Source organism: Biomphalaria glabrata, chromosome 2, assembly GCF_947242115.1.
Source record: "Biomphalaria glabrata chromosome 2, xgBioGlab47.1, whole genome shotgun sequence".
NCBI classification, from domain to species: Eukaryota; Metazoa; Mollusca; class Gastropoda; family Planorbidae; genus Biomphalaria; species Biomphalaria glabrata.
In genome coordinates this window covers 8,854,984-8,965,438 of record NC_074712.1, presented here as the reverse complement: position 1 = coordinate 8,965,438, position 110,455 = coordinate 8,854,984, and the positions used below count along the sequence as shown (strand labels likewise).

General features: G+C 35.1%; 7 protein-coding genes across 12 annotated transcripts; 4 read left to right on the top strand and 3 right to left on the bottom strand.

Annotated features, from left to right (window-relative positions):
- Positions 1-1,742: 1,742 nt before the first annotated feature.
- LOC106068523 (uncharacterized) lies at positions 1,743-33,774 on the bottom strand. Its single transcript, XM_056019002.1, has 30 exons — positions 33,737-33,774; positions 27,191-27,454; positions 26,493-26,534; positions 26,313-26,386; positions 26,098-26,203; positions 25,160-25,375; positions 23,139-23,348; positions 22,556-22,601; positions 21,984-22,054; positions 21,465-21,564; positions 19,876-20,007; positions 18,838-18,996; positions 18,134-18,242; positions 17,745-17,902; positions 16,934-17,064; positions 16,216-16,321; positions 15,750-15,867; positions 15,005-15,035; positions 14,733-14,854; positions 14,328-14,459; positions 12,845-12,910; positions 12,574-12,685; positions 12,319-12,420; positions 10,804-10,905; positions 10,153-10,286; positions 7,986-8,222; positions 5,739-5,808; positions 4,359-4,462; positions 4,119-4,238; positions 1,743-4,032 (listed from the first exon to the last, which is right to left on the bottom strand). The coding sequence occupies exons 2-30, from the start codon at positions 27,447-27,449 to the stop codon at positions 3,961-3,963; spliced, it is 3,441 nt and encodes a 1,146-aa protein (XP_055874977.1). The 5' UTR covers positions 27,450-27,454; positions 33,737-33,774; the 3' UTR covers positions 1,743-3,960.
- A 15-nt stretch (positions 33,775-33,789) lies between these two features.
- On the top strand, positions 33,790-39,237 carry LOC106069363 (retinol dehydrogenase 7-like). The gene is made up of 5 exons (XM_013229375.2): positions 33,790-34,059; positions 35,823-35,998; positions 36,246-36,507; positions 36,962-37,122; positions 37,678-39,237. Exons 1-5 carry the CDS (start codon positions 33,917-33,919, stop codon positions 37,860-37,862), a joined length of 927 nt encoding a protein of 308 aa, XP_013084829.2. The 5' UTR covers positions 33,790-33,916; the 3' UTR covers positions 37,863-39,237.
- Positions 39,238-42,729: 3,492 nt separating this feature from the next.
- On the bottom strand, positions 42,730-51,691 carry LOC106055160 (retinol dehydrogenase 7-like). The gene is made up of 5 exons (XM_013211356.2): positions 51,224-51,691; positions 48,146-48,321; positions 46,232-46,490; positions 45,482-45,645; positions 42,730-43,008 (listed from the first exon to the last, which is right to left on the bottom strand). Exons 1-5 carry the CDS (start codon positions 51,370-51,372, stop codon positions 42,803-42,805), a joined length of 954 nt encoding a protein of 317 aa, XP_013066810.2. The 5' UTR covers positions 51,373-51,691; the 3' UTR covers positions 42,730-42,802.
- Positions 46,220-58,190, top strand: LOC106055246 (uncharacterized). Its single transcript, XM_056019000.1, has 5 exons — positions 46,220-46,355; positions 53,439-53,581; positions 54,277-54,522; positions 56,335-56,481; positions 57,858-58,190. The coding sequence occupies exons 2-5, from the start codon at positions 53,482-53,484 to the stop codon at positions 58,097-58,099; spliced, it is 735 nt and encodes a 244-aa protein (XP_055874975.1). The 5' UTR covers positions 46,220-46,355; positions 53,439-53,481; the 3' UTR covers positions 58,100-58,190.
- A 1,685-nt stretch (positions 58,191-59,875) lies between these two features.
- LOC106053559 (uncharacterized) lies at positions 59,876-63,465 on the bottom strand. Of its 2 annotated transcripts, none has more exons than XM_056018998.1 (4): positions 63,345-63,464; positions 62,499-62,726; positions 60,934-61,074; positions 59,876-60,207 (listed from the first exon to the last, which is right to left on the bottom strand). In XM_056018998.1, the coding sequence occupies exons 1-4, from the start codon at positions 63,445-63,447 to the stop codon at positions 59,978-59,980; spliced, it is 702 nt and encodes a 233-aa protein (XP_055874973.1). In that variant the 5' UTR covers positions 63,448-63,464; the 3' UTR covers positions 59,876-59,977. The 2 variants fall into 2 exon arrangements, with proteins under 2 accessions (XP_055874973.1, XP_055874974.1); XM_056018999.1 differs by having other exon boundaries at positions 59,880-60,207; positions 62,499-62,723; positions 63,345-63,465.
- Positions 63,466-64,895: 1,430 nt separating this feature from the next.
- On the top strand, positions 64,896-90,989 carry LOC106050740 (uncharacterized). Of its 4 annotated transcripts, XM_056018992.1 has the most exons (15): positions 64,897-65,024; positions 65,173-65,242; positions 67,167-67,206; positions 70,597-70,764; positions 71,248-71,336; positions 72,732-72,801; positions 75,249-75,495; positions 76,858-76,954; positions 78,281-78,335; positions 78,644-78,805; positions 84,675-84,785; positions 85,541-85,672; positions 86,323-86,418; positions 86,894-86,938; positions 88,806-90,989. In XM_056018992.1, the coding sequence occupies exons 2-15, from the start codon at positions 65,207-65,209 to the stop codon at positions 88,832-88,834; spliced, it is 1,377 nt and encodes a 458-aa protein (XP_055874967.1). In that variant the 5' UTR covers positions 64,897-65,024; positions 65,173-65,206; the 3' UTR covers positions 88,835-90,989. The 4 variants fall into 4 exon arrangements, with proteins under 4 accessions (XP_055874966.1, XP_055874967.1, XP_055874968.1 ...); XM_056018991.1 differs by having other exon boundaries at positions 64,896-65,242; XM_056018993.1 differs by lacking the exon at positions 65,173-65,242.
- Positions 90,990-92,236: 1,247 nt separating this feature from the next.
- LOC106062220 (uncharacterized) lies at positions 92,237-106,490 on the top strand. 2 transcript variants are annotated; one of them, XM_056018996.1, is made up of 10 exons: positions 92,237-92,698; positions 96,133-96,172; positions 97,359-97,529; positions 98,239-98,327; positions 98,934-99,003; positions 101,822-102,068; positions 102,766-102,862; positions 104,255-104,309; positions 105,446-105,601; positions 106,360-106,490. In XM_056018996.1, exons 1-10 carry the CDS (start codon positions 92,663-92,665, stop codon positions 106,467-106,469), a joined length of 1,071 nt encoding a protein of 356 aa, XP_055874971.1. In that variant the 5' UTR covers positions 92,237-92,662; the 3' UTR covers positions 106,470-106,490. The 2 variants fall into 2 exon arrangements, with proteins under 2 accessions (XP_055874971.1, XP_055874972.1); XM_056018997.1 differs by lacking the exon at positions 92,237-92,698 and adding an exon at positions 93,659-93,700.
- The last annotated feature ends 3,965 nt before the right edge of the window (positions 106,491-110,455 follow it).

Here is a 110,455-nt window from a genome sequence, read left to right as displayed (position 1 = left end):
ATTTTGTTTCAGATTTTCTAACATCTTTTCATCATAGCTGTATTTAAAAAAATAATAAAGTCTCGAAAAAATGTGTCAAACTAAAACAAAGAAAATGACTCCTTTTGTTTTTACTGCAACAAAAGTCATACTTTTTTTTTTATTATTTATCATCCTTTTTGAAATATATAGGGAATTTTAAAAAATACATTTCTTTTATTGTGTAAGAACAATTATTCTGTGCAGGTTGTTGTTATAAAAGTCATTAACTTCATAAAGATTTCATCCAAGAAAGATGATTTAGGGTATAGCTATATGTTTTGCCCACCACTTCAAATCTTCAATGATGTCTGTTGTACATCTGTAGATGAACCAATCTATTACTGAGCCTCCGGGATGCACTTATCTCAACTATATACAACAAAAATGTATTATTCAGCTCATTGCTGGAAAACCTGCCGCCCTTTTGCCCAATCCTGTTATCAGTTGAGCCCATACACAAATAATTCAGTTGAAAATTCAGGTGAACAGTCTCCTTGTCTTGTACAGTGTAAACCCCCAAGAAACTAAACAAAAATGTTTTTCTTCTACAAAACGTCCTCATTGGATGTGAATAATTTGATGTTACTTCTTGGTAAATATTTTTATATCCTTCAGGATAGCAGCTGCATAAAATTGTATATTTAAGGGACCAAATTTATTATTTATGTCTTTTTTTTTTTTTTTTTTGTAATAGATAGTGATATTAGTTTCCAAATCATTTGTTCCATTGTACATTTTTTATCATCCTTTTGACAATCTTTTTATGCTATTGCTGTATAGTAATATCTTTTGACTAGATCCCATTTCATCTGTCACAGCTTCATGAATTTAGAGTTGGTTGCAATTTTTCTGTGTGTATATGTTTTGCTTTCAGTTCATCCATTGATACATCTGCTAAACACTCTGTGCATAAGGCCATTTTGAATTGAAAAGTAAAATACTTGTTTTTCTAATTTAAAGAAATTTGCTAAAAATTAATCTGGACAATTTAAAATATGTAGGGATGGAAAAAGTTGAATTGATCAACTTGAACTTCTAAGTATTACTTAATAGTATGATAGAGAAACAGTAAGAGTGGCCACTAGGTTCAAAACTTTGCCAATCCACAAACATTATTTTATTATTGTGTTCATCAGTGATGATGATATTTGATTTTGTGTGTATAAATCTCTAGAACAAGTATATGAGCACTCCCCCCTCTCACCGCCAAGTTCTTGTGGACCTACTTAAGCAATACTTTAATAGTCAAGTAAAGAATCAAACTGAGTGACATTTGCTAAAGACAAGTGTCTGGACACTGATGTTGATAGAAGTCTCTTCCCCTCCTCCCATTTTTTCTTTTAATTACAAATTTCTGTTGAAAGCCATTATGCAAATCTAAGTGATATATTTTGTTTTGTTTTGAAGCAATATATATTATACTTAAAAAGTATTTAATTTATGTACTTAAAATGTATTGTTCATGCTTCATCCTTTTTGTCAAGTTTTGTGAAGTCAGTGATGTCATGACACGTTTATTTTAGTTTATAATTAGGTTGTGTAGGATCATTTTTTTTTCCTCGTGTGAACTGAAAATTTTTTTTTTTTAATTAGTTTCTTGCCGAATCCTGTCATGATGATTTTGTGTATTGGCTCATTCCTAACATTTGAATTATTCCGTTTTTTTTTTTAAATCACAATTGGTTTGATCTAAATATGTTGTTGGGGATGATGTAGGCCAGTTTGTTTTTTTTTTGAAGGTGGTATAATTAAAAAGTAATATTTAAAAGGGCAGTGAATATTTTTATTACAGACTGTGAAAATGTTTACAAAAGTTATGGGCTTATTTGGAAACAAGATGTCATTCATACTTAGTCAACACTTGTACTCACTGGTTTAAAAAATGTGTCTGTCTGTCTTGAAACCTGGATCATATCAAGCCATATAGATTTGGTGGGAAATTGGTTTTCTTGATATATATTATTTGTTCCCAGCACTTGCATAGGTTTGGTATTTGATGAGTGAAATGCTGCCTGGCGCTCTCTCAGCCTCAATTTCATACCTCTTATAATGTTGATCAATTGAACCCTTTTGTTTCTTGCAATGGTTTCTGTGTGCTTTACTGATCCTAACCCTAAACTACTTCATAGACTTAGTTGAACAAAATACTTAACCTGCTTATTTGCAGACCACAGCAATAATGTCTTATTGTCTGGGATTTACATGTTTTTTTTTCTTTAAATTATTTTCTAATAAATCCACTGCTAAAAAAAAGCATTTACAATGAAATCTGATTTGTTTGTTACATAATTGCTAAGAATTGATCTGAGTTGTACACAATTTCTGCCTGTTTGTATTTTTGTGTGCGCAATGTTTCTGAACTCCTAGACATTAATGAAGATTGTATATGCACTCCACAATGATATCAAGTTTTGTATTGTACAGTTTGTCATACAAATTCAGTTTGAACTCAAAAATCCCTTTTCAAATTTTTGTTGTTTTCAAAGTCTCTGCATGACCAGTTCATGCTGATGTGTTTGTGCACAATTTTATTTGACACTAATGTTAGATTACTGAATGAAAACATTTGTATGTGTAAACCACAGACCCATATTACATATTCATATTACAGTTTGTGCAGATTTAATTGTATGCATATTCTTGTTTTTTTTTTTCCCTACATACATTTTTGCTGTAGTATAGCTCCACTACTTCTGGTCACTGCAGTCCTATCTATGTGTGTAGTTTTGTGCTCAGTATTTCTCCCCCATTCAGCGAAAATTCATTCTGTATGTGTATAATCAGCATTAGCGTTTGACTTGCCCTCTGACTCAGTGTTGAGAATCATCAAATGTGTGTTGTTGCTTTCACTGTCTTTAAAAACATGTACAGTTTTGGTTTCTTGCTAAAAATAATGATTCCATGACCTTTTTTTTTTTGCCCCTGCTAAAGAAATGCTATCACTGGGTGCAGTGGCCAGAATGGAAGCTCAGGAGGAACAACATCTGTAACTGTATAGATTTAGTTCATGTTTTTTTTTTTTAATATATAATTTTCTATTGCTGTTATTATTTTTTTTTTTTGGTGGTATTTCTCCCTTATCCTTCATACCTCTATATCTTGTGTATTGGGTACTGAGGCAGCATCAAACAGTGTATTCAACTTGATTACAGCTAAGAAAGAAAAATGTTACCAGCGTTTGTGTTTGCTTCACTTGAGTAGGACCACAAGGTTTACAAATAGAATTAAAGAGCAGACTAAATTATTGTCACTTGTTTTTCCATAATGTTAGAACCATCTTGAGTCAGGGACTTTTTGTTGTTATGATTTCACAATATTTGCGGTGGATTGTCAAACTTTGATATGGTTTCTCTGTGTGCCACATTTTGTCATCTCTTCAGTTAACATCCTTTGTTTGTTCACTTTCTGTCTGGGTTACTAGCAATCATTTGAAAGCTTCCTTTATGTTAAAGGTCTCTTGTAAATTTGTTGCTCTACTTTCTGTTTAAGTCTTCCACAGCACTGGTCCACCTCCACCTTTTTTTTTTTTTTAAGACAAAAAAAAAATTTGTGCAAATATTTCTCTCATATGCAATGTCATCACTGAGAGAAAGGTCGTGTCATAGAGAGCAGTGGCAGAGCTCTGCTAAGTAGGACCACAATGTTCAGGCAAGCAATGTATACCCCCTATACCCCCCTCTGCCCATACATCCATGTGTGCACATATTCTTGTTTCATTCAGATCCACCAGTACTTATTTGACTTTGATGACAAATGAATGTTGTGGAAAAATAAATGTAAATATTAGAAATAGGCTGAGTTTGTGTTCCTACTTTCATTTGTATCTAGATGTTGTTATTCATTGAATGTTCTTCATTGAATCATAAACTAAATATAAATAAAGAACAAAATCAATCCCACACAATAGGCATGTCTTTTAATGAGATGAGTGTGTATTGGTCAAATATTTGCCATACATTCTTGTGTAACATTCAGCAGGTCTGAATCCACACCAATGTTTGAGCATTTAATCTGTGGATAGAATGATCAGGTTTACTTTGAGGCTGACTACCAATTGTCAATTACTACAAGTTAACATTACATTTCTGTTGACTTACCTGCTGTAAGATAGCTTTAGCTTTGTCTTGTAGCTCTGTAGTTAAGTCTGAGTTGAGGAGTGCTAGGAGAAAGCTGTCTGCACTAAAAGTGGTCCATGGGTTTTGATCATATGAAGACAACTGAAAAAAAAAAGTAAAACTTAATTAAAATTACTAATTGTATCTATCTTACTTAATGAAACTTAAAAATTACTTCATCATCTTTATAGAAAATAGCTTAAGAAGAAACAAAATGTTTACCTTGTACACAAGTTCAATATCAGACTCTGATAAGCCATCTTGACCAGTTGATAACATAGTTTCTAACATGATTGAATTCCATGGTTGCTGAATCACATGCTGACCTGAAAATACAAAATTTGGGAGTTTGAAAGCTAATTTATAAATTGTATTTATAAGAATACCATTAAATTTGTTGTAGAGTCTTATTAGATTTGAGAGTGAGCCAAATACTATAAGATAAAATAAAACCACTGTTGAAATGGTGGTGTTAAAATGGAATAGACAAAGCTCTAAACACTTATATCTATTTAAAATATAGTTTCAAATGTCCAGTGCATGTGTCTGCTCATGTTTTTCATTCTTTGTAGAATGTGTCTCAGACATTGGCATGTATTTAATTTCAATATCAATACAGTTTAGCAATGTTTTTATTATTTCACTTTTACATCTGCCCAGTTTATCTTAAAGGGAAACTCAGATGGTTTTGACAATTTAGATGTAATGCGTTTTAAATTACAGATAAGGAATATATTATTCTTTGAATTATTTGATGTTTTTCTACGCATCCAAAAAGGTCAGATTTTTACAGGGTTTTGATGTGACGTCAGAATAGCCCAAAAATGTGTGAAGAAAAGATCTACATGCATCACTATCTCAGTGTGTATTTTCTCGCCTGAACACTCAACATACAACAAACACTTGCCTGGTCATCTAGTCATGACCGTCTGCGGCGACTACACATAGCCTTACATTGACCAGTTTGTTAAAATCAGTCGGAAACAGTCTATTTACTTTTTGGGACAGAGAGGGTGTGGATGAAAATGTTACTTTTTTCTCTAATTGGTTATCCTAATGCTTTTAGATCTATAAATTACTGTACCTATGACTACCATAGCTATGGATTAGGCTGTCACTAAGCCTATCAGCTACTGTAAGAAAATGTAAGAATGAAGCAATACGATTGGTTTGATTAGATTTGCTTTCAGTATTTTTGAGAAAAGCGACGTATGGCAGAGCCCAAAATCTCAAAGAATTGATCCTAATTAATTAAATAATTGGTTAATTTTTGGATTGATTCGTGTATTATCATCGACTATAAATAAATATGCTAAATTTCAACTTGGTGGGAGAAAAATGTCAAAATGTAATAAGGGGATTAAATTGATATATACACGGACATCTCCCATTAAGTAGCAGCTATGTTGATATCAAACAAAATAATTAATCACAAAAAATTACTGATAAGTTAATTTTTTTATTCATTCATGTCTTGTTAGGTACACTGAATAATTATACAAAGTTTCAACTATATCTGAGAATGGGAAATGGGAGTAAAAATATGTTCAAACGTTTTACCGAACAGACAGTGAGTGATATACACTTTGTAAAAATACTTACATATATCTTGTCCTAAACACATCAGTTTTTGGATGCAACAGATTGCTTCAGATCTCAACTTGACATTTTTCTTGTAATAAAAAATTAATAAAAACATATTCCAGTACAGTTACTGGTAGTATAAATCAAATTTAATCAGATAATTATTATTGGTCCTATCAAATGGAAATTCATTTTGACTACAATTGGCCACCTCAGCGTAACTACTATAACAACAATATAGATGCAAATATGAACAACATTCACACAAAACAAATACACACTCTTAACCCAGCGCTTTTTGAAGTAGACTTTATATGTACTTCTCGATGATGACAGATGAACTTGTAACACATTGTATGTAAAGTATATATGCAAAATCTAATAATATCCAAAATGTAAATTTACCAAGTTCTTCAATAATTAAAATTAAATAAAAGTATTTCAGGTGAAATAGTTTAAATAGGTGTTTCAAAAACATTAACTTGAGACTTCCCCAACCAAATCATTTACATTTGAACTCCTTAGCCGTCTTGAAGTTGATGTGGAGCCTCAGAGCCAAGCGTTTTAGAAACACCTGGCATATATAATGTATGAAGAGCAGCAAAAGTCCAATTAAGGGATGAGATGGGCTGCTACTGAAGTGTGAAGAAACATGTTTGTAAATGGGCTTGATTCTAATAAGATCATCCTCAATTTCACAAGGTCATGGAGCTGGCATGCAATGCTCATTCAAAAGAGGTCATCAGAATAATGGATGGTATGCACATCACTCTGAAGAAATTTCATTTCTGATGTAAGTTAAAGAAAGACAGATGTTTCTTGGGAAATAATGAAATGCCTTCTTTTGAATCAAATCTCTTGCTAAAACAGTATGAAAACTCAAACTAATTTACTATTTTAATCATTGGTAATTACATCATTTTTACTACATTAATACTCAAATATAATTAATAACTATTATGCAAATTCAAGATTTTTTCTGTCTACGCACACCCCTAATGTCAGCAGTTTTGTTCGCAGTTTGAGAAACATTAGTTTAAGTAATCCTTGATGTTAAATAAAACAAAAATTGTGTCAGATTCATTTTTTACTTCTATTTCTAAAGTCTCAGAACACAGGAAGTAAAAAAAAAAGTTGTCAAGATTTTAGTCCTTTCCAATTAGAAGATGTGCATTGCATTGTTTCCACACCATAAGTATTATGCACAGACCTATATACATGTTATATATAGGTCTCTGTATAATAGCATAAAAATGTCTAAAAACCATTCTAATAGGGTCTAAAAAAAAACAAAATTGTACATCTGTTATTAAATTTCTTGTTTAAAAAATTATCAAAAACTAATTTGCATTACAACTATTTATTTATTAATTAAACAATGTAAAAAATCATGCATTTAAAAAAAATTATTTCAAGTTGTTTTTATATTTGTTTAAATACAGAATGATAAATAACGCTAATTTTTTTACCTTCCATATAAAAATTTCGTACCGGCACATAAATTCCTTCATTCTTTTCAATAAATTATTGTGACAAACAACACAAAAATGTATAACTGTACTAAATCAAAGTAGCTCAACCAATGGAGTATGAACATGAAAATCAAATATTTATTTTATATCTAGTAGATCCTTTGAGCTCTTTGTTACATTCAAATAATAAAATTCTGTTTGAATAGCTTAGTGAATAGAGCCATAATTATGTTAACAAAAAAACTATTTTTAACAATACAATTTGTAAGGTACTGGATTAAAAATCATTTATTTTTTAAAGCCTAGAATAACTAGTTTGTTGATTAAAATGTACTATAACTACATCAGATACAAAAGTTAAGAAAACATTTTATCTCAAAGGTTAATTCAAACATAAAGCCCTACTAGAAATATAATCTACCCAATAAATGCAATTATAAATACCAGTACCCAACTCATGCAAATGATTGCTATTTAATGGCAAAGAAATGCAGAGTCCACTATTTTCTACCAAACAAAATAATATGCAATGCCATAGAATTATCTACCCAATCAACATGTAGGTTCACCAGTATATATGAATCACCCAACAAATGCAGAGTGTCACAGTTTTAAAATGCTATCTTCTATTATCTACCAAACAGAGTAAAAAAAAATAAAACTACTATTACCTAACTAAAACAAAAGTATCAAACAATTAACTGTCTGACAAATACAGTAGTCCACAATTACCTAACTAAAACAAAAGTATCAAACAAATAACTGTTTGACAAATACAGTAGTCCACAATTACCTGCCCAACAAACTGCTGAAGATAAATATATATTTGCTCAAGTTCAGAAACAGAAAAAATTCTTGAAGAAAGGAAATTGCGTTGCACATTGACAAATCTGACAGCGCCATCTGTTGGTACATCATCCATATGACACAGAGCAACATGGACTAGCTGCAGTATAGGGAGACTTGTAGCTTGGCATGAAGCCAAGAGACCCAGGAGACAGTGTGATGGTAGAATGACTGGATGATGTGTCTTGTTGAAAAATAATATAATAGGTTGGTTAATAATTGTGTATAAAAAAAATAAAATAAATTGAAATGATGACCATAAATATTAAAAAAATTGACAGAGTTTATAGTTTTGTATAAAGATATTACCAATTCACTCAAAGAACCTGACAACTCAAGGCTCCAAAAGAACATATCACTTTAATGTCCTATATTTCAACAGCCAATACTGTAAGATTGGCAACACTTAACACTGACTGTACATATGCTTTACTGTAGATAATCACTGTATCATCTTGCCTAATTTAATGACAGCTGGCTAAACACTTACAATTACCCCTATCATCACCACCAGAGTTATAAAAGTGCCCCCTCCTTAGATCTGTCCATCCCAGACAGAATCTACCTCATGACATGGGCTGTGAAATTTCATCCCTGCAGGTGGGGGGGGGGGGTCAATTGGTGTGAGCGACAGTGGACTTGCATCTTGAGTTTGACAGAGCCATCCATGTTGCACTCAGCAAACGCTGCTTTCTTTGTCTCCACCAGTTGGCTTCTCTTTGGTTGTGAGGATACAGTGGTTGTCACATCACTCTCTTGTCATTCGATGCTAATAAAGAAGTAGTGGGTATCATGGCTGTAGTCATCAGGATCGTTGGTCTACCAAGATGCTTCATCAGGCTTACTGGAAGGGGACTTTGCAAATGGACTGCAGGTCCACAGGAGGTGAAGTTTTAATACATGCCATCATCTTCAGCCTTGTCTGTAGGACAAGCTTGTGGGGCAGTTTGGTAGCACTTAATGTGCAAAAGTCTATCATCAGGTTCCATTTGATTTCCTTGACCACCATCAGGGCTTTCCTTTCTAGTCTCAGAAGTGAAACAAAGGACACTTGGGTCCAAACTATGTTGGTAACTTTCTGTAACCAACTGTTGTATCAGGGCTTCTCTTGCCATTCTTCACATCGGGACAAGATTCTATTGTTGCTAGACCTTGTTGGTGGGTTTCTTGACATTGCATTCCCACAGCAAAGTTCCACACATACAGTTTTTCTTGAACACCTGGGTGCAGCTATCAAGCTTTGAGTTCCCCTCGTAGGCACTATCAAATAGACAGAAGTCTTTTAAGTCCACAGCAACAGGTTGGATGCAGACCCAACATTGTCTTGATCTGTCTGGCTGATTGAGGTAGGCCTACTAAAAGGTGCATCAACATCAAACAATTAGGCAAACTATAGTTCTTTTGTTTCTTGTATAATATCTACATACGCCTATTGTTTGAAGTCAAATATAATAATGTACACAAGGATTAGTTAATTAAAAAAAAATGAATGTCAAGGACGCTTACCCTTGGCAAAGGTTTTTAACGCCATAAAAAGAATGTTTTAAAAATAAATATTTGTTTACAGTGTTTCACTTGCTTGATAATTTAGAATGTATAAAAGGCAGACAGAGGGCACAAATATAATAGCAACTTTTACCTGAGAGGGTGCTAAAACTAATATCACAGCATTAAGTAAAGTAAATCCTGAGTGACCAGATTTAGATTCCCATCTCCCCCAAACCAGAGCAACAGAAAAAAAAGTATTTATTCATGTTATCAACCAAAGTTAGGTCTAGGAGCAAGAATCATGACAAGAAGATTCAGGCAGTGACCAGTGAACAAAATATTTTTAAACTGAAAAATGTCTTAATAAGAATGCATATTTCAGGTTGGGATGTGATGGGTGTACAAACAGTCTATGACAGTTCAACTAAAGCTTTAGATTTAAAAACATATTCTTGAAGACACTAACTTTTTTTTTTCATTTTTAACAATATTCAAGGATAAATCCAAATGGCTTCTCATATTAGAATAATGGAGAGCTTGAGAAAAAAAAAGTACCCAGCATAAATATTTTAAAAGAAAAACTTTAAACGGCAGTCAGTGTTATAAACAACAACACAAATTTTTACCTGACAATCTTTTCCATTGATGGCTAACCATGCAGTGATTGCCAGCGCATGCTCAGATACTAAAGGATTAGTTTCTGTAACATAAGATTCCAGAGTGGAGACAAAATTGTCATTGTTGATCAGGAGAGGAATCACTGCATGGGAAACAAAATATAAACTACATGAAAATGAAGAGAAAATTGTTATTGTTTGAAGAGTATGAACACGAATGAGATTGTTAAAACCTTTTTTCACAAAAACTTTTCAAGCTATCACATAAAAGATATACATTTTCAGAAGTTTTCAATACAATAACTAACCAAACTGCAAATGTTTAGCCTCAAAGATATTAAAATTTAAAATTTGAACAAAGAGTGCACATTGTGTTTTCATTACCTTCACAAAAGTTATATTCTATGTAACAATGATTGTGATTTTTTTATACCTTGTATTTTGTAAAATGTAATAACACTATCAATTTCTTTGTAAATAGCAGATTTTGGAAGAGGATACAAACTTGTCAGAATATGGATGGTCACATCTTTAAATTAGTAGTTGGATTTTTTTCAGACGACAACTATTTCGTACCTTTTAGATTTCCTTATCAGTGTTGCTTTATATTTCCAATCATTATCACCACTAGAATATTTTTAAAAAAATGAAAAAAGAAACCTGTTTTACAGTCTTCAACAGACAGTCCCACAATAACTGAAGAAATAAATTGAACACTGAACACTACAAGATCATTGACATCAATGGTCAGAAGTTTAAGAACTGAAACACAAATAAAACATTTTTTTTTTACACTTAATGGAAAATTAAATACAAACATTGATAATGAAATATGAAGCCCAAATTGAACACCCCAATACCTTGTTTCTGATGGGTAAAAAAGGGGAGATAAAAATACTAGTACTTGAAAAACACTTGAGTACAAGTTAAATGAATGATAAATTAAAGAACACAAAGAATGAGTTTCATCTGGCAAAGTTAAAATTCAATACTTCACAGGCAAGCATTGCCTCAAGTTAGCAAAGGGCATCTTCTAAATAAAAACTTAGTATACCACTTCAATGCACTCACTAACCTAATGTCGTTTTTGTTTTAAAGTGCACTCATTACATTGTGAAATTAACAGCTGTACCGGTACAAGGTTCCTTTTGTCTAAAGAAACAATGGCTCCACCCAGATTGACTCTTGGGCCTATAGCTGGACTTAAGATAATGAAATCATGGGTTGCCATAGCTCTAGTTCTATGTCTTGGTCTTTCAGGTGTGTTTTAATGGAATGCTTTAGATGAATTTTAGTAACCAATTTGGTTGCAGGAGCTGTTGGAGAGGAATATTTTACTTTAAAACTCCCACCACCTAAGGTGCTTCATATCATGAATGGGTATTTAGTGACACTCCATTTTTTATTTGTCCTTGAGTTGGACTCTGATATCTTAGCACCAGATGTAACCAGTGGATCTATAGCTTCCTTCATTCACCAAGTGACTATAAATCATCTCATAGAAATGAGATAAATGCCTGGGCTTTACATTGGTTGGAATGATGCCCACACAACAGTTCCCCCTCTCCATGCAGCTGATGCATCCATAGGAACTGCTAGTGCAAATACAGTTAGGAATCAGGAGCACATTAAGGTGTAGCAATATGTGCTGCAGGGTGCCTAAGGGATGTCAGTTCCTGATTTTGTCTTGAGGTTTACTCCTGCAGCCTTTCCCACTTTTGGGTCAAGCTGGAAGGCAGCAGAGGTTTGAATTCAGAGTTTTTCTGCCCGAAGCTTATAAGTTTAAGAACCAGTTGCTCCCCTTTACCCTTTCTGTAAGTAGAAACAGTTCTGCTGGACCCAATATCTGAACCAGATGTGAAAGTCAGGATTTGGACTGGTTGTCAGAGGCTATTTGAGACCTATACCACTGAAAGCATTTGATAGTTAGTGGATTGCTTTTGTCCATTACCACTTTCAGCAATAACAACCTTATGGAATAAATGGATAAAGACTAGATAAACATAAGAGCAGAAGTTGTGTACTATCTTATCCATTTCATGTGTCAATAGCTTAGCTGATAAGCTAAAAAATGTTTTTGTACAGATCTCTGTAGGACAATTCTGGGTTTACAAGTGTATGCCTTTACTAACAGCCTTGGGTGAAATAGACATCACTGAAAAACAAATAACATACCATGACACAAAGGCTTTATGCAACAAGTTTTATCAACAGATGAGCACAGTGGGCTAGTAGTCATTGCACATAACACAGAAAGATAACTCTTTAAGATTGTTTCTGAAAGACAATATATTAATACTCTTTCTTAATTTACTATAATTTAAATTTTAGTATTGTCAGTTTAATATCAATAAGGCCATTATTTCAAAACCTGTTAAATATAGCTGCATGTTTCATTGTAGATGCAAGAGTTAATCAAAGAGGGTCTACCTTCAAATGTCAGCTGTTGTATAAACACTGAGTTGAATTTCTGTAACAATTGATAAAACAAGGATTCCATAATGAGAATTATTTCTTTGTCACCTGTACAGGTCAATGACAGCTGAGAAAAAAAAACAACAACTTTACCACAATAATAAATTCAAAAATGAAAGAATAAGTTTTTAAAGTATTTTTTGTTGACTAGATCTGGTATAAAAACTTGTTTCCTTCCAAACTACCAGAAAGGAATCAAGAAAAAAAGATAGTATGATCTACTTACATGTTTTATGCAGTGCAGTAAAATAGTTTGCACTGTTGTTGTCACACTGTTCATTGCAAGTAAGTTCTATAATTCAAAAAGAATAAATTGAAGTTTAACCCTTGTATACTGGAAAATATCAAATGCAAGGTAGGTAGAGTTTATTTTTTTAAATCAATACTATTGCTGGGTTTGCAGCAGTCTTTTAACTTTATCTTCTACTTTCAATCAGAAACAATATTTTTTTAACCAAATTTTGATAGGGATTAGAGAAGCGCAGTGGGAGAGATGAGAGACATACTTTACCCAGAGATGTCCAGTTTTGTACTGAGAATGTGTCTTTTTTTTAACAATCAATCAGGTACATGCATTTTTTGTGGGGGGTTTTTATCAGTGAAGGAGGCAATAATGTCTGAGGTAGATTTTATATAGAAACTTGAGACAAATATTTTAAATATAAAAACATAAACAAAATAAGATGATATACTGCTTTTTTTCCCTTTCAATCAACATGGTTAATGTTTAAAAATAAAAAGAGCCATGCCCTTCTGCTCACCTACAACTAATGATATTCCATGGCACAGGTGCAGATATTGCATATGGTTTTTTTAAGCTCTATTGTGTACTCTAATTTTATGATAAATGTTTCAATTCACAAAGAAATAACTTTAAATTTGAAAGTATGCCACTACGTGGTGTTAAACAGATTCATTTGTAGAAAGGTCTAGTGTGTAATAAAAAAATACAGTAATTTAATTCAAATTAATTTTAAAAATTGTAAGACAGAAAGCCAGGAAGATGGAACAACACAAATGTTATTTCAATAATAACCTTTTCATGTGAATAACCTCTTTAAAATTGTGAGAATCCTAAATAACACAAAATAGCCACTACACAATAAATACAAGAGATTGAATTAAGAGTGTGATTGTTTTTCTCTCAAAAATCAGAAAAAGATATAAGAACTAATTTACTCATTTAATATAACAGCATGACTTTCTAGTCCTATTTTGTATTTTGGCAAGAGTCAACTTTATCAGTGTAACTAAAAGTAAAAGTAAAGTTCCCCTTTCAGACCTTGTGGTCTATAGGGCAGATGAGGTAAAGGTCATCTGTTTCTGTGGCCTACGGTTAACAAGGGTGTCATGTGACCAGCACAACGACCAACTGCCTTTATTTTTCCCCAACTAATGTCAGGTACCCATTAGAGCTTGGTGGACTTGGAGAGCCCAAAGATCCTGAAATAAAAAATCCCAGACTTCACCAGGATTCGAACCTTTGAGCGCCTGTTCGAAAACCAAGCACTTAACCGCTCATCTACCGCACCCTTTCAGTGTAACTGCTCTAAACTAAAGTTGATGACTGATAGCTTGTTCTAGTTGTTCATTATTGTTCTGTTATGCTGGACCAGACAATAATTTCAAACCAAATTTCTATTAGTATAAACCATAAAAAAGTATCACCTAAAAGGTACAAGTACAGTAGAAATAAACTGTTTACTTACTATTAGGCAGAAAAGAAAATGTTGATTGTCAATCAATGTTTCTAAAATTGTTTTGTTGGTCACATCTAGCTGATCTACAAGTGACTGGGGATGTGTTGCTCTAAGTTGTAGATTGAGAATCCAGTATTCCACCTTTAAAGAAAAAAATAACATATCTGCACAAAAGATTATGCATTAAGTTTCATTGATGAAAATTGATGTAGCATTTGCTGTTTTGTTATTTCAGGTATGATAAGTGTCACATTCAATGAGATGTCATAATGAGTATATTTTTTTTATCTCCTCTTTTAAAAATAAAAACACTATGAAGACCACATGAGGGTCATGTGACTTTTACAGCAAAACTACATGTAAAAGTTCTAATCAGGCTCACAGTATAGCTGTTTATAAGTTTCAAAACTGTACCAGTCTGCTTCCCAAGACTTGTGTTCTTGTCTGAGTCAATAGACTCCAGTGAAAGACTCTGACATCCAATGTAAACCAAAACTCAATTGGTAATTTCTCCAGCTGTCTGAGTACTACACTTTCTGGAAGAAGATACAAGATAAATGTTTCATTAATTAAATCCCTCACAAAAAAATGAAAGACCCTCCAAAAAATGCAAAACATAAAATTAATAAATGTTTTATATAGACAAATTATAAACAAGAATGAACATTGAAACATGTATGACTTACCATTTGTGTCATCAACCAAGCAGTGATCTGTCTGGAAATAATTTAAAACATTTTATTTGAGCTATATATTTACACTTGATGTTTCATAACACAAGTAAAAATATTTTTGTAATTTATACTGGTTCTAAATACTATAAAAACCTAAGTGGTTTTTAGTCTCAATGTTAAGTTATAATATTATAATCTATTTACAAACAACAAAAATTCATCTGAATTTGACAAGTGCCAGGAAACATAATTTTCAGGGACTGTGCATACATAGAATGCAACATAGTAGTTCAAGTAAGAAAGTCATTTATTAGCCTTGAGTAATAAAATTGTCCGCACTTATTTAATTTTTTTTCCGTCTAAATTTAAAACTTGCATTTCTTATAACAGGGATAAAAAATTGAGTTAATTAGCAAAGACTGCTTTTTATCTGTAATAACTAATAAATTCTTGCACAATTAGGGCCTACTATCATTGGAAGATTCTTTATATATGTCTTTCTATGAAGTTAACTATGGTCCTAGTGTCTGGCTTTGACATCTATGTTGATATTCTTAGAATTTCCCATATGATGTTTGCCTTAAGTTTATGAACCTAAGTTCATTCAGAAAGTGTGAAATCTAACAGCTCTCTAAGCCATCACTAATCAGTTAATAAAATGATGTGGTTAGCTGGGAAGGAGAATGAACAGTAATCTTAGTTGCGTCCCTAGTTAAACAATATTTTATAAATTTGCATTAGAAGAAAAAAACATTACCTGGCTAATGGCAGACAACAACACATATGCTCTTGCAACAACTGTATCTAAGGTGAATGTACCTGGCTTTTGCCTTATAAGCTCAAGAAACTGGTGAAGCTCAACATTCTGCCAGCACCTAATGAATACACCAAAAGCTGACTAGAAATATGAAAAACTAGACTTAACGTTTTGTTCACATTACCAGCTTAAAATAGTTTACAGTGTACATCTATTTGTGTCGGACTATAATAGTTGCTTAAGAAGGTAAAAATTCCAAAAAATCTAATGGTTATTTAATTTAATTTCTACTACATTATATAATTCATGAAAAAGCCATAACATTTTTTGTTAGTAAAATTATATATATACATACATATATGTATGTATTTACTATAGATTATTGTTTCAAAATTCACTATTTCACTGTCAGAATGGTTTTAAAAATATATATTTCCAACTGAACATACAACATGGAGGAACTTACTGATATCCTAGAAAATAAGACAGGAATATGAGTGTAAAGAAAGAAACAATCTCATCATGACTTGTCAGTCTGTGTGCACAATGTAACATTGAACTACTGTCTTGCCCTGCAGCAAACAATAGGTTTTGTTTAGAATCCATTACCAGGGCAACTAGAAAGATCAAATATCTAGAGCAAATGGCAAACTGTATAGTATAGTCAGACCAGCATTATTAAAATCCATCTACATCCATGTCATTCATCTACAGGATAAGTAACATGGAATTAAAAATCTCTTCTGTTACTCTGTTACTGTTAGATAAGAACTTGAACTAAAAGACCTTTCAATTGGATTACTTAAATACTGGTACACAAAAAAAAAGGATGTGTTTCCTGTCAAGATAACTTAAGTTCCACACACTATATACCTCCCAAATGTTTCTTAGAAGAAAAAAAAAGTGTAGTTCCCCTTTCAGACCATGCGATCTATTGGGCAAATGATGTTAAGGTCATCTGTTTCAATGGACAAGGGTGTCATGTAGCCAGCACAATGACCAATCCCCTTTACTTTCCCTAACAAGTCAGGTACCCATTAGAGTTAGGGTGGACTCAGGGGGGGCCTTAAAAATCCCAAAATTATTTAAAATCCCAGTCTTCACTGAGGTTTGAACTCAGGACCCCAGGTTTAGAAGCCAGGTGCTTCCCCCTCTCTTAATAAAAACATGGGGTAAATCCTTACATTTTAGTTTTGCCAAGCCAGCAATAAGACAGTCAGGATTTATTTCTAGAGCAGGCTTGACCAATTTGATTGTCCTTGCACACAAGTTATTGAGGTTCTGACACATAAGCTTTAGAACATCATCAGGTGGCCTTAAGAAAAGAATATATATAGGTCATACTTATTTTCATCAGACATTTACACAGCTAAAACCAACCTGGAAATCTCCTTACATCTCAAACAAGACTAAACTAAGAATCTTTAACTCTAATGTCAAGGCTGTCCTACTGTATGGTTCTGAAACATGTAGAACAACTGAAGCCACAACAAAAAAAAAATACAGACCTTCATCAACAGATGCCTGAGAAATATCCTAAAAATACACTGGTATGACAAAGTAGAAAACACCAAACTGTGGAAGACAAGTGGACAGAAAAATATAGAAGTGCAGATCTTAGAGAGGAAGTGGAGATGGATTGGTCACACCCTTAGAAAAGATACCAGCAACAGAGCTAGGCAGGCCTTAGAGTGGAACAAGATGCAGAGGAAGACCAAAAAGAACAAGGCGACGCAGTGTACTTGAAGAAGCAGAGAAGACCGGGAAGAGCTGGGACACCATCAAAAAAGCTAGCAAGAGACCGTGGAGAGTGGCATGTTTTTGTCGAGGCCCTATGTTCCATGAGGAACTCAAAGGAGTGATGATGATGATGAATTATTTTCATAGCATCACATTGAAATAAAATTTAACTCTAAAATAATGACAATTCAATGCAAGATAATATCAACAACTTTTACACAACATACGTTGTGTTTTACAAAAATAGTATCTTACTGTAGTTCTGTGGAAATTGCAATCAACTGGAATGGAAGACCTGTGACTAATATCTTCACCAATGTATTAGGATCATCATGAATTGATAATAGCAGGATATTCAAGCAGGCCATGAAAGTGGCAAATCTTTTTTTGTCTCTTAACAACCCAGAGATATCCTTTTTTTTAAAAGAAAAAAAAAATAAGCACATTGTAACTCATTTAATCATTTTGGTTTCAGTGGATGTTGTGAATAAGAAGACTCAGATATATTATTTCTGTTCTGCAGTTATGTATTTAATAGTGATATGTGGAAGATGTGTATGCAGACATTTTGGCAAGTAAAACAGAAAAGTATTATGTCAGTAACATGTACTACATAGATGAGCAGACATCCATGGTATACTTACAGTGATCACATACATGATCCATTCTTGACACAAATCTTTGATTTGAGTTCTGACTTCCATAATGCTCTCTTTCTCATTCCCATACAATGTTGTATTACACTGCAGAATTCTGAGATCAGAAACAATATAGTTTAGCAGTTATTTTACTTCTTGTTTTTCACTGGAAAATTAAAACTTAACTTACAATTTGACATTTAAAAAAAAAATGTTCAAAATAGTTAGCATAATAGTAACAAAGTAATAAAAAAAAAACTGATAAAAGCTTAGGGCTAAATATAAGTAAAACAATGTATAGAAAAAAAATAATTTTATGTCTCGCTTATTATTTATACAAATCTTATGGTCAGTGAAAATGGCTAACTGGTTGTGTGATAAGTATTTTGCACTGGTCCAAGCTCAAACTCTGCCCACTTCCATCCCCAGGTCAACTTTTTTAAGAGGATGTAGTCTATGATTTCTGTGAGCACTTTTCTATTTATGCACATGCTCCCAGACACAACTAAAAGGAAACTGTACCTTTATAATGTCTCTTTTCTGTTCATAAGCTAATTGAGACCATAGTTCTAGTCAAGTAAAAGTTTAGCATAAAACTAAAATATTATTTTAGCAAATTAAAAACAACACTCAAAGACATTTTTAAATGGCCACAAGTGAAATGTTATTAAGAACAAAAGTATTTATACTCTACATGATAAAGATGGTACCTTTCAACAGCAATGGCCAAGTCACCAATAGAAGTCAACAAATTGATATCCAGCAGCTTTCTTGAGGCAGTAGTAAAACATTGTTGGAAAATATTCTGGACATTCAGAAGTATAGAAGAAACATGCTTGATGTTCACTGGACTTTGTACATGTTGAGGCCTGGCAATATATAAGTTTATTTTATACAGGTAGTGAACTGTCTACTAATCAGTTTCTGTACATTTATATCTACAGCTCAATTTTGTTTTGTTTATCAGAAATTTAAATCTACAATTTTCTCTCTCTTTTTTTTAGAAAAAAAAATTAAGCCTGTCCTTGTTTTATCTTCTAAACATTTCATTATACCAGGTTTATCACTTAAAATCAAAACATATAAAGTAGACTCTTTTGGTGTTTATTTCTCATGTAGATTTTCAGATAAATATTTTATCCTATTTAATCTTTTCTATTTAGTTCTCTTTTTATTTTATTTCAATTATTATAATTTTCCTTGAGACATTACTCTATTTAATATTGTAAATTAAGTTTTTAAAAATAGTTATTTTACTTTAGTCATATCTATTCAAGTTTAGGTTATTGAGTGTTTTTAGAACATCAGATAATTATTATTATTATTATTAGAAAAAATGTATAAAAACTGCTGCAGATCCAAAACATATTTAATTTTACAAGAAATAAGAATTTTTATACATTTTATAATTGTGATACACTAACATCTTTTTAATACTTAGTACAATATACAAGTTAGCCTTGATAATTTTATTTAGCACAGGCACAGGTTGTCCAAATAAAATGAACTAAAATAATAAAGCTCTTGTAATTTCACTGGGATCCCTTTATAGTGCTATTAGAGTATGGAATGGGTTGCCTGAGCCAGCCAGGAAAACAAATGACTTGGCAGAATTTAAATCATTGGTTAGCACGCTTTACTAAATTGACCCAGGAACATGCCTAAGATGTAATCATCTTCTTTTTTGAAGTGATTCAGTATTTTATAAGATAAGACAAGATGTACATTTGACATTGTTCCAAACAAACCTAAAAAATGACACTGTGGTCTGCAGAGCTTTGAGTGTTATCTCTTGTGAGTCTCTGTGTAGACAGTCCACTAAAAGCTGGCAGCAAAAGTTCCATGACTGATGTAGAAACAAAGGAATAGTTTCTGGCTGTCTGAAGAAATCATAGAGGACATGGTTAATGCTACAGTGAAATATTAATTCTATGTCATGATACTATTTTTACTTTGTTCAAACTCACTCTGACAATGAGAGGGCTGAATGAGAGAAGTGAACTGAAATAATATGCTGTGGTACAGAGTTTTATATCCTACTATTATACAATAGAATTTCAAAAGACACATGAGTGTTTTGAGCTTGCTCCAGGGTGTGTCAACTGTGGGAGTAGGGTGTGGGTTGTAAAACTGTGTAAAATGAATAGTTTAGAAATGAACGCAACAGATATCATTCCAGTGTGATGCTGACAATAATTATGATAGACAAAACCAAAATTAATGATCACACTTTCATTATAACTTCTCATATCTCTAGCTTTTTACACTCTTCCATCATTCTTTTTCAATCTGTCCACTTTTCTCATGATCCTATTCATGGAATTAATTATTTTATACCATAAAATCTTTGTTTCAAACTTCATGCAGCCTTCTTGATATTTTAATAATTATCATAATGAACACTGACAGTGACAGTTTTTCAAACATTGTGCTTTTCATTAAAAAGTATTTTATTCATAGAAACATAATCTTTACCCAGTGAAAACATATTTTTTTTTACTATCAAATAGAATGTTTCTATGATTTGTGTGTGTGTGGCTAAAGCCATTTAAGTTAACAAATAACCACTGGTATTGTTTAAATATTAAATTTATGTGCAGTTGAATGTAAGAATTTTGTTTTTATTTAAGATGCTAAAAAGATTTCCATCAAACCAAAAGAGAGTTTAACTAGAAACTACTCTACTACGATTACTAAGAAAACTGTCCTCGTTTAATGTTAGCGAAAAGGCCTTGGCTATGTTTTATCACGCTCACATCTGCAATATTTTAAGTTTCAATATCACCGCCTGGTATGGCAATCTGAGCATTAAAAATAAACTTTATAGAATCCTAAATGCTGCTGGCAAAAAACAAACCCCATTTGGGCAGTTGTTTGAGACAAACATCTATAAAAAAGCTAACAAGATCCTCGAAATAAAGAATCACCCTTTGTGTCAGGATTTTGTGATTTTACCATCACAAAAGAGATACAAGACACCGATAGCAAAGACAAACAGACACAAACACTCTTTTGTTCCCCTGGCAATCAAATCATTAAATAAGAACAACCTGGTATAAACTTTGTCACATGTAAATTATGAGTGAGTCTGGTGTGAATGTACACTTTGGTTTCTTATAGTTATAATGTTTTTTGTTTGGTGTAATGCACAAATTGTAAGACAAATTTCCTTACGGATAATAAAGATTATTATTATTATTATTTTTATTATTACTCTTTACAAAGAAAGGAGGAGTTTCTAAAACTTTCGTCAAGGCTAAACTGAAAATTAAAAAATGCTAAATAAATTTTTGTCTGTTATCACCATGTATTTGTCTGAAACAATATTAAGAGTCACCTTTCAAGAAAACACATTAACAAAGTTAAAGACTTGTCTACTATTCCAAACTTTTTCATAGTCAGAGCTTCTCTAGTTGCTTTCAACACAGAGTCCAGGCCTAAATAAAAAAAAAATATTTTTCACTTAAATTTTTTGGAGGTTTTATCTCATATATAAAGTAAGTAAACAAACAAGGACATGGTGAAGAATAAAGTTTATTGTTTATATAGCTGATGATTAACAATGGTGTCATGTAGCCAACACAACCAATAACCTCAAATCTAACTAATTCCATTTGTATCTTTTGAAATGAGTGGATTTAGGAAAACCCTAAAATTCAGGATTTGAACTTGAGAGCCATGGTGCAGTGATAAAGTATTTTACAACTCAGCACTACGCCCTTACCTTTTAAATATAAGAAAAGTATTTCATAAAATACTTAATTGGTTGTAAAGAAAATGTTAAAATAAGTTTTAAAAAATTAAATATAATGCAAGGAAGAAAGAAAAACAGTATAAAAAAAAAGCAGTATACTACCATAAACAGCATGACATTTCTCATAAAACTGAGGCTGCCTAGACATACTCAGCAAACATAGCAATGTGGACCTAAGAAAAAAAATGGCAAATCAAAATCAAATGATACATAAATAATACATTTTAGGTACTGGTAAATCAATGAACTTTTTTTTTTTTACACTGCTATTAGATAAAGCAAAACCAATAGTATGTATACGTACATAAAAACTTTTACAAAAAACGTTTCAAGTAACTTTTTTGTTATATAGATTAGTGAATATGTTAAAACATAGTTATAATGTTTTTTGTTTGGTGTAATGCACAAATTGTAAGACAAATTTCCATACGGACAATAAAGATTATTATTATTATTAACATAAAATTCTATTTTGTGAAACATTATCTATGTCAGTCTTTGTAAGCTAGGCTATGAAATCAACTAAGACTTGAACATTTTGTTTATAACAAAAATGAAAACAAATAATTATAACAAAAACCTCTTCAAAATCTTTTTTTGTTTAGACAAAAACAAAAAATGTGTAAACAAGTGAAGTCAGATTTAAAAAAAAATTGCAAGAGAAATACAATTACTCTAATTGAGAGATACAAGCTGAATGTAGTAGTTCAAAAATAAACTCTGAAACAAAAAAAAAAATTAAAACCAAATATTAATATATAGGTTGTATCAAAATATGAACTCAAGAAATATGAAAAACTGAAAATAATTTAATTCTGAGAGAAGATCAATGCACATTTCCTAAGTTTTAGGAATTTCAAATTTCATTGAAAAGAATAGGGAAAACTGTTTGAATGAAGAAAAACAAAAGACCCAAAGTGTGAAGATAAATCATTAGGCTAATGGGCTTCTTAAACCACAAGGAAAAAAAAAAGGATGATTGAAACACTCCTAGAATTTAATATTTATGAAACAACATGGAATTCTAAATTCTACTGCCTTTTTAATGTGGACCCCCCCCCCCCTTTTTTTAAACAAAATTTTCTTAATTTTATGTTTTCACTGAAGATGGAACTGGAAAGAGAAGAGAGAAGAAAGTAAACATTGGAAAGTATTTTAAATTGAAATGCTTTTGTACACATCAGTGAAATGTATTTACATTCTTTGTCAATGTTACTTGAGAAATTAAAGAAAAATACTTAGAACAATTTCAAGTACCTGCTATATCAGAGTTAAAGAAGTCCCTTATGTGAACAGGATCTTTCAGTTTTTCCAGCAATAAAGTCAGACACTGTGTACCAACTATAATCAAACTAGTATCTTTTGTGAGTATAGTTCTCTTCAACCCCATGAGAACATTGTGTTCCTGGCTTGAATGGAGTAGCCCTGCAGCTAATCTTTCTGACACCAAACATTCTTTTAACAACCCTGTATAACATGAACACACAAACAAAAATGTATTGAATGATCCAAGTAAAAAAAGTAAAGTTCCCCTTTCAAACATTGCGATCTATAGGGCAAATGATGTCAAGGTCATCCGTTTCTTTGGCCAATGGTTAACAAGCAGTGTGCAGCACAACGACCAACTGCCTTTACTTTCCCCAACTAAACTCAGATACTTATTAGAGTTGAGTGGACTCAGGAGCACTCTAAAAAAAGACAGAAATTTAAAATCCCAGTCTTCACCAAGATTCAAACCCAGGACCCCAGGTTCGGAAGCCAAGGGCTTAACCACTCAGGCACCCCACCTATTAAATGATTCAACGAACTGGAAAATTGATATGATTACAGTGTCAGTTTAAGAACAATTCGAATCATTGTTTCTCAGACTTATACAAGAATAACATAAACTCCTAAAAGTATTATGTACTCTGGATTGTCTTCGCAATGGTTTCAGGTTCGAACCCTTTTCTTCTACCATCCACCACCACTCTAGAGGAGGCTTGGGTTAGTATGTTATAATCTTCAAATCTGAAGAATCATCAGAAACATGTAAAACAAACAAATTGAATGGGTAAGGGGAAAACTGATTGAAATTAGGAAATGATGGTTAATAAATATAAATAAGAAAATGAGCTAGATTATTGGTGTGAGAACAGCAGAGGATACGGAAATAAAAAACCTATTCTAAAAAAAGACATTGACAGAAAAAAAATACTCAAAAGCAGCTAAAAATAATACATTATGACTATAACATTTTAGAAATATAATTCACTGTATATTTTACTACACTATGAGTGTTAATTATTATTATAGCTTTTATATAGCGCTACTTTCATGCTTATAGCATGCTCAGAGCGCTTTTGGTCCAATCTCATTAGTGGACCAGTGGGGGGGAGGGAGGAGAGAGGGGGTATCTAGGAGTTGGTTTTCCGTGCTGCCTTTAGGCGCTCAGTAAACACAACTCTGCCCGAGTCAGGTGTCGAACCTCGAGCCCCTTTCTAGGTAGCCAAGCCAAGCCATGTTCAAGCGCACTTGGCCTCTCGACCACGCTTCTCATCAATGAAATTATTTACTATATTCTAGATATTATAATCAAACACTAAACAAACAAGGCAAAGGTTAAGACGAGAATTTAAGTAAATGTTTTAAAGAATTTTCGTTTATATAAGTAAGAGAAAGAATAAATCTATTTCATTTTACTTTCAGAATACTCAGAAAATATTAACAAGCAATAGAAAAAAAGAATACTTTTTAAAAATAAAGCTAATTATTGCCATTTACTGAAAATTACAAGGTTTAGCTCCCTTTCTGCTATATAAAACAAAATTAATTAATTAGTACTAAATCGTAAAATAATTAATTATTTTTTGGATTGATTCCTGTATTGTGATCAACTATGAATAATTCTGCAAAATTTCAACTTGATCCGAGAATGGGAAGTGGGAGACAAAACATGTCAAAACGTAATAAGAGGATTAAATTCATGTATACATACATCTCTCATTAAGTAGCATTTATTCCATTTTTTTATACATCAAACAAAATAATTAATCACCAACAGCTAATTAACTAATTGTATAAATTTTTTGATTGACTTGTGTCTTGTCAGGTTCATTGAATAATTTTACAAAGTTTTAACTTGATCCAAGAATGGAAAATGGGAGAAAAAAACATGTTCAAACTTTTTACCAGACAGACAGATAGACAGTGAGTTGATACAAGCTTTGTAAAAATGAACATTTATTTTCTTTAAATGTTTGTGGAGACCTGATTAAAAAAAAATTAATAAAATGTACCGAGACAGCTGAGCATCATGTTGTAAGTATGCAGCGTGTTTATCCAGACAGTTAAGACTTTCAGAAGTTTCCAAATTATTATTTCTGTTTCCTCTCCCTGCAACAATGGTGATGAGTTGATGACTTGGATAAGTCTTGTCAGGAGCATGATGAATACATTTAGTGTTGCTTCATCCAGAGAGTTATGTACATCCAATAGTTCAAGAATAATATGACCTAAGGACAAAGCATCTGCACTGAGACATTGCATAATAATAATAAAATATATGTAATCTAAGTCTATAAAATAGTGCACAAAAGTAAAACTGTGTAGGAATTTCAAGATATACTTCTTATACTTCTAAAAGTAACCACCAGACCACTGCAAAGTTAGTCTTTGTGTGGTTTATATTTATTATTATTATTTATTATATATATATAATATATATATATTTGTGACACATTTTTAGACCAATATTTCTACAGCAAGATCATTTTTATTTGCTACTAAGTGAGAAAACTGAAGAGTTAATTTACAGTAAAACTACATTTGTACCGGCATTGTTTTTTTTTAAATCTTTAATGTGGTGCGTCTGAACATAGTTTTAATGTGGACATGTACTAAATGGTTCAATATGAATGTGATGGCTCCAAGTCAACTTGGCACCTGAGCTCAAAGACTTGGGTAATACACCTGGTGGAATTATGAATTCTTAAGACAAGATTTGAGAAGATTTATAAGTCCTAGTCAGACTAGTCACAATGAGCTCCCTAATCCTTAAAGGGATTATAAATGCTGTTGAACTAATATTTGCTACAGAAAACGGGAAAATTCTAATTGCCCTATGGACCTTTAGAGTGTAAATGGAAACTTAACAAAGTTCTTGAAACGCACCATATGACCTACAGTTAAGCAAGCATCTACCATAAAGTTAAAGATGTGTGAATCCCTATAATACCATTGGAGAGTATTAACATCTCAGAGTACATGCTTGAGATTTCACATAACTGACTCATCACAGTCAGACACAGCTTTAAGCTATCTCCTGATGGCATTGATTGTACCTAGAGAAAAAAATATTCAAATAACAGTATAATAGCAGTAGGAATACTTGTCAGTGTAATGTAACTTTATGCAAAAATACTTCTATTACTGTTACAATGCATCACTTACTGTACTTTGAAATCTCTCCATAAAAATTTGATAAAGAGTTTCATCTTGCAGTCGCTGAATTAAACTCACACACACTGAAAGTAGATTTTTCAAAATATATAAAGACTTAATTACTTCTTCAATGAATTCATTTTTAGAGATTTTATTTAAAAATATTACAATTTAAAAAAGTATACCCACATGAAGCAGCTGTTTGTCTGTCCAAGTCATCAGTGTACATTTCTTTGGAAAAAAACAACAACAACAAAAAAAAATAATGTCTATAGTATGTAGAATGAAAATAATGATCCATATAAAAAAAAAATTTTAAGAAAATAAAATAAATTAGTAAACAAGCTGATAATACTATGTCGTTGTTTTTTTATAATAATTTTGCAAGTGAGTAAGTTTTTCATTTTCACTGTTAAGATAAAACAATTTTGTTAACAAAGAACTATGGAAGTAGTCGAGATGCATCCAAGAATAGCCAAACCAAGCAGTGCTAAAACACCAAGATGTATCATACTAAAAAATATTTGAACATTTCTAAAAGATCTGGTAAATTAAGTATTTTATTAAAAATTCTGAAATCAAGACTGAATAAAATTGTTGTTGTTAATGTCACCCTTAAGCCTTGGTTTTTTAATGCTCCTTATTTATGTATTGGTAGCATTAGGGGAAAGCAGCCATCAGTCCACTTTCACATACCAAAAATTGAAGAAAAAAAACAACTGATTTTAAAGAAATGAAAAAGACAATCTATATGTTAAGAACAAGAATAGACTTTCTCAACTATTTTGCAAAATAAAAATCAGTATTATGGATTTGTTTTAAAATCTTATTTAAGTAGAATATTTTAAAGTGCATTCTATCTTGACTCAACAATTGTATCACTCTACCTAAAAGAACACAGAGGAGATGATAACTATCTGAGCTGTTAGATGCCAGCAGGTGAACTACTTTGTCTTCAGCAAGAGCTGAATTCAACAACCCAAGAATGACCTGTCTTTGCACTTTTGATATGTTGATATTCTCAATGATATCCATTAGACATGATAAGCACTGGTTGGATCTCTGACCTTGATTTGGGATGCTTGTAATGTGAGCCTTATTATGGATAGGGTGGTTAGGAGATGTGAATGACACATTTCTTGCCATGTCCTCTGAAAATGTTTAAGTATCAAAACATATAAAGATTAGCACCATTATACAATTAGTATCAATTATTTTAATTTATGTGATGCAACATGACAATATAACTTACTATCTTATCTTATATAATACAGACGTTACTTCAAAAAAGAAGATGATTACATCCTACGCGTCATGCATTTAGTCATGCATATTAACCAATGACTTAAATTCTGCCAAGTCACTGGTTTTCCTGGCTAGCTCAGGCAACCCATTCCATGCTCTAATAGCACTAGGGAAGAAGGAGTATTTGTACAAATTTGTCCTAGCATATGGGACGAGGAATGTGCCTTTATCTTTGTGTCTTTCAGAGTATTTTATTAAATTTTGTTTTTGTATTTGAAGATTATGGTTCAGTGTTTTATGTATTATTGCTACTTTACTTTTGAGCCTTCTGTCCTGAAGGCTTTCTAAATTTAGTGATTTTACTAAAGGTGTTACTCTAGTCAAATGTGAATATTCATTTGTTATGAATCGCACTGCTCTATTTTGTGTCTGTTCTAGTTTCTTAATGTTTTCTTGAGTTGAGGGGTCCCAAACAGAGGATGCATATTCTATTATTGGCCTAACCAAGGTTAAATAACATTTTAGTTTTATGTTCTTATTTGATTTATGGAAATTTCTTTTAATAAATCCTAATGCTTTGTTTGATTTTTTTGTAGTTTCATCAATATGTGGATTCCATGACAGTTTTTCATTTATTATAACACCTAGGTATTTTGCGTTTTTAGTCTGTGTTACTGGTTTGCCATGAATAAGATAAGTGGAATTAATTTGTTTTAGTTTTTTTGTTACTCTTAACAACTGACATTTTTCTGGGTGGAAAGACATGCTCCAATTTGATTCCCATTTCTGTAATTCATCTAATTCTCTTTGTAAAATATCTGTGTCTTGTGTTGTTTTTATTGTTCTATATATTATGCAATCGTCTGCAAATAATCTGACTTTTGTTCCTGAAGTAATGCAATTTGGTAAATCATTTATGTAAATTAAAAATAGTAGTGGACCCAAGACTGTTCCTTGAGGTACACCTGAGTTTACTGTTATCGGTGTTGATTTAGAACCATTTATTATTACAGTTTGTTCTCTTCCTATCAGAAAGTCTTTAATCCACTGATGCAGTGGACCATTAATGCCGAAATATTTTAATTTTTTAAGCAAACTATGGTGGTGAACTTTGTCAAAAGCCTTAGAAAAATCTAGTAAGATAGCATCTATTTGTTCACTATTATCTAAACCTTTTGAAAAATCATCAATTAGTCCTATTAGTTGTGTTTCACATGATCTATATTTCCTAAAGCCATGTTGGTATGGTGTGAGGACATTATGTTTGTCTAAGTGGTTTATGATGTTGCTACATATTATGTGTTCTAGGATTTTACATGTGATGCTGGTAAGTGATACTGGTCTGTAGTTTCCTGGGTCAGATTTTTCTCCTTTTTTAAATAGGGGGGTGACATTAGCTTCTTTCCAGTCCTTTGGTACTCTGCCCTGGTTAAGTGAAGCCTGAAAGAGTATTTTGAACACTGGGGCTAGCTCATTACTTAGTTCTTTGAGTAATCTAGCTGGAATACCATCAGGTCCAGAAGCTTTATTTGGTTTGGTGTTGGCTAATAGTTTTTGAATTCCATTTTCTTGTACTACTATATCTTCTATGTTGTCTACTTGGTTCAAATTCAGTAATATGTCTTTGTCTCCTGGGGCTGAGAATGCTGATGCAAAGTATTTGTTAAGAATGTTTGCTTTAGTTTCATTATCATTATGTATTATGTTATGTTCATCTTTTAATGGCGCTACGCCTGTTGTTTCCATTTTCTTAGACTTAATGTATGACCATAGGTTTTTGTTGTTATCTTTAGATATTACATTGTTTATGTATTCACTCTGCAGCTGTCTGCTTACTTTTTGGGTTAAGTGTTTAATTTTTATATACTTTTTGTAAACTCTTTCTGCATTAGTTTCTTTAAATTTTCTATATAGGTTTTCCTTCTGTTTACAAAGCTTCTTTAGTCTATTATTAAACCAGCATTTATTTATTTTGTTTGATGTGTATTTAGTTGGTATATGATTTTCTAAAATCCTTTTAAGATGGTTTTTAATGAAATTCCAGAGGTCATCAACTGGTTGGTTAATGTCTTTTTCTAATAAGAATGTTTGTTGAAAGTTTAATGCAGCTTGGTGTAGTTGTGTTAGGTTACATTTATTCCAGAGTAAGATTTTTCTTTTGGGTTTTGTATTGGCTACTGCTTTTATCTGACTGTGTATTTTTATGATCTCATGGTCTGATAGACCAGGGATAATATCATAATCAACTACTAATCCAGGTCTGTTGGTTAAGAAGAGATCTAATGTGTTGTTTAATCTAGTTGGCTTTTTAATGATTTGATCTAAACTTAGGTTGTGTAAAGTTTCTATGAAAAGCTCATGTATGTCCTTAAGGTTTTGGTGTTTATCTATGGTTAGTGTTTTCCAATTTATATCAGGTAGGTTGAAATCACCCATAATCCAAAAAACTGCATTTTTATTTGTCTCTTTAAGTGTAGTAATCTGATTACATAGTTCCTGCATGTATTCTAAACTAGAATTTGGTGGTCTGTAAATGCTGCCTATTATTAGGGATGTTGAGGTGGTATTAATTTTACAAAATGTTGATTCTATATTTTTTGAGTTAGGTAAGGTAATTTCTTCTGCTATAAGAGTGTTTTTTATTGCTAAAAGAACTCCTCCATGATTATCAGCCCTATCTTTTCTAAAAATTTCATAATTACTATTGAAAATTTCTGCATTATAAATTTCAGGATGTAGCCAAGTTTCTGTGCCTGCAATTATGTCTGGTTTCTCACATTCTAATAAAATTTCTAAGTCTGCTGTTTTGTTCCTAATGCTTTGAAAATTTATTACTAAGGTTTTAAGGTATTTTAGTGTTACTTCTTTAGTAGGTTTGTTTAGTGAGGCTGTTGTATTAATTTTAGTAGATTTAGGTTTAACAGGAGTGGATCTGGCTAGTGGTTGGTGAGTTTGGTTTGGGATGGTGTTTAGGATGTTGTATGGGTTAGAAGTGTCTGCATCAAAGGAATCAAACAGTCCTGATGTAAACTGAGGTAACCCACACGGTACACAGTGCCATGATGCATCTTTGTTGCCTACTAAGTTGGCATTTATTTTTTTTTAGTTTCTATCAATAATAAATTTTGAAATTTGGCTTCAAATTGAATAAAGTACAATAATAATTATTAAAATTTTAACTAAAACTGTCTAGATTACTTCAAAATAATAAAGTTTATTATCATCTACACCAGTTCTCTACAATTCTTATAGATTTTTTCTACTCTTTTAGTCATAAAAAAAATATATATTAATAGGAGGTGCTGTAGCAGAGTGATAAATCCTTGGCTTCCGAACCAGGGGCCACAGGTTTGAAGACTGGGATTTTTTATTTCTGGATATTTAGTGCGCCTCTGAAGTTCACCCAGTCCTGATCAGTAACTGACATTAGTTGGGGGTAAGTAACTAAAGGTCATTGGTCATTGTGCTGGCCACATGACACCTTGTTAACCGTTGTCCACAGAAACAGATGACATTTAGATTGCAAGGTCGGAAGTAGTGAAAGTTTGAAAGAGGAACTTTACTTTTTTTATTGATATAAATAAAAAAATCTGTCTGGATTACACACGCATCTTTAAAAACTTATGATAATTAGAACAAGTCCTACATTTATTAATACAGTATTTCTAATTAATTATAGATTTGAACTAATTCGTTGTGTTGATCATGACTGATTAATCATGTAGCTTATTCCAAGTGGAATGGCACTTGGAAAGTGCTCTTCTTAGATCTAGATAGATGTAGACTATATGGAACAATTGTTTTCATTCTTGTGTACCATGATTATTTTAGTAGTAAGCCCAAGGAAGAGCCCTTGCTAAATACAAGCGCATACGAATAGTAATAAATTATACAATAGACAAATAGAAAACAACTCAAGTAGTAGAATATAGACCTAGTATTATCTAGACCAGCGGTTCTCAGCCTTTTTAGCTCGGCGACCCTTTTAACTATTCCCACCATGTGGCGAACCACATAATGTTAATTTAATAAGCATTGCACAAGTTTTATATTTAATTATGAAATAATATGAAATATATTTTGACTTAAAAATACTTCTGCTTATAGCCTAATTAAATTTAAAAAAAAAAGAAATTTCTTTTATTAATGTTCATTGTTTGAGATGCCTTTTATGAGTTAATCCATATTTAAAATATTCCCTTCAATAAAACAATCGTGACACAATTAGATTAAATATAAACGAAAATGCTTTTCAAATGCCTAGAAATAATAAAATTCTGATTCATTTCGTTACAACAGCAATTGGGGCTATCCTTGAACAACAGGAAAATGTGAACATTTCAAGTTATACACTTTTTAAAAATCCATATTTCTTTTGGTCTTTGGCGACCCCTGCAACACCATCATTCGACCCCCAAAGGGGTTGCGACCCACAGGTTGAGAACCCCTGATCTAGAGAAGAGTCTAGACTTCTCGGACAATGGCTTTATGTGTTTGTGATACTTGTGGGCAATGTGGCAAAATTTGCAGGTCGCAACTGGGTTTTATTTTTTAACAGAATTAAAATGAGATTATATTATATAGAGATCTAGATCTTGCAATCTTGTCTACTAGATCTATAGTAGATTCTTATATTAGGCACACCGTATTCGGGAACTAGGTCAAATTTTTATTTTATTTTTTATTTGGTGACGGTTTAACTTACAAAAAAACTGAAAGCAGATTCTTATTCAGCAACTAAAGGACTATAAAAATAGCTGTGTTTCTTTGAATTACCACTCATAGTCAAGATTTTATTTTAAAATAAATCAGGTCACTTCATGCTCCTATAATAAACGCAGTTTTTGTGCTTTCTCCTTCAGCACACATTGAGCACCGTTAAGAAACACCACTATGTTATTGCTAATAAATTATATCTGTGTTAATTAAAAATTATTTAGATTGTATTAAAAGAAGTAGATTCACTTCTGCAATATGTATTTATAGTATATTGTCTCTCTATATATGCCTACCTATATAATCTATGTGTAGAAACAGACAAATAAATCTCTATAAATCATAGATCTATAAATTAATTATTATAATTTAATAAACATGATATTTTCAACTAGGCTACATGTATTCTCTGTCTCTTTCTTTTAATTCCCATCCAAGGACCCTCTTCTTTTCATAATTTGGATGTTCGTTTTGTTACACCTTAACATCCCCTCCCTTCCATAGATGCTTATAATTCTTTTCATGACTCTCTCCCCCTTCCCTCCACTGCCTGTATGATAGGTTGTGACACTACACGCTTAGTGTATACCTCTCCTCACCACCAGCGCTCGCCTGGCGTGATCACCTGCAGTGGGCATGGTCTCTGGCTTCAAATTAGCAGCCCGCACTTTTTCTTTCATTCATAAATTATATATTCTAGATTTCTCGATCTAGGTCACATTTATTTATTGAAAAAAATCATAGATTTAATAATCTCAATAATATTTCTTATTACGATTTTGCCTTGTGCACTATAGGAGAATGTGTTTAATTCATTATTATTCATTGAAACACCTCCTTTTTTAATTTTATTTAACAGCTAACAGTATGAATGTGATTGGAATGTCTTTCTAAAGATGTTTGGAAGCTTATTTTGATAGATCCACCAGCCTACGATCAAACAGGCTCATAATATAGCCTTCATCCCTTATATGGGTATGAATTGCCGGGGGAGGTTTAAACAATAGCTTTACATACTTGGTTACCGAGAATCTAAAAAACTGCCATCTGCTTTGGAAAAGCGGAACAAAAATACAGGAACTTATCTAAAATTGGACATGCACTGTCCCGAAACATTGTTTTTAGCTCCAAACATAAAAACAAATTAATTATAAACAAAAAAAGCGACGTGTTTCTTAAATGAGATTTTGATGAGCTGTGCCTAATATAAGAAGCTACTATATATAGTAACTAAAAGTTCAGAATGCCAAGAAATCTGTAATCTTGAGTTTGAGACTTCTGCTAATTGACCAGATTTATTATCATTTCATGATTTATCTCTAGAGTCTAGATCAATCTATAATTCTTGTGTTCCTACTAGACTAGATCTGGATTCTATAGATCTAATATATATTTATTTGATAATAGATTCTATTATATATAGATCTAAAACTCTTATTGAGTCCAGATGAATATATTTTATATATTCAAACAGTGTATATAAGACACAACATAAAGTAGTCGACTCATTGTGCCGAGATCTAGGTCACACATAGGCAGGTCAAAGTCAAAGGTCAATAATTTCCGTCAATAAAACGAATGTAAATATTGCATACACAGTAACACAGCCAGCATGATCTAACATATAGATTAGGCATAGCAAAATCATAATCATGTTATACGTATTAATAGTTTTTGCAATAATTACATATTATGCATTAGATTGGTTACTCAACTTTTTTAGAATAGCAAAGTTTCAAGGCAAATATGTTTTAATAACAGGTTGTGATTCTGGCTTTGGGCAAGCGTTAGCACTGTAAGTTAACAGTTAAGTAAAGTAGACTTAGACGACTTAGACGTAGACCTAGTGAGAGACTTAGTAGTGTAAGTAGTGTAGAATTATCGGCGAATTATCTAACTACACTTAACTAACTAGAATGTCATTAGAATGATTAGATCTATTATTACTATCAAAAATACAAAAAGACGGTAAGATATATAGAATAATAAATAATATTCTAGATCTATAGACCACTATAGTCACTTAGTGTTATAGTGACTGAGTATGATAACATTTAATAAAGATCTAACTAATTTCTAATCTAAACAAAAATTTTTTAAGTGTCTCATAGTCTGGTGCTAGTCTTACTTGTAGATGTATTATCATTTACTGGTAACATTTACTATACCTCTAGATTTAGAGATTCTAGAAACAGTAAAATCTAGATTAATCTACATATAGTGAGATATACTATCATATACTAGATCTAGTTACTCTACTCTAGATTTAGTATGTTACTAGAAAGTGAAAAAAAAAGGAAGGGCTTTGTAGTAAAGCCATAGGTATTTCTTGATGCTCTTATTGATTTTCAGATAAGGAATATAGATCTAGATTCATAATGTTCTACAAAGATTATTGTGGTTCTTAAGCTTCTTAAAACTAAGACAGCTAAAGAAGAAGCTTACTACCTAATTAACACATTTACATTTCTGGGTGAACTGTCAATTTTACAGTCAGACAATCATCAGGAATTTACAAATAAAGTGGTCAACAGTCTAAAGAACCTCTTGCTTACATTAAGGATTGTTCAGAGGAAGCCACATTACTTACAAAGCCAAGGCAGTGTCAAAAGAAATAACCAAGATATTGAAAATATGCTGTCAAGTTGGATACAAGATGTAAAAACTAACCACTGGAGCAAGGGCATACAGTTTGTCCAGCTTCTAAAATAGGGCATTTCACTCTGGAACTCAAAGAACATCTCAAGAAGCTACTTTTGGCTGCAAAGTTAAAGTGGGTCTCACAACCTCTAACTTACTCCAAGATATTTTGCAAGGTGTACAAACCAAGGAAGAATTACAAAATAGATTTAGATTTTAAGGTGCATTGGCTTAACTTAGGCAATTTTGTAAACTGGAAAATGCGATAGAAAATCAACAATACGAGGGAAAGAAACTGACCAGCTTGTAAAACAATATGATAAGCGCACAAAATGCTGACACGCTTTTAATCCATTTAGGAAAACAAAGACATGCATTTAAACAAACCTTCATTTTCTGTAATGAGCTGTGTGTGCCCAAAAATGTAGAAAGTGAGAACATGGAAAGTAATAGGACTGATATTTTATGCACACTTTGCTTCAACATTGAGAATGCAATGTATAAGGTAAGAGGCAGTCAAAATTTATATCTTTAGGAGATACCATTTGAGTTCCTATTCCTGACGTAGATAAAGGATGTGGAGATCCTCAAAATCTGTTGGCAGTTGTCATGGATGTAACAGAAGATGGCTATTACCTACTTGGGACACATAAGGAATTTTAATCCAATTGTGATAATCAAGATCACAGTTTAGTGTTTGTCAAAAAATAAATAAGCTTGCTCAATGATTCCTGATAAGGAAATACCTCTTCAATCAATTTCTGCTGCTCTGTCTACTGGAAGTCGCCTAGGTTTTTTTTTTAGGTGTATGTTTTTAGAATTCAACTTCTTTCTACATTGATTTAAATACTCAAATCAACTTTTCAAAGATATACGTTTACTTGTAAATTAAAATGCTTTATTTTATTTTAACTGTAGGCGTCTAGATGCCCTTGGTTTTAATGTATTTGCTGGCTGTCTGACACACAATGGAAGCTTGTTTTTATCTGAAAAGTGCTCCAGTAACTTATACACATTTTTGCTGGATGTGACTAAACCTGAGAGTATTGAGAATGCTTTGCAAGTCATCAAAACAAAGTTACCTGAAAATGAAGGTTAGTTTAGTATTCTATCTTACTTTATATTTTGATTGCTTGTTTTTAAACATATCTGCTTGCCCATAACTTAAAATTGCTTTGGGGGAATTTCTTGATTTGTCTTGTAAGCTTCAAATGTTTCTTCAGAAATGTAGTAATCCTAATCTCCTGCAGAATAGCAAGGTGTGACAGATGGCAGCTCAAACCCATGTTGAGACTGGTATTTTCAATACATCTTAGAGATTTTTGTTTGTTTTCTTTTCAGGACTTTGGGGTCTGGTTAATAATGCTGGCATTTTAGGACCCATGGGCTGTTTAGAATTGTGCTCAATAGATGACTATCAGAAAGTATTCAGTGTCAATCTGTATGGGACCATTGAGATGACAAGAAATTTTCTCCCATTGTTAAGGAAATCTGGAAATGGGCGAGTTGTCAACATGTCAAGCATTCTGGGACGCTTTGCTTTCTCAGGTGGTCCTTATACAATATCTAAACAAGGTGTGGAGTCTTATTCTGATACTCTGAGGTAAGATATGGTGATGGTTGGCTTATAACCCTGGACAGTTGTATTGATAGTTCAAATTGAACTAAAAATTAGCAGACATTCTTTTTCTCTTATATTTTTACCTTGCTACAAAAAAAAAATTTAAAAATCGTTAATGGTGACAGCCTACAAGCCAAAGGGTGGTTACCTGGTCCTATGGTATGCATTTAGGACTGTTGACACAATGGTCTCAAGTTCAAACCCAGCCTGCCGCCATCCCCTACTATTATGCAGGAGGACAGGACTAGGACTTAATAATCTTAATTTTGAAAGGAAAAACATTTTCTTCTTCTTTATTCTCTAAATTCACCTTAAAATGGCCCTTTATTTTAAAATTTTATAACATGGCATAATAGACTCACTCTAATGTGAAAGTTGTGTTACATTTTGTCCAAATAGTGTTTTTTAATTAATTTCACTGTTGTTGTTTTTTTAGACGCGAAGTCTACAAACAGAATATCAGAGTTTCAATTATAGAGCCCACTGGATTTAGAACAAATTTAATGCAAGATAAAATGGTGGATGAGATGCAGACATTGTATGAGAATGCCACTGAAGAGGTAAAGATTGCCCTTGGCCAAGACTTTTTAAGAAAATGTAAGTTATCCTTAAATAATTCTTGATAACAAAGTTAGGTTCAGTGGCATAGCTGGGGGGAGGGGAAGGTCCAAATTCAAAAGTGTCCCCCTGGTCCTCCAAATGAATCTCCTTTTTTTTTTTCACATTAAATATTAAATATTATGCCACTGCCTTATAATCTTTTTTTTTTACTTTGCCGTCCATTCATGTTAGTTTATTTTGTAATTAGAAGTAGGAATTTTTTTTTTAGTAAAGGTAGGAAGACTAAATACATATTTATTGTTATAGAAATATTTTGATACTTATTTTACAGTACAGCGTTACAAACTTGTAAAAGTAATATATTTGTTTAGAGTGAATCACATCATTGAGCTGGAGATTTTCAGACATTTCACTATCAATTTAGCTCATCTAACCCTGTTTGAATGAAAATAAAGAATTAATTTTCCCACCACCAACAAATAAAAAAAAAAATACTTTTAGATTTTATGATAAAAGACAACTGTATAATTATCTGCAAAGAAATTTTTGTATGAATAAAATATTTTAAAAGTCTGAACATTTTTCTTTCAGATAAAACCACAATTTTAAAAGCTAAAGATTCATGCTTGCCAAATCTAGATCCTGTTCTAGATGCTATAGTACATGCCATCACTGCAATATTTCCAAGAAATCGTTACCTAGTAGGAGTGTCTGAGTGGTATTGTACTTTATTTGCTTATTTACCAGATTGGATAACTGATAAAATATTAAAATAGAAATTGTAAATAAGAACCTCATACTTGTTACTGTAAAATTGTTGATTTATATATTGTTGTTATTAAATTATTCCATAATGTACATAATATTCTTTATGTATATATATATATATATATATATTGATGTTTTACTAACAAGAATGATTATCAAATTTTTATGAGCTGTATAGAATAAAAGGTCAACATCAATAAATAACTTTTAAGACCTAAATGATAAAATTTAGAACATAAACACCAATTGATCAATTGAAATTAACCTCTCCAACTGTGAATCTAATACAGTGGTTCTCAAACTTTTTTTTATTCAGGGACCCCTTAATATAGTTAAAACTTGCCCACAGACCCCTAAGTGAAAAAGCTATATTAATGCATACTGTATAAATTACAAATGTAAAAAAACAACAAAATTTTTTTGATAAAATTATAAAATTATACAAATGTAAAAAAAACAACAACATTTTTGTTGATAAAATTATAACTTTGTTTACAATAAAAGTTTTAAAAGTCAATGATTTGAATGAGGTTAATGAGATTTTATGAGTGTATTTATGTCCTGCATTGTTTGTAAGTAACAACCGCTAATCTCTTACAATTCATAGAAATTCTAGTCAGTTTCTTTTTATTTGTGATGAGGTTCATTACGGCATTGAATCCACGTTGTACCAAATAGAAAGACAGGAAAGCAATCAACAACTTCTACACAATAACCCATAATGCAGGATGTAAAACTGGAATCTGTTTTTGTAACCAGAATTTGGGGTCTCCTTATTCAATCATTGGTTTAAGTTCCTCGTTTGTGGATATTTCAATAAAAAGCTTCTGTACTAATATGGACTCATCTGTGATTCGAATTAGGGTTCTAAAGGTTTCATTACCATATTGGGAATATCAAAGTGTAGAATGTCTTTAAATCTTTGGTTTAGGCCGTCATAGGCATAGTTCTTAATAGGCATATTAAACAGTAGTGATTGGTGAGTTGATTATTATTTAAGTTACCCGATCACATTAACTGGCTTTCAGCAAAGAGCTTATTTTAACTGTATACACTTTTTATGTTTCTGTGATCCTTATTGTCATCTCGTGGACCCCTGTGGCCTGTGGATCACAGTTTGAGAACCACTGGTGTAATATGGCAATGTTTTGTGGCTAGCCTTTTTTTTTTCTTAGCCAAAGTTTCTTTAAAGAATTTTTGCATTAATTAATTGTAGATACTTTTTATCTTGCTGTGACCCCTATGGTCGTCTCGTGGACCCTCTGTGGCCTATGGGTCACAGCTTGAGAACCAGTGGTCTAATATGAAAATGTTTTGTGGCTAGCCTTTTTTTTCTTAGCCAAAGTTTCTTTAAAGAATTTTTGCATTAATTAATTGTAGATATATTTTATCTTTCTCTGACCCCTATGGTCGTCTCCTGGACCCGTGGCCTGTGGATCACAGTTTGAGAACAGCTGGTCTAATATGGAAATGTTTTGTGGCTAGCCTTTTTTTTCTTAGCGAAAGTTTCTTTAAAGAATTTTTGCATTAATTAAATGTAGATAAAAAAACTATATATGCCTATTACTATACTACCATTTATTGGCCTAGACTATCACTTTTATTAGATTTTTTCTCTCCATTTTAAAAAAATATATTGTTTTTCTGAGACCAGCAAAATGGTATTGTAGAATGACCTACTGGGACCAGCAAAATAGCCTTCGTAATGTTACTGAAATGTAATTTTACTGGTGTGTGTTCATCAATTTGTTTTTCAATTCACGTTAATGTTTAATTTTATATGCCAAAATGTTTCCATAAGTAAAATTTAAAATATGTATAATGCATTCCTGCTGTTTTGGAGAGTGTTTGTCAAATATTTTTTACGAGTTACAGTTTGGTGGCTTTTTTACAGGACATGGATTAAATGTTTTTAACTCCTCCCCATTGAGCTCAGACATGCTTCACAACATTCAAGAACATTCAAACCTATCTGTTTCAAAACTGTGTTAGATTAGTAGGCCGAACTAGTTTGCCATTGTAACTCTTGTTTTGATTCTCATTGCGACTACATTATGTTTGTTGACAGTGAACAGAAATTAAAATATTATGATGTATCTTATAAATTATGCAAGTTCTTGCCTATGTAGCACAGAGGATGTTTTAAGAAGATGATCTAATACTAATAGTGTTCTCCTTTGTAATATAGAGGCTGGGTTTATAGACAGTTGAGAAAAAGAATCATGAATATTGAATGACAACAAGTTGAAAGTATCATTAAAATCATATCTATTATCTTGTACTTCACATATTTCTAATTATTACTAGAGTGTATTCGTATGGAGATACTAACTCGTGTGTCAATACAATAAATGTTAAATTTATTTTTTTTAAGAGTTTTTTTTGAACTTTTAAGTATGTTCGTGATTTGATATTTTGTTTGCGCCTACACATGTGAGATTGCATTACTATTTATTGTTAGATCATAACATTATTTTTATTATATTGTAATAGATCTAGTACAGGCTGTACAGCTCGTATTCAATTCGTCTTTAGGCACTTTAGCATGCTTAATGTGCACTGGTCCATTTTAATTTCTGGGGGTGGAAGGTTTCCGCACTGGCCTTAAGACTTTCATCAATAAACAATTCGGCTCAAGTCGAATTCGAACAAAAAAAAAAAATTCCTAGTCTACACCAGGCCAACAGGCTTTGAATTTTGAAGCGAACTAGAATCGATTGTTCTTATCCACTTATGTGAGAGTCATCTCGTTTTTTTATAGGTAGTTTTAATTTCATTTCGCCAATTTCTGCATCTTCCTATTATAATTTAACTTTCTAAGCTGGAGATCTGCCAACATTTGTTGAACAAGATCAGATGGGAACCAGGAAAAATGCAGATTACGTTTCAGACGACAGAAAATAAACTGGGGACCATCCTAAACAGTCCAAAGAGTATACCACGCGGCCAGACAGCCGTATTCATTTGCATAATAACTAGCAACTATAGAAATAAATACATACTTATAAAATACTAAGGAACACGAGTCAAAATCATGTGACATACTTGGTGGGGTTGTAGGCAAAGACTAAGCCGATGAAATCGTCTGGGCGATAAACTGGAGAAGCCAAAAAAAAACAAACAAACCAACCTTCCCGCAATATCAGTAGGCTACTCTTTCTTCCCATGAAATTTAAGGTGATTTAAGCTCGATGTAACAAATTAAACCATTCTTTGTGTGGTGAATGTTTAGTGTGTCATCATGCTTGTTGCTTTAAATAAGATCTTATTTAGTAGCCCTCGGGGCTCGCAAAAACCTTCCTTCAGAGAACAGTAGGTTACCAGGAAAAAGAAGAGGCAGACGGCGAAAGCGATGGGAAGATAACAAAGAATGGACGGGCCTGTCATTGAAAGAGATTCTGTGTAAGACAAAAGACAGAGAAATGGAGAAAGACGGTCAACAAATCTTGTGTGGAAGGTCCAACAGACTAAAGGAGAGGTGAAGGTAATTCCTAATTTGAAGAACCTATGCATACAGCCCTAAGTCAAATCTCATCGAAAAGTAAATAGTATTGCTTCCAACAGTTCCAAAGAGATTTTTAGCTATAAGCTGAACAATGTCAAGGAACACGTTGGCCTACTAAACATTAAACATTGGTGCAACATGTAGGGCAGAGAGATGAAAAGTTAGACCTATTTTAAAAAAAAAGCTTTTGTTTGAAAAAACAAAAACAAACAATTAAGCCTACTATAAAGTGTTTAAAAAAATAGTTTTGTTAGTGTTTATAATGTACAGTTCTGCAGTATTTTAAGTTTCACTTTCTCTGACTGGTTTGGGAAAAAATAAAAACTTTAAAATGCTGCTAAAGATCATCTGCAAGAAATAAACCGCAATAGGACATCTATTCGAGAAAAACATTAAGAAAGCGATGGAGATTTTATACATTAAAACCCTCTGGGCCACGAATTTAACATTTTATCAGAGAGAAGATAGGCCTACAAGACACCGTAGAAAAAACAACAACACACATTTAGCAATTAAACCATTGAATAATCTTCACGTGCATATTTCAAGTGAAATTGTGGTAAAAGTTCCCCTTTCAGACCTTGTGGTCTATAGGGCAGATGATGTAAAGGTCATCTGATTCTGTGGCCTACGGTTTACGAGGGTGTCATGGGGCCAGCACAACGACCAACCGACTTTACTTTTCCCAAACTGATGTCAGGTACCCGAAATTAAAAATCCTAGTCTTCATCAGAATTCGAACCCGGGACCTCCGGTTCGGAAGCGCTTTACTACTCAGCCACTGCGCCTCCAAAATCGTGGTATGCAAATATATTTTGTGTGCTATTGTATCATTGGCTCTTATAGAGGCACTTCTTATGGTCCCACAGTTACGCTGTGCAGGGCACCTATCTCATATAGGAGACGAACGTATGCCAAAGGCAATTTGCCTTAGCTGACATAGAAGAGAGCACCTGGTTGCATGCGGCCTCAGAACGAGACAGCTGGAGGTCACTCACAAAGACCGCGAGATACACATATGAGACCAAAAGAAAATCCGCTGCCGAGGACAGACACAGACGGCGAAAAGAAAATCTAAATCGACCACCTACAGAAAATTAATGGTTATGCTTGCCCTGTGTGTGGCAAAATATGTAGGTCACAGCTGGGGCTGCGCATCCACGGAAAATACTGCATTCATCATTAATCTTCGGACTCGAAGAAAAGAATATTATCATTTGCTCCTATAATGTATTGTCATATGTAAATCAAATTTCCACATGGATTATAAAAAAATGTATTATTATAATAATTATAATAAAGATCATTATTATTATACATTACGATTTCAGTCATAAAACAATACAAAAAAACAACAACAAACAAGTCTCTGCAAAGGTTTGAATAACAAATATAATTTCTGATTGAAACAAAAGTCCAGACTGTGGATATTGCTGGAATGTTTCATGTTCCTGAACTACTTGGTAAGGCCAATATGAGATCAGATAAACATGTTGGCAAACAAGAAATAAGGCGAAGGAAATTGGCGTCCTTGCCGACATAATATCTGGTCCTGGGGAAGCTCGAAGTGAGGGCATGTGTGTAGGCCTCCACGACTGGACTGATATCATTTGGCACGTACTGGACTTGCGAAGCGATCAGTTTATCATCTGAAATTCAAAACGAGGAATCATTAGAGATGAGCATCTGCCTCAATAAATCTGAACGATTCAGTTAAGGCTGTCGTATAAACTTTTGTTTTATAATCGTCACTTTTTTAGCCTCTGTACTCCCTACCTAAGGTTTATTTTTCAAGAGACGTCTTACATAATAGCATTAAAATGCATCTACTACACACATACTAATAAATATTACATTTACAAAGAAAAATGTGAATTTTTTTAAATAGAGAAAAAAACTATTTACTATGCAAATATGTTGTACATAATTTAAAACAACAATTAAGTTGTTTTTCATGTTATCGCGTGAACTGCAGGTCATCTATACTATAAGTAAAACACAAAACTAAAGGATTTTTTATTTTTTTTACGGAATTTTTTTCTTGAGGCTTTGAATAAGAATTAGATTAATTAGATAAGACATCAGTTAGGCTAGGTTCACATCTAACTTCGCATTCACTTTTACCTATCCCTTGGTCTGCTGGACATTTGGGGCACCACACATGATATGTCAACCTTCTTTCTCCATTCCTCTCTGTCATTTCCCTTTGATAATATGGAAACCTGCTTTTTACCTGCCTGGGTGGACCACTTCTGATAGAATTTAATACCGATATTCTTCTGAAGATATTGAAGCCTGCCTTATTTCCTGCCTGGGTGGACCACTTCGAGAGCCGATTTTGAGTTTGTATTTCCACACAACTGTCTTTGTAACCTTGTTTTTATTTGTCAACATTGAGCGAGAATCTCCAACATAGGTGTAGTCATGGGCGTAGCCAGGATTGTTTTTCGGGGGGGGGGGTGATTTCCCCCCTCCCCCCCCCCCCCGCGCGGAAAACAATTATATATATATAATATGTGAGTGTGTGTGCGTACATAATTAATCTTTATTACATTCTGACCCTTTCGGAAGACGTTTATTATGCCCTAGAATAGATTCTTCCTGGAATTAGTGGAAAACTTGTAGACTCCCCGCCGCCGAGCACTATTTCTGGTATTGAAAGCCAACAAAATGCATATTCTGAGGTATCTACAGTGCATTATCTTGCTATTAAAAAGTTTTATTTCAAAAACCTAATGTGCTATTCTTACTGACTTAGACCCTCTCTCGCCGCTCGGCGCATTTTCCGACAAGCTATTTCCGCTGGCAGGGGGTTTTAAACTCAAAACCCCTTTGGCTACGCTCATAGATTTTATAGTGTGTAATTTGCTTTTTTTATATTGAATAGGTACTTTTTAGCTTCAAACCCCAACTGGAGAGGGGGGGGGGGTTAAATTCAAGACCCCTTTGGCTAAGCTCATAGAATTTTGAGTGTGTAATTTGCTTTTTTTTTATATTGGAGAGGGGGTTTATCGTAAATTTTGGAGGGGGTTTTAAAATCAAAATCTTCCTTAACTGTGCTGATGGAGTTTGGGTATTCTTGTTTGCATTTTTTTGTTTTGTTTTATAGAAGAGGGGGATTTAACTGCAAAACCTCTGGTAGGGGGTTTAAAACTCAAAACCCCCTGTAGGGGGTTTTAAACTCAAAGCCCCTGGTAGGGGGTTTTAAATTCAAAACCCCCTGGTAGAGGGATTTGTATCTCAAAACCCCCTAATAGGGGTTTTTAAAATCTCAAAAACCCTGGTAGAGGGATTTGTATCTCAAAACCCCCTGATAGGGTTTTTTAAATCTCAAAACCCCCTGGTAGAGAGTTTTTAACTCAAACCCCCCTCGACTGTGCTGTGGTAAGTGATGATTTAGTATTAAAATCTCACCTAAAATAAACAAAATGAATAAAAAATCAGTCACTTAATTCCGTCCCCCCCCCCTGCGGGATGGGGGGATTTGATTTCGTGGTGGGGGGGGGGGTGAACCCCAAGCCCTCCCTGGCTACGCCCATGGGTGTAGTAACGGGGATGTTCGAAATTATCTCACCTCTCCATTTTTTAAATGACTCTGTATAGCTCTTCCAATGTGAGGTAAAATATGGACTCAATTTATACAATTAAAAATGATGTCCCGTTCTGGTTTGAGCAGGTATTTCAAACCTTTTGGCACTTATAGTAGATCTATTTATTGAAACAAAATCCAACCCCTTTGATTTAAAATAGTCTTTTTTTTTAATTTGAACATCATATCGTCTAGACTGTTGCTTGTCTTTCGTCTGATATGCCTATATTATGAAATAAATTCATTTTCCTTCAGCTTTTAAACATATTTGCTTTTTAATATAAGAAAACTTCATACTTTAACAAATCTGAATGAAAAGATCTAGAAATTTTAATGTAATAGTAGCCTGTCACCTGTGTATTTGCTGAAAAATTAAGTAAATTATTTAAAATTCATATAAAAGTATTATAATTTAACATGAGTATATTTCTGATTTAGACTAAGATGAAAAAAAACAACTTAAAAAGTGGTAGAAACTCGTTTAAAAATTTGGCCCAAAATGTCTCCGACAATCAAAACTGAAGGGTACTTACACAATTTACGGACATTTCCATAGCACTGTTTCATCTCTTCTGTGGCTCTCTCATCAAATAACTGGACTAAGTAGGGAGTCAAGTTATTAAAGTCTGAAAAAGAAGTTTTGTAACCTCCAGGCTCCAAGACACAAACCTTTACACCCCTGTGGTACATCTCTCGTCTAAAACAAACAAAAAAAGGTCAACATAAAACCCTCCTATAGAACAAAAACTATACTGAGAACTGCCTGATCTGGAAAATACTGTCTGGTTCATCTCACATATAGGATAGCTCGTCTGAAGCCTCCAACATAAACATGAGAAAGAAGAAGAAGAAAAAAAAATGACGTGACTTTACAATATACGTCACATTTCTTTTTTCTCTCATTCTCCTTCCCTCTCTCTTTCCCATTCCCTCTTTCTCATTACATCTCTCTCTCATTCACTCTCTCACTTATTCATTCTCTCTTTCTCATAACTTCTCTTTCTCATTCCCTCTTTCTCTTCTACCTTTTCTCTTTCTCATTACTTCTCTTTCCCTCTTTCTCTTCTACCTTTTCTCTTTCTCATTACTTCTCTTTCTCATTCCCTCTTTCTCTTCTACCTTCTCTTTCTCATTCTCTCTTTCTCATTACTTCTCCCTCTCATTCACTCTCACCTATTCATTCTCTCTTTCTCATAACTTCTCTTTCTCTTCTACCTTCTAGATTTCTCATTTTCTCTTTCTCATTCCCCTCTTTCCTTCTTAGGCCTACTCCTGAACGTTACCTCAACAGGTCAGAGTAAGCCTCCACCCCAAACTTGGATGTGCCGTAAGCGCCAGAGAGGAAAGCAATGCGGCCCGCTATGCTGGACATGTTGACCACTCGGCCTCTAGCCTGTCTTACGAGAGGTAAGAAGTGTCGTGTGGTCTCAATCAAGCCAAACAGGTTGACCTCAAACACCTTGTGGAAGTCTTCTCTGGTCAGCACTTCACTGATCCCAACGATGCCAAGGACGCCTGCGTTGTTGACCAGCCCCCATAGACCTAAACAGAAAATGTAGAATGGTAGCTTTTTACAGACGTAATGGATTGGACAAACCAGAAAGAAAAAGTGAGAATGAGCGTGAGATAGAGAGAAATTGAGGCAGAGAAAGAGGAAGAGACAGACTGAATATGATAAAATCAAGAAAGAGAGAGAGGGGTTGGAAAGAAAGGAATGAGAGAGAGAGAGAGAGAAAAAAAACATGAAAAAAAAAAGAACAAGTGAAAAATAGAGGAAAAAAAATAGAGAAAAAGAGATACATAGAGAGAGAGAACGAAGGAAAGAGAGAAAGAGAACGCGAGAAAAAGAGAAAAAAAAAAGATCACAGGGAAAAAAGAAACAAAAACAAAATGTCCTCATCTCGCCTTCAAATGTCTGTTTTTGTGATTTGATTTCCAGTCTTCCATTCTAAATAGAGCTTTCTCAGACGTACTTTTCTAAACTGTATTTTTAAACAAATATTTTTTAGTTTGTTTATCTGAGCTGTAACAGATGCATGTTTATCTGAGCTGTATCAGATGTATGTTTATCTAAGCTGTATCAGATGTATGTTTATCTAAGCTGTATCAGATGCATGTTTATCTAAGCTGTATCAGATGCATGTTTATCTAAGCTGTATCAGATGTATGTTTATCTAAGCTGTATCAGATGCATGTTTATCTGAGCTGTATCAGATGCATGTTTATCTAAGCTGTATCAGATGTATGTTTATCTAAGCTGTATCAGATGCATGTTTATCTGAGCTGTATCAGATGTATGTTTATCTAAGCTGTATCAGATGTATGTTTATCTGAGCTGTAACAGATGCATGTTTATCTGAGCTGTATCAGATGTATGTTTATCTAAGCTGTATCAGATGTATGTTTATCTAAGCTGTATCAGATGTATGTTTATCTGAGCTGCATCAGATGTATGTTTATCTGAGCTGCATCAGATGTATGTTTATCTAAGCTGTATCAGATGTATGTTTATCTGAGCTGCATCAGATGCATGTTTATCTGAGCTGCATCAGATGTATGTTTATCTAAGCTGTATCAGATGTATGTTTATCTGAGCTGCATCAAATGTATGTTTATCTGAGCTGCATCAGATGTATGTTTATCTAAGCTGTATCAGATGTATGTTTATCTGAGCTGCATCAGATGTATGTTTATCTGAGCTGCATCAGATGTATGTTTATCTAAGCTGTATCAGATGCATGTTTATCTGAGCTGTATCGGATGTATTTGTCTATTTTAGTTTCAAAAGTAAATTCACTTTTGTTATTTGTTTTAAGATTATTTTTTTTTTATGTATAACTTTGTATTGAGTATTATAAGAAAAAGTGCCCCTTAAGCCGGTTAAGATTGTTGCAATATCATCTGCATTCTTCGGACGTTTATCAACTCTGTCATTGCAAGAATCAAATGTTAGTTGCTAAGCCAATACTAAATCTGACTTAGAAAGACCTTTGCCAAGCTCACACACGAAGTCTTAGTGTTAATATTTTTATTAATGTTTGTAAAAGGAGACTTGAAAAATACTTAGGCATGAAACTATTTGTACTATCCGACCTTTTGACAAAAAACACACCACACACGCACACACCACATAGCATGCACTCAGTAACGGTAACTTACTACATGTTAACTAATATTCATGTCACTATGGGACTGACCTCTGCCCTCAGGAAGTATCCTCTTCACTTCTGCCAAAGCAGACTCAATACTTTGGTTTTCACGTACATCGATGAGAATCGGCACCAGACGACCAGAACTGTTCTTGCTTAATGCTTCCATCGCTTGCGCTGAGCGACATCCAGCAAATACGTTAAAGCCCAGATTATCCAGATGCCTGATATACACACAAATCATAATACATTATGTTCGAAATTAATATTCAGAGGCTGCACAGTAAAATTAATTTTAACGTCTGTCACCAGTAGGGATATACTAATCATATAGTTCTGATACGACACGTATTCGATCCCCGTTACGTTTAAGTCTTCATAAACGTTGAATGTTGACATACCAAGCTGGTTTTCAAGGAATAGGAAAAATTCTAATTCATAATGCCATCCACCTATTTTGTTAAACTTTTCAACGTGCTAATGTACGACGGAGTTTGATTATTTTCAATAGTAATACAATAATTACATTATTTTTTTCACGTGATTATAATATTTTTGTTACACCTGAAAATATCATCCAGTTGTGGTGCACTATTTGTTACACCTGAATATATCATCCAGTTGTGATGCACTATTTGTTACACCTGAATATATCATCCAGTTGTGATGCACTATTTGTTACACCTGAATATATCATCCAGTTGTGGTGCACTATTTGTTACACCTGAAAATATCATCCAGTTGTGGTGCACTATTTGTTACACCTGAATATATCATCCAGTTGTGATGCACTATTTGTTACACCTGAATATATCATCCAGTTGTGGTGCACTATTTGTTACACCTGAAAATATCATCCAGTTGTGATGCACTATTTGTTACACCTGAATATATCATCCAGTTGTGGTGCACTATTTGTTACACCTGAAAATATCATCCAGTTGTGATGCACTATTTGTTACACCTGAATATATCATTCAGTTGTGGTGCACTATTTGTTACACCTGAAAATATCATCCAGTTGTGATGCACTATTTGTTACACCTGAATATATCATCCAGTTGTGGTGCACTATTTGTTACACCTGAAAATATCATCCAGTTGTGGTGCACTATTTGTTACACCTGAATATATCATCCAGTTGTGGTGCACTATTTGTTACACCTGAAAATATCATCCAGTTGTGGTGCACTATTTGTTACACCTGAATATATCATCCAGTTGTGGTGCACTATTTGTTACACCTGAAAATATCATCCAGTTGTGATGCACTATTTGTTACACCTGAATATATCATCCAGTTGTGGTGCACTATTTGTTACACCTGAATATATCATCCAGTTGTGATGCACTATTTGTTACACCTGAATATAACATCCAGTTGTGATGCACTATTTGTTACACCTGAATATATCATCCAGTTGTGATGCACTATTTGTTACACCTGAAAATATCATCCAGTTGTGATGCACTATTTGTTACACCTGAATATATCATTCAGTTGTGGTGCACTATTTGTTACACCTGAAAATATCATCCAGTTGTGATGCACTATTTGTTACACCTGAATATATCATCCAGTTGTGGTGCACTATTTGTTACACCTGAATATATCATTCAGTTGTGGTGCACTATTTGTTACACCTGAAAATATTATCCAGTTGTGGTGCACTATTTGTTACACCTGAATATATCATCCAGTTGTGGTGCACTATTTGTTACACCAGAATATATCATCCAGTTGTGGTGCACTATTTGTTACACCTGAATATATCATCCAGTTGTGGTGCACTATTTGTTACACCTGAATATATCATCCAGTTGTGGTGCACTATTTGTTACACCTGAATATATCATCCAGTTGTGGTGCACTATTTGTTACACCTGAATATATCATCCAGTTGTGGTGCACTATTTGTTACACCTGAATATATCATCCAGTTGTGATGCACTATTTGTTACACCTGAAAATAACATCCAGTTGTGATGCACTATTTGTTACACCTGAATATATCATCCAGTTGTGATGCACTATTTGTTACACCTGAATATATCATCCAGTTGTGGTGCACTATTTGTTACACCTGAATATATCATTCAGTTGTGGTGCACTATTTGTTACACCAGAAAATATCATCCAGTTGTGATGCACTATTTGTTACACCTGAATATATCATCCAGTTGTGGTGCACTATTTGTTACACCTGAAAATATCATCCAGTTGTGGTGCACTATTTGTTACACCTGAATATATCATCCAGTTGTGGTGCACTATTTGTTACACCTGAATATATCATCCAGTTGTGGTGCACTATTTGTTACACCTGAAAATATCATCCAGTTGTGATGCACTATTTGTTACACCTGAATATATCATCCAGTTGTGATGCACTATTTGTTACACCTGAAAATATCATCCAGTTGTGGTGCACTATTTGTTACACCTGAATATATCATCCAGTTGTGATGCACTATTTGTTACACCTGAATATATCATCCAGTTGTGATGCACTATTTGTTACACCTGAATATATCATCCAGTTGTGATGCACTATTTGTTACACCTGAATATATCATCCAGTTGTGATGCACTATTTGTTACACCTGAATATATCATCCAGTTGTGATGCACTATTTGTTACACCTGAATATATCATCCAGTTGTGATGCACTATTTGTTACACCTGAATATATCATCCAGTTGTGATGCACTATTTGTTACACCAGAAAATATCATCCAGTTGTGATGCACTATTTGTTACACCTGAATATATCATCCAGTTGTGATGCACTATTTGTTACACCTGAATATATCATCCAGTTGTGATGCACTATTTGTTACACCTGAATATATCATCCAGTTGTGATGCACTATTTGTTACACCTGAATATATCACCCAGTTGTGATGCACTATTTGTTACACCTGAATATATCATCCAGTTGTGATGCACTATTTGTTACACCTGAATATATCATCCAGTTGTGGTGCACTATGTCAGGTGCTTCTAACTACATGTAGCACGTCTTGAATCGAAAACTTTAGACTTCTACATAAAGGCGTGAGAAATTGAAAGAGGATGGGAGGGAGAGGGAGAGAGAAAGGAGGATAAGGAGTTAATGGTTACCTTGCCAAAGCTTCGCCAAATCCAGAACTGCATCCAGTGATCATGACATATTTGTTCCAATAGTTGCTAACTCTGAAAGATCTTATCAGTCGGTCCAAGAAGAAAATTGTGATAATTGACAGCGCACCGGCAGAAATAATCCAGATCATATTAACGATGTACAACCATGCAGAGCGCAGTCGTCTGATAACTTTAAGTATCTTCCTGACTTACACGTAGAATCCAATAGTACTCGAAGCTACACTCATAGCATCGTCACAGAAAAACGACTGGGTAATTTAGCGTAACCTTAGCTGTATCCAGCTCCCACTTTCTGACAACTGTTCACATTTTATTAAGGCTTCATACATTATCTCACTATTTAAACAGTTGATATTTCAACTTAACGCACTAAACTATTAACCAACAACAATCAACAAAGTGTTCAGAATCATTGACACAAATGTTACAAAAGGCACACACACACACACCCGAACACACACACACACATATCCAGGTTCTCACACACATACATACGTATAATTAAATGAGCTTTTTAAAGGGGGTGGCATCTGGTCCAGGGGTTCTGACTCCCCCAGAGCATTCTTTTTTGGTTCGAAGAGACCTAAATCAATAAGTTTGAGGAGGTATTTTGAGATGTTCTCTCTTAACCATATTGGTGACCCTTCAAATTCAGAAAAAAAATTCTATGCTAAGGAAATGAGGCTTTAGTTATTGCGTGTGATTATAATGTGGAACTGGAGAAAGGAGCCAAACAATGCAGTTATAGAACACTATATGACAGTGGCGTCACTAGGGTCGGTGTCACTCGGTGCGGTTTGGTCAGGTTCTCAACTTCCCCTCCATCAGTTTTCCCAAAACTTTCCCACTAAATAGCAGTTAGTCCTACTTGTTGAACCATAACACAGTAAGCTAATTACCTATATTAGTTGATTTTTAAGAATGAATGTTAGTTTCATTCTAAAATTTTAATATTTCGTTATTTATGACATTGTCATCAAACGTTATTACATACATGGAAATATCAAATTATGAAAATTAGACAGAATTAACATCAACATGTCGTCTATATTAGACATTCAGAAATAAATGTACGTTTGTCAGATTAGGGGTCAGGATGAGCTATGTAAGCTCCCCCAGCAAGGTTCGAGGCTAAGCCCGGGCACCAAGCGTTTACTTTGCATTTCTGAGCTTCAGAAAGTCGTTCTCTTTGGGTATACAATTTACTATTTCTCCTAATAAAGGTCAAATAAAATCATATTAATGGGGTCAATACTGAAATGTGAGAAACATTCGAGGCAGTTAAGCAGGTAAGTTTGTAGGCCTAATAGGTTGAATCATCGTATCTATATAGGCGCATGTAACTGGCCTGTTCTATGACACAAAAGATCTTCTTATTATGCTGGTATGTTAGTCGGGAGAACTCGGAAGAGACACAAATAGGCCTATATATTATAACCTATATCTATGGGATAAATGTGTTCGCTCTGACGTACGAAGGTAGTTCTACTTTGAAAATAAGACGACGATACTTTATTAACTAATTTACTTCTTGATTTGTGGTTACAAAGTCGCTTTTACTTGAGTAATACTCAATTTCTAAAATGTAAATAAAACAAACCGATTTTTTGTCCATAAAAGAAAGATCGTCCTAGCGTCCCCCTTATCACCACGCAATTGTACAACGGAACTATAGAAACATGTTTGTGTATCTAGCTAGATTCACTTTTGTTTTTGTTTTTAAAGTTGTCTACTTTTGTTGAAGAGCAATATTTTTCCCACTTGGGCGTCACCCCCTATATTTATTACTTTTTACATAATTAGCTAATTAATACACACACACACGCACATACACACAAAAACCCATTATAGTTCCTGAATATTGGTGTTCTATAAGGCTGGTTTTTCTATATTACTGGCATAAGGGAAGAGTCCTGTATTGTACAACGGATTTGATTTACCTGTAATACCTCCATTTGATGAAAATCTCCAATAGATCAATAATTGTTTTCGAAAGAAAAGAATACTAACATGCTTAGCCTCGGAATGGAGACAATGCCTTACTTACTTTCAAATTATGTAAATTCTTATGCAAACGTTTAGGCCTTTGCACTTAATCGCACCAGGTACTAACGGATGTACTTTGTTTAGAAGGAAATAAACGAAAACAAAATAGGCCTAATTTTATTTATCAATAAAAATTTTTTTTTATCAGAACATTAGTTTCTGGCTGACATATAGATCTGGATCTACTGGAGATGGTCTACATATATGTGAAGGCTCTATGCTGGCAAAGACAATTAGGCCTATTCTTCTTAATAAAAACATTGCACATTTTCGGACTAGGTTTAGTAGTAGGTAAGATCATCCAAGGCGATGAACTCCTCAAGCAACTTTTAGTTTATCTTATCTTCTTACTTCAAAAAAGTTTATGTTATGTTTGTATAACTTTTTTTTTTACTTAAGTCTAATCTAGATTGTCAATACATGTATGCAGATGATTTAAAGCGTGGTCGAAAGGCTAAGTGCGCTTGATCTTAGCTTGGCTTGGCTACCTATGAAGGAGGTTCGACACCCGCCTCGGGCAGAGTTTTGTTTACTGGGCGCCTAAAGGCAGCACAGAAAACCTTTTCCTAGATACCCCCTACCACCACAACTGAGATTGGACCAAAGCGCTCTGAGCATGCTATATAAAAAGCCATCATTTATTTAATTTACTTGAAGATGGGAAAAGCAGGCCGCAAGATGGGAGATCATTCTTGCGCGGAGAGGGCGAGACACTAAAATATTAATGTGCTGATTATGATACTTTCTTCCATTAAAAAATTATTGTAAAATAAGTAATTTCCATGTTATATTATGTGAACTGTTGGTCTTCGCTTAAAAACATTAACTACGTCTAACAAAGAAAAAAATGTGTTGTAGGAATGGTCTACAGTCTACATGTCTAATTAAGAAAGCAACGCATGCATCTAAAAGCAAATATTTTAATTTTAAAATGCATATAGTTCAATACATCGGTCCTTTGATTTCTAATATTATTTTATGAATAGGTCTTTTGTGCCAACTGGCGGCTATTTGGAGCGACTCGTGGGTCGTGGTTGACAGATATGTATATCCTTACTGGGACTCGTTGAAGGGCAAGGTCACCTACGGAATAAACTCAAACGCCACATCGTGGTTTCTTGTGGAGAAGATAGCCAACGCTGGGCTGTGGCGGGCGTGCTATTTCTTCCCCCACCTCCCCTACAAACACACAAGTTCATATTGTGCTGACTTCTTTGACGACTATCGACCAGGTATGTGTTTTTTTATTCAGATATAAATATATAAAAATCAGTGGCGGAGCAATCATGGCGCAAATTGATTCATTGCGGCCAGGTCCATGATGACAAGCGTTCCTAGCAAGAAAACAAAATGAGAAAAAATGTTGACCATAAGAATTAAAATATATTGAATTTATATCCTGTATTATGTATTACTTGTAAAAACTCGTTACTTAATTGAACTAGAAGGCAATGAAAAGCAGACATACTGGCCAAAGATGGAAGAATGAACAAACAAATGAAAATCCCTCTCTACCCAGAAGAAATGATGAAAATAAAAAAAATTAGAATAAATGAGAATTGGACCAGCTCACATCCGAATTACAAGAAAAGGACGCCTATTATAAGTTATCTCGTCATGACCAACACATAATTTTTCGACTCAGAACCGGACACAACAGAATGAGACAACATATGCTCCGGAAGCTTAAAGTCGGGACGAGCGAAACCTGCTGACCATACCCTTCAAAGCTGCATACTACATGAAGAGGCCCGAACAAGAGTCTGGCCCCAAAACCTTCCTATAGAACAAAACTATACGGAGAACTGCATGATATGGAAACCACTGCGCAGTTCATCTCAGATATATGATTACTGATCTGAACCCTCCGACACATGTGAAATGAGAACGAAGAAGAAGACATTGAATGTGATGATACTGATACGACTACATTGGAAAATTTTTTTGTGTATTTGTTCTGATACAAGATAACATGATTCTGCTTTTTTTTTCACACTTAACCTACAAGAAAGGGGGGGGGGCACCATAATAGTAGAGTATTGAACCTAGACCCATGGAAAACTCGGTACACTTCTGATGCAGATTTCCCTGACATTTTACCAGATGTTAGTCTTTAGAATGGATAAATCCATTCACCGAAAAATAAACGACTTTACCAAAAGGGGCAAGTCTCAAGATTTGGACTCCAAGGCCCATGTTTAAAAAAGTTAATGTGAATCTTAGATTGTCAGACATATCGAATGCGCCTGCTCAAACAATCGCGCACCAATCCGCTAGTCAAAAGTCTTTTATTATCTATTGCCATACTTTATGCCCAGATACTACGAAGACTTATGAACCGAGACCTAATTTGCTGCTCTCCTGTTATCACATTTTCTAGAAGTTGGAATTCATAGTCAACAAGTGTAAAATAAGACGAAAAACATAAAAAAAATACTTTAAAAAAAAACTCATATTAAGTGTAATTGTATCAATTGGTTTGGATCGGTTGTGTATTGCCAACCTGGCCATAATAAATCTGTGCGATATATTTTTTATTAAATATTAAATATTTTTTACCAATTGTTTTGGTTTAGCTTTTAGCTTTCTCACTGCGTTATGATCCTATCCCTGGTCTGGACCGGTCGTGAAAGGGGGAGGGAAGAATGGGGTATCTTGGTGAATGTTTAAAATGATTTTTTTTAATGCATTAAAAAGTGTTCACCCAGGGCTCAAGAGTCCTCAAGGGAACTAATTCAACTTATACAACCACATTTGTCAAGTACGATTTCTTTCCCTTGTTCCAGACACCAAACGATATTGTTAATTACTAATAGGTAAAAGAAATAATTGTGAAAAAAAAAAAATAATCCGAGATTGGGTGTGGGAGAAATAACATGTAAAAACTTCTAACCAAACAGACGTAGTGAGTTGATATAAGCTTTGTGAAAAAGAGGAATGGGACAACACAAGAGGGTATAACTCTAATAGAACCATTATTATTAGTATTAAACTCAGTCTACGTTGACATTATTTTAATACTATTTAATTATTGTTTATTCCAGAACGGTGGTTCACCATCCTTCAACTTCTGTGCCTACTCAGCCCAGCACTATCACTCCTTGGCTCCCTTCACCTGGCCGCGATTGTCCCAGCCTGTTGTTTTAAAGAGACTTTACACTGGTTAGGCACTCGTTTGCTAGTGGCTGGTGGTGAGTAGACTAGATCTAGTTTGTGCGGCTCGCAAAACCAAAATCAAGCTAAATATAAAAAGTATGTAATAAAATAAATCTGTAATATATATAGATTAACAATAATATATCTGTGTGATTCGAAATATTTTTACAAATTATTTTTGTTTAGCGCAATTTCATGCTTTTAGCTTTCTTGGTACGCTATGATAGTATCACTGTCTAAACCAGTTGGAAAGGGTGGGCTAGAAAGAACGGTGTACCTGTGTGATCGCTTTTTAAGTGTATTTATTTTAAAAAAAAATAGGAAAGGTGAACACGACTTCAGTCCCAGCTCGTGGGCTCATGCATTCTCAGGCTTCTCAAGCCAACACGGTAACCATTCTGCTAGTGAAGAGCTTATGAACATGGAAGATTGCATAGTTATCTATTGTTTCTATAGTCAGGTTCTATTTCATGTTTGTGTTCATTAAGCCTCAGGCGACGACCTATAAAAGGGACTAATTCAGCTTATACCACCACTTCAATCTAGTGCAATTTCTTTTCCTTGTTCGAGATACCAAACGAAATAATTAATTACCAATAGTTTATTAACTAATTGGTTATTTAAAAAAAAAATGATTCTTGTGTTGTCGGATAAAAGAAATAATTTTGCAAAATGTTAACTCGTTCCGAGATTGGGTGTGGGAGAAATGACGTGTACAAATTTTTTACCAGACAGACAGACAGAGTGAGTTGATATAAGCTTTGTAATAATAATAATTTATTCCTCTGTAACCAATCACGACCATGGCAATGCCTAAGAATGAATACAAGCTCATTAATATACCTTTTGAAAAAGCAAAGAAAATATGGGAACCTAAGCTTAGAGCTTTAATAGTAGTTAACCAAAATAACTATATTATTGTTATATCAGCCGTATTTCTCGTGACTACGCAGCCCAAGCTGTGATCTACATATTTAGCCACATGCAGAGCAGACATAATCATTGTCCGCCGGTGGTCGAATTAGATTTTCTTTTTGCCGACTACGTCTGTCATCGGCTGTGGATTTTCTTTTGGTCTCAAATGTGTATACTGTGGCCTTTGTAAGTAACCTGTTTAGCTCTTAAGCCACCTGCAACCAGATGCTCTTTTCTATGCCAGTTAAAGCAAGTTGGCGCTTAAGCTGGTCTTAAAAGCGTGTGTTCCTTTTAATTGAACCCTATCACAGTGTGAGAGTGTGATAGACCCTATGGTTAATTTTGAAGTCTTAGGCCTTACGTTATCTTATTAATTAAATGAGGGGCAAGACTATCTAAGTGTCAACTTTTTATATTATATATGGGAGGTGGATTGTGTTAAAAATATTCTTGTTTATGGTTAATTTGTTTTTAAAACTGTGTGTGTTTATTTTAGGCTTTACAGGCACTGTTGCTATGTTGATCTTTCACACTTACGTAACCAAGGAGTTTATTGTCTTCTTTGACTGGAGTCCGTTCGAAATAAAGAAAGATTGGGCTTTTCATATCTATCTAGATGGCTCCTTGCTTCATTTGGTGTTCGGATTGCTATATGTCCGAGAGAGGTGGTCTGTCGGGATCACAGTTAGAAGATCTATTTTTCAACCAGTAACACGGCAAAAGAAACGCATTTTGTAGAGTTTATAATTTAAACAAATACCAAAATGTCAGCGTTGATTTGTTTGCTTGTCATTATTAAAGTCTGTGACTATGTTTATAGCCTAATTTTTATTTCTTTTCATTTTTTTTTACATTTTTATTTTTGTATTTTGCCTACTAGTTGTCTGTATGCTAGTTAAAGTATGCATCTTTTTTTTTTTAAATGACATCGGACAGGATTTTTTTACAAAGCTTATATCAACTCTGTCTGTCTGATACAAATCGTGTACACGTTATTTCTCCCACTTCGCATTCTCGGTTTAAGTTGAAAATGTGCACAATAATTAATTGCCAAAGACAATGCATGAATAACAAAACAAAAAAATAACAATAAATTAAATGATTAGTGGTACTGTTAACGCAGTAAATATACTAACTTGGAGAGTCACTAAAACAAATATAGAAAAGCTCCAGACTTTTGTTAACAGATGCCTACGCCGGATTTTAGGAATTAGGTGGCCAGAAAAGATAAAGATAACTACTATCGATTAGTGGGAGAGAACTAGACAAAAGCTCATAGCCCAAGGCATCACAAAAAGAAAATGGAGCTGGATAGGACACACCCTCCGAAAACCAGCTACAAATGTTGCAAGGCAGGCACTTGACTGGAACCCACAAGGAAAGAGGAAAGTGGGCAGACCTAAGCCAACCTGGAAGAGGTCAGTCATCATTGAAGCTGAGGGTACTGGAATGACATGGGAGCAGATGAAGAAAGCTGCTCAGAACTGAGTTCGGTGGAGAAGTGTGGTTGCGACCCTATGCTCCCCTGGGATTAAGTAAGTTAAGTAAGTAAATGATTAAGTGATAATTAAAAAAAATTGTTTTATATAGAAAAAAGAGAGATAAATATTGCAATATTGATATAGATATGGCAGTAATTGTGCGGCTGTTTTCCTTATATAAGGTTTGTTTTTTAAAGTATCTTTTATATTTTGTTTGTTTAAAATTTTTAAAATTAAGTCCCTGATCTTTTTACATGACACGGGCTAGCATTTGACTTAATGTATGTGCCTTATTATTTATTCAATGCTATGAATAACAAGATGGCAAGCGTAACAATTGATTGAGCCCATGCTTTGACTGAGAATAGCTTTTTAAAAAAATAAATCAAAGAACAATATCCCTATCATAAACTCTAAACGGTAAAGCTTGTGCAAAGCTGCATTGTTTCTTCAGCCTCTTCATCATAGGTGATAAGAATCAAGTCGAATGTCTTATGTCAGAGAACATTACGATGCGCATGGTGAAAAACAAACAAACAACAAAGTGATGGTGCAGGAGAGAGAAGGAGAGAGAGAGAAAGTGAGAGAATGAGAAAGGAAAGAGAGAGAGAGAAGGGGAGGAAAGAAAAAAAAAAGAGAAGTAAAGAGAGAGAGAGAGAAGGAAAAAGAAAGGGAGCGGCAGTTTCATTTCATTGTAACAGATACTTAACAGGCTAAAAAATATGTTAGAGAAGAAATGTGGCTCCCATATTGGAAGTGTTTTTAAAAAAAGATAAGAATGGGATATTTCTTTTATAATAAACAATATCAAGCCTGGGAACAAAGTAATGGGCGAAGCCGGTGTGTACTGCTAGTAATAATATAAAACAGAGGGGGGAAAAGATGAAATTATCCATTGAAGAAAAGAAAACAAAATTGACTTAAGGCCTAATTAAAAACACACCAATCAATAAATTAAAAAATAAATTGCATTTACAAAATAATGAAACAAAATCCTACTAATATTTAAGTTAGTTGAAGCATCAATGATAAATGACGTGATTTAAAGTTTATTTTTTTTTTTGTTAAGTTACATCTAGTGTTTATTGAGTCATTTTTATTCGGTTTTACTAGGGGAGAGTATTCCAAATATTTATCAAAGATGTGTTGTTGCTTCCCTTCTGGAACATGTCCAAAGATCTATTGACCATCGTCGCCCTAAAACTAACGGTTTGCTTCCTGCAGCTATCATCAAGGCTGATCCGCTTAGACTAAAAAAGAAGCCCCACGATGCACGATAGTAGGTTGTCTCTTTATCATATGGAACCAGGAACTCGACCCCCATTTTGAAGAAATACACCAGAGCACCCAGCAAACTTGTGGCTCCTGAAATTAAACCAAAGCATGTTAAAAACTTACACGCTATTTAAACATAATTCGTGTAAACTTTATAAATGTCACGTAAACAACTTTAAGGAAAGTTTTTTTTTTAAATCATGCAGAATAAAAAATGTATTAGTATACAGTCAATTTAATTTTAAAAAATGAAGATTCTCATACAAACGCTATTTACAGGAAAATAGAGTTATCTACGATTTTCTACATTTCAAGTTTTGAGATCCGGTTCACATTCTTAAAGCGAAAAAAACAATAAAGAAAAAAGAGAAAGCAATATGGAGAAGCTGGTTTCAAATTATACCATGATCATCTTCAAGTAAAACATTGAAATGTATATCTACTTGAGAGACAATTACATGCAACGCTTACCACTGAAGACAATTACACGCAACGCTTACCACTGAAGACAATTACATGCAACGCTTACCACTGAAGACAATTACACGCAACTCTTACCACTGAAGACAATTTCATACAACGCTTAACATTGAAGACAATTACATACAACGCTTACCAGTGAAGACAATTACATACAATGCTTACCACTGAAGACAATTACATGCAACGCTTACCAGTGAAGACAATTACATACAATGCTTACCACTGAAGACAAATTCATCGCAATGATTACGATTGAAGACAATTCAACGCAATGATTACCACTGAAGACAATTACATTCAGTGATTACCACCCACGACAAACGCAATGCTTACCACTTAAGACAAATGCTATGTAACTCAAATAGTAGTTTTTCTTCTTTTTGGACACAGTCAAACAGACGGCTGTCAACATCCCATTACAAAACATGATTCCACTGGTCATAAACAAAGCCCCACCTACAGCCAACCACTCGGCTGAAGAAGCAAAAAAAAAAAAATAATAATGTTTACAGTTTACACACAAATAATCATTTAAAAAGTAACTCTAGTTCTAGGGAAAAAAAACATTATATTTTTTTAATTCTTTTTAAGGCACTGAAATCATCCTATAAGGCGTAAAATCAGAGTTGTTTCTAGCTTTGTTATGATGTGTCTAGAATGTAGTCATCTAATTCTGTAGCAGAAATAACGTATTTAATTCTGATGTTCATGTTCATACCGCCCAAAGACTTGTGTATACTGCTCAGTTCTCACAACGTCCTGACTTTTGTCTTATCCAGTGGTCCACGTCAGGGGCGTAGCTAGGAATTTTATTTTCCATTGTTTAGGGGCCCGGGGGGGGGGCTTGACCTCTTTGGGGGTCCCTGCATTTTGCGTAATATTTAATTTTTAATGTAAAAAAACACTCATTTGGGGGCCCCCCTTAAGTGGGGGCCCGGGGGGATTTTCAAATTATCCCCTCTCCTCCCCCACCCTAGCTACGCCACTAGTCCACGTCCACACCATATTTGTCATTTCACATTCCTAGTTCTATCCATATGTAGAGATCTAGTTTGAAGTCTCAGTTTTCATATTCATTTTTTTGCAAATTTAGGGCCTACACATTTACTAGAGCATAAATAATATCATGTCCACAGGGTCGGCTTTAGACAATTTTGACCGATTGCTCCAAATTAGGCCCTCGCCTGGGAGGGGCCCCGCAATATCACAATCAGCCATGGCAAATGTCACAGGCTTTGAAAGTGTAACATGTTTAGTGTATTGTACGAATGACGCACCTTTAATTAACCCACTGGCGCCTATTGCATTTGAGTTGCTTCCTGTGTATGTTGTATAATACATGTTGATATAATGGATCTAATTAATAGTTGTTAATTTGTTATTTTAAAATAGAAGATGTGCCTCGTCAGAATCCATTAAATCGGGCCCTGAATTTGGTTAGGCCGTCCCGGCATGTACCTTAATCTTTTACAGTTTTTGGGGTAATGTTCCCTCAATTCTTTACATCTGTTTGACTGCCAAGACCTCAATTTTTTTTGTTGACCTGTTCTATCGTCGATTACCAACAGTTTCATTTAAAAAAAAACACATAACAGAAGCCTAAGTTTGTCAACTAGCTTGACGCAATATCGTGCTCACATTTTTTTATTAATTAAAAAAAAAAAGGCTTTTATATATCGCATCTTTCAAGCTTACAGCATGCTCAGTGCGCGATGGACAAATCTCTTTTTGTGGACCAATGAGGAGAGGGGTTATCTGGGAGAAGATTTCCTTGCTGCTTTTAGGCGCTCGCAAACACAACATTTCTCAAGTCGGAATTCCAACTCGAGCACAATTATGATTATGTAACTAAGCCGTAGTCAAGTGGCCTCTCAGCCAAACACCCCACACTTACTTACAGGATTCAATGTCTTCTACAAACTTTGAGCAGTAAGGGTCACTGTAGGTCTGCAGCTCTGGTATGGACCCCACCACATACATATAGCAGGCCTGCCACAAACCAGCGTGGGCCACTTCTTGCATCTCTACATTCCGATTGAGGCAGTCCATCCATTTGTAGCAGAGAGGCCTCCGGAGTTCAACCCAGCGATCACTTGAGACGGCAGCAAGTTGTAGAAGCAGCCCTGCTTGGAGAACGTCAATACAAAGAAAATAGTGTTTAAACTACGATACGACGGAGAATCGGCTCCTGTGGATTATAGTTACAAGGGTTTTGTGTGGCCAGCACAGTGACTAACAACAGTTACTTTCCCCCAAGAAATGTAAGAGCTGGATTGACCCAATCTCCTCCTTGAGGATATAAACTAAAACTGAGAGGAAAAATAAAATGATTGTTTCCAAAACTGTTAGTAGGCCACTAGATTTAGACACCAAACAAACAAAATCATGTAATCTTAAATTAATTAGATTTGAAAGTCTTTAAAAGTTTTTTTTTTCTTTTTTAATATAAATATAAGAACTAATTAGAACCGTATTAAACGAATCGCAATAAAATAATCCTCAAATAAATACATTTTAATCCTCAAAACAATCATTTAAAAAAAACGAACAATCAAACGAACAAACAAACGAACAAAAAACTCTAACAGACAGGCATACGATAATATATCATATTAGACTGTCACTTAACAGTAAGTTAAAAGGCCTGCTAAAAGTAAAAGGACTAAAACATTTGGTAATTCAGCGCCTACACTGCGTGAGCTTTGAGAAGGTTTTGCTACTAGAACAAGAATGTGTATCATTACCAATTAGAATTCCAAATCTGGACAGTAAAACAGAACCAATGTATGGCAAGGATGACTGTAAGAACAAGGAAGTCTGACTACATACTTCCTGTAGATGCAGCATTTTACCTTCATAATGAAAGCCTGTGATCCAAGTTTTTAGATTTTCCAAACATTTGCACACAACATATTGATGTATTAGCACCAGCACAGATAAGACAGTGCTGAGTTGATAGAAGTGCGCGTTAAGCATGGGGGAAGGGCATCAGTATTGTATTGGTTTGTTAAAAAATTTAACGTCTTCGTGAAAATGAGCCCACAGTTAACAACTACAAACAAACAAAACATAAAAAATACTTTAAAAAACAAAGCTTATATTAAGCATAGCTGTATCAATCAGTTTGGATCAGTCATGTAATAGTATGTAATCAATGTAATAGATCTAGACTAGTGATGCCCAACCCAATTCGAACTAGGGGCCATTTTAATTTCTAAAATCATATCGCGGGCCACATGATCGAAAAGATACAAAAAGAAAAGGAAATTGACCTGAAACTATTTTATAAGAAACCAGTAGTAGATTCTACATTTAGAGTTCCATTTCATAAACGCACACATTTTAAAGGTCATGGTACCAATCCATCATACAAAAAGTGAGGGTCCTAACGTAGGTAAAGATACATTTTAAACTTTTTTAAGGGGCAATTTTCTACACTTTTTGGAGGGCCGGATGAAACCACATCGCGGGCCGAATCTAACCCGCGGGCCAAAGTTTGTGCATCACTGTTCTAGGCTAACAATAAAATGCATTTATAAAAATATAAAAAAAAAGGGGAACGACCTCAATTCGAACTCGTGGTAACCAGAGCTTATGGTTGTATAGTTAACTATTGTTTCTATAATTTCGTCCTATTTCATGTTTGTGTTCACTAATACTCCGACGACGACCTATAAAGGGTACTAATTCAGCCTATAGACCAACCACCACTTCAGTCAAGTACTGAAAGCTGTGATACAAGTTTTTAGGTTTTCCGAACATTTGCACACAACATATTGATGTATTAGCACCAGCACAGATAAAACAGGACTGAATAGATAGATAGATAGATAGATAGATAGATAGATAGATAGATAGATAGATAGATAGATAGATAGATAGATAGATAGATAGATAGATAGATAGATAGATAGATAGATAGATAGACAGACAGACAGACAGACAGACAGACAGACAGACAGACAGACAGATAGATAGATAGATAGATAGACAGACAGACAGACAGACAGACAGACAGACAGACAGACAGATAGATAGATAGATAGATAGATAGATAGATAGATAGATAGATAGATAGATAGATAGATAGATAGATCAATGTCTCAGGCCAGTGGAGAGCGAGTCCCAATCCTTTGGAAAACAATATTATTATCTTTTTTTTTTAAAGCCATCAAAAGTAATCATAAAAATGTTCCTCAAGTGTCATAAAGTGTACCATTGACAACAATGACATATCGCCACTGCCGTGATAAGCACATGAAGTCATAAAGACCAGGAAGTGGTTTGTGCATACATAGGCTACATTTCTCCACAGAAGACCTATAGGTAAACCATTGCTTTTATGGTTTTATTAGGTTGGAGATAGTCGTGCTGTTGTAACGTTATATCAAGATGATTTAGATCAAACGATTAGTTCAATAAATGTAAGTCAATATATTTAGCTATAAAGAAGTTTAGATTTAAACCTTAAATATTCTTGCGGAAAAAAAAACAAGCTTGAAATGAAATGCACTTCAAAATTAAATTATTTTTTCTTTACTGATTCACATTAACTACGGGCCATGGATTAAGAAAAAACCTAGCTTGAGTTTCATCTATTGGCGCCATGGAAATGGAAGCCTGTGTCATTTTTTTGACTGCCGTAAGTTGGAAATTTAAATCTTTTAAAAATTAAAAAGCTTACTTCAACTAAATGTACAGAGGAGAAGGTTACCGCTCTGAGTGACAGTTGTGTGTAGTTTGTACAATACATTCCTTCAAAAATGAAGATTAAGCATGGTAGTGCCATATATAATTATAGACTACTCAAAATTCAAATATATAATGCAACCAAATCTGGCAAAGTTGTGACACAATACCTCTGTACACTCCATACTAATGAATCTGTCCGTGCCCTAGACTTTTTTCTCAAAAGTAAGATTTAGAAGAAAGAAAAAGAGATGAAGGCAACTAGTATTCTACATATTGATCTGTACACCCTTTCACAGATAATCGACCCGTCCAAAAGTGATATTCTGGTGTCCTTATAGGGCGAGAACGTAACTATTAGACACCCACAAAGGGTTTTCATTTAATGGTTAGAGCATCGTTTCTCAACCTGTGGAGCCCTTCCCCATATGAAACCTTTTATATCGGCCAACGCGATACTGTGGGTCTTTTTCAAATCAAAAGGGTCGAACTTCTGCCTAGTGACCTACTATCGTCCAGTTAAGTCTTTTATGTTAACAAATCAAAACAATCCCAGCTACATGACTTGTTGCCTTCCTTAAAGATATATTATAACGATCATGTATTTTCTGATGTAAATGTGCACTAAATGTACCTCAAACTTCTCTCACTTTGAGAAGCACTAGTTACAGTTTGCCAGAAGATCGTATCTTTTCTGCGAGTCAAATGCGAATGTTTGAGAAACACTGGTTTACAGTTAGCCAGAAGAGTGTATGTTTCTGCACGTCAAATGCGAATGTTTGAGAAACACTGGTTTACAGTTTGCCAGAAGATCGTATGTTTCTGCGCGTCAAATGCGAATGTTTGAGAAACACTGGTTTTCAGTTTGCCAGAAGATCGTATGTTTCTGCACGTCAAATGCGAATGTTTGAGAAACACTGGTTTACAGTTTGCCAGAAGATTGTATGTTTCTGCGTGTCATTGATGTATTAGCACCAGCACAGATAAGACAGTGCTGAACAGATAGATAGATAGATAGATAGATAGATAGATAGATAGATAGATAGATAGATAGATCAGTGTCTTAGGCCAGTGGAGAGCGAGTCCGTATGTTTCTTTCTGCGCGTCAAATGCGAATGTTTGAGAAACACTGGTTTACAGTTTAAAAAAAGATCGTATGTTCTGCGCGTCAAATGCGAATGTTTGAGAAACACTGGTTTACAGTTTAAAAAAAGATCGTATGTTCTGCGCGTCAAATGCGAATGTTTGAGAAACACTGGTTTACAGTTTAAAAAAAGATCGTATGTTCTGCGCGTCAAATGCGAATGTTTGAGAAACACTGGTTTACAGTTTAAAAAAAGATCGTATGTTCTGCGCGTCAAATGCGAATGTTTGAGAAACACTGGTTTATGGTGTGTTAGGAAGTCGTATATTTAGAATGTGATCAATTTTTTTTTAAACCAGGGGACGTAATTTATCAATGTCTTACAGAATAAACACAACTGCGAGAAATAAGATTGTACAATGAGTTTTCAATGAAATAACATGCTGTGTATAAAAGATATTATAGGCCTATAGTCGCTAGAGCATTCTCATTGCTCTATATCTTCAGCAATATATAGTGGGGAGACGGTTTGGTCTAATTTCTCTTCGTTGTTACCTGATTACTGTTAATAACAAGAAAGCAGCATAAATATATCTATTTTAACACAGTCTACTCTGTATAAACATGTAGGCCTACAGTTATTATAAAGAAATATACATGCTAAAGTCAAAGAGGAGAAACGTACGTTGGCCTATTAGCCTTAGAGATGATAGCAGTGAAAGGGTTAAAGATTTTCCTCTGATTGTAGGACTATCTACTTTTAACTGAAATTACATTTGTCTATTTCCAACAGCTTCTACTGATATGGCCTGAAGGAGGTTTCGTACAGGCGCGTAAGTCTAATATTTATGGTGCATTCACACGGAGCGATTAAATGTTGTTGCAGCGACACACTTACAACTAGTCTAAAATTGAGGGGAAAAAAGCTTTTTTTTTAATCGCTGTTGCTGATGTTTTACTAACTTGATATGATTTAGAACCGCTGGCATAAAATAATTAAATGCAGAAGAGTTTTTCGTTTTGATTCATGCAATAAAACAAAAAAGCGAATTTACTTTGAAAACCTCAATCTATGAACAGGTGAAAACGAATTTTTGAATCAAGCATTAAACACACACACTACAGGATAAACAACCAAAATAAAATAAATAATGTGTTTTTTTTAAAGAAAGTTTATATAAGTGAAACTGTACATTTATAGCCATACCGAACAATGAAAAAAAGATTTATTTTTCTTAATCAATATCCAACTAAATTAATTAATTACCAATAATTAATTGACTAATTGATTATTTTTTTATTCATGTTGTCATAGAAAGACTATGGTTCATTTCGAACATCGAACACTTTTTCTTATGCCTGTGTAGCCCTATTTTTTGGAGAGACACTCCCGTCCACATATATTACAGGTCGAGGTGGATATCGCCTTGGTGGTAGAGGAGCTGGCCATTCTAAATATAGCACGCTTTTCTTCAAGAGCTGAGGCCATTATTTTCCCGGTGTTATAGCTTTCTTGGTCACTGTCTCTATCTAGGGCTAGGGCTATGTCTTCGCAATGGTCAGTATCAATGTTCACTGATTTTAAATCCCGTTTTATCACATCCACGTAACGGAGGTGGGGGCGACCAGTTTTTCTTGAGCCAGACGCGAGTTACCCTTACAGAATGATTTTTGGGATGCGATTGTCCTCAATCCGGCGAACATGTCCGAATCAGAGCAGGCGGTGATGTCTGAGGAATGTAAAGATGCTGCGAAGGCCCGTTCGCCCGAGGATCTCAGTATTGCACACTCTTTCTTTCCATGTTATTTTCAGCCCAAGTGGAGTGAATTAAGTTTTCTCTCTTGCTTTGTGTAGGTAGTCCACGACTCACTGTCGTACAGTAGCGTGCTAAAAACGCATGCCTCATAGACCTCCATTTTGGTCGCTGTGGTGAGCTTCTGGTTTTCCAAAATCTCTTCAGGTCATCTTGAATTATAGAACCAATATAGCAGAATTCATTTTCGGCATCCAGCTTGTTATATTCAATGAGGATGGAGGGTTGTGTTGTAGCAGGTGGTCCCATAACATTCATGTTTTATTAGGTACAATAAATAATTGTGTAGTTTCAACTGCATCCAAAAATGGTTGTGGGAGAAATAACCTGTTCAAACTTTGGCGCAGACAGACAGACTTACAGACAGAGTGAGTTGATTTAAGCTTTTTTTTTAAAAACAACAAAAAAACATTCATGTGCGTACACTGGATTGTTAACCCTTAAGATGCGTGTGGTACTTTAGCCTCTAAACATGAACATTGTAATTTCATTGTGTATGTCTTCATTGTAAAACAGCTCAGCACTTTAAGGGTTAATAGCTGCCCGAAATGTGCACGAGCAAAGATAGTCGCTGCAACAAATTGGGGATGTCCCTTTACATGAAACCATTTATTTAAAGAACAATGGAATTTATTACGTTTGCAGTGGTCAATGTTTTTAAAAATGTAAAATGTTTTCTTCACTGGATAATTTGCACGAAATTAATTGTGACATAGCATCATAGATAGGTGACCTATCCGTAGATTGGGAAAGTTTATATTACTTTTATTGTTAAATAATGGCTCACGTCTGACGGTGTCTAACAAATTGAAGTTTGAAAGTTGTTGTTTTATTGTCTAGAATGAAATTCTTTATTTCAAACGTGACCTCTTCATCTGTAGTATACAATTTTGTAACACAACGTTTTCTTTGATAAGAAACAAGATTTTTTTTTTGTCTGCTGCTGCACTGCAGGCCCTTGATTGACATTCTGTGTCATGGACAAGTAGCGTGCTGTTCTCAGCTGCTCTACACTGTCATACAGGCCAGTACTCGAAGCTGCTGCTCCACGGTCATACAGGCCAGTACTCGGAGCTGCTGCTCCACAGTCATACAGGCCAGTACTCGGAGCTGCTGCTCCACAGTCATACAGGCCAGTACTCGAAGCTGCTGCTCCACAGTCATACAGGCCAGTACTCGGAGCTGCTGCTCCACAGTCATACAGGCCAGTACTCGGAGCTGCTGCTCCACAGTCATACAGGCCAGTACTCGGAGCTGCTGCTCCACAGTCATACTGGCCAGTACTCGGAGCTGCTGCTCCACAGTCATACAGGCCAGTACTCGGAGCTAATGATCCAAACTGTCATACAGACCAGCACTCAGAGCTGGGTAAACTGCGTTGTTCAGTTTTCTTTTTCTGAGCTGGAGAAATTGGGACCATTCTAAAAGTAGGCATAAAAGTTTCCTGCAGGGCAGGAGTGGGGTGGCGCACGTTTTTTGACATTCCCAGTATTGGACTACCCTTTGTCGCGGCGAATTCCTCCACTAGCGCACCAGGGAACGGGCTAGTTAGAGCCTAGCTCGTGGACGCCAACCAGTCCGCCCGACACAGCCCGCTAAGGCCGCGCCAGTCAGTTCTTTCTTTGCCCAAAGAGAGACCCGCGAATCAGCCGGGTCACAGGAGAACCCGACCAACCCTCGAGTTGGTGTCCAGCGCTATCCGCTTTTCAGAGAACCCGTGAGTCTCCTACTAACTGTTGCCCCGGGGCCGCACTGGGGGGGGGGCTGGACATAACCCTTTGTTTGCACTTTTACACAAGCCGGCTGCTCATTCATCAGCGGCAAGCAACCAGTACCTCTGGAGAGCGGGGTGTTCACTCGGCGACCACGATGAGGTGGTACTGGAACGCCGAGTTCTAAAAGTAGGAGATTTTGAGTTTGACGGTGGTGTGGGTTTTGTTTTAATTTAGGTGGAGATATAATACAGTTGTATTTCCTTTCCAAATTGGTTCGTTGCAGAACAAAACGCAATAAAAGTTGTTAGTTGTCTTCTATCTTTCTCTCTTTCTCTCTCTCTCTCTCTCTCTCTCTCTCTCTCTCTCTCTTAGCCTACCACGTTCGATTTATCTTTTTCTTTTTTCATTATTTCTTTTTTCATTACGGGGTTCTCTCTAGTCTCTCGCCTTCTTCTCTGCCGTAACCTTTGCACTTTTTTTTTGTTAAGCGTCTACATAAAATAAAGTTGACACAATTTCTAATGTAATATAGATCTAAAATACGCAACGTCTTTCAAGGCAGATTATTGTTTTACCCTTTTTTTTTTAGAAAGTCTCATATTAAGCCATTGAAAAATCTATATCTATACGACTTAACAGATGTAATCATATATAAATCATATACATACTGAATTTTACATTTTAATGTTATTAGAATCATGTGACAGGGGAATGCACTGGAGTCCCGAGAAGCAGACGTGTGAAAAATGTCCAGTGGGCACGTACCAAGATTATCTCCAGTCTGTACCAACAGAATGTAAACGTTGTCCTGATAACACGACAACCTTCATTGAAGGCGCAACCTTAGAAACATATTGTAGAGGTCAGTGCTGGGGAGAAGGGAGTGAGGAAGAATCTGAATAACTGAGAATTTCTTCGAGTGGAGGCGCCTGGATTTAAACATGTTCTCATAGTGAGGAGATGGTGACATTTTGACATAAACAAATTTTGCTTTTCAGAAGAGGAACTGATAGAAGTACAAACAAGCAAACATATAGATAGAGATAGATAGATAGATAGATAGATAGATAGAGATTTATTGATTGATTGATTGATTGATTGAGAGATGAAGGAAAGAAAATTACTGACATAGTCACAAAGTCTATAAGTATTTAGCAAAAAAAACAACAACAAATTTCTGTCACTTTTGAAGATAAAAAGGGAAAAAAATTCTATTCAAAGGAAATTTCCAAATGGACGCTAACAACATTATCATTTAATGAAAGCTCTATATCACATTCTTTCTAATTTGAGAATCAAAAGTTTGGCTTCTGAAGTGTGTTAAGTTTCAATTATTTCATTCCAGTTGACTGCCCAGTAGGCACAGAGTATAACTTTCAGTACTACAATTGCTCTTTGTGTCCTGTTGGTGAGTTTAGGAACGAAGCGGTGCAGGTAATACTATTGGTAGTAATCTATAATATAAAGTAGAATGTAAGAAATTGATAAGTATGTATGTCCCCGCATAAAAATCAAAACCGTTTAACCAATCCTGATTAAACTTGACAAAAGTGTTCCTTAAATTATGGGGGAAACCTAATGTTTGTTTGATGTCCTTCCACAACCAGGGGTTCTAAAAACAATAAAACGACAATTAAACTGATCTACATGTAGCGATATCAGGTAAAGTTTTCAAAGTAGGCCTATTTTATATTTCTTATGAATATGTCGTAAAACTGGTAAACCCATTTTTACATTCTAATTCTATCTTCAAGACAAAGTTTTAAAAATGTGATTGAACATTCACTATGTTTGACAGATCTAAATCCAATCCACTAGATCAGAATAGCTAAGCTAAGGCCCGCAGGCCGCGGTTCATATCCGGCCAGTAGACCTAAATAATCTAGATCTTATGTTTACTTCTATGACCATGTTTCTAAAGTGCAACAGACAGCCTCTAATAACATTTCTACGAAATTAACTAACGAATTAATTAATTCTCAGGCTCTCGAAGTAACCTAACGAGTGCCCCATTCGCTTCATATTGTTTTTCTATCCGCTTTCCACCAAACATTTCCCGTGGGCAACTTTGAGTCCACAGGAAGTGGAATACCCGTCTTGGTAGACCCAGAAAGATTGTAAAACTGACTTGCTAGATGATCAGAACACGAAATATCATCCGTTGCTATTAGCGAAGTGCCTTGTTACGTGACACTTCTATAATTGTAATCTTGTAAGATTGACCGGGCCTCCTTTCGGGGTTGTAGCCAAAGGAATAACGAGGGTTATATTGGTGACATATTTTTTTTTTACATTCAGAGTCCCCTGGCAATAGTTCCAGGCGGGGTTCTTTTTAAACTTTGACTAGAATCAACTTGGCGCACTTTTTTTTTACTTGTGACGTATATGTTTGTAGGTATAGTGTCTGCGAGATGTGTCACCGAGATTTCTATCAATCATGAAAACGTAATATTTCGAGTGTTTGTACGAGGGCAAGGGTTGCCTATCAAATAATTTCCCTTCTTGCGGATTAGCTAGTACATCCACTACACCCAGAAGCAGAAATAGTCGTAGCAAAATCTTTTCAGAAAAAAAAGCTTTTCCCTCAGATTTAAACCTAAGACTACGGGATTCGTAGTTATGCGCTTTTTAAAAATTATTCTTACAGAAGTTGCTGAAGGGTACATTTCACAATGCATGAACCATTACTCGGTTAGATCTCACCATACCCATAGTGCACTCCTCCAGCTCTGGCAATTGATCTATAAAAGTTACAATAATGTTTGCATGACGTTATTGCATTTTTGTTTTCTATTCGTACGGTCACATGAAAAGTTTTCCTATCTGCAGTTTTGTTACTTATGTCCTTACGGCCACACAACAGTAAACTCCGGCTCAAGCGCGTGCATCAAGACAAACAGTGAGTATATTGGATTTAATATTTATAACACTATTAAAAGAAGTAATGGGAGACATGGCTGTTTAGCATTCTTTTATTTCTCTTTTTTTTTTAAACACGTCAAGTTACACTGTAAGTCTGCAAACTAGAAATGAACTAAACGTTTGTTATACTAGCAGTGTAAATATACTTTGACAGTTTTCCTTTAAATGAGGGGAATTTGATAAATGGAGCATCAATAATTAGATCCGCATCCGAAATTGTACAAATATATAAATATTCTAATGAACTGATCGACAGTATCAGCCAACATACTTAAAGCTGGAAGCCGGTGTGAACAGTATAGATGTACAACTTACCATTCAACATCTGCTCTGGGCAGGACATCAAACTTGTAACGGGGGACGACCGCAAGGTCAAAGACGATCCTTTTGGGCGACCTTAAAGGAGGCAGGCGTAACAGAGGGGCTCACCCCACCCCCGGAAGTGCTACAATGATCCACACAAGCGACCTAAGTACTAGCTGGTTAGAGGAAAGTAGCGGGCAGCAGATGGTCTCTTGAAGGGGCAGCAGATGGTCTCTTGAAGGGGCAGCAGATGGTCTCTTGAAGGGGCAGCAGATGGTCTCTTGAAGGGGCAGCAGATGGTCTCTTGAAGGGGCAGCAGATGGTCTCTTGAAGGGGCAGCAGATGGTCTCTTGAAGGGGCAGCAGATGGTCTCTTGAAGGGGCAGCAGATGGTCTCTTGAAGGGGCAGCAGATGGTCTCTTGAAGGGGCAGCAGATGGTCTCTTGAAGGGGCAGCAGATGGTCTCTTGAAGGGGCAGCAGATGGTCTCTTGAAGGGGCAGCAGATGGTCTCTTGAAGGGGCAGCAGATGGTCTCTTGAAGGGGCAGCAGATGGTCTCTTGAAGGGGCAGCAGATGGTCTCTTGAAGGGGCAGCAGATGGTCTCTTGAAGGGGAAGCAGATGGTCTCTTGAAGGGGCAGCAGATGGTCTCTTGAAGGGGCAGCAGATGGTCTCTTGAAGGGGCAGCAGATGGTCTCTTGAAGGGGCAGCAGATGGTCTCTTGAAGGGGCAGCAGATGGTCTCTTGAAGGGGCAGCAGATGGTCTCTTGAAGGGCAGCAGATGGTCTCTTGAAGGGGCAGCAGATGGTCTCTTGAAGGGGCAGCAGATGGTCTCTTGAAGGGGCAGCAGATGGTCTCTTGAAGGGGCAGCAGATGGTCTCTTGAAGGGGCAGCAGATGGTCTCTTGAAGGGGCAGCAGATGGTCTCTTGAAGGGGCAGCAGATGGTCTCTTGAAGGGGCAGCAGATGGTCTCCAATGACATGGACAAAAGTCCAATGTCTTCTATTCTGTACTAAATCCAGCCAAAGTCCATATACAATGAGAACAAGCTCTCCTACCTCAAGCTTTATTTCATAACTTTTTTTCAGATGTCACTAAACTACTTCCATTTTAATCTTATTTCTGTTCTTCGTCACGTCACTGATGATGTTTTCCGATATCTTGAAATATTTACGCACTGAACTTATGACATTTGGATATTTCTTCAGAATTGAAGATTACTATATCCAATCCCAAACCTGCTGCAGGTTCGAACCCGGGACCCATCAACACGACAGTGAAGAGCGCATACCTCACGATAAGTTAGTTATAGTCATTGATATCGAAATATCGGGTGTAGTCAGTGCAAACGCGAGCCATCTAGCCACTAGCCAGTGGGTTAAAGCAAGCAATATGACCAATGCAGTTGTTAAAAGTTAGCAGCGTTGCCTGTTCAGTGGATAAAAGCTAGCAGCGTGGCCTGTTTAATTGATAAAAGCTAGCAGCGTGGCCTGTTCAGTGGATAAAAGTTAGCAGCGTGGCCTGTTCAGTGGATAAAAGCTAGCAGCGTGACCTGTTCAGTGGATAAAAGTTAGCAGCGTGGCGTGTTCAGTGGATAAAAGCTAGCAGCGTGACCTGTTCAGTGGATAAAAGTTAGCAGCGTGGCCTGTTCAGTGGATAAAAGTTAGCAGCGTGGCCTGTTCAGTGGATAAAAACTAGCAGCGTGGCCTGTTCAGTGGATAAAAGCTAGCAGCGTGGCCTGTTCAGTGGATAAAAGTTAGCAGCGTGGCCTGTTCAGTGGATAAAAGTTAGCAGCGTGGCCTGTTCAGTGGATAAAAGTTAGCAGCGTGGCCTGTTCAGTGGATAAAAGTTAGCAGCGTTGCCTGTTCAGTGGATAAAAGTTAGCAGCGTTGCCTGTTCAGTGGATAAAAGTTAGCAGCGTTGCCTGTTCAGTGGATAAAAGTTAGCAGCGTTGCCTGTTCAGTGGATAAAAGTTAGCAGCGTTGCCTGTTCAGTGGATAAAAGTTAGCAGCGTGGCCTGTTCAGTGGATAAAAGCTTGCAGCGTGGCCTGTTTAATTGATAAAAGCTAGCAGCGTGGCCTATGTTTACAAAACCTTAAATGAAATATTCTTCTCTCCTTTCAGCCAACCCGCCACTGATACAGAAACTGGACATCTCTATTGCATTGTCCTTCAACTTGGGACCGTGTGAGAACATCAACCACGTGACTAGCACTGTCCAACAGAACGTCATATTCCTGATGAGACGTCAGAGGGCGCGCTACCCTGATCTGTGTACATCCGACAACTGTGGCAACATCCGAATCACTATAGGAAGCGTATGCAACGCTAGCGAGGGGGCCAGGGCGCAAATAGACGTCATCAACATCGAGTGAGTAACTTCAGATTGGTCATTCTCATGCATCATAAACACAAAGTTGTCGGTGTGGCACTAGTGGTGAGAGTGGTTGTTGGTGTGGCAGTGGTGGTGGAGCGGTTGTTGGTGTGACAGTAGTGGTGGGAGCAGTTTTTGGTATTTCAGTAGATAACCATTCCTTTGCCCAACACACTGTTTAAGAGTGAAACGTATCCATCATATATAGCTCCTCCTTTGTGGTCAAAGATGAGCAAATTTCTCATTTCCTATGAACACGAAGATAACTGCCACGTCCAATCCTCGCTTTGAAAGCCAGCCGCATACGTGGCATGGGTAGGTTTGGTCAGTTGCAGATAGGCCTGCTTCTTCTCTCAACTTTTTGTTGGTTCGGCGCTCAATCACGCTGGCCACTCTTTTTGCTTCATATCTCGTGGCTCCGACACTCACAGCTTCACGCAATGAGGAGCGATCGATAGCTAGTGCTTCCCAGCCGGAAATATCAATGTAACACTCCTTGAAGGACGCTCTTAAGGGTATCTTTATAGCGCTTGTATTGACCCCACTGGGAGCGCTGTCCTGCACACAGCTCCTCGTACAGAAATCGTTTGGCAAGGCGATTGTTTGGCATGCAGACTACGTGTCCCACCCATCGAAATACGGATTTCTTTTACTGTGGCGAGGATACGGTTCGTGTTAGACAACTGTAGGATTTCAGTATTTGACATGTTGCATCCATTATCATTACAGTGGCAACATACTTGAACTTAAATTGTTCTTATACATTTAACGTTCAAGCGTACTTAGCCAATAGAAGCACCGTGAAAGCACATTCCCATGATTCAACATCTTTATCATTTAATGACGTGTATCTATTTTCGTGTTTCGCTCTTGCTTTGAATAATGTTTAATTTTGATATTTTCATAATGGCGCAAACCTCCCGCAGAACAGCAGGGATGGCGGCGGGAATTTTCTAACCCGGACCGTCTAGACACAGCCCATAGCGCATATCACACGACCAAGCAGCCTTCCATCACATGTACGACCCCATTCCATCCATCCATTTTAATCTGCTGTCCCCCCTCCAAATAAAGTTCCCCTTTCAGACCTTGCGATCTATACGGCAGATGATGTAAAGGTCATCTGTTTCTGTGGCCGACGGTTAACGAGGGTGTCATGTGGCCAGCACAACGACCTACCGCCTTTATTTTTCTCCAACCTCTTCAGAGGCGCCGAAATTTAAAATCCGTCTTCACCAGGAATCGAACTCCGGACCCCCCCCCCCCCGAAGCCACCGAGCCTCCCCCTCCAACTAAAAGCTAGTTCTTATTGTTAGGCATCTAGTATTTAGAACACGTCCATCGCTTTTCTCTTTTCAGCCACGTTTTATATGACAAGAAGGTGGAGCATTATAGAAACACTATCTCTGTGCTGCTTGAAGCCTTTTACGATATGACCATCATCCAGGACTCGCTGGTAAGTGTGTTTTCCCCATCTTTAAATAGAGTGAGACATTTGGACTGACCTTGAGACAAACTAAATTGGGAGGGGGGGGGGAGTAGGGCAGTTACAGTAAACTGCTAACACCCTTCAAAATCGATCTTGCAATTTACAATGACCCAAATCTAATGAGTTTCTGAAGGGCTGTATTAGAAGGTTTTTATATATATATAAATATATATATTATATATATATATTGGCGGGGGGTACCCCTCCCGAAAAAAAAAACCTAGCTACGCCCATGGAAGGCTTCCTGTTCAGAAAGCTAAAGCTAAGGATTAACAGCTAGTAATTGAAAGTGCTGACTTTTTACCATCATTTGTATAATGTCCTTGCATCAAGAAAAGAAGACTATTTTTTACGTGATTACGTAGACAAGCTGTAACAATGTTATGGTTATCAAAACACTTTCTCGTCCAAAAGAGAATACGAAGAAAGGGGAGGATAAACAGGGCCTTGATTTATCTATTGATAACTCAAGCTTAGGCTTACGCCCACTAAGAAATAATTAACTATGGAGGAATTAAGGGCCCCATATAACTTAGGGCCTTCTCAAGTCTCAATTCTGCACTAGGGGTAAAGCCACACAAAGGAGGACAAAAAAATACAAACGTGAAAAACTAAGCTTACAATTCAAGGGAGGATAGCATCAATTATTAATAACAATTACTATAGTTAGTGGCATATGGGCCCTATTTTATCAGACGAGGTTGTGAGTTTAAACACATTACAAAGGCCGCATCACAAACAAAGAGATTAGAAACAGGATTAATACAGCAATAGTACCTAACAATGACATGCTAACAAATTACTGTCGAAGAAACAACAAACGCAAACTTAAACTCTGTGACTCTATCACAAGGCAAGGTCCTCTGGGTTCCCTAAGTCCTTTTTCAGGGAGCGGTACCATGGAAAAGAAGAAGAGGCAGAGAAAGCGATGGGAAGACAACATCAAAGAATGGATAGGCGTGTCATTGAAAGAAATTCTATCCTAGGCAAAAGACAGAGAGGAAGGGAGAAAGACGGTAACAGATCTTGTGTGGTGCCCCAACGTTTCAACAGACTAAGTGATAGGTGAAGGTGGTGAGTTTAAACAAGAAAAAGAAATCCGGACATTCACACTTTGGGCCAATGTCGGACATGACTTCAAAATGGAGGACATGTCCTCCTTAAACTAAGACTGCTTTATTGATCCTACGCAATGCCCATGCTATTATTTATAATTCTCTGCTAACAAACTAATTTTTTGTAGGTCTGTTTTATTCGCACTATTTAAGACTAAAATATATCATCTACTTACAGGCAAATCCACCAATCTGTGACACTGGCCAGATTTTAAAGCTTGATGGAGAATGTGGTAAATGTTATTTTTTTTAAAGATTATCTTAATTTAGTCACATAGAGTGCTCGGTAAATACAACAGTTGATCGTCACTTCTGAGTCAGTGGCATTCTAAATACTGAATAGAAGCAAAACAAGATTTCAAATTTTTAGTCCGCTAACCGCAATCGGCTCAAACGGGGATCATTATATTGGTTTTCAATATTGTAATAGTCTAATGACTTACTATTTTCAATAGCATTTTTTTAATGTATTCAATTCTCGTTACTTTTTAATCCCCCCCCCCCAAAATAAATTGTATTAATGATTTTTTTTTCTACACAGAAAAATGCCAGGCTGGACATTACGCTAATGTCGATAGTGTCAAATGCCAAATTTGTGTGAAAAATGAATATTCTGCTAACCCAGTGAACAACTTTTGCATACAATGTCCACCTAATACAGAGACAGAAGATGAAGGCAGTTCCAGTATCAGCGACTGTAAAAGTATCTGGAATTTTATTTTTTCACACTAAAGTTAACCAGAGTTACCTGCTCTTTGTAAAAACGTTTCATGTTTCAAATCTCGTTTGCGAGCTTAATTAAAGTCAGTAAGGAAGAAAAAGAAGATGAAAACAAGCAAAGTATAACAATAATACTTCACACAAAAAAACAAAGGTTATCTAAGGGGAATAATATAGCTATATCTGTCAACACTGTAAGATTTATTTCCCTTAATCAATATAAAAGATAATTAATTACCATTTATTAATTGTTAAATCCTATACTCTTAAACGAGCAAATCTTGTATGTATGTATATATATTTATATATATATATATATATATATATATATATATATATATAAATTTTATTTCAAAAACGGCTCTAACGATTTTCTTTAAAATTTCAAGGTATGTGCATATTAGTGAGAAAAAAATTCTCAACTCATTGGCCACATCGGGAAAACTCGAGGTCGACCGTTATATCGGTTTGAAAATGCCTCATTATCGAAAAATTAATCTTGGCTAGAATGCTTTATGAATGAAAATTTTCCATGACGTAAACGGGAAAAACGCTGCTTACGTCACTAGGCTTATCGCAGTACACTAAAATATTTCTTTGCAAACAAGAACAAGTTTTAAAGAACCATTAGACCTAATTAAACATTTGCGCACCATCTTACTGTAGATTGATTTATTATAGAACTATGAAAGAAAAGTAATGAAATTAAATGTGCCTATGTATGATTAGTTATTGTGTTTTAAGAGCTTAATAAATTGTTTACTCTTTAATTGCGTAGAGTGGTGTAGATACCTTTTACATTGTTGTTTATTTTGCTGGTGACCTCCAGCTGTCTCGTTCTGTGCTATCTTCTATGTCAGCAAAGGCAAGTTGGCGCCTAAACTGGTCTTTTAAGCGTTACGGTGTTACGTCGACCACTTTTTAGCTCACCAAAAAAGACTGCCTTTGGCATACGTTCGTCTGAGATTCGTCTCCCATACAGGATACTGCTCTGTCCAGCGTAACTGTCGGACTTAAAGAATTCCATCTATACAAAGGACGCGGATACACATTTAAGACCAAAATAAAATCTGCTGCCGAGGACAGACGCAGACGCTAAAAGAAAATCTTAATCGATCACCGCGGACAATGGTTATGCTTGCCCTGTATGTGGCAAAATATGTAGGTCACAGCTGCAATCCTCATTAATTTTCGGACTCGAAGACAAGCCTTATTATTATTATTATTTTGCTGGTGAATTATTACCATGTGTTTATGCTTCGGTGTCTACTGTCCTGTACCAAAACAAAGGAAATGGTTATAACACAGCTTCTCTGCGCCTTACTTGCGAACTTCTTATAGTCCCACAGTCAGGCTGGGCAGGGCACGTATCCCGTATGGGGGACGAACATATTTTTCGGCGTAACAGAGGTGCCCCACGGAAACGTTTCTTTAGAAAACTAATGCAATGATTTAAGTCTATTAAGAAAAAAATTGCCATTTTACTTTGTCACAAAGTGCCTATTTTACCCTATAACGTAGAGATTTGCGTCACTTGATGTTTCTTATATAATACAGACGTTACTTCAAAAAAGAAGATGATTACGTCCTACGCGTCATGCGTCGTACTAAAGCCATAATGAATGTATACTAATTCCATAATTAAATGTCTGAACGTAACCATCTGAGAAGTAACACTGCAAAGACTTTCTTCCAAGCCAATAATAGTAGGCCTACAATAGTTATACGCAAAAGATGGATTGTAAAACTATAAGACGGATGTGAGCTGTGGTTGGTCTAGACTATAGGAGGACTTAAGAGACTTTATATTTAATCGCCATGTGCAATTACATTTAGAACTAACAGAACACTAAAGCAACTCTTCAGATTAGTAGTCTTTATCTGATCGTTCATTTTCGTAATTACAACAATAGCCCAATAGTTTTACGCGAAAGAAGCAATGTAAAACGTTAAGACGTGAGCTGTGGTTTTCTATAGGCCTACTGTTGGGGGGACTTTCTATTCAAATCGCCATGTACAATTACATTGAGAACTGACAGAACGAAAAAGCAACTCTTTGGATTGAGTCTTTACCCGATCGTTCATTTTCGTAATTACAACAATATTCCCTAAATGACTTCGGGTATATATCCTTCCTTCACAAATTATTCATCCGAGCGAGGCTCGGTCACCTGATATTCATGGTTAAATAAGTTAATTTTTAAAAGTTGATTCATATTTTATCAGGAACATTGAATACGTGTGCAATTTTCAACTTGTTCCGAGAATGGGAAATCGGGAGTAATAACGTGTGCAAAACTTGTACCAGGCAGACACGAGTGAGTCAACATAAGATTTGTACAAATGTGCTGGCTGGCTCTATAATGGTAACTAAAACAAAAACATAACAAAATGGTAAAAGGAAGATTTGAAGATATTTTGACATAAATAGATTTTAAAAAATGACATTTTATTTTACAGTACTGAAAAGTGCACACACTATTTATTCAAACAATACTTGCTTATCAATTCTTCAGTCTTTTGTACACCAGAGACACCAAACAGCTTGTTATGTGTGGGTTTGCCTCCATGAATGGAAATCTACTATTAGTTTATTTTCACCTGTTGAATGAAACAAAACAAGAACATAAGACATGGAATGTACCCACACAGTTCAGCACGAGACATGGAATGTACCCACACAGTTCAGCACGAGACATGGAATGTACCCACACAGTTCAACATAAGACATGGAATGTACCCACACAGTTCAACATAAGACATGGAATGTACCCACACAGTTCAACATGAGACATGGAATGTACCCACACATTTCAGCACGAGACATGAAATGTACCCACACATTTCAACACGAGACATGGAATGTACCCACACATTTCAACAAGAGACATGGAATGTACCCACACATTTCAACATGAGAGATGGAATGTACCCACACATTTCAGCACGAGACATGGAATGTACCCACACATTTCAACACGAGACATGGAATGTACCCACACATTTCAACAAGAGACATGGAATGTACCCACACATTTCAACATGAGACATGGAATGTACCCACACATTTCAATATGAGACATGGAATGTACCCACACATTCAACACGAGACATGGAATGTACCCACACATTTCAACACGAGACATGAAATGTACCCACACATTTCAACATGAGACATGGAATGTACCCACACATTTCAACATGAGACATGGAATGTACCCACACATTTCAACATGAGACATGGAATGTACCCACACATTTCAACATGAGACATGGAATGTACCCACACAGTTCAACATGAGACATGGAATGTACCCACACATTTCAACAAGAGACATGGAATGTACCCACACATTTCAACAAGAGACATGGAATGTACCCACACATTTCAACACGAGACATGAAACGTACCCACACATTTCAACACGAGACATGGAATGTACACACACATTTCAGCACGAGTCATGGAATGTACCCACACATTTCAACATGAGACATGAAATGTACCCACACATTTCAGCACGAGACATGGAATGTACACACACATTTCAACACGAGACATGGAATGTACCCACACATTTCAACACGAGACATGAAATGTACCCACACATTTCAACACGAGACATGGAATGTACACACACATTTCAACATGAGACATGGAATGTACCCACACATTTCAACACGAGACATTGAATGTACCCACACATTTCAACATGAGACATGCAATGTACCCACACATTTCAACACGAGACATGAAATGTACCCACACATTTCAACACGAGACATGGAATGTACACACACATTTCAACATGAGACATGGAATGTACCCACACATTTCAACATGAGACATGCAATGTACCCACACATTTCAGCACAAGACATGGAATGTACACACACATTTCAACACGAGACATGGAATGTACACACACATTTCAACACGAGACATGGAATGTACCCACACATTTCAACATGAGACATGCAATGTACCCACACATTTCAGCACGAGACATGGAATGTACACACACATTTCAACACGAGACATGGAATGTACACACACATTTCAACACGAGACATGGAATGTACACATACATTTCAACACGAGACATGGAATGTACACACACATTTCAACATGAGACATGGAATGTACACACACATTTCAACACGAGACATTGAATGTACCCACACATTTCAACATGAGACATGCAATGTACCCACACATTTCAACACGAGACATGAAATGTACCCACACATTTCAACACGAGACATGGAATGTACACACACATTTCAACACGAGACATGGAATGTACACACACATTTCAACATGAGACATGGAATGTACACACACATTTCAACATGAGACATGGAATGTACCCACACATTTCAACATGAGACATGGAATGTACCCACACATTTCAATATGAGACATGGAATGTACCCACACAGTTCAACATGAGACATGGAATGTACCCACACATTTCAACACGAGACATGGAATGTACACACACATTTCAACATGAGACATGGAATGTACCCACACATTTCAACACGAAGCGTGGAATGTACCCACGAAATTCAACATGTGACATTGCAATAAAACTCAAATGAAATTCATTCATATATATTTGACTAACTCATACACATGCTAGAATTATCCGATTGTTAGCTTGTTTTGTTGGTACTGCATCTCGATCTCAATGTTACTATCGTGGGACGTTACAAAGACATCATCAAAGGCCAATAGAGGCTACATTTGTCAAATTACCTGTCTTCGGCAATTTAGAACTAGAAGCTAATTTTTTTTTCAGATAAAGTTTAAATAAAAAATTAAAACGTCTACCAGATATCTTGATTAAACTCTATAGGGCAACGATTGTTAAAAATGACTTAAGCTGCTTAAAAAGGGTTATCCTTTGATCTCTGAAGTGTTTCACGCTATGCGACAATGAACATTGAAACACAGTCTAATCATTAGTCAAATGAGTTAAGCAGCTAAATCTCTTTAGTAGATGGGCTAATCATTTAATTCTCTGTTATACGTCAGTCTAATTGTTCTGGTTCTCTTTTCACATTAGGTCAACATGTGTCATTGACTTTGAGATTAGGCTCTTTCTCTTTTGATTAGAACGACAGTCATAACATAGTATTACAAAGCTTATATCAACTCACTCCGTCTGTCTGGAACAAAGCTTATATCAACTCACTCCGTCTGCCTGGAACAAAGCTTATATCAACTCACTCCGTCTGTCTGGAACAAAGCTTATATCAACTCACTCCGTCTGCCTGGAACAAAGCTTATATCAACTCACTCCGTCTGTCTGGAACAAAGCTTATATCAACTCACTCCGTCTGCCTGGAACAAAGCTTATATCAACTCACTCCGTCTGTCTGGAACAAAGCTTATATCAACTCACTCCGTCTGTCTGGAACAAAGCTTATATCAACTCACTCCGTCTGCCTGGAACAAAGCTTATATCAACTCACTCCGTCTGTCTGGAACAAAGCTTATATCAACTCACTCCGTCTGTCTGGAACAAAGCTTATATCAACTCACTCCGTTTGTCTTTCTGGTACAAATTTTGTACATGCTATTTCTCACACTTCCCGTTCTCGGATCAAGTTGAAACTTTGCACAATTATTCATTTTCCCTAACAAAGCATGAATCAATTAGCAAAAATTAATTAATTTATTTATTTGATATATAAAAGGGAAATAAATCTTACAATATTGAGATATAAGGGTGCAGCTATGTACTTTTTTCCCTTGTATACGCTTTAGCTTGTTTGATTTTTTTAGAGCATGCTTTTTAAAAATTTGCTTGTATTTGTTTACTGCCCTTTGTTTTGAATATCAGGAAAGACGTCCAATATAATTATAATAGCGGCAAGTACAAGCAGTGCTGTGGTGTTTTGTGTTGTGGTAGTTGCTGTGGCTGTGGTTTGCTGGAGGAGAAAACATTCCAAAAGTAAGTTAGCTTTGAGTAGAAATAATAAAAAAATGTATGAATGAAATTATTTTGTTTCGTGGAAAGATAACTACTTCCATTAGTAATCAGTGATGCTCAACCTAATTCGACCTGCGGGCCATTTTAATTGCCATATCAGCAAAATGGTACAAAAAATAAATTTGATTAGAAACTCGATTGACAAGAACTTACATTAATTAATGGGAAATTTGAAGTTTATCTTTTTAAGCGTCAGAAAATGTCTTCATTGCTCTACTTAAAATTTGAGCAACATTGTAGCTAGCTTTACCCCCAACTTATTTTCTTGTCTCTTTTGGATATATAGCCTATTCCCATCGATCTTCCAATCTCTAGGCGTAGATTAACAATCTTTTATTTGCGTCTCAGACCACGAATGCCGTCATATTTGTTTTGAAATGCCGTTCATAAATTGTTTTGTAAACAGCCAGACTTTCTTTATGAAACAAAATATATTGGCTTATTATCATGTTCTACAAAACAGACCCGTTCAATTTTCCTGGTAGATTCTACATTTAGAGTCCCATTTCATTAACTCATCAATGCCCAATAGTTAAAAGTTATGGTTATTATCCATCAGAGAAAAAGTAATTGGGTTGGGAGGGCGAGGATTTTCTACACTTTGTGCAAACACTTCGGTGGGCCGGATGGAACCGTGTCGCCCCGCGGGCCGTATTTTGGGCATCACTGCATTAGTTCGAATTCATCTTTGTATTATTATTTTGCTATCTTAAAAGGGGAATCTAGACCAACAACCCAGGGATCCCAAAACGTTTTAAAACACCTCCCACAGAAGAATAGAACTCAACACGTCGTACACAACCACTATGTAGAGCACCGAGACGCAAGGAAGAAAATGGAAAGATCAGGTAACTCAATCGTACAGCTATATTTAGCCCTTGATTTGTACGCTGTTTAGACTACAATATGCTTATTAATCTGCTTATTTCGCAAACCGATAAACGGGTGTTATGAACAACTTATGCAGTGTTGGTGTGTGTCTCTATTTTTGTGTGTCTGTGTGTGTCTGATGAAACTGACTAGGATTATCTCAGATGATTAGTTATAGGGGTGGGGGGCTGAATTGGTGACGGAAGATAGGACCAATTGTGGCAAAGTTTGCCGTTCCAGAATCGGCTCGTTGAATCTCCTGAGATTCTACCCAGATTGAGAACTGGAGACAGCAATTACCATCGCCAATTAATGCCTAAACGTTATATGCATAATCCAAGAGTCCAGACTATCGCAGGACTTCTACTAGATAATAAATGTAAGCGATAACGGTCACAAAGTCGGTTGGTATTCATGGCGAAGAATGGCCAATTAGTATTTTAATTTAATTTCTGTTTAATTCTTTTTTTGAAATTCCAACTCCTATCTCACACTTTTGTCACAGTCAAATAGGAAAAAATGTTAATTATTTTGACAATTTTTATTATCAACATAATTTATTAAACATTTTAGAAAGATCACTTCATTCGTTATTGAATTAAATTTTATATATATTTTTTTGTTCAAGGTGTTCAAGAAAATCCTACAACTTATAATGTTTCTTACGACTATCCCTCCAAAGAAAATTGGGAGACTGCTACTCAGCATTATTACAAAAATCCAGGTAAAGTATGCATGTTCATCTATATAAATATGTCTATGGTTCGAACATATTTGTTTGAAATTCTGATCACTAATGACTTGACTTACTTGACCTAATCCTGTGCACTCCCAGGGGAGCATAGGGCCGCAACCACACCTCTCCACCTTACTCGGTTCTGAGCATCATTCTTCATCTGCTCCCATGTCATTCCAGTACCCTTAGATTCACTGATGACTGACCTCTTCCAGGTTTGCTTGGGTCTGCCCACTTTCCTTGTGGGTTCCAGTCAAGTGCCTGCCTTGCAACATTGGTAGCTGGAAAAACAAATAGACCTTTAACCCCCCCCCCTTTTTTTTTTTCCTTTTTTCAGCTAACTCAGTAGCGTTATTTCTTATTACGAATTTTAAAAAATCAATTTTAAAAAGCTTCAAGTGGTAATTTAAGTCAAACCCAATTCTTATACGATATTAAAAAAATGCAACAAATTTTTTTTCAGAAAATATCCCAGATTACGTCACTCCTGAAAACACACTTTATGAAGGTATTCTGATTTTTTTTAATATTTTTCTTCTGTAATACAATTTCAATAGCGCTAGTTCAGTCCCTTAATCACAGACTCATCACTAATTTTCCCACTTGGGATAGACAGAAAAAACAACAACTAAATTTTAACAAGTTGTTACTTACTCTGTACCCGGAACAACTAAGCCCTTTTCACAATCGAATCAGCAGTGGTTAATTTTCCTCCAAACGATTTTTAATCGTATTTTCGTCCATATACGTAGATCTACATCTAGACTTAAATTTAGACTTAAGACTTTGGTCCTCCCGCGCCGCTCGGAGTATAAATCGGCAATCTCAAAAAGATCAGTCCTAGGTGACTTGCACAGCATCTTCTCAGCCTTGGGCTACGAGCTTTAGGTCTTCTAAGAAGTTGCTGATTTTGGTAAACGTGTTATGTCATGTTTAAGGCTTTGTTTCGCGAATCTCATACTTCAGCTTTTCAATTTGTTCAAGCTCTGAATGAACACGGTTGACAAAGATACCTGTTGACGGTCACGTGACTTGTACCCTACACACACACGGCCGGATTTAAATATGTTGAGGCCCAGGGGCAGAAATTTGTGGAGGCCCCTACAATTTTTCAAAACCTTTAATAAAAATCCATTTATGAATAATGAAGTTAATATCTAAAAGTGTGTCATTTTTTAGAAAAAAAAATAGAGTGCTTGTAAATTTAATCCATTTTACTACCTTAAAAAAAAAGTACAATTTCTATATTGTGAGGTTGAAAGTAATGTCAGTAAAAAATGCGATGAAAAAATGTTTAAAAAATAAAATGTAAAAGTTGCTAAGTTGTCAACATTTTGAGGCTGTGTCACAGGCTCTTGTCACAGGCTGTTAAAATCTTTATTGTGGAGGTCCCATTCTTGTGGAGACTCCGGGGCAGTAGCCCCGTCTGCCCTAACCCTAATCCGGTCCTGCCTATACGCATAACTTTGGCTTTGAGATGTATCTGAAGGCTGATTTATAATTGCGTTTCTTTGGAATCTTTTCGTCCATCTTGTATTAATTTAATTGTAGTCCCAAGTAGTGTCATATCGTCTGCAAAGTCAAGTCCGTCAGTCGGTTTGGTTTGTGCAACGGGATACCGAAGGCAATCGGATTCAGTACATAGACGATGTCTTAAAGGAAGAGGAAAGGGGATACACCCCTGTCTGGATGTAAAAGAACTCCGCTGTTCCATCGTCTGTCTGACGCAGAAGCTTGACTTTATGATCACTCCTTTTAGTCAGTTTCAAAGACTTTTTAAAAACGTGATCGAACTTCTTTTTAATTAAACAGACTCAACTTTTATTAGTAAGCTTATAAACTTCAATGTAGATTATGCAGAATTACAAGTGTAATAATAATAACCAGTGATTCACAAACTGTGTTCCTCGAAACCCTAGAGTTCCTTGAGGCCTGAATAGGTGTTCCAGGAACTAATGGAAAAATTAACTAGTGAATTAATCTCTCTAAAAAAAATAAGCCAAGTGTTCCACTAAATACTCAGAACGTGCGAAGTGTTCCGTTAAGGAAAACACTGTGTTCAACAATTTAAACCAAACAAAACGCATTTCCAAACTATTATAAACACATGTTCATGTCTCTAAGTCTCAAACTCCACTCTGACTATCATCAGCCGTTCTCTCCTATTTATTGCCTAATGGTCTTGCAACTGTTACATCAGAATCTATTCAGCCAATCGAAACACGCACACACTCATTGAGCAATAACCAGGGGCAGTGTGGGAATTATTTTTACTTATAATTAATTATACGATGACTACAATTAACTCTATAAATAGGCCTATAAGATATATGTCAAACATGCACAACATGTTTCTTTTCCTATTACATTCACAGAAGAAATCTACACGGAGATTGTCAGTTGAAGAGTTTGAAACATCTTTCGAATTTATCACTACATAGAATGAGTTGCAAAATAAACTTTATAATGATTGTGTTCTTTATTTAAATAGTCATTACCATATCACTCCTGGAGGAAACTCCTTCAACAGTTGCTGTTAGGCTAAACAATGCTCAAAACTGAAACAGTATTTTTAGCGGCACCCAAAAGGAGAAATGCCGCTATTAGTTTTGTGTGGTCTGTCTGTCCGTCCGTCCCATTTAGATCGCAAAAGCTAGAAAATATCTTGAACATCCGATATCAAGATAGTTTGGATCTTCCAAAATTAAAAAATACACCATTTTTACAACTTTTAAACTATTAATAGTTAAGAAGGGAGACTACATTATTAAAGGATTAAAGATTTTAGTATATTCTTGTAGTTATGTGGTATATATGTATATATTTTTTTCTAAAATAATGTTATATAAATATTTGTATTACTAAATTTAGATTTTATGTTATACAAGCTATTAAAATGTTTAATAAATTGTTAACTTTGGTATTAAAAGAAAGAGAATACATTTTGATTGTGTTTGGGAAGAACATATTTTAAAATAACATTTAATAAGCAAGGTTTCTATATTACACACGCACGGTGCAGAATATATGTATATACCTACACATTTAAATTAAAGGGAGAGTCCTCTCCCGTGTGACATTTAACTGAGAGATTGGTCTTTTACAAAACCATATATTAGATAATTATTCAATAACATCAGTTAAGTCAGGTTCACATTGAACCATAGGTTTATGGCCAAAACTTCCTTGAATACATTTGACTATTAAATTAACAATGTAATAATATTGTAATAACTGAAGGGAGGCAACTCAATGAGACATACATGTTTATTTACATGAGAGACACGAGAGACATGTAGAACAACATCTGCCTTGAACACAGCATCTTCATCTCGGTTCTACCACACTTGGGCGGAAATCGTTCTCTCTCCTCTAATCATGTCAACATCCTTCCTCGTCTAGTCACTAATAGTGCGTACCTTCTGCACTGTCTTGGATGGTGGTGTGCATGGCGGGGTTATACCAATATTAACATTAATATATCTCCGTACCCTGTTGTTTCACGTCGTCAATCGGCATAGCAATACACAAATATCCGCAACACTTTCGATACGTACACTTCTCTTCTTCTTATAATGGTGGAGATTGTGTTGTGGTTGTTGATAGGAGATGGTGTTGTGGTTGATGATAGGAGATGGTGTTGTGGTTGTTGATAGGAGATAGTGTTGTGGTTGTTGATAGGAGATGGTGTTGTGGTTGTTGATAGGAGATAGTGTTGTGGTTGTTGATGGTTTGTAGTTTATAGCTTCTAATATTCTGCTGAAAACCTGCCTTTTTACCTGCCTGAGTGGCGACCACTTCGGGTCCAATTTTAAACGTGTGTTTCAACACAATGTTATTACGCCATGTAATAAATTATGTTAATGTAATTTTATTAATTATGTGTATATTTATGTATATTTATATATATATATATGTGAAATAGACTATGTATATGCTTTTTTTTCAAGATTATGTAGATTTAGATGTAGTTATGGAATCAGATTTTTATCTATTTTGCTACTTTCTTCACTATTTAGTTTTCAAAAGTTTTATGTATAATTACTACTTGACTATTTTGTTTTCAAAAGTTTTAGGTATAATTGCTACTTGACTATTTACTTTTCAAAAGTTTTAGGTATAATTGCTACTTGACTATTTACTTTTCAAAAGTTGTATGTATAATTGCTACTTTACTATTCTGTGCTAGAGTGTTTTTAATTTTATTATGTTAAGTCAATTATGATAAAAATTCCACCTTTTTAAGTCTATTCTAGTTCTGGTGTTTGTCTATTGATAATACATGTATGTTCTTTTTGGATTAGCTGAAAAGATATTTTATATATAAGTCCAGTACAACTCACTCTCTGATTAAACAGATTATTTTTTATAAGACCAAGACAACGAAATTTTAATTCAATTATAAATATTTATATTTTATACAAATTACATAAAAAAAAGAAAGCAGCAACAACTAGAAAGCCATGAAAAAGCCATGTGTGAGATCTTCCCCTTCCGAGAATTAATATACCAGCTGCTGTTTTTGGCTTCGGTTAGTGTTGTCGCGGTCAGAAAGAAAAAATGCATCGCATGTTTAAGATTGTTGAATGTCAAAATGAAACCAACAAAATATTTTTTTAAAATACTTTAGATTGGGAAAGAACCCCATATTTACAACTATGTATGTTGATAATGTAGAAATCATTTCCCTTATTCGAAATTAGATTATATAGTCCATTAGCAATAATTAATTGACTAATTTGTTACATTTTTAATTGATACATCTTGTAGGTACAATAAATAATTGTTTAAAGTTTCAATTGGATTCGAGAATGGGTGTGAGCGAAATAATGTGTTCAATTCTCTAAGGGGACTAAACCCTACATATTTACCCGTATCTGCAAATACTGAAGGATTAATTTCTCTTGTTGTATCAAACAAAAATAATTTATTACCAGTAATTAATTGACTAATTGGTTAATTTTTTTTTAATGATTCATGTCTTGTCTACAGTTCAAGGCCAGAAAAAAAATGTGGTTGTGTGCGTGTGTGTGTGCTGCGGGGATGGGAAGAGGAGCGTTTCATTGCGAGTCTTTCATTGAAGGATGAAAAGTTTCTCTGTCGAATTCAACACAGACCAACCATTTCCAACGTAAGGAAGGGCGGGTATTAATTGAAACAGATATTTTTTCCCCCTCAAATCATCGCGCTAATGTCGTGAAATTTTATTAACGGCGGAAAAAAAAACTATAAATAGCTAGCTTTTTTTTTTGGTGTATCCGGTGTACACAAATAAAGGAAGTGGGGATAAGCTGGGGGTTTTTTTAAAGCAATTTTTTTTTCATGTTCACGTTTTCGTCCTGCAGTATCCAATGTTCTAAGCTCTTCTCTTTGTATTCCAAAATATGTTCTGTATAGAGGAAGTGGCAAACATTTCACTTGATTACTTGCAACTTAGTTCAAAACAAATAGGCAACTAAAGAGCAGGAATGAAGGAGAGTTGATAAAAAGACAAACTGTAACGTATTGAGATATTTTTGCAGTTATAGCTCAATCCTTTTTTAAAAAAATTATTTAGTTGGCTGCAGTGGCGTTCAATTTAGCGTCCTTGACATTGGTTAAGTCGATCCTGAACATTTTCAAATAAAGACAGAATGCTGATATGTTGTCAACGAGAGGGAAGGAGAGAGAGAATTTAACATGTAAATGATAGTGATACAATGATATTATCTTTAATGAAAGTTTAAAAAAAAGATAATCGTGAAGATACTAATTAAGGGTTATCAAGTGCATCATTGATTTCATTGACATATCGTTTCAGTACTAACACGCTCGCGAAGCAAGTAGCATTATAGCAGGAAGTGATTTATATAAATACCCACATATACATAGGCCGCTGTCTCCAAGATAGGCCTCTACAGAAAAACTACATTTGTATGTGTTTCTTGTATCGGAGCTCAAGCGTGCTACTGTAACGTTATATAACCAAACTCGAACTAAATTACTTATATTGAAAAGCAATGCAAGGTAGGCCTGCTATCAGAAAGTGGATAGTTCTAAACTTGATTTGAAAAGAAAAAAGAACTTCTGTGGAAAAAACATAAAATACGTCTTAAATTAGTTCTTATAATTTGTAACAAGGAATAAAAAAAAAAAAAACAGTAGCCAAAAGTTGTGGTCAATCATCTTACTAAATGGCTCATGGATTATAATATAAAGAAAATGCTTCCACTGTGTTTCTTACATTGACATTATGGGAAAAGCAGCTTATTTCAGCTATGTAATCACCGTAAGTAACAACTGTTAATCTTGAACACATTTACGAAATTATTTACCGTGTTTAGGGGAATAGTGACGCTCTAACTCCTCTAAGTGACATTATACTTTTTTTTAATGATAAATTCATTCAGAAATGAGAGCCTCACCAAACTGAACAAGATGCTGCCTTAGTAAAATAGATCAACTACAAGGTCTATTTTTTAGAGATGGGCTGCGAGTAATTCTGTGTGACGATGTAACTAGTGAGCCCTTGCTAGGATACATTGACATATCATAAAAATTGCCTAAGATCGGCAACATTTCAAAAGGTTTTTATTGTTGTCTTTTTAAAAAAAATAGAGAAACAACATAGAACTACATTCTCTTCTCTCCTTTCTTGGACATCTACCTTCGACCAAGATCCCTCAAGTATTTCCTTACTCTGGAATCTATCCTCACTCTTCATCCTTTATCCCTCTCTTCTCTACCTTTCCCTCCCCCAATCACTCTTTTCTTTCAACCCCTAGGTATCTACTCCTCCCCCAATAATACTTCATTCTTTCTATATTTAGTAATATTCCCTTTCCATCAATATCACTTTTCTTTCCATTCCTATGATTCAGGTCTGTAGATTCAAATGTCACAAACTCATGTGAACCAATGTAGTTTATAGATTTTGGTATTCCTGCTGAAAACCTGCATTTTTACCTGCCTGAGTGGACCACTTCGGATGCCGATTTTGAATTTGTGTTTCAACACAATGTTATTGTTACCCCATGTTATAAATTATGTTTTGCTCTCATCTTGCATGTATTGGAATGATGGAGTCCAGAAACTTGCAGGGTGATTGTATCAGCAGTGGGCCTACTAGTGATTTAGTAACTCAAAAGACATTACGCTTATTACTGAATTCCTAATATACATCATTTGTTTACATTTGTTTTACATCTTTCGGGTGTTCCTTCAGAGTTGAAGATAATTTGCATCCTACCCCAAACCTCCCGCAGGACGACGAGGGATGGAAGCAGGAAAGGTATGAACCCGAGACTCTGAGACAACCGAACGACAGTTCAGTGCACATACCGCACGACCAAGCAGACATCCTACTTGAAAACGTGTAATAAAAAATATGTAAATTATAATAATAGACAAAATAGCAAGTAATTTTTTTTTAATTTACACAAGTTGAAACAGACTTAATTAAACAGACCTAATTAAACAGACATAAGTTGGGTAACAAAAGACTATTTTAAATTACCCCCCCCCCCTAAGTGTTTTCTGGGGTTTGGCCAAGCGCCAGACTTTTATTCTATATTCTAGATCTTGTTCGAGGGAGACAATTACGAGAGTAACCTTAGACGTGAATAAAAACAGCACCCTCCCACCGATGATCCACCCGTCCGAAAGAGACATTGTGATGTCCCTTTAAGGTAGGAGCGTGACAAGTTAGTGACACCACAATGGGAGGTTTTCTTTGAAGACTTGTGTCACACAAAAAGTAGCAATAAGTCGTTTGTTGGTGCGCAGGTAGAAAAAAAAAAGGTAGGTCTACCAACGGAGTGATTTACGACCTTCGTATTATATAAAATACCGACGTTACTTTAAAAAAAAAGATAAAGTCCTACGCGTATCCCTAGGTCAATCTAGTCATGCGTGTTAATGCTATGCTTAAACTGTGCCAAGTCGTTGGTTTTCCTGGCTGGCTCGTCTAGTCTTACAGTCACCGAGCAAACTAAATCTAGATTTTGACAATAAGTCAACTTGGGGTTGAGAATGCACGAAACAGTCACCCGTTATTTCGTGGCATACTTAAGTGAAACAGTCGCTATTAGCTTTATGTGGTCTGTCTCTCGGTCTGTCACGTTTATAGTTCGAGCGAATCTATTGAAAATCGTATTTCATCATATTTTGTAGTTTTGCTAAGTTTAGGAACAAAGTCTACTTTTGATCTTCTGATATGGAAGCTTTATTTTTAAAGATTAAATTAAACAGTTTCCTCTTTTTTTTTTTCACTTCTCACTACACTTTCAAAACAATACATAAAAGACATAATCACAGACATATGTTATACATGCATATAATATTCACCAAAGATATTTATTGTCGCGAAAGTAATTGCGTGTATTTTTTGTGACATTCACACATAGTTTTGTGATGTGACAAAATAATGCAGGAGCATTTTATGTCTATGGTCAGGAATCCACTAATATTCCTCTCTTATTTTCTCAATTTTTCCCGTCAACGATATTGTGGTCTAGAATAGTCTAGATCTAGACCTAGGCCAACGAAGGTGCCACTACGAATGTGGGAACAGACTACATACACTACATGTTGCCTTAAGTTTGATTTTTAAGAAAAAAGATTTCATTGGCAGTTGTTGGTTGTATTTAAAAGTATCACCCATTCACCAAAGATTTGGCAGTTGTTGGTTGTATTTAAAAGTATCACCCATTCACCAAGAATCTTTTGTCGCCATCAATATCTCCTATCATTGTCACTATGTAGAAATTCAACCAATCATCACCCAGGCTCTATTCAGACAGGCGGCAAGCTGGGCCGCTTCATGCATGGGGATGTGGATGAACGCATGCAATTTTTCTTTCAATGAACATTTTGCATGAAGGGAGGCAGAGTTGTGGTTATTGGTAGTTTGCAGTCCATATCTTCTGCTATTCTTGCTAAAAATATCGAAACCTGCCTTTTTTTAAAAAACCTGCAATGCTTATTAAAACTGTTGGGGGCGGCTTCTGTGTTTATTTTTTCAATCAAATGTTCTCCTTGCTAATTAAAGATGAACGCAATCTAATTTGAATTGTTAATTTGTCGCTTTGTTTATTTGTTTTACATGTTTCGTAAGTTCCTTTATAATTAAATATTAATACATCCCATCCCAAACTTCTCACGTGACGACGCGGGATCTTTGCGCACAGTCCAGAGCGCATAAAAATATTTTAAAACAGGACCAGACTTAAGGGGAGGGGCATGGGTGGGGAATAGTATATTTCAACTCAGTTATTTAGTATTAGAAGTTATAAGGCTTGTCTTCGAGTCCGAAGATTAATCAGGAATGCAGTATTTCCTCAGCTGCGACCTACATGCTTTGCCACATCCAGCGCAGAAATAACCATTGTGGGTGGTCAATTTAGATTTTCTTTTCGCCTCAAATGTGTATCCCACGGCCTTTGCAAGTTATCTCCAGTTGTCTCGTTCCGAAGCCGCCTGCAGTTACTGTATAATACTGCCAATAAAAATAACATGCCATCTATAATCTATATACTAACAATCATACGCTGTTGACTAAATTTGTACATACCGGTATGTTAGTGGGGGGTTTTTTAAACTTGTCATGCAAAGGTTAAATTAAATTGTATGCTACGTAGGACTATCAGCTTATAGGAAGAGTTGGTTTTCTTAGAGTAGAAGAATTTACTTGCCACTGTAACTACATTCATCTATCTCTAACAGCTTCTACTGATATGGCTTGAAGGAGGTTTCATACAAGCGCGTAAGTCTAATATTTATGACGCAATTACAATTGTTATAGTGTGTGTGTGTGTGTGTTGACTGATGCAATAAATGTTCTATGAATAAGAAACCATTTCTATACGCAGGATGTAGTGCATGTGCGGTATCTATTAATAGGAGGGGGACAGCTGATGAAAGAGGAGACACACGTGAATACGGAATGGCGAAAACAAATGAATTAAATTGAGTTGAGAGATAATGGGGGAAAAAACTTAACAGAATTATCTTGTTATTCAATAAGTATCTTATCTTACTTCAAGACGAAGATGACTACGCGTGTCCTTGTCAATCTAGTCATGCATGTTAATCTATGACTTAAACTCTGTTCCCGGCTGAATCAGTCTATCCATTCCATGCTCTAATAGCACTATTTATAATAGCATTATTTATTTGCTACTTTACTTTTAAGTCTTCTATCCTGAAGGGTCTCTAAATTTAATGATTTTACTAAACGTGTTACTCTAATCAAATTTGAAGATTCACTCATAGTGTATAGACTGATATTGAAAGATTGTAGCTATTTATTCATAAAATTTGAATTTATTTCGTTCTTAAAAATAAACGTTTTCAGTCTTTGATTAAAATGTGTGTGTCAAGTGAAAACATATGCCTACTACCCTACAAGATATGTATCAGCTATTTGAAGCTACAAGATGTGTTTGGGTTAGCTATCTGTAACTACAAGATGTGTCTGGGTTAGCTATCTGTAGCTACAAGATGTGTTTGGGCTAGCTATCTGGAACTTACAGATCATCACCGACCTACACAACGACACAGACTTTTGTTGCACCAACAATCAATAGTTCAAGCTATTTTAATGCAAGTTAGTTTTAAAAAAAAAATTATAAAATTTAAAAAAAAAAGGGGAAAATGAAAGCAAGATTTCTCCTATTGTCAATGTTGATATATAAAGTGGAGACTAGAATTATCTTTTTTTTTAACCCTAAGTTTAACCATTGAGTTTGAATCTTCATTTTGATAAATTAATTCACTAGAATAAATACCATTAGAATTTAAAGACAGGATACTGGCTCCAAAGTGACGTGGTTTTAGTCAGTTTTACGGACAGAATGACACAAGTTAGAAGCCTTTTTTTTTGTTCCATTTCTATAAAAATAAACAATTTATATCAAACAATATTTTTAATGTCTGCTTAATGTTATTAGAATCATGTGACAGGGGAAAGCACTGGAGTCCAGAGAAGCAGACGTGTGAAAAATGCCCAGTTGGCACGTACCAAGATAATGTCCAGGATTTTGTACCAACAGAATGTAAACGTTGTCCTGATAGCACTACAACTTTCATTGAAGGCGCAACGTTAAAAAGTTATTGTAGAGGTCAGTGCTGGGGACAAGGGGCGGAGAATTTTAAAAAAAATGTAACATAAAATAACGTAACTGAGAATCCCAGAAGAAAGGTGGGAACTTTAAGTCAAACAAGACGAGAAAGGAAGGGAATAGAGACTATTAGAGACGCTTCAAGTTTTTTGTTTGTTTTGTGGTGAGGCAGAATAATCCCTGTCGTGGTAAAAAAAGAAAGACCAGTCAGGCGATCTATGGCAGCAGGGTAATGTTAAGCTCAACAACCAACCGCCTTTACACCCCTAACTTTCCTAAGGTATTCCTTAGAGTTGTGTGAACACATCCTTAAACTCCCGAATCAAATCTAAGACTTTAACGGGATTCTAACTCGAGAATCAGCCAATTGGTTAATTTATTAGTAATTAATTAATTGCTTATAAGAAGGGAAATAAATCTAGCAGTATTGAGAGGTAATGGCAGTAATTGTGCAGCTATAAAAACTTTGTTGTTGTTTTTTTATATCTATATTTTGCTTGTTTTTAAAAATAAACTTCCTAACACTATGAAACATCAAGGTGCAAAAAATACTTTCTAAAGAAAGTGAAAAATACTTCTATGAATCATAGCGAATTCTTGAAATAATAGGAAACGATTTTTTTTCTTTGTCTTTGCTAAATTTGCAATAAAAATTGAGCCGTATAATATTTGTACAATATTTCTTTCAGTTTCAAACGTTTATTTCCAGTTGACTGCCCGTTAGGCACAGAGTACAACTTTAGATACCACAATTGTTCTTTGTGTCCTGTTGGTGAGTTTAGGAACGAGGTGGTGCAGGTAAAGTATATCTATCTATCTATCTATCTATCTATCTATCTATCTATCTATCTATCTATCCATCTATCTATCCATCCATCCATCCATCTAGCTATCTATCTATCTACATCTGTCTGTTTATCTATCTATTTATACTTGTTCCATATGCTAGGACAAATTTGTACAAATGCTCCTTCTTCCCTAGTGCTATTAGAGCATGGAATGGGTTGCCTGAGCTAGCCACGAAAACATGTGACTTAGCAGAATTTAGGTCATTGGTTAATATGCATGACTAAATGCATGATGTGTAGGACGTAATCATCTTCTTTTTTGAAGTAACGTTTGATAAAATAAGATTTTTTTTCTTTCAATAATTAAATATCTTGACCAGGTTTCTTAAAACTTCTTCAAGTAGAGACTCTTACGTTTAGGAGAGAAAAAAAAGCTCATTTTTATCTACATCCGATACCAGAGGCTGCACTGATCTATACAACCATAGATGTTGGTCTTTTGCGCTTTTCAGATAGTATTTTCACGGAAGTTGCCATGAAACCTGTTAAGATTTAGCATTGTCTGATCTTTTTATTTTATTTTCAATTGATCTTGACATAGTTTTTCTATCTGCAGTTCTGTTACTTGTGTCCCTACGGCCACACAACTGTCAACTCCGGCTCAAGCGCGTGCATCAAGACAAATTGTGAGTACATAGAAGGAACTAAAGATGAAAAACAAGCAAAATATAAAAAATCCATTTTAAAAAAAAAGGAAAGCTTATCAGAGGGGAAGAACTACGTCCTTAAAACTATATCTACCAATAATGTTCACGTTATTTCCTTTATTCGATATAAAGCAAAATAATTAATTGACTAATTGGATATTTTTTTTTATTGATTCGTGTTTTGTTAGGTACAATAAATAATTGTTTAAAGTATCAATTTGATCGGAGAATGTGTGAATGAGGAATAGCATTAACAACTATTTAAGGGGACTAACCCAACAAATTTAATGATATTTGTGAATACTGAAGTATTAGTTTCCTTTATTGCTATTAAACGAAATAATAAATTACCAGTAATTAATTGTCTCATTGGTTACTTTTTTTTTTATTGGTTCATGTCTTGTCTATGTCAATGAATAATTGTGCGAAGTTTCAGTTTGATCCAAGAATATGTGTGAGTGAAAGAATGTGTACACACTTTCTATCAGACAGACAGAGTGAGTTGATATAAGCTTTGTGGAAAAAAAAAGGAGGGGGGTTGGGATATATGTGACCTCGAGCAAGTAAAAAAAATAAAATTTCTATTGCAACACATCAAATCCCCCCTTCGCCCCCTAAAAACCCCTTAGTCAGCTGAAGGTGTTTGAGCTCGCCAAACTTTTTTTTTTTATGTATGCTGAACTCCAGAAATTCATTTTCTTGGCGTCTTCAGCACATTTCTTCCAATATGAAGAGCGCAGGTCAAATCAAAAAAGGAGTTGGACTGCCTGATACTAAAGTGTGAGAGACATTCGAGTTAGTATATTGTCTACGTTTGTAATGGGCTTGGTCGTAAGAATATCGTCCTCGTGATCAGCATGGCGTATGTAACGGGCTTGTTTTGACAACGAGAAAGACTTCAATGGAACGATGATATGTCATTAAGAAGACATTACATCGTCAGGAGTAAGAAAGAAGGAGCTAGAATCGCATTGGAGAAGACGCATTGAAATGACTTCTTTTAAAGAGATTTTTGAATGACTCTTGCTGTCTCTCGTGAAATGAAAGATCCTTACAAAATGAAATGACGTCTCTAAATTTGATTATTTAATTTTTAAACATTGGTAATAATTTAAATTATTTTATTAAAAATATAAGTTATAATGCTGATTTATAACTACTATGTGATTTAAAAAAAAAAACAGTTTGCAACAGTTGATCAGTAAATTATTGTTTTTAAGATGTCTGTGTTCTTTTTTAATGATCATGCTGAATGAACCACGTTGCAATCTAGGGGGCACATTATGTAAATCTTATCTGTTACTATAATTACGAATAACGAGGGTCCAGCACAATGACCAACAGCCTTTAATTTGCCCAACTATCAGGCATCCATCAGAGTTGGGTGGACTCAAGGGCGTCTTAAAAATCCCGAAATTCAAAATCCTAGTCGTTACCAAAATTAGAGCCCAAGACCCCTCGTTTTGGATGCCAAGATCTTCATTACGTTACGCCACCTCCCAGCCCGAATAAAACTTTCATAAATTTGACAATTAGACAATTTCAAATAAAAATTTCACAATTAATCTGAATATACATATTGATGCTGAGTAACAGTGATCGGTCACGTTCAGTGTATATAAAAACACTATACTGTTGAGGAGAAAATGAATACAAAACAATGGGTTTTACGTGTCTTTAGAAATTAAGATATTAATGCTTTAGCCCCAGCCTGACATGACGGAACTTCCAAGCTGTGATTCTCATTAAAATACTGGACGTAGCTAGTGAGGCGGGATTCACGACAATGCAAATTTGTGCAATCTCAAAGGGCCTTTCTTATATAGGGGTTTCCACGGTTCAAAATTATAAAATCTTTAACAAAATATGCCTATTAAATAAAAGAAAATAAGCAACATGGAATTAAATAGACCAGTGACGTCCAACCTTACTCGTTCTGCGGGCCATTTTAATTTCCAGCACTCGTGTCGCGTGCCACATCACAAAAACACATACAGAAATGAAACGAAATTAGCCTGAAACTATTAGAAAGAAGAAAACTGCTAGTACCCGTAGTTTAACAATTCGCGACTCAAATTAAGAATGCCGTTAATATTTTGTTTTTTAAACAGCCACACTTTCTTTATGGAACAAACTTGTTGGGTTTTTATAATGTTCCGCAAACAAGTAAAGATTTGTTCCTTTCTACTTGTAAATTCAACTTCAGAGTCTCATCTTATAAACGCACAAATGTTAAAGGTCGTGGTACCAATCCATTAGACTATAAATTAGAGGCCTAACGTAGGTAAAGATACATTTATCAACCACTTAATTTTATACACCGACGTTTTGGCGGGCCGGGTGGAACCACGTCGAGGGCCGCATCTGGCCCGATGGCCGTATTTTGGGCATCACTGAAATAGACCAATTAAGAATATTTTCTTAAAAAATATTACATGCTTTTAGATCTATTATTAGCTTATGTGCATTTATAATGATGTTTGGCAGAGGGTAGGGGGTCTCTACCATGGGCGGATCCAGAACTTTGGAGTAGGGAGCGATTTTTTTCCAAACCCTAACCCTATCGCCCACTTAATCCTAACCCTATTCATACAAATTGTGTGAATTCTATACTAAAATTCGTCCGATGGAGGGGACAATCGCCCCTACCGCCCCCTCCCCCCCCCCCCAGGATCCGCCAGTGGTCTCTACAAATATCATATCATTGCCAACTGATTGCTAATGTTCGTCGCTGTCTAACAGTGTGGCCTATGATTGTGAACATTCATTTAAATACTTTTTTAATAAATCTTTTCAGCCAACCCGCCATTAATACAGAAACTGAACATCACTATTGCATTGTCTTTCAACTTGGGACCGTGTGAGAACATTAACCACGTGACTAGCACGGTCCAACAGAACGTCCTGTTCCTGATGAGACGTCAGAGGGCGCGCTACCCTGATCTGTGTGCGTCAGACAACTGTGACAACATCCGTGTCACCATACAAAGCGTATGCAACGCCAGTGAGGGCGCCAGGGCGCATATTGACGTCATCAACATTAAGTGAGTTCCCTCAACATGATTTAAGAATCGTTTTCACTGGTCACCTTCATGCTTTTTATCTTTCTCAATGCGCTATGATACTATCATTCACCCTCTTGTTTGGACCAGTTGAGAAAGGGAGGGGTGGAGGAGGAAATAGGTATTTGGGTGAATGTTACCGTTATCGCTTTTTAAATGCATTTTATAAGAAAAAAAATAGATTGTACGTCTTGAATACGAACTCGATGACTCAAGCATCCTCAAGCCAATACACTAACCACTGTGCCAGCGAAGTGCTTGTGAAAATAGGTTTTTTAGTTAGCTATTGTTAGTTTTGAACTTTTAATCGATGAACTAATTATCAACACAAAGTATAAAGGGGACTAATGACTAAATCAGCTTGCAGGTGCAAAATCTCTCCTTTATTCGATACCAAATTAAATAATAAATTAACAACAGTTAATTAACTATTTCGTTTATGTATTCTTGTTTTGTCAGGTTTTGTCTGGTTTTAGCCTACACTAGATATAAGCCTTGTTTTTTTTTTTTTATGAACGAAGTGCGTCTGGTTTCCCAAACAGACATGACACATGGGACCCATGAATTGACTCTTAATACTTTTTATAGTTCTTTTTGTAGTGTAAGGCGCACGTTAAACTTTGGCCAATTATGGAGAAAAACGTTACATTCTGTTTATGCCAATTCACTTTTTTTAAAGCGACTTCCTGTTTGACAACAAGGTGGAGCATTACAGAAATACTTTGTCTGTGCTCTTGGAAGCGTTCTACGATATGACTATCATCCAGGACACGTTGGTAAGTTGTTTTTTAAACTTATCTCTTATAAGAGCATAATGGAAATATAAATAGAATACATGGGAAACTATACTTAACATAACGTAAGCTTATAATAGTGTCCATCATTTAATAAGTGTCAAGCTTCATGTTAAATACTTTTGTGAATCTATTATTGAAATTAAGTTATATTGTGTGTTCATTAGTGTTCAATCTTTTCATGATATCTACTTGGAGAATAAAACTAATAACTTTTCATTTCTAATTAACTCCCTGTTTACACATCTCTTAAGACCTTGTGACATATTGTTATTAAATGTACTTCTGCAGCCACATAAAATAAATCTAGCAACGTGCAGTGGTAATAGATGTCGAAAAGGAACAATGTTCACGCTCTGTCCGCCGACTTAATGTGCGATTAAAATAATATAGCCAATCTCTGTTCTAAAGGGGTACGCAACGTTTTATCGCTGGCCGTTTTGGTGCGAGAGGTTCTGGCAATAATAATTGAATATTGTTTGATCTTTACATATATATACTATACATTCTCAAAAAAAAAAAAGGTTTTAATATGTTGACTATTTCATGAACGTATATTGCGACCTACGGTCGTGTGGTATGATCTCGGATCAATTTTCTTTTGGACAATATTAAAACCCACACACATTCTAATGTTAATTACATAGTAATTAAACAACAAACTAAATCTCAAATATAATGTTCTTTACATAAAAATAAGTTTGAATACACGCATACAAAACATAGACATGCATAATTATGCGTAATAAAATGAAAATATATAATGCGGTTAAAGCATTATGCGCCAAACGTCTCGTGCCAAAACTTCCTGCTTTTGTTCTAATCGTCATTGACCTATTTTGACTTGTTTTCTGGTCTGAAGGTACCGTCGACAATCAATTATATCGTTAGATGTTGTGATGGAAAGCACTACCATAGTAAAGTAGACCTTGCGGTCTATGGGGCAGATGATGTTAAGGTCACCTGTTTCTTTGACCAACCGTTAAAGAGCAGTGTGTCATGTGGCTATCGCAACGAACAACTTTACTTATCCCAACTAAAGTCGGGTACCCATTAGTGTAGGGTGGACTCAGGGGCGCCCGAAAAATCCCGAAAGTCCAAGTCCGAGTTTTGAACACAGGAACCCAGGTTCGGAATCCAAGCGCTTAACCATTCATCAACCGGGCCCCCGACTACCATAATAGATAAACATCAAATCATTCATTGGACTAGTCAATGCTTACATATTTCAAAAATGTTTTCTCAGTATCGACGGCCAAAAGAATGCCCATGTTATAAAGTGCAATACAAAGCTTGCTTACTCATTAAGTTTAGCTTTTTTTTTTTACTGCTTTGTCTTAAAAGATAAATCAAAATGTAATAATCTATTTACAGGCAAATCCACCAATCTGTGACACTGGCCAGATTTTAAAACTTGATGGAGAATGTGGTAAATTTTGTTTCTTTTTAATTTGCATCTCATCTTAATTTGATAAAATCGAAAATAAAAACTAGTGTCTTTGTTTTTCGATCAAGATCTAAGTTAATCTAATTACTAGATCTAGTTGTAACATCATTATGGCTTCATATAATTTCTGAGATGTTACTTCGGTTTCATAACATATCTGTGTGGTTCTGTGTGCTTAAGACTGAGGAGCTTGAGTTATACGTATATACCACACCAAAGATTAAAATGCACTGAGTAACAGATGTATCAGAAGACAAATTTATATTTTGAAATAGATATCTTGATATTGATTATTCCAGCCATAAGCTAGTAGAAATACATTGTGCACAAATAAACTCGGCATCAAAAATAATAGGCTATTCCATTTCCATAAATTCCGAACAACCTAGTAGTGAATATCAAACATGTTTGCACTCTACAAGGAAATAGGAACCTCTAATACATCGCGCTTCCAGCTCTGAGAGGCTTGTTTGTTTGTTTGTTTTACATGTTTCGGATGTTCCTTCAGAGTTGAAGATAGTTTTACTTCCTAGTCCAAACCTCCCGCAGGACGACGGGGGATGGGAGCGGTTAGGGTTTGAACCCTCGACCGTCGATAAATCCGAACGACAGTCCAGCGCGCAAACCGCACGCTATTAGCACAGTTCCTGATAAGTGACTAGAAAGTCACAAGATATGTCAAAAGAGGTTATAGCTACATGTGACGCAAGTATATAGAAAAGTTACTTAGAAAGATGAAATGAGATGATGATGTGACGATGTCCTAACATTATTGTTCAAGCGTGTCCTAACATAGTGCTCAAACATATCGTCAAATTATTTTTCAAACATGTCTTAACATTTTTGTCCTAACATTATAGTTCAAGCTTGTCCTAACATTATTTTTCAAGCATGTCGAACATTATTGTTCAAGCATATCCTATTATTGTTCAAGCATGTCCTAACATGAGGCCTACTGTTCATTTATGGCTATTATGTTTGTGTTCTCACTGTTTAATGTTTTCAACCCTAACCTATAGATGTTAAGATGTATAACCTAAATATATTTTCTTTAGAGTTTGTTTCATTTGTAATACTATTTTATCCACAAACATTAACATTATAGTGTTTCTACACAGAAAGTTGCCAACCTGGACAGTTTGCTAATGGTTTCCAATGCCGAATTTGTGCTAAGAATGAATATTCTGCAAAACCAGTCAACAATTTTTGTGTGAAGTGTCCACCAAATACAAAGACAGAAAAGGAAGGCAGTTCCAACAGCAGTGACTGTAAAGGTATTTTACCTTTTTACTATGTAGACAAAAAACAAAACTTATCAAAATTAAAAGAGAATAACATATTCATCAGTGGGTTCTGACATTATCACGTGATATACACATTCATGCAATGTTGATGAATTGATGCATAGACTGTACAATTTAATAGAATTAAAACTGGCTAAACCTAGAAACAATATTTTTAGTAAATTGTTTTAGCAAGCATAAATTATCAATTTTTTACTAAGGTGGATACCAATAAGATTGCTAGGTCTAAAACTTTTTTTGTAGCAAGCATTTATGTGTTTCCCAACATCAAGGCTGTGAGCCATACATACATCTACTTCCCACAACATAGAATCCGGCTCTTAAGTCCGTTTTCCTGCATTTCTTAATTATTATAGATTGTGTAGAATCTGTTGATTGCTTCTTAACCTATTTTAAACCCATGTAGGTCTATTATGTTTTGGCTTGGACGAACATTAGGTGCTCTCAATGGCTCCTTGTGATAACGATTTTGAATAATTATTTGTTTTCATTCCTAAGAGAGGAAAATGGAACAGATCCTAATGTTTTTTTTTAAGAAATTCATAAGGCCTACTTGAAATCCCAAGCATTACAATCAACTAATTGGCTTAGCTACTGATTGTGCCCAGAACATTTACTCTTCATCTTTATCATTGATTTAGGGATCAAGTTGTTAGGCTTCTGTCTGGAACATTAGCCAGATCACATATGTAGGCCCTTCATAAACATATTATCATTATACATTTCAGAAGACGACAAGACAGTTATTATAGCGGCAAGTACAAGTGGTGCTGTGGTGTTGTGTGCTGTGATTGTGATTGTGGCTGTGGTTTGCTGGAGAGGATGTAAGTGGTGCTGAGTCATTTTATTTGAATAGATCACCAACAATTTTCACAATTAATTAATCAAAGCAATTAGTTCTTTGATTACACTTTGATTTTTAAATATTGGGTTTACGCCCTTAAGGCAATAAAATAAAAGAGAAATAGAAGAGAAAGTGTTACAAATTTGATTTCAGAAATTTGAATTTAAAGTTAAAGATCTGATATTTGCACAAATTATTAAATGGTTCATTAAAATACATAGTTTATCCATGATTTGTCATAGGCCTACTTCCTGTTTCTGTTAATCAGACACACAAAAAGGTTGCTGTTTGACTCCAAATAATGTAAGAAAATCTCATAAAACAAAAAAAAAATAATTTTTTCTTGTTTTGTGAAAAGATGTAATCTACTAAAGGCTGAAATTCAACTTTTTTTTTTTAAAAAGTAAATCAAGGGAAACAAACATGGGTTCTCAAAACAATTTAACGAATCTTCCACAAAGAAATCGACAGGTCACAAATAACCATTATATAGACCATATGGATGCAAGGCAGAAGATGGAAAGATCAGGTAACTCAATAGTACGCAGTAAGCCCTCGTTTATTATGGTGATAGACTTTGCTCAATAAGTAAATTTTCGCAGCTCGATAATCGGGTATAGACTTTTATATTTGGGGTGAGATGGGCGCAAAAAACTATAAAAATAAAAATTTAAGATTTAGATAACATGCCCATGTGAGTGGTAATGCGCTTGGATTCCAAATTAAGGGATCTTGAGTTCGAATCCTATTGAACACTGGGAATTTTAATCTCAGCATCTTTGGGGCTCCTCTGAGTCCACCCAGCTCTAATGGATACCTAACATTAGTTAGGGAAAAGTAAAGGCAGTTGGCCAAGTGAAACCCTCGTTAACTATGGGCCACAGAAACAGATTATCTTAACATCATCTGCTCCATAGATCGCAAGGTCTTTACTTTATCTTATCATACTTGTACCTACACATTACATGTTCTTCAGAAATTAAGTCCTGGTCCAAAATGATAGAGATATAAAGAAAGGCAGAGAGAGATAAATATATAGAGAGAAAGATTGAAAAAGAATGAAAGACTTAAAGAAATAGTGAAATAGATACATAGACTAAATAAACAAAGGATAAAAATACTTTTTAAAGTCTTGTTTAGAAACATTCTACTTTTTTCATTCAAAGGCTTATCTACTCCTATGCTTACCTTTTAAATTTTTACTTTCAAGAAAATCAGACAGAATATGACTATACGTACAACTTACCATCAAAAGAAAACTGGGACACTGCTTCTCAACACTCTTACATAAATCCAGGTAACATAATTAACTAACAACTAGGAAAACATTCAAGAAGGCATACATGTATGTTAAACTCTTCAGTTTTACAAAAGCAATTAAAGTACTTTGTTGAAGAATTTATACTTTTGTTTCTTTATCATCTGCTTACAGAAAAATTTTTTTGAAAATCTTGAATGATAATCATGTTCCGCTCACTCACAATCAACTAGTATATATCCTACTGCGGTAGATGAAAAAAAAATGTAACCTGGTATTACTTAGGTCTAGAACAACAAAGATATTTTTATGAATCGAAACCACAGAAGTTAAATTTACCAAAAGTGATTTTTATTCACAATTTTGATCCAAAATTTTTTTTAATGCGGACATATCAAAAGATATACTCTTTCTGTAATTAAGTAACTTTCAATAGAAATGGCTGGTGTGTAACTTGGTTTTGTAGAATTTGTATACCTCTATTCAACTTGTATCTTCCTAAAAACTGGTGGGCTCAAAAACGTGGGTACAGATCTCAAAAATGGCTCTAACAATTTTCCTAGAAATTTGACTGTTGCTGTATATTGAGAAAAAAATTACTAGTTCGTTGGCCATACTTATAATTTTTCAAAGAAAATAAAAAGAAATTTTAATTTATCTGAGGAACTTTTTATTGAACACGGACTATAAGTTTTCGGGTATTTCCGCATGAAGGTATCATTCAAGAGTTTAATAAAAATTAATGTTCAAGAAAACTTGCGCAACTTCTTCTAATTTTAGATCCAAAGACCTATTAAATGAATTTTCTGGTCTAGTAGGTCTATACTTTTACAAATTCACTTACCCAAGTTTACTTTCAGGAGTTATCCCGGATTACGTCACCTCAGATTACATCACACCTGATAACACGCTTAATGAAGGTATTCAGATTTATTTTAAAATGTTTTGCTAATAAAATTGCAAGCTTGTTAAACAACTAAAGATGCAAAAATTCAAACAATGTGCCAGATTATTGATTTATTTAGCACAAATTCAATAAATAATAACAGGTTTTAATATTTGTCTCAATCTTTTATTTTAATGGAGATGTGATGGCTAAGTGGGAAAGTGCTTTACTTTAATTTCGGGATCTTTTGATGTCTCTGAATCCACCAAGCTCTATTGGGTACCTGACATTAATTGGGAAAAGTAAAGGCGGTTAGTCATTGTGCTGGCCACATGACACCCTCGTTTACCGTCGGCCACAGAAACATGGCCTTTACATCACATACCCTATAGGCTGCATGGTCTGAAAGGGGAATGTTTTTTCTTTTTAAACATTTTATTGCAATTGTGAACAAACCTTTGATTCATTAATAAAAGAAAATTTACATTTAAGGGCAATGGGGAGGTGGGGCATAGAGCCTAAGCCCACACTTCTTGTTTCTTAATGTTATTTGCAATGCTTCCAGATTTTTTTTTAAAAAAAGAAAGATCTTGGTCCATGTGTCTCTCGTAGCCAACTATCAGATATAGGTGCTTTTTCGATTTCTTGCATTCTGAATTACAGAAACTTAGTCCCCAGGCGTCGAGAACATGCATGGGAAAAAGAGTTATATTGACACTATTTCTGACAAAAGAAACTAAATGGTCTTCATTACATTCTAAAAGTCTAACTCCCTTCCCAAGGCTCACTGTGAGAGCCTACAACACTCCCTGAAGTCCCAACCTAGCTAAAGGGGGCGCAAACAAAATTCTCGTTTAGTGGGTCGCCACCAGAAGAAGTTTAAGAAGCACTGCTCTAAGACCTCAAGACCTTTTTTTTTTCTTTTCCTAGCAAGGAACTAAATTCAAAACTATATCAGGTGCATTATGGGAATATGATGCAGGGTTTCTTAAGACATCCAACAAGTACCTTAAGCAAGTAACTGTTGGCTATGTGACTTTTTTTATAAATTTTGAATCAATTAAAAACCTGGAATTGATTTGATATTTCTAGGACCAATAATAAGGGTCAATGTGGAAATTATTTTCTTTGTAATTAAACAATGAATGCAATTAAAATAAATATGTCAAATTTCACTCTTTTTTTTTTCTATTACTTTTACAGAAGAAATTTACACAGAGATAGCTTAGTTGCTTGTTTAAAACATCTTTCAATACAAAGAATGAGCTGGTTGTGATTATTTTTTTCTTTTAACAACATTAATAACAAAAAAAAATGTTTAGCAATTGTGTGTTTGATATAATAATGCTCAAAACTCAAACAGTATTTTATAAACATTTTTGTTCATGTATTGGGCTTAGTGTGTTGTGTATAATTCATACTTCATTATTTAGCTTTCTGTCCCAAAGATTTTTTTAAAGTTCAGTGATGTTACTCTTGTTGTTATGTTAAAAAAAAAAGAAACACAACTTAAAAAAAAAAAAAAAAAAAAAAAAAAAAAAAAAAAAAAAAGGGGGGGGGGGGTCTGTTCTAGTTTTTTCCTGTTTTCTGAAGTTGAAGGATTCCAAAATAGTTTGCTTTTATTTGGCTTTAGTGAGTGTTGTCCAGTTAAGAAAGACAATGCATCAGGTTAATTCAAAATGAAATAAATAATTCTGATAGACTTCTTACTGTGGCCTTCTGGGTTATTTGGTGCTACGAAAGTTAAAAACTTCTCCCGCAAACATTTTGCAAGAAAACATGATATTGACTTAATTTGCTTTGCACACCAAGCTGTTTTCAATATTATTTTAAGTC

Bases quoted from the DNA above. Each gene is read 5' to 3' on its own strand.
- LOC106068523 (XM_056019002.1), bottom strand. From the start codon at position 27,449: ATGGCAAGAAATGTGTCATTCACATCTCCTAACCACCCTATCCATAAT. The intron at 15,868-16,215 runs GTAAGTTCCTCC...TGTATTCATTAG, and splicing joins TCTTATTTTCTAGGATATCA to GTGCTGGCAGAATGTTGAGC. The intron at 8,223-10,152 runs GTAAAAATTTGT...TTTTTCAACAAG, and splicing joins TCAATGGAAAAGATTGTCAG to ACACATCATCCAGTCATTCT.
- LOC106069363 (XM_013229375.2), top strand. From the start codon at position 33,917: ATGTTATACGTATTAATAGTTTTTGCAATAATTACATATTATGCATTA. The intron at 34,060-35,822 runs GTAAGTTAACAG...TTTTAACTGTAG, and splicing joins TTTGGGCAAGCGTTAGCACT to GCGTCTAGATGCCCTTGGTT. The intron at 37,123-37,677 runs GTAAGTTATCCT...TTTTTCTTTCAG, and splicing joins CCAAGACTTTTTAAGAAAAT to ATAAAACCACAATTTTAAAA.
- LOC106055160 (XM_013211356.2), bottom strand. From the start codon at position 51,372: ATGATCTGGATTATTTCTGCCGGTGCGCTGTCAATTATCACAATTTTC. The intron at 45,646-46,231 runs GTAACGTTCAGG...TGTTTGTTTTAG, and splicing joins GCTTACTCTGACCTGTTGAG to ACGAGAGATGTACCACAGGG. The intron at 43,009-45,481 runs GTAAGTACCCTT...TTTGAATTTCAG, and splicing joins TGGAAATGTCCGTAAATTGT to ATGATAAACTGATCGCTTCG.
- LOC106055246 (XM_056019000.1), top strand. From the start codon at position 53,482: ATGGTCTACATATATGTGAAGGCTCTATGCTGGCAAAGACAATTAGGC. The intron at 53,582-54,276 runs GTAAGATCATCC...TTTTATGAATAG, and splicing joins CGGACTAGGTTTAGTAGTAG to GTCTTTTGTGCCAACTGGCG. The intron at 56,482-57,857 runs GTGAGTAGACTA...TGTTTATTTTAG, and splicing joins TCGTTTGCTAGTGGCTGGTG to GCTTTACAGGCACTGTTGCT.
- LOC106053559 (XM_056018998.1), bottom strand. From the start codon at position 63,447: ATGCTGCATCTACAGGAAGTATGTAGTCAGACTTCCTTGTTCTTACAG. The intron at 62,727-63,344 runs GTAATGATACAC...ACGTTCTCCAAG, and splicing joins CAGATTTGGAATTCTAATTG to CAGGGCTGCTTCTACAACTT. The intron at 61,075-62,498 runs GTAAGTAAGTGT...TTGCTTCTTCAG, and splicing joins TGTAGAAGACATTGAATCCT to CCGAGTGGTTGGCTGTAGGT.
- LOC106050740 (XM_056018991.1), top strand. From the start codon at position 65,207: ATGGAAATGGAAGCCTGTGTCATTTTTTTGACTGCC. The intron at 72,802-75,248 runs GTGAGTATATTG...CTCTCCTTTCAG, and splicing joins CGCGTGCATCAAGACAAACA to CCAACCCGCCACTGATACAG. The intron at 75,496-76,857 runs GTGAGTAACTTC...TTCTCTTTTCAG, and splicing joins ATAGACGTCATCAACATCGA to CCACGTTTTATATGACAAGA.
- LOC106062220 (XM_056018996.1), top strand. From the start codon at position 92,663: ATGGGAAAAGCAGCTTATTTCAGCTATGTAATCACC. The intron at 99,004-101,821 runs GTGAGTACATAG...AAATCTTTTCAG, and splicing joins CGCGTGCATCAAGACAAATT to CCAACCCGCCATTAATACAG. The intron at 102,863-104,254 runs GTAAGTTGTTTT...ATCTATTTACAG, and splicing joins CTATCATCCAGGACACGTTG to GCAAATCCACCAATCTGTGA.